At 50.8% G+C, this 129,226-nt stretch overlaps 2 protein-coding genes and 1 pseudogene across 12 annotated transcripts; all 3 read right to left on the bottom strand.

The window, feature by feature from the left end:
- Nucleotides 1–27,866: 27,866 nt before the first annotated feature.
- On the bottom strand, nt 27,867–32,742 carry SPATA19 (spermatogenesis associated 19). Of its 2 annotated transcripts, none has more exons than XM_010362034.2 (7): nt 32,604–32,742; nt 32,369–32,425; nt 31,745–31,876; nt 31,482–31,573; nt 29,721–29,798; nt 29,266–29,341; nt 27,867–28,156 (listed from the first exon to the last, which is right to left on the bottom strand). In XM_010362034.2, the coding sequence occupies exons 1-6, from the start codon at nt 32,679–32,681 to the stop codon at nt 29,275–29,277; spliced, it is 504 nt and encodes a 167-aa protein (XP_010360336.1). In that variant the 5' UTR covers nt 32,682–32,742; the 3' UTR covers nt 27,867–28,156; nt 29,266–29,274. The 2 variants fall into 2 exon arrangements, with proteins under 2 accessions (XP_010360336.1, XP_010360337.1); XM_010362035.2 differs by having other exon boundaries at nt 27,867–28,044.
- Nucleotides 32,743–52,086: 19,344 nt separating this feature from the next.
- Nucleotides 52,087–52,977, bottom strand: LOC104661432 (annotated as a pseudogene).
- Nucleotides 52,978–73,493: 20,516 nt separating this feature from the next.
- Nucleotides 73,494–121,917, bottom strand: IGSF9B (immunoglobulin superfamily member 9B). Of its 10 annotated transcripts, none has more exons than XR_004053702.1 (22): nt 121,657–121,917; nt 111,121–111,318; nt 109,265–109,411; nt 103,463–103,614; nt 103,039–103,156; nt 101,715–101,856; nt 101,279–101,424; nt 98,529–98,671; nt 98,067–98,207; nt 97,865–97,981; nt 97,466–97,616; nt 96,168–96,291; nt 93,437–93,612; nt 92,245–92,471; nt 91,324–91,408; nt 89,068–89,229; nt 86,911–86,956; nt 84,462–86,117; nt 83,751–84,028; nt 82,967–83,012; nt 76,778–78,692; nt 74,121–74,215 (listed from the first exon to the last, which is right to left on the bottom strand). XR_004053702.1 is itself a non-coding variant. In XM_030918594.1 (21 exons), exons 1-19 carry the CDS (start codon nt 121,718–121,720, stop codon nt 82,967–82,969), a joined length of 4,041 nt encoding a protein of 1,346 aa, XP_030774454.1. In that variant the 5' UTR covers nt 121,721–121,917; the 3' UTR covers nt 76,792–76,899; nt 78,657–78,692. The 10 variants fall into 10 exon arrangements, 5 of the variants coding, with proteins under 5 accessions (XP_030774452.1, XP_010360338.1, XP_030774453.1 ...); XR_004053703.1 differs by having other exon boundaries at nt 83,751–83,836; XR_004053705.1 differs by lacking the exon at nt 83,751–84,028 and having other exon boundaries at nt 76,778–77,841; nt 78,629–78,692.
- Between the last annotated feature and the right edge of the window lie 7,309 nt (nt 121,918–129,226).

Here is a 129,226-nt window from a genome sequence, read left to right as displayed (position 1 = left end):
ACTGGTCAGTGACAGTGTCCCACAGGGGGACCTACTCCTGTTGCTGGTGCATTCTCACAATGGAGACACTCCCAAACCCAGGGCCCGTGCAGACAGCTGGGGTCATACTCATTTCCTGCCTGCAGTCTGTTTCACTCCTTCTAGGCCCCTTCTCCAGGAGCCCAAGGATGCAGCTGTGTTTGCACTAACATTCCTGCAGAGGGGAGAGAACATTGCTGCAAGGCAATAAGAGGATGATAATTAAAACAAACAATAAAATGAAAATTTCATCAGCATTTTCAAAATAGGAGTTTTCAACTAGCAGCATTTTGCACAGAGCTGGGACAATTCCATTTTGGCAGACATCCTAAATCCTTTGAAGCCGGGAGACTACCTGTGTCCTTTCAGGAGAGGAGCCTGGCGGGGAGTTCGGGGAGCTGGCCAGGAGAGGCTCATGGCCTGGGTCTTCCTTTTGCAGTGAGTTTGAACTATGCTGCTTTTGCAACGAGATTTTGAGCACTCTGAAGTATCATGCCTCTAAGAGGAAGACAGGAAGGAGAGGGATGTTCACTGGGCCAAACTGGGCCAGTCATCTCTGCTTTGGAAGATCAGACAAATCCAAGCCAGCTGGCTCCTGGGAAGAAGATGCATCCAAGCCAGACAGGACAAGGCTGAAACAAAAGCTAAAGAATTCAAAAGGCACAAAGGGAAAAGCCAGCCCTAAGGGCTAGCCAGCTCTCCTTCAGCAGAGCCAGTCAGGCCAGAGAGCAGCACGTCCAGGGTTCAGAGCTGGCAGTGTAAAAGAAGAAGGGAAATGGGAAGAGGCCGGGGAAGGGGGAGAGCTGGAGAAGACAAAAGCCTGGGAAGTCTCCTGGATTTTCCAAAATGACCTTTGGTGACCACAGTGAGTAGCCAAGAGACCAAGTTGCCACAGATGGAGTGAGGTCCAGTCCTAAGAAGGCAAATGTCTTTACCTTCTTAACAACCAGGGTCTGCAGCCCAGCTGAACTGTGGCAGAATACAGGGACAGAGGGCCACTAAATGAGGCTCACAGCTGGTGCAGAATAGGAAACCCAAAGCCCCCTCTATAAGGGGAGGCACGCCCAAGTGAAGGCCTGCCAACCAGAAATCTGCCAACCAGAAATCTGCCAACTGTTTTTCAATTTGTTTTGTGTTCCTCAGTTTCCTTTTCAGGTAGGTCATATGTTTAAAAACTGATTTTCATTTGGGAGGCCGAAGCTGGCAGATCACAAGGTCAGGAGTTTGAGACCAGCCTGGACAATATAATGAAACCCTGTCTCTACTAAAAATACAAAAATTCGCCAGGTGTGGTAGCACAGGCCTGTAGTCCCAGCTACTCAGGAGGCTGAGGCAGAAGAATCGCTTGAACCTGGGAGGCTGAGGTTGCAGTGAGCCTAGATCATGTCACTGCACTCCAGCCTGGCAACAGAGCAAGACTCCGTCAAAAAAAAACAAAACAAAACAAAACAAAAAAAACCTGGTTTTCAATGCGCAAAAAACATTAAAAAGTAGACAAAGGACATGAACAGACACTTCTCAAAAAAAGACACACAAGCAGCAAACATATGAAAAAATGCTCAGCATCACTGATCATCAGAAAAATGCAATGAAAACCACAGTGAGACACCATCTCACACCAGTCAGAATAGCTATTGTTAAAAAGTCAAAAACAACAGATGCTGACAAAGCTGTGGAGAAAAGGAAACGTTCCTACACTATTAGTGGGAACGCAAATTAGTCCCGCCCCCGTGGAAAGTGGTTTGGAGATTTCTCAGAGAACTAAACCTAGAATTACCCTCTGACCCAGCAATCACATTACTGGTTATATACTCCCCGCCCCACAAAACAATAAGCATTCTACCAAAAAGACACATGGACTCCTATGTTCATCACAACACTGTCCACAACGGCAAAGACACAGAATCCATATAAGCACCCATCAGTGGTGGATTGGATAGAGAAAATGTGGTACACATACACCATGGAATATTATGCAGCCATAACAAAGAATGAAATCATGTCCTTTGCAGCAACATGGATGCAGCTGGAGGCCATTGTCTTAAGTGAGTTAATGCAGAAACAGAAAACCAAATAGCACAAGTTCTCACTTGTAAGTGGCAGTTGGACACTGGGGACTCATGGACAGAAAGATGGAAACAGTAGACACCAGGAACTACTAGAGGAGGGGACGGGATAGAGGCAATAGTTGAAAAACTCCCTATTGGGTACTATGCTCAGTACCTGTGCAAACAGTTCTGTTGTACCCCAAACATCAGCATCACACAATATACCCTTGTAACATACCTGCACATGTACCCCCAAATCTACAATATAAAAGAAACCTGATTTTTTCTGATTATTATAGCAATATAAGCAATATACATTCTCAGCAAAAAGGAAAAATTAAATATTAATTACCTATACTTTCCTCCACCTCCTGAGATAACCCTTGTTTATACGTTGGTGTCTACTCTACGTTTCTTATATATCTATACAATAGTTATTGTCACAAATTCAAAATCATAATGTACAATCCATTTGTAACCTTCTCTTTCCACCCAAAATATCATGATCACTCTTCTTTGTGGCTTGTGTCTCAATCAACACTTATTTATGATGAATGAAATGCACTAAAACTAGATTTGGCCAGAGGGAATTCATCATGTGAATCAGGGACCTCATAGAACCCAAGAAACAGCAGCTGGGACACAGGCTAGCACCGGGACACCTCCCTGACACCCCAGGGCACGGCGTCCTCTCACTGTGTCTGCTCAGCAGTGCTCTCTCTGCAGCCCAGGCCCCTGCTTCTGTGTGTAGCAGCAGGCAGCGGCCACACAGCCCACCAGCTCCACTGGGCTTCTCTCATCCTCAATGCAAAACACAAGCCTACTAAACTCCCAATTCCAAATGCCCAAGGTCCATAATCCAACTGGCTTGCTTTATGTCATCTGTGCACCATTGAAGTAATCAGCCATGGCTGGCGGGAGTGGGAGAGGCAGGGAATTGGTGCGCAGGTCATTAGAGAAGTGGACTCACTTACAAATGTTATTTACTGTTCCTTCAAAGGATATGCCAGGAAAACAGCCTGTATTAGTCAGGGTAGACTAACTGCTACTTACAGAAACCCCAAAGGCTTATTTCTTGCTTGCATCCCAGTCTACTGTGGACCAGTAGGGATGACTGGGGACGGGTGTGGGGATCAGGAGGGTCCTTCAGAGACCAGGGCTCCTTCCGTCCCTGGCTCCCCTATCTTGTAGGGTCTTACAGTCCTCTACTGGACCTTTTGAACTCAAAAACTTAATCATGTCTGATCCATTTGCTTCCAGACAGCTCCATTTGCAAAGCAAACACTCTCAAGGTTCTTTCCTAGACATAATTATAAAATGTGCTTGATTTCGTTGTTTCCTCCCTTACCCTCCCACCTCTCTTGTTCTCAGCGACTGTCTTGAGACCATGTGGACAGTAGGCTTGAATGGGACAGCTACATCCCAATCTGACTTTCTGCCACAGGACTAAATCACTTTCTTCAATTGAAACTCATTAATGGGTCTCTGTCGCAATGTTTCTCTATCCCATTCCTTACTGTTAAGGAAGCAGGCAGCTTTTCCAACCCCTCTGTGGTAGACTGGATTTTCCCAAAACTGGCCGTGGCCATAGCAATCTTGCCAATGTCACGTGTTCTCCCAGAGCCTTGACGCTCAGCCCATGATGAGGTGGAGCCTGACTCCCCTTGCTCTGCATATGGGCTGGCCTTAGTGACTTGCTAACAACAACTGCCATGAGGCAGAGGTGACACCGCCTGACTGCTAAGGCCAGGTGGTAAAGTGATACAACTTCTGCCTGGCCACCCAGCTGCCATGCTGTGAGGAAGTTCAAATGAACCCACATGGGGAGACCAAAGGAAGAAGTATATGTGGACAGGCACTGAGTCTCCAGGCAACAGCCAGTATCAGCCGCAAGACACACGAGTGAACCAGCCTTCTGATAATTCCAGTCCCCAGCTTCAAGTCTTCCAGCAGAGCCCCAAACATTGTGCAGCAGAGACAAGATGTCCCTGCTGTGTCCTGCTGGAATTCCTGACGCACAGATGTCAGGAGCATAAGAAATGGCTTATGCACTAACTTTTAGGGTAATTTGTTACACAGCAATAATGGTTGGAACATGTTTGATGCACCACACTGTTGCATTCTTCTTACTCCCTTTTTTACATTTCTTTTAAATCAGCTCATTCTTTCCTAACTTCCTTCTTCTTGTGACACTTTGCCAAAGGCAGACAATAGAAGCCCACCACACATAAATATACACACACTGTTAAGGTTCTATTTTCTAAACACTTCCCCAGTGCTAAAATCTCAGGCACATGGTCTCCCTTCCAGATCATTGCTGTGAAGTTCTACCACTTTGCCACAGCAACACAGGACTTGCCAGCCTTCCAGCCTTCTGGATGTGTCTCCTCACCACCCACAGCCTGAATATTAAGCCAATATCCCACGTTTCAGGCATTTTTATTATGAAAGCACCCACTTCTGGCATCAATGTCTGTATTATTCAGGGGAGACTAACTTCGGTAGCTAAGAATCCCATCATTCAACACCTTAATGCTATAGAGTCTTGTTATTCATGTTGTGGTCCCACACATGTGGGAAGGTCACAGCTCCCACACAGACATCTTCTGTCTGGCTGATTCTCCATCACCAGCACTCAGCAGCCTCCCCTGGGTCTTGTGCATCCTGCCAGTATGGAGGATCGTACCGTCAGTGCCTGGAAGTAGCATGCCTTACCTCAACCCACATTTCACTGGCCACAACTCAGTCCTGTGGCCCCATACAACTACAAGGAAGGCTTACGTCAGCTGTGCCCCTGGGAAGAAGAAATGAGTTTGTGAGCATCTAGCCATCACACTTCCACACTGCCCAAAGCAAGGCTGAAAGTCCAGCCACAGTAATGTCACGCTATGTCTCTTCCCTAACTGCCCCCTTCCCAGAGTCCCTGCTCTGTGAGAGCCAGGCCTTCTCAGCAGCTTCCCAGCAGCTCATTCCTACGGTCTTGCTCAGGCTTGTCTAGGTACTACTACAGTGGTACGCGGAACAGTGTACCAGCAGAGATGGCCATGTGCCAACTCCCAGACTCTGTGCTTAGGTCACCTATGGTACGTGGAATAGTGTACCAGCAGAGATGGCCACGTGCCAACCCCCAGACTCTGTGCATAGGTCACCTAGCATGGCAAAAGGGACTTTGCAGCTGTAAGTAAGGTTAACACTTTGAGTTCTCCTGGTCTGTCCAGATGGGCTCTATCTAATGACATGAGTCCTTAAAAGAAGAGAAACCCTCCCCGGCTGTGGTCAGAAAGGAAGATGTGGCCTGAGAGATGCAAGGTTGCCAGCTTTGAAGATAGAAGAAGGGGGTCATGAGTCAAGGAACTCCAGAAGGTGGAAAGGGCAAGTGAATGCAGAAAGTGAGTCTGGAGTGGAGCACAGCCCTGCTGACACCTTGACCGTAGCTCAGCTGGACTTCCAACCTACAGAACTGTCTGATGATACATTTGCCTTTTAAGCCCTAAGTTTGTGATCATTTGTTATGGTAGCAATAGAAAACTAATACAGCCAGCGGCTGCTCTAGCCAATGAATTCTGAGTCCCACACTTCAACAACGCAGAGTGCCCAGGACCCCAGTAGGAATACACTTCGTGTTCACAAACTAGCTTCTGCCAGACTCTGGTTGCCTTCTCCACACCCACGGTTCTGCCCCTGTTGTCCTTACTCCCCTGCACCCAAACCTCTGAGACTCAGGCCACCAGCCCTAAGGAGGCACTCTGGGCTGCCCAGTTAGCACATGTTTGCCTCAGAGCCCTTCCCTGCTAAGCTTGGCCTCTGGCAGAGCAGAAAGACCAGAGGCCAGCCAGGGACTGCTGGTGCTCTGCCCAGAGGCCCTAAACCCAGAGTCGGCAAACCCAGCTGCACAAAGACAGAGGGGATACACTGGTGTGTCCTGCACGTGACCATGGGAGACATGGCTCTGGGCAGTGCTGGTCAAAATATGACAATGTGGCCACCATTCTCCCCACCACTCTCAAGAACTCCCCTCAAGAAAGGGTCGGAAATGATTCCCCCAGCAGATGGGTGATAGCACAGCACGCACACACCCTCCCTACCATGCCTCGAAAAGATGGGCTCTGTACAAGAACTTGCAGTTTAAGCCAAAACAAATAAATAAACGACGTGTGGAATTTTAGGCAGGCATGAGGTGAAAGGAGGATTATTTGTGTCTTGGGGTTCCCAGGATGCCTTCAATAACAATATGTTACCTGCCCACCTGCAAATGGAGTCTAGACCAGCCATGAAAATAGGCACAGTTCTGGGGGAAGGAAGGGGAACTAGGCAGAAGGAAAGCGAGATAAGAACTGAAGACACAGGGAAAAACTGCACAGTGAAGCTGGAGAAGCAAAGCTAATCCTGCGGGTCAGAGACAGCTCAGGAACTGGGTAATACTCAGGCTAAAGCAGGGGAATCTGTGGGGTGAAAAGTGTGCTTGAACGTCTATGGGTGGGAAGAGAGCAGAGGGCAGCAGGAGGCAGCAGGTGGATGAATCTGTACAAGGGCAAGGCCCCTGTTTCACAGGACTCTGATATGCAGTTAGGCTGCAGTTTCTGTCACCAGAGCAGGCCAGGAGCCACACACACAACTCACTCAGCAGCCTACCCACCCGGGAGACTCCGCTGCTCCTTCTGGAGTCACAAGCTCTGGCAGCCCCCACCTCTCCACTCCTGGTCCCTCCCAGATCCATTCTCTTTGCAGGTTTTTCCCCAGTTCCCAGGGCAACACCCCTCCCACCCTCCACCACCCACTGGATGGGACAGAACCACAGAAGCTTCCCACCTCTGTCCAGTCTTGGGATGTTCTCCCAACAGCCCTCCAAGTCTTGGAGCAGCCTCTCCATCCAGATCTCTGGGGAATTCCTGACACAAGACCATCGGGATTGCCTCTGATGAGCCATAAAAATCGATTAGCATAATTAGATCACACATACTATGATATCATTACGGTCTCCTCTGCTGTCTCGCCCTTCATTAATAAAACACACACTCAAAAATGCAACCATCTAGTCCCATTTCTGCTGGCCCTGAAGGAGGTCCTGTTGGAAAAGAGATTCAGAGACAGTAGGACTAGCTAGTGACTTCACTCTCTCAGCGCTCCCATTCCCTCACCCCTCGTCTTGCTGCACCTGTCTGCTCCAGCCTTGCTGGATGGGGGAGGAGCAGGCCTGCTGGGCACCAGGTCCCTGCGGGAGGAGAACTGCACAGTGAAGCTGGAGAACCAAAGCTAATCCTGCGGGTCAGAGATGGCTCAGGAAAAGACTTTCACAAGGCCAAAGGCACTTCCAGCCTAAATGGCATCAGAAGCTGAGTGGATGTGGCAAGCTTAGCAGCACAGGCAATCTAGAGACTGCGGCAACGGCGACTGTGAAGGAATATTCCAGACTGACCCATAGACGGCAGTATCAGGGGAAATGAGAACTGAAGGCGCCTTACACATCACTGGGGTCCCTTCGTTGAACTGAAAATTATCAATGGGCCTTTGTTCCTCCAAGTCCCTTCCGGCTTCATCTCTATTCCAACCCTTCAATGACCCAAATTTTGGAACTCTCTTCAAATATTCTACTGAGAAAGAAATCCTGTTATTTCATGAATAAACAGGCCGAGGCCATAAGACTCACAGGTTGAGGTGATCCAGCCAGGTGGGGTCGACAGAACCTGCTGCCTGGAGTCCAGCGTCCTCTCGGCTGCACACGCGCCCCTCTGTGACTGTCCAAGGAAACTGGTAGGAAAGAAGTGGAATAAAATGAAGTGTTTTACAGCAAGAGCCATCCTGTGCTTTCTTACCTACGGAGGTACCATTTCATGACCTCTGAGATAAGGGGTCAAGTTCAAAATATATCAACAGTGAAAAGACACAGGAAAAAGCAGAGAGGTTTTCTTTTGTGAAAATTGGTGTTATTAACAACGGCTTTAACAAGTAGAAACCACGTTTACTGAAACACTTCCAGCATGCCCAGCCCCTGCCAAGTGTTCCTTCATGCGCGCTACTTGTTAATCCTCACAACAGCCCTGGGAGAGATGTACTGTTATTGCCCCATTTTCCAAGGAGGAAACTAAAGAACAGAAAGATAAACTGCCTTTTCCCAGGCTACCCAGTTGGTAGAGCATCGGGTGAGGACTCCAACCAGCCCCGGGGGCGCCAAGCCCATCTGCTTCACTGCAGCTCCTACAGCCCCGCTGCTTGCCTTTAGCCTCAGTCTTGCAGGGAAGATCCAGACACCTCCAATCCATTCTCCCAACAGCGCTCTACTGAATGCGCCCTGAGTTTCCTGCATGGCACAGCTCTGAACACTTCAGCAAACAGAGCAGGCAAACTCTCTGCTGTCTTTGTGAAGCCCAGCAGTGCTGAGAGACAGACGATGAACTCAAAACTTAGGAAATCGCACACTCTGTTGGAAGGTGGTGAGGATGAATGCTGTGGGGGCAAGGGAAAGGGGAGACGAGAAATGCAGAGCAGTCTCATTTTAAATGGAGTGTTCAGGGAAGCCTCGCCTAGAAGCTGACATCAGAACAAAGGCTTGAAAAGGTTAGGGAGTGGGCACAGGGTGTAGAGGTTGTTCCCAGAAAAGTTCTCTCCTCCCAGGCCTGGATGATCCATCCTCATTTCACAGAATCCCCAAATGAGAAAAGAGATACAAGATATGTGACAGAGGCTGGCACACAGCAGGTGTTTACCATATGTCCCTTTCCTTTCCTTCTAATGGGGATGGGTTTTCCTTCTAGGAAGAATATTTGAAGAGAGTTCAGAAATGTGGGCACTGAGGAGCTGGAAGAGAGATAAAAGGGGCTTTGGGAACAAAGGCCCATTGATAACTCTCAGTTAAGCAGAGGGTCCCAGCCCTGTAACAAAGATCGAATTAAAGACCCTTCCTTCTCTTCCACGATGGGGTGAACAGTGTCCCCTAAGTCATCGTACACTGAAGTTCTGATCCCCAGTATCTCGGAATGTGACCTTATTCGGAAATAGGGTCATCACGGATGCAATTGTACAGATGCGGTCACACTGGAGTGGAATGGGCCCCTATCCAGTATGACCGGAGTCCTTACAAAAAGGAGAGATTTGGACAAAGAGGCAGACACACAAGGAGAACGTGGCACGAAGATGAAAAGAAGAGGCTGGGGTGACACAGAGAAGCCAAGGAACACCAAAGATTGCCAGCAAACCAGCAGAAGCTAGGAGAGAGGCATGGAGCAGCGTCTCCCTCCCGGCCCTCGGCCCTGGGCAGGAGCACCCCTGCTGGCACCTTGATCTTAGGCTTCTAGTCCCCAGGACTGAGACACAGTTCATTTCTTTTGTTTAAGCCAGCCAATCTGTGGTACTTTGTTATGGCAGCCTAGCAAACTCAAAACCTTCCAAGCCTAGTGTTTCTGATGTCTCATTAAACTGTGAGGGAGGACGGCTTGGGGCAGGAAAGAATTTAAGTACACTCGAGGATGAGATCTTGGAAAGAACTTTAGCTGCTGATACTAGTATTTGGAACTGACTGGAAGCAAATAGTTGAGAAAGCTACCAAGTTTTTGAGGGAATTGAATACCAAAGAAACTGTGTGCTGGTCTCTAAGATCCTGTGAGCAAAAAGTGCCCACTAATCAGAAGCAGACACATGCCCAGATGCCCCCGTGGTGTCAGATGTGACCACGGAGTGGGTGGACAAGGAAGTGCCTCCTAGAGGGCAGGCAGGGACTCTGAAGGACAATGGGCAAGGACATCTCTCACAGCAAGCAGAGGCAGGTCTCACCGTGCAGCATCCCCACTGCCAGGGTAGAGCTCCTCACATTGCCCTGCCAGCAAAACTCCATCGCATCCATGGATGTGGCATGTCACCCATGGACACTGGCCAGCTTTCTCGTCCTTGCATCCCAGTTGTATCTTGAGGGCAAATAAATTGCCTTGCTAGCTCGCAGCTCGCCAGACCTTGAGAAGCTACATGAGACTTGAGGGGAAAGACTGCTGCTTTGAGGCCAGGGTGTGTGAGCGTGTTCTGCATAGGACAGAGAGCAACACAGATATGTGGCCACCTGGAGGGTGGCCAGCAGTAGAGTTTCCTAGCTGTGCCCCAGCACCCAGCTTTCTGTTTTGCTCCTTTCTGGGCACCAAGACTGTCCTTCCTTGTAGTGAAACCTCATAGGATAGCGCTCGCCAATGGAGCCTGAGTCACAATGATGGGTGCCTCTTCCAGGTCAAGCCTTCTAAGAGGTGTCTGCAGTCCCTCAGATCTCTTTCTCCTCCCACCATCTAGAGAAAGAGGCAGCAAGCCCCTAGGAGCTCACGCAACCACGCAATGAACAATCATAAGCACCTGAGTCATCATGGGATGGAACCGCACCTGCCGATCAGAAATGCCACATCAAACTGTTACACGGGCAAGAAAGAAACGTCCACGCTACTAAGTCACCAAAATTTCAGAGCAGACAGTGTTACTTTACCTAATAGAGGCAGCCCTCCGAATCTGTAGGTTTCACATCTGCAGATTCAATTAACTGTGAATCAAAAACGTTTTTAAAAAATAACAATATAACAGTAAAAATAATACAAATCCTAAAATACAGTATAACTATTTCCATAGTATTTGCATTGCACTGAGTATTATAAGTAATCTAGAGATGATTTAAAGTATATAGGAGGACGTACATAGGTAATCTGCAAATACTATCACATTTTATATCAGAGACTTGAGCATCTGTGGATTTTGGTATCCAAGGGGGATCCTGGAACCAATCCTCCTCAGATACCGAGGGACAACTGGATATGCAGTGACTGAATCAAAGTTGGGGATAGCAAGAGCTCCTCTGTCAAGGGGCATCATGGTGTCACAAGATAAGCCCTGGATCAGCATTCAGTTCTAGAATCAGCCCTGCCATTAACCAGCCTATGGCCAGAACAGGTCAGGGGACTCCCCTGAAGAAGGGAGATCCAATCCAGAAGTGTGGCTTTCAAACTTGCCCCTCCTCAGGGGTGCAGCAGTGGTGTGGGCCCAGGGCTGAGTGGACAGGCCTCCAGACAATGCCTCCCAATGACCAGAATTGCCTGCCCTTGATTGTGAGGCATCTGTGGACTACAGGTGAGCTTTTTATCCGAGGAAATGAGAGAGTGATGGTGTGCTCACGAGAAGGAAGCCCCTGTGCCAAGGGCATCTCTGAGGACCTTCGTGTCTGCCTTGTGCAATCAAAAGCTTCACCCTCTCTTGTTCCCACTTACCCCAGGGTCCCCAGGGGGTCATGTCACAGAGTCAGAATGCAAACCTGGCTCCCTGAAAATCGGATCTAAGCATCCACGCAACCTGTCCTCCCAGCCCTGCCAACGAGGGTCACTGGGCACTTCTCAGAGAGAGAGGAAAGATAAAAGGCACTCACGGAGCAGAGGCCCCAGGGTGGGAGGACATCCTCCCTCCACCAACTGCACGGCTCCACTGCATCCTACGGCCCCTCACAGCAAGCAGCGTCTTCCCTTTGATGCACATGACAAAGCTGAGGCTCAGAGTGATGTACAACCTGCCCAAGGTCACGCTGCTAGGCAGCACAGCCAGAAGGGCAACGCATATCTGGCCAACTCCAAAGCCCTTCATGCCAACCCATTGCCACGTCCACATGCCCTCCATCTGCTCAGTGGAAGAGCCTGGTGCTGAGTTTTCTCTCTGCCCCCTCACGTGCCCTCACTGCACTGTCCTTGACCACCAGGACAGAAAGGCGCCCCCTCCCCAACAACCACCAGGAGCTGCTCTGGAAGGCGGTGCCTATGGCTGGGCACAAGGATGGCCCCAGGGTCTGGGGGAGGCCATTCCTTGCTGCCCTGAAAGTGGTGGAAGAAGCATGCAGACCCATCTGCCTTCTAAGGAGGGCTCAGCACTCTTCACATGTAAATATCTCAAATATTCACTATGCTTTAAAGTAAATGTGCATATTTTTATTTCTTGGTATGAAGCCATTTCAAACATTACCCAGGGAATCTGGGTTAACCACCCTTTCTGCTGTTTGCCTATTTGTGTTTCATTCCTTCCTTCCTTCCTTCCTTCCCTCCTTCCTTCTTCCTTCCTTCTTTCCCTCCTTCCTTCCTATTTTATTTAAAATTTTTGTCACCCTAAATCTCCTCTGGTATCCGTCTGTTTAAGTGCTCAGACTAGGTAAGCTAATTATAATTGCAAATTTCCTGGATAAAGAACATTAAAAAATCATTTTAAAGTCAAATAATTATTTATTGTCCTCTCTTTTATATTGCCCAATAGTAATCACAAATGAAGATTTAGTGGAGAACAGGAAAGCCCAATCCTAACGAGGAGGGTCACGGTTTATGGGACACAGTCATGCACACAGATTTTGTCAAGGGTCACCTCTGTGGAACGGGCCTCAGAGCAGCTGTCATTATCCCCATTTAACCAGTAAGGAATCTGAGTCTCAAATACATTAAGTGAATTTCTAGAAGGGATACAAAGTAGCTTTAAAACAAATAAAGTTTCCTGAAGACCCGTTTGCCCACAGCTCTGTGGCCAGGCCCCAGTGCTGGTGAGGGGTAAGGGCCTGCCCCTCCTGCCGGCAGGACTTCCCCGGGCACAGGAGCCAACCCTCCTTCCTGCATCCTCCAGGTCTCCTCTTAACCCTGCGCTCTCCTCTCACATTTAGTTGACAGAAAGTGAAATTAGAAGTTGTTTTTCATAACTTTAACGAAGACCAATTCCTCCCAAACACCAAAAAGATGGAAGAGCTGTAACACCGAAAGGTGTTTTTTTCTTAAAACTCCTCCGACAAAGTACTCCAAGGATGGCGTTGTCATCTTGAAAGGGCATTTAATGTGTCTCCGTATTCTCAGGCCCCTCACCCTTGGCCTCTAGTTGGAGACACCCTGCACCGCACTGCCACCTCCCCTACTCTCCACACCACTCACCCACAGGCAGGTCCAGCCCAAAGTCTGGAGGAAGAGCAAAAAAGTTTTAGCATCGGAATCCTCCCACACATGACTTATTTAGTGAGTAACACGGGGGTGTATTTCAGTGTTTGGGGGCAAAGATTGAACTTAGAAGTGGGCTTGTCTTGGAATATTAATGTCAGAGGTGGAGATGGAAGGAATGAGGCAGAGAAAGCCAGAGAGGGAAAGAGAGCTGTCTCCTTCTGTCAGGCGTGAGCTCTGGAGCAATAGAGATATACTGGGAGTTCAATTTCTGTTTGCCTGAGCCAGGGAGAAAATCTAATTAAATATGGTGTCTGAGTTTGGAGAAGCCAGGATGGGGCTGGAATACAAAGTGTGGCAGCTACCCATAGATCAGAGGGCAATATTAATAAACCCACAGAAAGGGACAGCAGGATCCGCTGGTGGTATTGATAAAATGCAACGCAAAGACAAAGCAGGCCGGAGAATACTGCATGAGAATGCCGATAAAAGCGCACCAGGGACGCCACCCCCCCTGCGGTGGACTTGGGACTGCTGTTACAGGAAGCTGGGTGGATGGCGGCCGGTCCCCTTCCCTATTCCTCTTTCTCCTCCTCTTTACCCTGACTCTGGTCTCACCTCTGTTTCCCACAAACATGCGAACTCAGTATCAATGAGTTTTCCGAGAACTACTGAAGCCAGGACAGGAAATGAAGAATTAACAAGAGGGATAAATGAGTCTCCATTTCAGCAGAGAATGTTTGGCGGAGGAAGAAATCATAAAGGCTGCAGAACTCCTTTCTTTGCAAACTTCCAGAAAGAGCTGGTCACATATCCGGCTCAAATAGAGGAGAGTCTTGCATGGAGGCTGAAATGTCTTTTGAAAGACATTTCCACAGAGGTCACTTGAAGGCAGCCCTCAGCCTCCATGCAAGACTTCTCTATTTGAGCCTGATATGCGACCAGCTCTTTCTGGAAGTTTGCAAAGTGCTAGACACTGGCAGAATTCCCCAGCCCTCTGACACTCCAGACCCAAAGCAGGAGCCTTGGGGACGTGCAGTTTTCAAAGAACCCTCGGAACTCCTTGAAGGTGTTGGAGCACAGTTTCAGGGTGAAATCCCTTGGAACCAGTTGGCACTTTGTCATAGATCTTCTGTCTTCTCAAGAGCTGTTCACGAAGGGGTTGGAAATGGGGGTCTTTTCCTGGTGGGTGGAAGCACCACCACTGAATTCCTCCCCACCATGCACCCCAGTCCTTCTCAGGGCCCCATCACAGTTGCAGTGAGGCTCTCAAATCTTAGCTGTGTTAATGTCATTCTTTTGTCATCTGTACTTAATTGCCATCAGCTGGTATGATATGATTTTGCCTGATTTTCCTAAGTTTTCTGTGTTATAGCTAGCATCTGCCTAGAGTATTTTCAGCAATTTTTATTGTGTATTAATCTGTGCAGTCTATAATGCTGCATTATTTCCAGGACTGTGTGTGTGACCATAACAGTAGTGGCTCTCGACAAATCCATTTCTGCTTAGATCTGATTCAGCTTTGAATCTATACCCCGACCTCCACAGATCCGACCTCCACAGATCCGACCTCCACAGATCCGACCTCCACAGACAGCACCATCCTCTTCTTTGGAAGTGAATTTGTATCAGAAGGTTTCTGTTGAAGGCCAGCACTTGTTGACTGTGTATATTCATCCCGCTAGTCTCTGAGCCTCCATTTCCCAGTCTGTTGAATAGGAATAATAATAATTTCAACCACTCTGGATGGGCTGTGAGGATCAAGTGAGGTAATCTATGAGGAGAGTGTTCTTCAAGTTCTAAGAATGCTGTCTGATGCTCGCCTGAAGAAATGGAAATCCATTCAACACTCAAGAGAGGCCTAATCATTGTGATAGCAGCTTGCATTGCTATTGTGCACCCTAACTTCAAACGGCCCTTATCAAACATGTCATTTGACCTTGACAATATCTGATGAGGTCTGGAGGCACCATTTCATTTTACAGATGAGAAATCTGGATTACAGAGACTGACAAGAGATCTTTTCAGATGCAAAGATGATCATGTCCTAGACACTGCTTTAAATTTCCATCTTGGGAAAAGGGCAACCTGGAATCCTAATCGGAGCCCACAACCAGCATCTCCTGGCCAGACTCCTCCATGGATCCTCCTGGGCAATCAGCCAACACTCTCCACACAGCTGTGTTGCCTTGTCCTAGGGGCTTAACATCACCCAAGTCGTACTGCAGCATCCCGTCCCCTCTATTCCCTCGCTCCCTCTGTTGCAGCCACAACAGCTGATTCTTTGACAGGCCAGGCCCACCTGTGCCTCAAGACTTAGCACGTACTGTTCCCTCTGCCTGGAACCCCCTTCCCTAGATATCTACAGCTCACTTCCTCATCTCATTGGGGCCTGTCCCCAAATGTCACCTCCTCATTAAGGCCATCAGTGACCACGTTCTATAAAAAAGCAACTGCCAGCCATCCTCTCCACTCTCTGCTTTACTGTTCTACAAAGCACAGAGCACCATGGCCTTCTATCTATTAGATCAGCTCTCTCTAAATGTGGTGCCCCTCCCTCCACTAGAACCTGAGATCAAGGACGTTCTCCTACCCATTACTATACCTTCAGAGCTTATAAGAGTGCATATGTTGGGCGCGGTGGCTCAAGCCTGTAATCCCAGCACTTTGGGAGGCCGAGACGGGTGGATCACAAGGTCAGGAGATCAAGACCATCCTGGCTAACACCGTGAAACCCCGTCTCTACTAAAAAACACAAAAAACTAGCCGGGCGAGGTGGCTGGCGCCTGTAGTCCCACCTACTCTGGAGGCTGAGGCTGGAGAATGGCGTAAACCTAGGAGGCGGAGCTTGCAGTGAGCTGAGATCCGGCCACTGCACTCCAGCCCGGGCGACAGAGCGAGACTCCGTCTCAAAAAATAAATAAATAAAAAATAAAAAAAAAGAGTGCATATATGTTCCTTGGCTTATTCAATAGTTCATTACGTAATTTTTTTTCAATGAGTTTTAGAGAGATTAAGTCACACATCCTTGACTTGATTACACATTTAGTAAGTAACAGAGCTGGGACCTCAAGTTCAATGTTTTCTACCATACGAAAATCTAAATTCTGAATAAACACAACTCAGGGTGACCATGATGTAGAGAAGACTCCCACGGTCAAATACATCCTGCAATGACCGAGGAAGCCATTTCCCCTACAGACACTTGTGTCCCGGAATACTTTGGGGCAACTTGAGGTGGGAGAATCAGAGGAAGCCAGACCTGCCAAACTCAAGGGACTGTGGCCAAATGACCTAAGTGCACCAGGTCCCCCGGGGCAGCTGGTGGGCGGGCTCTTGTCTGAAGGAATTCTTCTCCCTCTTTGCCAAGCACAGCTGTGTGAGTGGCAGATTTGCCTGTTCCTGCTCTTTTGTACAGATCATGAAGGGCTTATTCTTAGCAATGGAGCAAGTCCATTGATGGGGATCATGATGCTGAGGGTGAGACCTGTGGATGGCAGAGCGAGAGACAGAGACAGAGAAAGAGATGGAAAGATGGCATCAAAAGAGACAGAGACATGAGAGAGAGAGAGACACAGAGAAAGCGCCACATGGGGGAGGATATCTTGCAAAGCTACTCTTGCTGGTCTTCCTCTTGGTTTTCATGCCCCCTGGAAAGGCCTTTGTGTTGGGTACTAAGCATACACCACAACCCCAAAGGTTCCATCCTGAGGCTATTAATCACTATAGGAATCATCACCACAGTGATCTTTCAAGAGATGCTTTCTGTGGCCAGGGTTCATTCAGAGGGCCCTTCTCACAGCCATGACAGAATTCCATCCAGGGAAGGACACACACTGTTTGCAACTGGAGCCAGCCCACTGCTGGGGACTGTGATGCTAAGGGTAAGATCTGCGGAGAGCAGGCAGGTGGAGACAGAAAGAGATGGAGAGATGGCATCAAGAGAGACAGAGACAGAGAGAGACATGCGAGAGACAGAGAGAGGGGGGAGAGGAGGTGGAAGGGGTGGTTCCTGGAAGGATGGAAGGATTAGGAATGCAGGTAGGGTGTCACATTAACCTGGGTCTGAAAACATAACATGCAAATCGATTGGCTTTTTAGTGGCGTGGTTCAGGCTATATTGAATCAGTTCAAACTTTATTGAGACCATGAAGATGGACAAGACCCAAATCTTGCCCTAAAGTACTTAAAATGCAGTGAGTCTGACAGGCCCATAAATGGCTGGCAGAGGAGGGTGGGGAGGTAGGGAAGAAGGGGGAACTATTTTTAAATACAACATAAAAAGAAATTAGGCTAAATATATAGACAGTGAGACGTGGGAATGAACTTAATCTTGCTGGGGAGCTGGGGCCCAGGATAAAAGAGGACACATTTCACAGAGGATGTAGCATTTGAGCTGAGTGTGCAAAGGCATGTGGACTGGCATTCCCGCCTGAAGAGCCGAAGACTTGAAGCCTAGGAGGAAGGAGGCCACGGGGCAGGACCCATAGACTTTTGCAGAAGCATGGACCTCATCTGCCTGGGATGGATTAGGTGAACTCGGAGATGTCATCTTGTCATCTAAAATAACTCCAGGGAGTATGGCCTGAAGAGAATTCTGTGCATCCAATCCCTGCACATTGGTGGCTTACTGAGGACAGGAGTATGTTCGTATTCCAAACCCAACTACCCATGCAAACACTTGAGGCTCCTGGAGTTGGAAGTGGGAGGGGTCTCAGATTCAGAGGCTTGGCAGGGAGGCAGCTTCCACCTGCACTGTTGCTTTCCCTCTCCTGTTGTGGAAAGGAACGATACATTTCTGCCCATCAGGAATTTAAGTTTGTTCATTGGCAACATTCATTCTGAGTCTTCTCCCTGCTCCTTCAAAGCTCTGGGTGGTGGATGTCTCGATGGAAACACAGTTTTTCTATTTTAAAACATTCCCCCAAGAGTAGGAGGGAAGAAGGAGCTACGATCCCTCCAGTGTTGTACTGATCACAGCAGCATTTATTGAGTCACTTAACAAACGTGCAGAACACTGTTAGAAGCTCTGTGTGCAGTTGCTCTGTCCCTGCCACGCAGGTGCTATTACCATTCCCATTTCACCCGTGAGGTTAGAAACATGAATAGGCTCGTCCAAGGCCACACAGCCAATCCAAGGTTTAATGACAACACAATGTATTGAGTGTCTCCTATATGCCAGGCATTGGGTGGTTCCCAAAGTCAGCCCACCTGGGATCCGTGACACAAACCCAACCTGAGGATGGGAGAACGGGCAGGCCTCAGAGGACTGGACAAAGAACAGTCTAACACCACAGTCTTGGCCAGACCCCCAGGCAGGAGGCAGTGAAAATATCAAACCATAACACCCTTCCCAACCCCAGTTCCTCCCAACAATTTTGGCTCGAACCAACTCTGGGTGGTGAGGGGCTCTAACTTCCCCATTTTCTAGAGGGGTAAGCTGGACACACCGAATAACTCGCCTCTTCTCTTTGGAGAAAAGGGGTGCAGCAGGGGATGGAGGCATAGATAACATGGATGACCACCAGCTCTGCCCAGAGATGGTGCTGCGCATTTGCATGCAGTGCCTCACCTAAAACCAATACTGAGAGAAGGACATTATTAATTCGCAGATGGAAAAACACCATGTCTAGAGAAGTTAAGTGACGTAAGCATTGCCACACACTCAGCAAAGGCACGGTGGCATGAACATGGTCCTGCAGCCCCCATTGCTTTCTCCTCCCATAGCCCACACGACTCCCTAGTCTGTTGGCCATAAGCCCTCAGAAAGGGGGACAGATGGTGCAAACTCAAAGCACCCTTTTCTTTCATTTCACAAGGCATCATTTGGCCCTGAGGCCCAGGGGAGTAAAGTGTGTGCACATGTGCGAAGCTATTGGGGGTGTTCTGGTAGCTTGTGCACAGGGCACACACACCCTGTGTGCACGTTTCTGCAATATGGGTGGTGACATGGTCCTATGAGGCTCACAGAAAGACCATACACCCATGCTGTCTCTTCCCTGTAGAATGCAGGACCAACCCCTTCAGAAAGAAGGTTAGATTAAAGCCAAGGGATCCAGGACCAGGGGCAGGGGGTGCTTAATGGGCTCAAGGTGGGTGAGATTACCCGCTACCTGCTCAACCAAATTGTCTATAGCTGTGTCTCTTTGGTTCTCTCCTTTTTGTTAACTCTCCTGGACCAAAGCAGGACCACCTGGGGGTGGTCACAAGTATAATTAGCAAAAGATGTTCCAAAGAACAGGTGAAGGGCAGCTGAAGTAAGCAGAATGTTCTCCTGGTGCTGGTTGTGGAGTTGCCAAGTTCTCTTCCACTGAGAAAAATGGCATGCTTTATCCTTGTGCATCTCGACCCTGGCCTGAGGACAACTGTCTCAGAATCACTGGGATGGAACTGATAAAAATGCAGGTTCCTGGGTTCCATCCCAAACCTACAAGACAAATGAATCAAGGTGGTATCCAGTCGTCCACATCTTTAATAAGTACCTCCTGGAAGGGAGTCCGACACCCAGGAAGGTTGGAGAAGCTCCACTTTGCTGCAGCCTTTGAGGAAGTAGATGCAGGACCTGGGGCCCAAAAGGGGGTTCCACAGCTCTGGGATACTGATTCATGGGGCTGTTCCTTCTTTTGTCCACCCCTGCCCTTAGGGTCCCCCGTTCCATCCCTCCTGCAAGACATCCTAACTGACTGAAGAAGCCCCGCGGGGTGTGCAGGCGCAAACTGTGGCTCTGTGGTGTGGCAAGGTGAACCCACTTCCCCAGAGATCAATACCAGTCCCTGCTGCACCCAGAGCCCAATCGCACCTCTTCCCCCATAATGGAATAGAAGGTCTACTGTCCACTGCTCACTCCTAAATCCTGTACTCAGCTCTGCCCACGGTAGGCAGAGGAACTTGTCCCCACTGGAAGAACAAGCACAGGGCTAGCTGCAGGAGCTAATGGGGGTGTTCTGGTAGCTTGCGCACAGGGCACTTGGTGGAAAATGAGCAATCAGCAGCTAGGGCAGGACTAGGGGGTGGGAGGGCACCATCCAGAACCCGGCAGCCTGCACCACTAGATCAACAGCATCACCTGCTGGCCACAGGATGCCACAGCACCCTCCTCCCAGTCTAGGCCCCAGTGGGCCTTCCCTCAGGGGGCACAAAGGCGCAGAGAAGCCCCCTCCTCAGAATGCCAGGAGTCCTGGGTCCAGCAGGTCCTCAGGGGAGCCCCTCTTTGAAGCCCATAGAGCTAAGACTCTGATTCTCCTTTGAAAATGTGCAGATCCCTCGTTGACCAAACATGAATCTCTGACAGCACACCACCTCCTACACTGGCTCCCAAATGCACACCTAATATTTTTATTTTTCCTAAGTGTGTGTCTGTGGTTCCCCAGCATCTTTAGAGGCCCTCATCATCTTTTCCCTTCCAGTATAAGCTCCTAGAGGGCAGTGACTGTTTCCTTCTGGACGGACTAGATCACCGACTCACATTCCAAAAGGCTTAGGAGAGTGTTTTATAAACGTGCAGACTAACAGCCAGCAGTCATTGGTGCTGGAAAGGGCTGTGCTATTATGGCTGGTGCTACTTGCCGGGTACAGGAATCCTCATAGCTACCCGGCACTGAGGGTCTACCAAGTGGCGGGCACGTGATGCCGCTCTACCGGGATGCTGTCTCACTTGATCTTCACCAGGACCCCCGGACACAGAATCACCGAGAGGTTAAGCCATTTGCTCAAAATCTCACAGCCGCTACATGGTAAAGCCAGGGTCCCAGGCCTGGCAATCCGAAGGTGAGGCCGTCTTAGCAGTTATGTGCCACTGCCTCCCAGAAGCCCACATGTGCACACCCTGCTAGTAAGCACATCCTCCTCGCTGAGGCCACAAGCAGCTGCTCACTCAGCCTTCCCGCCTCCTCCTTACAAGGCGGAGACGGCTGGACCTGCCCTTTTCCCTGGAATCCTGCTCACGTACCAGGTTTCCCGTGAAAGGCCCGCTCAGCCTTCATTTTCGGGACCCCCAGGCTCGCCCACAAACGGGTGCCTATGAAGACGCAGAGAACCAGGGCCCTGAAGGGCGGAGCAGGCAGACAACGGATGGGAGCGCCAAGAAACGGCGGCGAAAGCCCACCCAGTCATTGATCCCTTCCACAAATATTCGCTGAGCACCGACGTCACGCACTGTGTCTGGGGCACCGGGGACGGCAGGAAAGGAGAGGCGCTTACAGCGGCGACGGTCCGCAGCCAGACGGTCCGAGGGCAGGGATCTCGGAGCGCAGCCGTGCCCGGGGGGCTGGGAGGGCAGCAGGGTGTGGACTTTCTCCACTCGCCGCCCGCGCCGCGAAGTCCTGCCCTGTCCTCCCCCCCGAGCAAACCCACCGGCGGGGGGCCTTCGGGCTGCGGACCTTGTTGTGGTCCCGAGGCCCTCAGAACAAGCTAGAAGGCGGCGGGCGGGAGAGGGCAGTGGCTCCGGGAGCGAGCGGGGACGGGCGCAGGGCGGGGAGGCGGGCGCGGAGCTGCGGGGAATGCGAGGCTGGGGGTGGAGAGAAGGGCGGGCGGGAGGAGCTGGGAGAGGAGCTCGGGACTGGGGGGAGGGGCGGCGGGGGGATCCCGGGGCCGCAGTTGGGGGAGCGCCGCGGGCGAGGCGGGGGAGGGGCCGGGGAGGGGGGGAGGGGCCGGGGAGGGGGGAGGGGGGCCGGGGAGGGGGAGGGGGGAGGGGGAGGGGGAGGAGGAGGGGAGGGGGAGGGGGAGGAGGAGGGGAGGGGGAGGGGGAAGGGGAGGGGGAAGGGGAGGGGGAAGGGGAGGGGGACCCCGAGCCCCCCGTGCCGCCCCGTGCCCCGCTCCGGTTCCTCCGGTTCCGGCTGGCGGCGGCAAAGTTTCCCAACTCGCCGAGAGCAGCTGCTGCCTCCTCTTGCCTTTGTTTTTCCCCTCTCAGGATGGAAAATGAATTCCGAGCATCGCTGCGGAGCCTGCCAAGTAATTGGAAAACATGTCGAACACTGTGTCTGGCTGCTCGGCGGAGGCGAGGTGGCCGCCCCCGTCGAGGTTCCCGGTCCCTCGGGGAGGGGTGGTGCCGCGTCCTCCCCAGACCGGCCCGCGAGGGGAGAAGCCGCAGAAGCCTCCGGGCGCCGGGCCGGGGTCCCTCGGGCCGGTGGGTGAAATGGTCACAGTCCGCTGGCGGCGTGGGCGCCTCCCCCGCGCTGGCCGCTGAGCCCCGAGAGGGCCTGGGCTCCCGTGGGCCACCCCACTCCGCGGCCGCGGCGCCCTGATCCGGGGTCTCAGGCCCCGCTGGAGCCCGGGGCGTCCCTGCCCTCTCCACTCCTCCCGCGGCCCATCCCCGCCCTCCGCCTGCCCCTACCCTGCTGGCCCCCGCCAGACAGCCTCTCCCGCATCTGAGACCACCCGCCCGGTTTCCATGTCCGGGTTTGGCTGGGTGTGTAACCCCCGCTCTAAGGATGGGACAGAGCCCCATCCCGCCTCGCAGTGGACACCCCAGGACAGTGGCTTCACAACATTGGGTGTGGTTCATGGAGCAGCACTTTGCATCGCCCCCTGCAGTGACCCACGCAGCAGGCCGCCTGCCCTGGTGGACGTGGGCACACCCTCTCTGTCTCCTGGTGTTCCAGAGCCTGACTCTGCCTGTACCGGTCTGTCTCACATGAGAGCCCCCTGTCTCTGTCCAGAATTAACAAGGTCCTATTAGGAAGTGATCTGCAAGACAAAGTCAGGCCAGCACCGCACATTGCCACCACCACCAAGTAGTCCCTTGATAGACCTCCACCTGTGGCCTCCTGGACTGGCTCCCCACCCACCTGCCACCCCCAGCTCTCACCCCTCCCCTCAAAGGATCTATGACCCACAAAACCTTGATGAGCTCTTTCAGCTCCATTTAACTACACAAATGGCTTGGTCACAGCTGACTGGTCCCAAATTTGCCAGTGATTTTCTTTTAATTTACCGTAGCTCAGTCCCCCTGTAATACAGGTAGAGGAGGCATATTTGTTCCCAAACTCCCCTCCTGGGGTTAATCATGCACAGAACAAAACTCCATTTGAGCCACTTAATGATTTCATTTCCACCCTAGGTTTGAAGGAGCTGTGGCTATAATACTAATATGGGTCCCTTCCTCCCCAAACTCCAGATGTGCTGAGAGATAGTGGGATCCTGTGGGTGACTCAGCCATTCCTGCCTGGCTCTTGGCCTCCAGCATCTTCTGCAAGCTGTGCGTTCCCCCTCTTTTCCTGGGCCCATCTTCTCTCCCCTGGGAAGCCAGACCTGACCAGCGTGGTACTCCTTCCATCCTTCCTCCCCCGGGTCCTCTGCCAGTCTCATGGGGTTATTTTGCACCCACCTGTCACCTCTCAGCACCTGCCCCACTTCCCAGCCTCTTCTCCTGCCGTGTCCCCCACCACACCTCCACCCACCATACTGGCATTCCAGACATTCAGACAGCCGGGCCCAGTTCCCTAACCTTCCCCATTCCTTGCAACATGGACTTTCCCTTTGCCTGGAGGACCCCTCCTTGATTGTCAGAGCCTGGCAAAAGCCTCCAAAACTCTGCTCAAGCGTCACTGCCTCTGGGAATCAGTTGACACTTTTTCTCTGAAGCAGAGAAAATCACTCCCTTCTGTGTGCTCTACCATTTATACCCTTTCGGCTTATTTTCACAACAATATTTCATTATTTGTTTGCAGTCAGCCCTTCCAATTATTTGAACTCCTTGAGAACGTTTAACAGAATATTCACCCGGGTATCCTCACACTCACAGCACGGGCCCAGTGCTGGGCATAAATGCTCCACAAATGTTCTTGGAATGAATCTCTGCTATACGGTTCAGGCATGTGGATGTGAACCGTATTCATGGCGACACGAAGACACTCAGAGGCGCTCCATCTTCAGAGATTTCCCAAACGGCTGAAATCTCTACTGGCCCAGCCTGCAGGAGCTGACTCAAAGGGAAGGCCAGGTCACCCTCAGGAAATGTGTTTTTTGCGTGGAAAGGGCACCATCTGGTGGTTTCTAGCGAAACAGCCTCTCAGCTGCAATGAAGAGAGAGGGCTTCCTCCCTTTGCTTGCCTCCCAAGGCCACCAGGTTCAGAGAAATGTGTTCTCTGCAGTAGCGCCATGGGCTCTGGCGAGCCAAGCACTGCTCCCTGCCTTCCCAAGAAGCCTGAGTGAGCATTTGGAAGGGCACAGCCCCCTGAGGGCTCTGAGGAAGGCCAGCTTACCTCCTCTCCACTCTTCTCCTCCACTGACATCCAGGCTGTAGCCATTCCCAAGCAGGCAGTACCCCCTTTCCAGCAGCCTGGGCTTGTGCCACTTCTGCCTTCAGTGTTCTCCAAGCTTCCCCTGGACCCGGGCCCTTTGTGTCCATCACCACTGGGACATTCGATGGGGATCCAAACTCAGGACCCAAGTTGAACTGATCTCCTCAACTTAGGCCCACCTACCTGAGCTAATGGCGGCACCCTCCCCTGACTGTACCCCCAGGACCTTTCTTCTCCCCCACTCCAGGAGCCATGTATCGCCAGGTCGCCACTGCCATCTCACACAAACCTGCAACTGCCCAGTGGACCCTTCCTGGGCTCTCTGCTGCCATCCTTTGCCGCAGCCTGTCTCCACATATAAAATCACTTTTTGCTTTAACATTCCCGCACATCCTGTTTCCTGTCTCTGCTAGGATAAGGCGTGATCCTTAACAAGTTCTCCACATACCACATGGCCCACCTGGCCTCTTGACAGCCTCCCCCGTCCCCCCTCTCGCTCCCTGTCTCCCATCTAGCTAGAATAGCCTTTTGGTGTGTCCATGAAGCCAGACTTCTCTCCCTTCTCAGAGCCCTCTCACTTGCCGCTCCCCAGGGCTGGCTGCTCTCCTGCCCCTCTGCCTGGTTACCTCCTACTCATCCTCTACTCCCTCAGCATACCCTACTGGGGCATTCAGGCAAAGGGAGGCTGGCAGGGAAAGGTGGTGGGGAGAGAAAGTCCAGGTGTCCTGGCCCCTAGGAAAAGTGCGGCAGGGGAGGAACTTTAGCCTCTCTCCCTTCCTTGTGCAGTGTCTGGTGGGTAAAGCTCACCACCACCAACAAACCGAAGTGATCCTTCACCCAGCTCTGCCAGAGAGGGCAGGGGTTAAGGACACTGGCTCTGGCATGAGACCATTTGGATTCAAACTCTGGCTTGCCATTTCATGGCTAGATGACATCAGGAAAGCTATTTAGCCTCTCTGAACTGCCTGTCCCTCATCCGTAAAAGGGGGATAATGATTTTAAAATAAAAAAGAAATCTAGGTTCTCTTCTCTGAAGTAAGGCAAGTTCCCATTATATGCAGGACTTCACCTTTCAAGTAGTTATGAAAATTGTGACTCACAACTGATGAATTTGTGTAAAATTCATCTCCCCTGTCAAAATGAAAGTTCTACCAGGGCAGGGACCGGGTGGGTGTAATTTACTGCTGTATTCCCAGGGCTGGCCTGGGGCCCACATACAGTATAACGAAGTGATCAAGAAAGCCACGCTGGGATTCTAGCACTCCCCAGTCACCAAAGTGACTCTGGTCAAGGTACTTCACCTAGGCCTTGTGTTATCTCCTCTCTAACAATAATAAGACCATCTATGCCAAAGCCTGCTTGGCTCAGTGCTTGGATACATTTCAAGTCCTTGGATAGGATCAGGCATATAGAAAGTGCTCAGTGAACATCAGTGGTCATTCTCGTGGACACTCAATAAACACTTCAACAAGACTTCCGGGTTCTAGTCTGATATGTAAAGGGCTTGGAAGTCATCACTCTCATCCTAACAATAAGAAAAACTGAATAAACTGAAAACCAGCAACTCTTCTTAGATCCCTCAGAGAATTGAGCTCGGAAGGCAAACCACTGACCTGAAGACTGGAGAGGCAGAAAGGTGGATACAGAGAATCACAACTTACTGGACAGAAGCCCAGGCGCATAAAACTCCACAGGAGCCAGTGCTGGGCAGGAAAACCTAAACTACCTAAACTATAACTGACAAGTTGCTGGAGGCTAAGTGTGGACAAGGTTGACTATTAAAAAGTCCGGGGCCCAGTCACTGGGGAGATCCCCACACTTCTGTGAGTTTTGCTTTCAGGAGCTCTACTAGCTCCTCACAATGAAAACTGAAGAAAATCCCCTCATGTTTCCCAAAGGGAAAGGGGAAAGTAGCCATTTTTAAATAGGTCCAGAGCATTCTGTTCTCCTTAACAAGAGCCCACCCTCAAGGGAAACTATTTTGCCAGGGCCAAGCCAGCCTGGGAGAAGGGAAATGCCCAACTCCAGATCCTCCCCTCAAGCCTTCCTGTCTTTCCTAAGATCAGTGAGTGGGGGAAGCTGAGAATCACGCATAAAGGTCACAGCCCAGAGGCAAAGGCTCACTAAACACTGAGAACTAATCTTGCAAATATAGAACACTTCCCCTCCCACACACTTATCACCACAATAATATGGGAATATTGTGTTAAATTATTGTATAGTTATATAATCCCTGGTTATATAATAACCGGGGATTACAGCAGAAATAACTGTAAGCCTCAGACTCTATTTAAAAAGGAGCCTCTAGGGAAAGCCAAAGACAACAAGAAAGACGAAGACAAGGATGCCAGAGGAAACCTTCGCCTCTGACACAAAACCATAGACATAGCCTCCTAGCCAGGTAAACATGCAGCCTCACGCTAATGGCCTGTTTACCACAGCTCCTTTTCCTGATAAATCATGTCTTGCTTTCCCCACAATAATTACAAAGCTTGCTAAAAATATATATACATAGCTTTATGGGACAAAGCAAGTATAGAAGCCAGTCAGATATATTGGAATTATTAGACTGGGAATTTAAAATAGCTATGATAAATATGCTAAAGGCTCTGATGGGGAAAGTGGACAACAAGCAAGAACAGATGGGCAATGTAAACAGAGAGATGGAAACTCTAAGAAAAAAGTCTAAAGAAAATGCCGGGAATCAAAAACACCATATAGGAATAAAGAATGTCTTTGAAGGACTCATCAGTAGACTGGACAAGATTGAGGAAAGAGTTGGAGCTTCAAGAAATGTCAGTAGAATTTACCCAAAAACTGAAAGGCAAAGAGAAAAAGAAAATAGTGGAAAAAAGTGAAACATTTTCCAAAAACTGTGGGACAGTCTCAAAAGGTGTAACATATGTGTAATGGGAAGACCAGAAGGAGAATAAAAAGAGTTTGAATAATAGTTGAGAATCTTCCAAAATTAATGACAGACACCAAACAACAGATCCTGGAATCTCAGAGAACACCAAGCAAGATAAACGCAAAAAATAAATAAATAATAACGATACCTAGTCATATCACATTCAAACTGCAGAAAATCAAAGACAAAATTTCTTGAAAGGGAAAATACCTTATCTATAGAGAAACAAGGATAGGAATTATATCCAGCTTCTCCTCAGATACCATACAAGCAAGATGAGAGTGGAGTAAAATATTTAAGTGTTGAAAGAAAAAAAAAGATTGCCAGCCTAGAATTCTGTATCTTGCAAAATTGCCCTTCAAAAGAAGGACAAATAAAGACTTTCTCCAACCATCCAAAATTGAGGGAAATTTTCACTAGTATAGCTACCTTGCAAGAAACATTAAAAGAAGTTCTTCAAAGAGGAGGGAAAGGAAGAGAGTTAGAGAAGGAATAAGTGCAGATAACATAAACGTCTGAAACAAACCAGCACACTTCCCTCAAAAAGTTCCCCCAGCCCCAGCCACAGAGCACTCCTTATGTTCCAGTAGCACCCATATCACCATTGTCCCATTGTTGGAACGGCTGCTGTCTGTCTCCCTCAGGCTGTAAGTCAGTGTCCCCAGAGCCAGGCCTGTGAGGTACTCAGTGTCTGATGAATGAACAAATGAATGGCACGGCACCCCAACCAGCAACAGGGTGAGTTGTTAAATAGCACGTCTCTTTATTCGCAGTTCAGCAAGAAGACTCCAGTGCTGACACTGTCGCATGAAGAGCTCACCTGCTGGAGTCTTTCTGCCCAGGTCTGGCCCTTCTTCAGGTCAAGCAGAGAAGGATGTTCTTCTGATACAAGTTGCTGCTGGACCCTGAAGGACTTCCACCTAGGAGGTAGAGAAATGCCCAGGGGACACAGCGGGGAGATGTGGTTGGCCAAGGGGTGGGGCTGCTGATGACTCCCTGTAACCCCACTGTTCTCTGCGTTCCCAGCTCCATCTAGAGAGCAGAAACCCATGGAAGAATAGACAGTGGTTCATCAGGCAGCTGGAATTGAAGCCTGAGTCTGTTTCTTCCAGCTCAGAAGCCCCTGCGAACTGTGTACCCTCCCAGCACTTCCTGTTCTTCACCTCTAGTAATATGAGCAAACAATTGTGGCATTTACCTTGTGCTAGACACCATCACCCCCAAGACAACCCTCTGAAGTAGATACTCTGTTGCAATAAAGAAACTGAGGCACAGTGGCATTATGTAACTTGCCCATGGTGGAGCTGAATTGGAACCCAGCATCTGCTCCCGGGCTTGACTTAAGTTCTGCCTTCTGTATAATGGGCACAAACGATGCCCTCTCTTAAGATTGTTTTTTGGATCAAATGAGAAACCCTGACAAACTACCTTGTGCAGAAGCTGGTATACAGTAAGTGCTCAATAAATGCCGGTACTGCTCTCCAGCAGCCTTCCTGTAAGCATGCTGAGGACGCTGTGCCTAAGTCTCTCCCTTAGCCCCAGGATGGCCAGCACAGCTGTTCACCACAGGCTCAGGGGCTGCATCCTGGAGAGCTCCTGTGGTTGTTTATCCTGCCACTGGCCTTCCACCTCCCAGGGCCTCACAAACAGCCCCTGGGTGACCACTGGGCCAAGCACAAGGAAAGAAACCGTGGGACCCAAAGTCACCTCACAAGTTGGTGGCAGGTCTAAAACCTATACGGCCTGACCCCGACACTACGATCTGTGACTCAAGGTGAGGTCAGCAGACCAGCAGTGACAATGCCCAGAAACTCTGAGAAATGCAAAATGGCAGGCTCCACCACAACCTCCTAAATACGAAAGCCCAGGCCCATGAATGATGCAGAGGCAGTGCTCTCTGACCCCACAAAGTCAGGAAGCCAATCTGAAACTGGACTTCAAGTGCTTCCACAGACTTAAGAGAGGCATTGCGGGAGCCCAAGACAGCCGGCCTGCCTCTCCCCCTGCTGGCCCTGAGTGCAGGCCCTTCCCCAGTAGGGAAAGGCTAAGCCTCTTTACCAAGTTGCCTGCTGCAGTGCCCCTTCCCACTGCCCAGGATAACCATCTTCTCTGCCCCGTTCTTCATCCATCAGCTCTCTCACCTGTAGCTCCTAGCAGTCTGAGCAGGATGGTCTCATACTGAAGTCCTGAGCTGAGACATCTGCAAGATGGGATATGCTGCAGGGGACAGAGGAGAAGGGCCAGGTGGAGGGAGACTGCCTGATAGCACAGGCTACCCAGACGACGGCACAGGGGTTGGGGTGGGAGGGCAGGCCATGCCTAGGCCGTGGCCGCACTGGGCCTGGGAGCACAGTCATCTGAACAGGCCCTTAGCCTGGCGCCCTTCTGTGCACTGGCAGACACCATGGGAGGCTGGCAAAGCCCTGTCATGTGGAGCACAGAAGATAAGATGCAGCCCTGGGAACCGTGTGCCCCTGCTCTTGATGTTGTTGTACCAGAGAGAGCATTGCTGGGTGTGGGTGGGAAACCCAGCAGTCACCCCCACACTACCTGCCCCCAGTCGGGAACACAAATCAACTAGTCCCAAACGGCTTACCTTCGTCTCACCTGCTCTATTCGATCTCGCATGATGTCCTCTGTCATCTCACTTGGCACTTGGAAGATACGAGTGTGGCTGCAAAAGGCCATTCATACATTGGCATATGGGATCTGAGTTTCTTTTTTAACAGGCATAGAGAACTGCTAGAGTTGGGATCCTGCAAACAATGGCTCTTGCCCCGACACCATGAACTTTTGAGCTGGTCTCTCCCCGCTTCTTGACTCATGAACACAAAGCTTTTTTTTTTTTACTAACCAGGTACCCTTGAGCCCCCAGTAATGCTGGACAGGTAGCAGACTGTCCCAGGGAGAGCCAGGGACACAGAGTTGAGTGCCCTTACTAAAGGCAGCAGGCAGTGGTCTCATGAGCCATGGAATTCACCCTTCTTAATTCAGTCTTCTGAATTCCTCTCCTATCGTCAGCTCTTGATGACCTGCATCACCCCACACCCACTGTGGTTCAGAGATGCTTCTAGGAAAGCCTACAGTGAGGAAGTTGTGGGGTCTCCTGGGGAGCCTCTTTGCTTGTTTCATAAAGGGATATACATTTCCTGACTACATACTTACTGAAATAAGAGGGGACACCAAAACCAGTGGGTTGTGGGGGAAGATAGGCAGAGGCTTTTGGTTTAAAATCTTTGTAGGAAATCCAGAGTGGAAAAATTGTATGTAGATAATTGACTGATTCCTGTAGCCTGTCTCAAAAGCTTAAATCTAGTTTTATTATACAGCCAAGATTTTTAAAATATTGGAAGATGATGTGTGTGTTATCCAAACCAAGGAGCACAATGTCTGCAATTCCATAGCACAACCACATCGGGCACAGAAAAGCCTGGATTATAATCAACAACATTTATGATTTTAGGGGCCTCAGAAGGCTTCCCATCCAAAAAACCTCTTTCCCAGGGAGCTCTCAGCTCCCATCATGTTATTCCTTTTGGTTATGTAATTACTGTGCGTTTGAGTCTTCTTAAAAGGCAGATGCCACTAGAAGGGGTAAGCACATGGAAACCATTTCTTGAGAAGTGGAGCCTCCTTGATACAACAGATCAACACCGCTGATGCGGCAGGGAAAGGGAGAAGAGAGGAGGAAGGGGAGAGGTCTCCTTCAGTTTCCCAGAGGACCAGTCTAAGCCCTCAGTCCCTCTCCTGGGAACCGGGGGCTGATGTGCTTCAGAGAGTCCCAGTGAAAACAGGTGCAGGAAAGGAAATAGGAAAGCCTTTGTCTGAAGAGTGATGGCTTCAGGCCAGCTCCCCGGGCCTCGTGGCTCAGCATCTGCAGAGCCAAGAGAGGCAGTGGGGATGACTGTGAGCTGGCAGACACCCGGGAGGCTGGCGAAGCCACCATGACCAAGTGCAGAATTCTAGCCTCGGGCGCTGGGAAGCGTCCACACACCTCGGTTGCAGATGAGAACTTTGGCTTCTGCATTTGAAGAGCTTATTTTCTTTCAGCTCTTTAAAGTGCAGCCACTTCTGAGCAACTCAAGTGCAAAAATAACAGAAGTCTGAAATGTATTCAGAAGCATTTAAGAAATGGAGTGCAAGCCCAGTTTTCCAACCCCTCAAGTCATTTAAAAATGTAGAAATGAGCTGGGCTTTCAAGATAGCAAGAATATTCCCTTAAGACCCCAAAGCAAGGCTGAGAAATTTGTCAGCCAAAGACGACACCTCTAGAGAAGAGCATCTGTGGGCTCGTGAGAGAGGGGCTTGCGTATCTCTCCCTCTCCCTCCTTCACCCAGGGCAAATGGGACGCCTTACCTCCATCTTATGAACTGGATTCGTGTTCTCTCCTCTAGGACCTCTTGGCTCTGGTTTGCCGACATATCAGACTTAGAGAGGTGGTGCTTCACCTGGGAAATCCAGCGGGTCCATGTGGTTCCTGCCCAGTGTGGCCCCCAACTGGGCTGGCACAGAGCCCAGACGAGTGCCTCACCCTTGCCCAGAATCATTTACAGTGCACCTCCTGCCTCTCCCCTCTCCCTCATCCCCACTCCCATGCAACGTCTCACACTCTCAGTTACCACATCTCTGGTCACATGGATGTCCTGGCCATGGGTGGGAGGGGAGTCCGTGGACATCTTCTCCCTAATGCTCTGGGAAGGGTAGTTGAGGGACAGCTTTTCCTTTATGCCCTGAGAAGCCTCTTCTTCTGTCTGAAAGGTGAGGAATTCCCTCTGAAAACGTCACTCTGCCTCCAACCCTGGGTCTTCTTCTCCTCTTCTTTCCCTTTTATTCATTTTCCATCACACTCACACACCACATATCCACACACATACACTCCTCACCTTGCTGTTCCTGCAATAAGCTTCTTTCCTGTGAAGTCCTTGGAACTCCCTAAGTACCTGGCCCTATCCCAAGGTATTCCTGAGACACCCTTGAGCTGGGAAGGATGCAGCTGAAACCCTTAAGCCAGGATGCTTGAGAAGCAGGACGGCATTAGTGGTGGTGCTAACACGTTTCCTACCAGGACACAAGCCACAGTGTCCTCCAGGATATGTGAAGAAATTAGACTCAAATCTAGGAAGGGTGTCTGGCAATGAACTTGAGTTCCAGTTCCATGAAGAAGGAAATCCAGATCCCCACATCCACTGAGACCAGCTCTCTAGGATTTTGGATACCCTGAGTCATAAAGAAATCTTACTTACTTTTTTCAGCCAATGCTGTAGTACAGACACAGCCTCGCTTTCCACAACGTCAATGTCCTGGAACAAATTAGCGAGTTGGTTACCTCAGAAAACCTAGAATCCCAGCTCCTCCCACCCACCCTCCACAACTGTTACTCAAAGTTATTTGTAATAGCTCTCTGAAGTGCAGCAGGGTCCCAGAGGTGGAGAAGATACATGAGAAATTATTCCATATGGCTACCACCAAGCTGCTTACCGAACTGGTTATTGGTAGGAAGGGAAGCCCTACACCTTTCCGAGCAAGAATATACACAATCCATGTTGTAATTATCATCTTTGAATGTATACCAGGGCCCCTTGTTGGCTCCCTCCTTCCATTGAAGCTGCCTGAGAACTCCTATGGGACAGGAAAGTCATTGAAAGGAGGTGTCCACCTGATTGGTTGACCCATGATGATGTGACAATGGCCTCCCTTTGAAAATGAGGTATGTGAGTATAAATGCAGTTGCCAAGAGCCCCTGCATTTCGGGCTCTGGGTGCACTGCTTATGAGTTACCCTGCTTCAAGGAGCAGAACCAATGAATAAAAGATTGCTGTCTAACACCACTGGCTCACCCTTGAATTCTTTCCTTGGGAAAGCACTAATTTGGGAGCTCACCTCAAGGCAGGAGGATAGGGTCTGGAGGCAGGAAACCTAAGGCCGATTCACACTGACTTCCTAGAGCTAAATCAAAAGGAAAACCCCAACTTTCCATGCCCAAGTAACAAAAGAACCAGGGCCTACTCCCTTGGCAACCCTCTCCTTTTCTGCATGGCAGATGAAAAACTGAAAGTACCTCTGATTGGTCCCCTTCCACAACCAATCAAGCTGGTTGTGGGCCAGGTCTTCATTTGCATAGAGTTATAACTTTATAACTTCACTTCAGCCTCTGATTGGTCACTTTCCTCAACCAATCAGACTGATCATGAGCCACTACTTCATTTACATAAGGTATATACCAAGTAACCAATGGGAAACCCCTAGAGGTTATTTAAACTCCAGAAAATTCTGTAACCAGTCTGCTGCCACCCTGTGGAGTGTACTTCTATTTTCATTAAATCTCTGCCTTTGTTGCTTCATTCTTTCCTTGCTTTGTTTGTGTGTTTTGTCCATTTCTTTGTTCAAGACAACAAGAACCTGAACACCCTCCACCAGTAACAACCTGTCCTGCAACAACTTGTTATGTGCTCTTGACCTAATCATTAGTCCCTCTGGTCTGCGTTTCTTTGCCTTATACTGAAAGGGATAAAGTTGTGTCTCTAGTTTTCTTCTAACTCTAATATTCCATAAGTTTTCCCATGTTTATTCTTCTCAGGACTATAGAAAACCTTTTATCACTTTCTCCAATTCCCCGATACAGCCACTACACCTCTTCGCTCTCAACAATTCGCCTCAATTTTATATCATCCCTGGCATAGTCAGAATAGGCTAGGCTCTGCTGAGGACTGAGGCAACAAACCAATCTCCAAATCAAAAATGTTTATTTCTCACTCTCAAAAGCTCTGGCAAAAGTTGGGTAATTTCAGGGCAATTGTATGCCATGTGGAGACTCACAGGTCCACACTCAGAGGATGTGAGCTCCATGACTGCCAAAGCAGGGAAGAGAGCACAGAGAGGAATCAGGTCAGTGTTCGACATTTCAGCTCAGAGGCTCCTACTTAGAGCCTTTGATCTAGAACTAGTCCTATGGCCCCAACCTAACTCTAAGGAAGACTGGAAATTGTAAAACAGCAGATGAAATTAATTGTCAACATCTCTGTTTCTGTGGCTATCCTCCAAAATTTATGTTTTCATCCTTATTGATGTAATTTTATTTTTGACTATTTAAAATATTAATGTGATTCAGAAATCAAAACTACATGAACAGATATATTCAAGGACATTCCATCTCTTCCCCTATACCTTCAACCTTGTTCTAACTCACTTCAGAAGTAAAATTTTCATTAGTTTCTAGACTACACGTCCTGTGTTTATGTTGTCAAAATGAAGCTCATACATAAATCTATTTGCTTTTTGATTACAATGTTATAAAATGGATACAGTAAAATGTACAAATATGTGTACAGCTGAGAAAAACTTTTACACACACACAAACACACACCCACACACTTACTTGCCCAGATCAAGACAGAAAACATTTTTAGTAGGACATTTGTATTATATTTGATTTGATGCTGTTTAAAATCATGCTGCTCTGAACATTTTTATACTGTGCCTATCTTTTGCTTGACATAAGCACTAAATCTTCTGAGTATATACCAAGGATTAGAGCTGCTAGGTCATAGACTTTACATATGTGTAGCATTCATATATACCAAGAAGTACTGCAAAGGGGTTGTATTAATCTACCGCCCATAAGCGATGTATGAAAGTGATAGTTACTCCATGTTTTTTCCAACACTTAGTATTGTCACTCCTTCAAATTTAGCCAGTCTAGTAGAGGTGTAGTGGTAACTAATAATACTTTAATTTTCATTTAACTGATTATCAGTGGCATTATGTATGTTTTTATTTGCCTATTGATCACTTTGGGTATTCTTTTTTGTGAAGTGCCTCCTCAAGCTTTGTGCCCTTTCATTGAATTGTTGGTCTTTTTTCTTATTGATTTGTAGATTTTTTAATGCATTGTAAATAGTAGTCATTTATCAAATATATGTTTTGCAACTGTTTTATCTCAACTTATGACTTGCCTTTTCACTCTTTGAGTACTGTCTTTTGAGGAACAGAAACTCTTAATTTTTAAAGTCAATTTTATTGTGATATATTTAAATAATATAAAATTTACCCATCATAATGTATAATTAAATAATTTTAGTGGATTCAGAGAATTGTGCAACCATCACAACAATACAAATATAGAACATATCCATCACCCCAAAAATGTTTGTCATGCCCATTTGCAGGCAACCTCAGCTTCTATTCTCAGTCCCACCAATCTGCTTTCTATCTCTAGAGATGTGCCTTTTCTGGACATTTCATCCATATGGAACTATACCATATTATCTCTGGCTTATTTCACCAAGCATGTTTGGGAGGGTCATTTACATATCTTGTAGCATGTGTCAGTAATTCACTCCTTTTTATTATGGGGTAGTATTCCACTGCATGGACATACCACAATGTGTTTGTCCATTCACCAATTGAGGTACCTTAAATGGTGTCCATTTGGGGTTTACTATGAATAACACTGTGATGAACATGTTGGTGGTGGTGTTTAATTTTTTAATTGTATTTTTCCATAAGTTATTGGGGTACAGGTGGTGTTTGGTTACATGAGTAAGTTCTTTAGTGATGACTTCTGAGATTTTGGTGCACCCATCACCCGAGCAGTGTACGCGGCACCATATTTGTAGTCTTTTATCCCTCGCCCCCTCCCACCTTTCCCCCCAAGTCCCCAGAGTCCATTGTATTATTCTTATGCCTTTGCATCCTCATAGCTTAGCTCCCACATATCAGCAAGAACATGCAATGTTTGGTTTTTCATTCCTGAGTTACTTCTCTTAGAATAATAGTCTCCAATCTCATCCAGTTCACTGCAAATGCTATTAATTCATTCCTTTTATGGCTGAGTATTATTCCATCGTGTATATATACCACAGTTTCTTTATCCACCCATTGATTGATGTGCATTTGGGTTGCTTCCACGATTTTGCAGTTGTGAATTGTGCTTCTATAAATATGCATGTGCAAGTATCTTTTTTGAATAATGACTTTTTTCCTCTGGGTATGTACCCAGTAGTGGGATTGCTGGATCAAATGGTAGTTCCACTTTTAGTTCTTTAAGGAATCTCCACACTGTTTTCCATAGTGGCTGTGCTAGTTTACATTCCCACCAGCAGTGTAGAAGTGCTCCCTGATCACTGCATGCATGCCAACATCTATTGTTTTTTGATTTTTTGATTCTGGCCATTCTTGCAGGAGTAAGGTGGTATTGAATTGTGGTTTTGATTTGTATTTCCATGAGCATTAGTGATGTTGAGCATTTTTTCATATATTTGTGGGCCATTTGTGTGTCTTCTTTTGAGAATTGTCTATTCATGTCCTTAGCCCACTTTTTGATGGGATTGTTTGAGTTTGTTGTAGATTCTGGATATTAGTCCTTTGTCAGATGTATAGATTGTGAAGATTTTTCTCCCATTCTGTGGGTTGTCTGTTTATTCTGCTGACTGTTCCTTTTGTCCTGCAAAAGCACTTTCATTTAATTAGATCCCAGCTATTTATCTTTGTTTTTATTGCATTTGCTTTTGGGTTCTTGGTCATGAAACCCTTGCCTAAGCCAATATCTAGAAGGGTTTTTCCAATGTTATCTTCTAGAATTTTTATAGTTTCAGTTCTTAGATTTAAGTCCTTAATCCATCTTGAGTTGAGTTTTGTATAAGGTGAGAGATGAGGATCCAATTTCATTCTCCTACATGTGGCTAGCCAATTATCCCAGTGCCATTTGTTGAAAAGGGTATCCTTTCCCCACTTTATGTTTTTGGTTGCTTTGTCAAAGATCAGTTGGCTGTAAGTATTTGGGTTTATTTCTGGGTTCCCTATTCTGTTCCATTGGCCTATGTGCCTATTTTTATACCAGTACCACACTGGTTTTGGTGACTGTGGCCTTACTGTATAGTTTGAAATCAGGTAGTGTGATTCCTCCAGATTTGTTCTTTTTACTTAGTCTTGCTTTGGCTATGTGGGCTCTTTTTTGGTTCCATATGAATTTTAGAATTGTTTTTTCTAACTCTGTGAAGAATGATTGCAGTATTTTAATGGAGATTTCATTGAATTCATAGATTGCTTTTGGCAGCATGGTCATTTTTCACAATATTGATTCTACTCATCTATGAGCATGGATGTATTTTCATTTGTAGGCGTCATCTATGATGTCTTTCAGCAGCGTTTTGTAGTTTTCCTTGTAGAGGTCTTTTGACTCCTTGGTTAGGTATATTCCTAAGTATTTTATTTTTTTGCAACTATTGTAAAAGGGGTTGAGTTCTTGATTTGATTCTCCACTTAGTCACTGTTGGTGTATAGAAGACCTACTGATTTGTGTACATTAATTTTGTATCTGGAAACTTTGCTAAATTCTTTTATCAGTTCTAGGAGCTTTCTGGAAGAGTCCTTAGGGTTTTCAAGGTAAACGGTCATATTATCAGCAAACAGGGACAGTTTGACTTCCTCTTTACCGATCTGGATGCCCTTTATTTCTTTCTCTTATCCGATTGCTCTTGCTAGGACATCCAGTACTATGTTGAAGAGGAGTGGTGAGAGTGGGCATCCTTGTCTTGTTCCCATTCTCAGAGGGAATGCTTTCAACTTTTCCCCATTCAGTATTAAATTGACTGTGGGTTTGTCATAGATGGCTTTTATTACATTAGGGTGTGTCCTTTGGATGCTTATTTTGCTGAGGATTTTAATCATAAAGGGATGCTGGATTTTGTCAAATGCTTTTTCTGCATCTATTGAGATGATCATATGATTTTTGTTTTTAGTTCTGTTTATGTGGTGGATCACATGTATTGACTTGCATATGTGAAACCATCCCTGCATCCCTGGTATGAAACCCAGTTGATCGTGGTGGATTATCTTTTTGATATGCTGTTGGATTTCGTTAGCTAGGATTTTGTTAAGGATTTTAGCGTCTATGTTCATCAAGGGCATCAGTGTGTAGTAGGATTTTGTTAAGGATTTTAGCATCTATGTTCATCAAGGGTATCAGTGTGTAGTAGGATTTTGTTAAGGATTTTAGCATCTATGTTCATCAAGGGTATCAGTGTTTGTAGTTAGTAGGATTTTGTTAAGGATTTTAGCATCTATGTTCATCAAGGGCATCAGTGTGTAGTAGGATTTTGTTAAGGATTTTAGCATCTATGTTCATCAAGGGTATCAGTGTGTAGTAGGATTTTGTTAAGGATTTTAGCATCTATGTTCATCAAGGGCATCAGTGTGTAGTAGGATTTTGTTAAGGATTTTAGCATCTATGTTCATCAAGGGCATCAGTCTGTAGTAGGATTTTGTTAAGGATTTTAGCATCTATGTTCATCAAGGGTATCAGTGTGTAGTAGGATTTTGTTAAGGATTTTAGCATCTATGTTCATCAAGGGCATCAGTGTGTAGTAGGATTTTGTTAAGGATTTTAGCGTCTGTGTTCATCAAGGGCATCAGTGTGTAGTAGGATTTTGTTAAGGATTTTAGCGTCTGTGTTCATCAAGGGCATCAGTGTGTAGTAGGATTTTGTTAAGGATTTTAGCGTCTGTGTTCATCAAGGGCATCAGTGTGTAGTAGGATTTTGTTAAGGATTTTAGCGTCTGTGTTCATCAAGGGCATCAGTGTGTAGTAGGATTTTGTTAAGGATTTTAGCGTCTATGTTCATCAAGGGCATCAGTGTGTAGTAGGATTTTGTTAAGGATTTTAGCGTCTGTGTTCATCAAGGGCATCAGTGTGTAGTAGGATTTTGTTAAGGATTTTAGCGTCTGTGTTCATCAAGGGCATCAGTGTGTAGTAGGATTTTGTTAAGGATTTTAGCGTCTGTGTTCATCAAGGGCATCAGTGTGTAGTAGGATTTTGTTAAGGATTTTAGCGTCTGTGTTCATCAAGGGCATCAGTGTGTAGTAGGATTTTGTTAAGGATTTTAGCGTCTGTGTTCATCAAGGGCATCAGTGTGTAGTAGGATTTTGTTAAGGATTTTAGCGTCTGTGTTCATCAAGGGCATCAGTGTGTAGTAGGATTTTGTTAAGGATTTTAGCGTCTGTGTTCATCAAGGGCATCAGTGTGTAGTAGGATTTTGTTAAGGATTTTAGCGTCTGTGTTCATCAAGGGCATCAGTGTGTAGTAGGATTTTGTTAAGGACTTTAGCGTCTATGTTCATCAAGGGCATCAGTGTGTAGTAGGATTTTGTTAAGGATTTTAGCGTCTATGTTCATCAAGGGCATCAGTGTGTAGTAGGATTTTGTTAAGGATTTTAGCGTCTGTGTTCATCAAGGGCATCAGTGTGTAGTAGGATTTTGTTAAGGATTTTAGCATCTGTGTTCATCAAGGGCATCAGTGTGTAGTAGGATTTTGTTAAGGATTTTAGCATCTGTGTTCATCAAGGGCATCAGTGTGTAGTAGGATTTTGTTAAGGATTTTAGCATCTGTGTTCATCAAGGGCATCAGTGTGTAGTAGGATTTTGTTAAGGATTTTAGCGTCTCTGTTCATCAAGGGCATCAGTGTGTAGTAGGATTTTGTTAAGGATTTTAGCGTCTATGTTCATCAAGGGCATCAGTGTGTAGTAGGATTTTGTTAAGGATTTTAGCGTCTATGTTCATCAAGGGCATCAGTGTGTAGTAGGATTTTGTTAAGGATTTTAGCATCTGTGTTCATCAAGGGCATCAGTGTGTAGTAGGATTTTGTTAAGGATTTTAGCGTCTGTGTTCATCAAGGGCATCAGTGTGTAGTAGGATTTTGTTAAGGATTTTAGCGTCTGTGTTCATCAAGGGCATCAGTGTGTAGTAGGATTTTGTTAAGGATTTTAGCGTCTATGTTCATCAAGGGCATCAGTGTGTAGTAGGATTTTGTTAAGGATTTTAGCGTCTATGTTCATCAAGGGCATCAGTGTGTAGTAGGATTTTGTTAAGGATTTTAGCATCTGTGTTCATCAAGGGCATCAGTGTGTAGCAGGATTTTGTTAAGGATTTTAGCATCTGTGTTCATCAAGGGCATCAGTGTGTAGCAGGATTTTGTTAAGGATTTTAGCATCTGTGTTCATCAAGGGCATCAGTGTGTAGTAGGATTTTGTTAAGGATTTTAGCGTCTATGTTCATCAAGGGCATCAGTGTGTAGTAGGATTTTGTTAAGGATTTTAGCGTCTATGTTCATCAAGGACATCAGTGTGTAGTAGGATTTTGTTAAGGATTTTAGCGTCTATGTTCATCAAGGGCATCAGTGTGTAGTAGGATTTTGTTAAGGATTTTAGCGTCTGTGTTCATCAAGGGCATCAGTGTGTAGTAGGATTTTGTTAAGGATTTTAGCGTCTATGTTCATCAAGGGCATCAGTGTGTAGTAGGATTTTGTTAAGGATTTTAGCGTCTATGTTCATCAAGGGCATCAGTGTGTAGTAGGATTTTGTTAAGGATTTTAGCGTCTATGTTCATCAAGGGCATCAGTGTGTAGTAGGATTTTGTTAAGGATTTTAGCGTCTGTGTTCATCAAGGGCATCAGTGTGTAGTAGGATTTTGTTAAGGATTTTAGCGTCTGTGTTCATCAAGGGCATCAGTGTGTAGTAGGATTTTGTTAAGGATTTTAGCGTCTATGTTCATCAAGGGCATCAGTGTGTAGTAGGATTTTGTTAAGGATTTTAGCGTCTGTGTTCATCAAGGGCATCAGTGTGTAGTAGGATTTTGTTAAGGATTTTAGCGTCTGTGCTCATCAAGGGCATCAGTGTGTAGTAGGATTTTGTTAAGGATTTTAGCGTCTATGTTCATCAAGGGCATCAGTGTGTAGTAGGATTTTGTTAAGGATTTTAGCATCTGTGTTCATCAAGGGCATCAGTGTGTAGTAGGATTTTGTTAAGGATTTTAGCGTCTGTGCTCATCAAGGGCATCAGTGTGTAGTAGGATTTTGTTAAGGATTTTAGCGTCTATGTTCATCAAGGGCATCAGTGTGTAGTAGGATTTTGTTAAGGATTTTAGCGTCTGTGCTCATCAAGGGCATCAGTGTGTAGTAGGATTTTGTTAAGGATTTTAGCGTCTGTGTTCATCAAGGGCATCAGTGTGTAGTAGGATTTTGTTAAGGATTTTAGCGTCTATGTTCATCAAGGGCATCAGTGTGTAGTAGGATTTTGTTAAGGATTTTAGCGTCTATGTTCATCAAGGGCATCAGTGTGTAGTAGGATTTTGTTAAGGATTTTAGCGTCTGTGCTCATCAAGGGCATCAGTGTGTAGTAGGATTTTGTTAAGGATTTTAGCGTCTATGTTCATCAAGGGCATCAGTGTGTAGTTTTCTTTTTTGGTTGTGTCCTTTCCTGGTTTTGGTGTTAGGGTGATGTTGGCTTCATAGAATGAATTAGGGAGGGGTCTTTCTTTCTCTATCTTGTAGAACAGTGTCAAAAGGATTGGTACCAGTTCTTTTTTGAATGTCTGGTAGAATTCTGCTGTGACTCCATCTGGTCCTGGACTGTTTTTTTGGTAATTTTTTAATTACCGTTTCGATCTTGCTGCTTGTTATTGGTCTGTTCAGGTTATCTAATTCTTCCTGATTTAAGCTATGAGGGTTATATTTTTCCAGGAAATTATCCATCTCTTCTAGGTTTTCTAGTTTATCTGCATAAAGGTGTTCATGGTAGCCTTAAATGATCTTTTGTATTTCAGTGGTGTCAGTTGTAATATTTCCTGTTTCGTTTCTTAGTGAGGTTATTTGGATTTTCTCTCTTCTTTTCTTGGTTAATCTTGTTTTGTCTAAGAAAAGAAGAGAGAAAATCCAAATGGTCTATAAATTTTATCTATCTTTTCAAAGATAAATCCAAATGATCTATCAATTTTATTTATGTTTTCAAAAATAAATAAATTGTATTTATCTTTTCAAAGAATCAGCTTTTGTTTCATTTATCTTTTGTATTTTTTTCTTTGTTTGTTTCAATTTCATTTAGTTCTGCTCTGATCTTGGTTATTTCCTTTCTTCTGCTGTATTTGGGTTTGGTTTGTTCTTGTTTCTCTAGCTCCTTGAGGTATGACCTTAGATTGTCTATTGTGCACTTTCAGACTTTTTGATGTAGGTGTTTAGGACCATGAACTTTCCTCTTAGCACTGCCTCGGCTGTATCCCAGAGGTTTGGATAGGTTGTGTCATTATTGTCATTCAATTTGAAGACATTTTTAATTTCCATCTTGAATTCGTTTTTGACCCAATGCTCATTCAGAAGGAGGTTATTTAATTTCCTTATATTTGCATGGTTCTGAGGGTTCCTTTTGGAGTTGATTTCCAGATTTATTCCACTGTGATCTCAGAGAGTGCTTGATATAATTTCAATTTTCTTAAAATTATTGAGGCTCATTTTATGGCCTGTCATATGGCCGATCTTGGAGAAAGTTCCATGCACTGTTGAATAGAATGTGTATTCTACAGTTGCTGGATGAAATATTCTGTATATATCTGTTAAGTTCATTTGTTCCAAGGTATAGCTTAAATCCATTGTTTCTTCATTGATTTTCTGTCTTGATGACCTGTCTAGTGCTGTCAGTGGAGTATTGAAGTCCCCCACTATTATTGTGTTGCTGTCTATCTCATTTGTTAGGTCTATTAGTAATCACTTTATAAATTTGGGAGCTCCAGTGTTAGGTGCATATATGTTTAGGGGTGTAATATTTTCCTGTTGGACAAGGCCTTTTACCATTAAATAATGTCCCTCTTTGTCTCTTTTAACTCTATTGCTTTAAAGTTTGTTCTGTCTGATACAGATACTCCTGCTCGCTTTTGGTGTCCGTTTGCATGAAATGCCTTCTTCCACCCCTTTACTTTAAGTTTATGTGAGTCCTTATGTGTTAGGTGAGTCTCCTGAAGGCAGCAGATGGTTGGTGAGTTCTTATCCATTCTGTGGTTCTGTATCTTTAAGTGGAGCATTTAGGCCATTCACATTACATTCAAAGTTAGTATTGAAACGTGAGGTACCGGGGCATTCATCATGCTCTTTGTTGCCTGTGTGCTTTGCTTTGTTTTTTGCATTTTGTTTTTGCTTTTTAACTTGCATTTTGTTTTATAGGTTCTGTGTGATTTATGCTTTAAAGAGGTTCTGTTTTGATGTGTTTCCAGGATTTGTTTAAAGATTTAGAGCTCCTTTAGCAGTTCTTGTAGTGGTGGCTTGGTAATGGAGAATTCTCTGAGCATTTGTTTATCTAAAAATGACTGTATCTTTCCTTCAAATATGATGTTTAGTTTTGCTAGATACAAAATTCTTGGCTAATAATTGTTTAGTTTGAGGAAACTGAAAATAGGGGCCCAAATTTCTTCTAGCTTACAGGGTTTCTGCTGAGAAATCTGCTGTTAATCTGATAGGTTTTCCTTTATAGGTTACCTGGTGCTTCTGTCTCATAGCTCTTAGGATTCTTTTCTTCGTCTTAACTTTGGATAACCTGATGACAGTGTGCCCAGGCAAAGATCTTTTTACAGTGAATTTCCCAGGTGTTCTTTGTGCTTCTTTCCTTATTTATTTATTTTTGAGAAGGAGTGTCACTCTGTCATCCAGGATAGAGGGCAGTGGCATGGTCTCAGCTCACTGCAACCACCACCTCCCAGGTTCAAGCAATTCGGCTGCCTCAGCCTTCCAAGTAGTTGGGATTACAGGTGCTGTGGGGATGGGGGTGAGATTCCCAGGTAACTGGAGTTGTGTACTTAGGAGGATTATGGCTGCCTCTGCTGAGTCATGCAGGTTGTCCAGGAAGTGGGGCAAAGCCAGCAGTCACAGGTCTCACCCAGCTCCCACAGAATCCGAAGGACTAGTCTCACGCCCTCTGTGTCCTCTGCAACAGCCCTCAGTCTTTTTCCAGTCGGAGGGCGATACGGCTTGAAAACTTGCCTGAGGCTTTAAGCCTCCCAGCTGTGAAAGAAAAGGGCTTTAGTTTAGTTTAGAAAGGAAAGGTGGTCCTCTGGCCACCCTCCTGAATGATCCCTGTGGTGCCAGGCGGGAATGAGCTGCTTGGGGACCCAGCGAGCTCCCAGGGCCTTCCTGCTGCTTTCTCTACCGCTGTATTTCGCTCGGCTCGGCTCTCTAACTTGACTCAGCTCCAGGTAACGTCAGAAACCTCTCCCATAAACAGTCCTTCAGCTTCTCAGTGGGGTGTGTGTTCAGTGTGTTTCCCACTTCCACCAGTCGGGGCACTCACGGTATTTGGGACGTCTCCCGGGTCCCGCAGGAGAAGTCCATTTGCTTCAGAGGGTCTGTGGGTCCTCTCAGGACAGCTTGTTTGTTCTTGCAGTCAATCTGGAGCTAAAATTCGTAATGCTAGCCCCCACATGCTACTCTGTCTGGAAATACAATTTAGTCCTCCTCCCATCCACCATGATCTGTGATGAACATTTGAAAAAATATTATGTGGAATGGAAATATATTTTGTTTCTCTTAGGTAAATTCCTGGGACTGGATTGATAACTTTATGCTTAACATGTTTTACTTTTTCTTAACAGCTTTATTGAGACATAATTCACATTCCATAAAATTCACCCATTTAAAATATACAATTCAGTAGTTTTCAGTATATTCACTGGATGGATGTAGAACCATCACCTCGACCTAATTTTAGAATATTTTTATCACTCCAAAAACGAAACCCCGTACCCATTAGTAGTCAACCCTTATTTTCCCCCAACCCTCTCTCTCAGCATTAGGCCACCACCAATCTACTTTGTCTCTATAGACTCGCTTATTCTGGACATTTCATGTGAATAGAATCATACAATATCTGGTCTTTCGTAACTGAAGATAACATTTTTGTGGGTCATCCACATTATAGCAGATATCAGCAATTAATTCCTTGTGTAGTATTCCATTATATGAATGTGTCACGTTTTGTTTATCCATTCATCAGCTGATGGACATTCGGATTGTCTCTATGTTTTGGTATGAATAACGCTACTATGAACATTTGTGTACAGGTTTTTGTATGGACATATGTTTTCATTCTCTTGGGTTTATATCTAGCAGTAGAATTCCCAGGTCATATGGTAACCCTGTGTTTAACATTTTGAGGTACTGTCAAAATGTTTTTTAAATGCCTGAATCATTTTACTTTCCCATCATCAATGTGTGAGGGTTTTGATCTCTCCACATCCTCGCCAGCATTATTACCTGTCATTTTGATTTTAGCCATCCTAGTGAGTGTGAAGTGGTATCTTATTGTGGTTTTGATTTGTCTCTCTCTAATGACTAATGATGCTGAGTATCTTTTCATGTGATTATTAGTCATTTGTATCTCTTCTTTGGATACATATATACTTAAGTCCTTTTTCATTTTATAATCGATTATTTATCTTTTATTGTAGAGTTGTTAGAATTTTTATGTATCCCTTGTACAAGTGTCTTATCAGATATACGATTACAGATAGTTTCTCCCATTCTGTGGGTTGCCTTTTCACTTTCTTCATGATGTAATTTTAAGCACAGAAGTTTTGATTTTTTTATGAAGCCCAATTTATCTCTTTTTATTTTTGTTTCTTATGCTTTTGGTGTCAAATCTAAGAAACCATTGCCCACCCTGTGACCATAAAGATTTAATCCTATGTTTCTTCGAAGAGTTTAATAGTTGTAGCATTTGTGTTTATGTCTACGATTCATTTTTAGTTAATTATTATCGATAGTGTGAGGTAGAGGACCCAACTTCATTCTTTTGCATGTGGATATCCAGTTGTCCCCACACCATTTATTAGAAAGAATATTCTTTCTCCATTGAATTGTCTTGTCATCCTTGTCAAAAATCAGTTTATTATAAATGTAAGAGTTTACTTCTGGACTTTCAATTAACCATTGTGTCTATCCTTATGCCAGTATCCCACTGTCTTGATTATTGTAGCTTTGTAGTATGCTTTAACATACCACAAAGTTTGAGTTCTCCAACTTTGTTTTTTTTTTCAAGATTGTTTTAGCTATTGTGGGATCCTTGAATTTCCATATGAATTTTAGAATATAAAAAAAGTCTGCTGGCATTTTAATAGGGATTTATTCATCAATTTGGGGAGTATTGCCCTTTTGACAATATTAAGTCTTCCATCCATGGACATTTATTTCTATTTATTTAGATCCGAAATTTCTTACAACAACGTTTTATCATTTTCAGTGTGCAAGTCTCGCACTTCATTTGTTATTATTCTTAGGAATTTATCTTTTTAGTGCTAGTTTAAGTGGAATTTTTTTCTTAATTTCATTTTGGGTTTTTTGTTGCTAGTGTATAGAAGTATAGTGGATTTTTGAATAATAATCTTGTATCCCACAACTTTGCTGAACTCATTTCTTGTAAAAGTTTTTTAGTGAATTCCTTAAAATTTTTTATATACAAGATCAGGTCATCTGCAAATAATTTTCCTTCTTCCTTTCCAATCTGAATGCCTTTCATTTATTTTTCTTGCCTAATTGTCCTGGCTGTATATTATTAAATAGAACTGAAGAGTGCAAACATCTTTTTCTTGCTCCTGATTTTAGGAGAAAAGTATGGTCTTTCACCATTAAGGATAGTATTAGTTGAGAATTTTTTCATAGATGCTTTTTATCAGGTTTATAAAGTTCACTTTTTATTCCCACTTTTTGGAGTGTTTTAGTAATCAAAAAGCATTGGACTTTGTCCAATGCTCTTTCTGCATTTATTGAGGTGAACCATGTGGTTGTGGCTTTTACTCTGTTAATACTGTGTACTACATGATTTTTTGATTTTCAGATATTAAACCCACTTGGTAGTAAAGTACAATCCTTTTATATGTGCTGAATTCAGTTTGCTATTATTTGTTGAGAATGTTTCCATCTATAAGAGATATTGGCGATAATTTATTTTCTTGTGATGTTCTTGTCCAGTTTTGGTACCTTCAATTCTCCTTGATTTTTTAAACCTCATAGAATGAGTTGGAATATTTTGTTTTTCTTCTGTTTTTTGGAAGAGTCTGTAAAACGATGAGTAGTAGTTCCTCTTTAAATATTTGATATACATTTCACTTTTTAAGAAATGTCAAACTTTTTTCCATAACATTTTACATTTTTATCAGCAAGTTATGAAGGCTGAAGTTTCTTCAGATCCTCACAACATATTTTTTTATCACAGATATTCTAGTTGGTGTGTAAAGAGGCGTATCATCTGCCTTAACTTGCATTTTTCTGATAGCTTATAATATTGATAATCTGTTTATAGTACATTGGATAGCTAATAAACTACATATTAGATATTACACCAACATATATATAAGTTGTATGTATGTTTTTTATATATCTAAATCTTTATATACATATAACATATATAAAGATTTCTATATGTTTATATATAAAGATTTTGATATATATGATATATATTAGATAGCTAATAAACTATTAGATATATAGATGTTAGCTATTACACCAACATATATATAACTTATGTATGTTTTATATATATCTAAATCTTTATGTACATATAACATATATGAAGATTTTTATATATCATTGTATGTAAGGATTTTGATATATATGATATATACACACACATAAAACATATGTTATATATATGAAAGTTGATATAATATTCAATATTTATTTTTTAAAAAAATTAAGTTGTCTTCTTTTTATTATCGAGTTCTTTATATATCCTGAATGCAAATCCTTTATCAGATTATGATTTGCAAGTACTTTCTCCAGTCTCTTGCTTGTCTTTCAATTTCCTAATGTTTTCTTTTGAAGGCAAAAAGGTTTTAATTTTGATGAATTCAAACATTTTTTCAAGTATGAAATATGTTTTTGGCATCATGTTTAAGAACTCTGCTCAATCTAAGGTCATGAAGAATATTTTGTTTTCTTCTAAAAGTTTTATCATTTTATAGTAGCTCTTACATTTAGGCGTATGATCTATTTGAGTTGAGTTGTCTGTCAAACCACAGAAAGTGAAAGCAAGGATGAGGAGGGATCCCTGAATGTTGTTTAACTTACAAATAGTTGAAGATTTCCCAGATTTCTCCCCACTGTTGATGTCTAATTTAATTCTTTTGTGTTCAGAGAATATGCTTTTTTATTTCATTTCTTTTAAATTTGTTGAGATTTGATAGTATAGCGTATGATCTATGTTAGAGAAGATTTCAAGTATACTTACAAGAATATGTATTCCGCTGTCAGTGGTTGATTCAAGTGTTCTCTCGCTCTCAGATGAAGCTGGTCAATGCTGTTGTTCAAGTCTTCTATTCATTTAATGATTTTCTGTCTGCTTTTTCTTTCAGTCACTGAAAGTCAAGTGTTCAGGTCTCTTACTTGCTGAATGGTTTATTTTCCTTCCAATTCAGTCAGTTATCGCTTCAAATATTTGACAGCTCTCTTGTTTCAGGCATAGACATTTACAATTGTTATATTTTCCTTTTGTCATTGTGAAATATCACTTTGTCTCTAGAAATATTTTTGTCTTAAACTATATTTTGCTATTAATATAGCCACTGCAACTCTCTTACGGTTATTGTTTGCATGGCATATATATATTTCCCCCCTTTTATTTTTAAATTCTTGTGTCTTTGAAGCTAAAATACGCCTCTTATAGACAGCATAGAGTAAGATCTTTTTTTTCATCTGGTCTAACAATCTCCACCTTTTGATTATTTAGTTCATTCACATATGTAATTATTAATATGGTTAAATTTATATTTGCCATTTTACCATTTGTTTTCTATATGTCTCATGAGTTTTTTATTCCTTGTTCTTTATTTATTATATTCTTTTGTATCAAATAGATACTTTTAGTGTAATATATAATTCCTCTTGATTTTTTAAACAGTATATTTGTACTTTTGGTAGTGGCAGATATGGGGATTATAACATACATCTTAATTAATTGCAGTCTCATCAAAGTAATTACAGTCTACATCAAAATAACTTCATTCTGGTAAACTGTAGAAACCCTGTTCCAGTACACCTTCATCCCTCAGCTTCCTTTGTACAATTATCATATGTATTAAATCTATATTATGTTGTAAATCCAATAATACAATGTGATAATAATTGCTTTATGTAATCTTATAAAAGAAGTTAAAAGAAGTGAAGTATATATTTATATAGACTTCTTTTTATTATTTTTAACTCTGGTAAAATAATGTAACATGAAATTTCCCGTATTAACCATATTTAAATGTACAGCTCCGTGTTATTAAGCACATTCACACTGTTGTGCAACCACTGCCATCATCCATTTCCAGGACTCTTTTTATTTCACAGAACTAAAATTCTACCATTAAACAATAACTCCCCATTCTCTCTACCCTCAGCTCCTAGCAACATGATTTTACATTCTTTCACTATGAAGTTAACTATTCTAGGCACTCTATATAAGTAGAATCTTGCAGTATTTGTTTTTTTTGTGGCCGACTTATTTTACTTAGCATAATGTCTTCAAAGTTCATCCATGTAGTAGCGTATTTTAGAATTTCCTTCCATTTTTAAGGCTGAATTATATTCCATTGTGTACACCACATTTTTAAAATCTGTGTATCCATTGATGAACATGTGGGTTGCTTTCACCTTTTGGCTTTGTGGATAATGCTGCTATGAACATAGTCCTACATGTAGCTCCTCAAGATCCTGCTTCCCGTTCTTTTGGGTATTTAACCAGAAGTGGAATTTCTGAATCATATGATAATTTCATTTAAAAAAATATTGTTTAGTGACAGGATCTCACACAGTTACCCAGGCTAGAATGCAGTGGCATGATCATAGCTCACTGCAGCCTCAACCTCCTGCGATCAGGTGATCCTCCCACCTCAGCCTCCTGAGTAGCTGGGACCACAGGCGTGCACCACCATACCCAGCTGGGTTTTTTTTATTATTATTATTTTGTAGAGACAGGGTCTTCCTATGTCTTCTATGTCTTCCTATGTCTTCCTGGTCTTGAACTCCTGGCCTCAAATGATCCTCCTGCCTTGGCCTCCCAAATTGCTGGGATTCCAGGCATGAGCCACTACAGTCAGACTCATTTTTAACTGTTTGAGAAACCACCATACTGTTTTCCACAGCAGCTGCACCATTTTACATTTCTACCAACAGTGTGCAAGGGTTCCAATTTCTCTACATTCTCACTAACATTTATTGTTTTCTATTGTTTTGAATATGCACATACTAGCCATTCTAATGGGCATAAGGTAGTATTTATCGTGGTTTTGATATGCTTTTCGCTAATGACTAGTGATGCTGTGCGTCTTTCCATGTGCTTATTACCCATTCGTATATCTTCTTGAAAGAACCGTCTATGAAGTTCTTTGTCCACTTTTTAATCAAGTCATTTGGGTTTGTTGTTGTTGTTGTTGGGTTGAAAGAGTTTTTTATACATTCTGGACATGAACCTCTAATCAGACAGATGATTTGCAAATATCTTCTCCCGTTCCATGGGTCCCTTTTCCATCTACTAATAGTGTTCTTTGATGCACAAAAGTTTTGAATTTTGATGTAATCCAATTTATCAGTATTTTCTTGTAGCCTGTGCTTTTGGTGTTTTATCCCCACACCCAAAAAAAATCATTGACAATTTCAATGCCATGAACCTTTCCCCCGTGCTTTCTTCTAAGAGTTTTATAGTTTTCGTGCCTACAGTTAGGTCTTTGAGTCATTTTGAGTTAGTTTTTGTATATGGTTTAAGTTAAGGGTCAACTTTATTTCTTTGCATATAAATATCTGGTTTTTCCAACACCATTTTTTTAAACGGCTGTTTTTCCCCCATTGAATACTCTTGGAACCACTGTCAAAATTTATTTGACCATATATGTGAGGGGTTATTTCTGGGCTGTCTATGCTTTTCCATTGGTCTATATGTCTGTCTTTTTTTCCTTTTTCTTTGTCTTCTTACAAACAGAGGTTTTATTGCGTTTGGTCCATAGTCCTTATTTCTCATTATCTCATGGTGCAGGACCCCTGGGTGGGGTTTCCTGTGCAGTACTTGGTGGACTGTGTAAGGGGCGGGGAACCAGAGCAGTATAGCTGGTCAGGCCTGGAAGGGGAAAGAAGGATTGGGGCCCCTTAAAACCTACTCAGGAGCCAGGCGCGGTGGCTCATGCTTGTAATCTCAATACGTTGCGAGGCCGAGGCAGGCAGATCACCTGAGGTCAGGAGTTCGAGACCAGCCTGGTCAACATGGTGAAACCCCATCTCTACTAAAAATACAAAAATTAGCCAGGCGCGGTTGAGCACCTGCAGTCCCAGCCACTCTACTCGGGAGACTGAAGTAGAAGAATCCCTTGAGCCCAGGAGGTGGAGGTGCAGTGAGCTGAGATTGCCCCACTGCGCTCCAGCCTGCGCAACAACAACAAAACCTACTGAGGCCACAGTGGCGGGGGCGGGAGGTGGGGGGAGATTAGCATGGATAGGGGTTCAGGCTTGACCCCAACAACTCATAATTCCACTTCCTTGTATGGGCCTCAGTTTCCCAACCAGGCCATGAGATGGGTCTGAGGGTCTGAGGTCTGTTGGTCTGAGGGTCCTAGGGAAATCCAGCCACTCAGGAGCCTGAGCTATTTAGCATCGTGGCTGGGCTCCCTCTCCCAGGGGACTCATTTTCCAGCACCTCTCCACTGTCCCTGCCCCATTCCTCTGGAAAAATAAAACATATATATATTTTTTTCTTTTGTAAATACTTCCTGAAACTTTTGCGGGTACAGAAACCACAAACTGATCGGCTGACAGAAGGGGAAAGAGGCGAGGCAACTGGAAACTTTCCGGGACCGGTTCCCTCCATGCCCAGGTCTCTTCTCCCAGCACAGTTCTGCTCACAGCCTGAACGTGCCAACAGGGACCCTCCCCCTACACGCATTGGGATAGAGCCTTGACCCCTTCCCCCACAGCCCGGTGGCTCAGTCCTGCGAAGGAACCAAGGCAAGAGGAGAAAAAAGCCCTGCTGCCTGATCCAGCGCCGCCACTCACAGACCCTTGGTTGATTGGCAGCACTGAATAGGTTAAAAAAAAAGAAAAAAGAAAAAAGAAAAAGAAAACACAAAAAACCCCAAAAACCCAGACGGGGAGACAATGTGGGGAGAGAGCAAGCTGGGAGCCTCAGCAGCCGGTCTCCTCCTGGCAGTAAGGGGAATACTCAGGGGCCTCCCCAGGGCCGGGACAGTCGCCTGCACCCGAGGGAGCCCCATCGGCCCCTGTGCCTTGCGGGCAGTGCTTGGGGTCCTATGTCTGCCGGCCCAGGCCGAAGACCTGGCAGCTCTGGTTGGCGTCCTGTGTGTAGCCCATCTGCGGGGACATGGAAGAGTTGTCACACTTGTCGGTGCCCAGCTTGGTGTCATAGACGTGCCACCGGGTCCCGGGAGCCATCGTGCCCACCTGGCTGGCGCACTTGTTTGCAGCCATCTAGAGGTTGATGGTCGAGTGGTCCATGGGGGGTCACGGATGTGGTTCTTGGGGTCGTAGAGATGCCTCCTCTCCGTACGCGGTCATGCCGGACTGGCTGGTGCATCTGAGGGCCCCATCTGCAGCCCGATGACGCACTGGCCGGCCTTCCTGGCGGCGGCGTCAGGTCCCCTCCTGCTTCTCCGAGCGCTTGTCGCCGCTGTCCGCCCCGCTCTGCAGCCCCTCAGCCTTGGCCTTCCCTGCCAGGGCGAGAAGAGACACCTGCGCCTGCAGCGTGTTCCCGCTCTCAAACGGGTCGTTGGCCTCAAACCGGTCCACGGGGTTCATGCCGTAGGTTTTCCGGCTGTGCCAGTTCTGCGCGGTGCGGTTGATCTTGGGGTCTGAGCCCGGCTGCAGCTTGTTCACGAGTGTGCACAAGATAATCCTTCAGGCCCTTCTACAACTCAGGGCCGTGGAGAGGCCAGTGAGTCCCTGGATCCGGCTGCGGAGCTCTGACCCCTTCTGGAGGTCATATTTGGACAGGAGCCGGTTCCTAACCTCAGCCAAGAGGCCATACGAGGGGCCTTTGTTTAGCTGCGTGGCGCTCATGGCTGGCGGCCCTATGTGTCTGTCTTTGTACCAGTGCCATACTGTTCTGATAACCGCAGCTTGTAAGATGTTTGAAACCCCCAAGTGTGAAACCTCCATCTTTAATTCTTCATTTTCAAGATTGCTTTGTCTGTTTGGGGTCTCTTGAGATTTCATATAAATTTCAGGATGGATTTTTCTATTTCAGCAAAAAAGAAAAAAATGAATTTTTATAGAAAATACACTGAAACTGTAGGTCACTGAGGGAAGTATTGATATCTTAATGATATCAAGTATTCTAATCCGTGAACACATTTACATGTGTTCTCTTTAGTTTCTTCCACAATATCTTGTGGTTTTCAGTATATAAGGTGTATTAGGCCATTCTTGCATTGCTATAAAGGAATACTTGAGATTGGGTAATTTATAAAGAAAAGAAGTTTAATTGGTTCATGGTTGTGTAGGCTGTACAAGCATGGCTCTGGCATCTGCCCAGTTTCTGGGGAGGCCTCATGAGCTTCTGCTCTTGGTAGAAGGCCAAGCCGGAGCAAGCACATCACATGGCCAGAGCAGGAGCAAGAGAGAGAGTGGGGGAGGGTGCCATACAGTTCTTAAACAACCAGATCTCACAAGCAATCATTTACTATCATGAGAACAGCACCAAGGGGATGGTGCTAAATCATTCATGAGAAATGCACCCCCATGATCCAATCACCTCCCACCAGGCCCCACCTCCAGCCCTGGGGATTACATTTCAACATGAGATTTGGCAGGCACGACTATCCAAACTGTATCATAAGTCCCTTGCCTCTTTGGATATGTTTATTCTTAAGTGTTTTTGGTGCTATTTTAAGTGGAATTATATTATTGATTTCCTTTACTGATTATTCATTTTTAGTATGTAGAAGGCAACTGATTTTACATGTTGTTTTTGTGTCCTACAATTTTGCTGAATTTGTTTATTAATTCTAACAGGTACTTTTTGTATGTGAAACCATTAGGTTTTCTACATGTAAGATCATGCCATCTGTAATCACAGATGATTTTACTTCTTTTCCAATTTGAATGCCCTTTTTCCTTGCCTAATTGCAATGGCTAGAACTTCCAGTATTATACTGGGTTTTGGTGGGAGGCGGGGGTTGGTTTGTTCTGTCGTTGCTGTTGTTGTTGTTGTTGGAGATAGATTCTTGCTCTGTTGCCCAGGCTACAGTGCAGTAGTGTGATCTCAGCTCACTGAAGCCTCCACCTCCTGAGTTCAAATGATTCTCCTGCCTCAGCCTCCCAAGTAGCTGGGATTACAGCAGTCTGCCACCATGCCTGGATAATTTTTGTATATTTTGTAGAGACAGGGTTTCACCATGTTGGCCAGCCTAGTCTAGAACTCCTGACCTCAAGTGATCTGTCTGCAGCAGCCTCCCAAAGTGCTGGGATTACAGGCATAAGCCACCGCACCAGGCTTCTAGTTTTGTATTAAATGAAAGTGGCAAAAGCAAGACATCCTTGTCTTTTTCTTACCTTAGAGGAAAAGCTTTCAGTCTTTCACCATACAGCATGATGCTTGCTATAAGCTTTTTATATATGGTCTTTATTATGTTGAGGTAGTTTTCTTCTATTACTAGTTTACTGAGTGTTTTTATCATCAGAAGTGTTTAATTTTGTCAGATGTTTTTTCCACATCAATTGAGATGATCATGTGTTTTTATTTCCTTTATTCTACTAGTGTAATGTATTACATTGATTGATTTTTGTATGTTGAAACATCCTTGCATTCTAGGAATAAATTCTGCATGGTCATGGTGTATAATCTTTTTAGTATGCTGTTGAATTTGGTTTGCTATATTTTGTTGAGGATTTTTGTACCAATATTTATCAGGGACACTGGTCTCTAGATTTCTTTTCTTGTAATGTATTTGGCTGGCTTCAGTATATGTTATTTTAGGGCAATACTCATCTAAAAGAATGAGTTTGGAAGTATTCCCTCCTCTTCAACTTTTTCAAAGAATTTGAGGAGGATTGGTGTTAATTTTTTAAATGTGTGGTAGAATTTGCCAGTGAAGCCATCTGGTCTGGAGATTTCCTTTGTTGGGAATTTTTTTTATTATTGACTCATTCTATTTAGTAGTTGTAAGTCTGATCAGATTTTTCATTTCTTCATGATTCAGTCTTTGTAGGTTGTATATTTCTAGACTCCATTTTATCTAGATTATCCAATTTGTTGTTCATAGTATTCTCTTATAATCCTCCTTATTTTTATAAAATTGGTTATAATGTCCTCTCTTTTATTTCCGATTTTAGTTATTTAAGTCCCCTTTGTTTTTTCTTAGTCTAGCTAAAGGTTTGTCAATATTGTCAGTCTTTTCTAAGAACCTATTATTGGTTTTGTTGATTATCTCTATTATTTTCCTATTCTCTATTTTGTTTATCTCTACCCTAATCTTTATTATTTCCTTTCTTCTCCTAGCTTTATATTTAGTTTGTTCTTCTTTTTCCAGTTCCTTAAAGTATAAATTTAGTTTGTTGATTTGGGATCTTTGTTCTTTTTAATGTAGCATTTCTAGCCATACATTTTCCACTTAGCACTGTTTTCACTGCATCCCGTAAGTTTGGGGATATGGTGTTTTCATTTTTATATGTCTCAATTATTTTCTAATTTTCCATGTGATTTCCTGTTAGCCCATTGGTGTTCAAGAATGCATTATTTAATTTCCACATATTCATGGATTTTCCAGTTTTCCTTCTGCTCTTTTCTTGTTTTATTTCATTGTGATAAGAAAAGATATTTTGTGTGATTTCAATCTTTCTAAATGTATTAAGATTTGCTTTGTGGCCTAACATATGGTCTACCCTGGAGAGTGCTCCATGTGCACTTGAGAAAAATGTGCTTCAGCTGTTGTTCAACAGAATGTTCTTCATATGTCAAGTAGGTGCAACTGTTGCGTAGTGGCGTAGTGTTGTTCAAGACCTCTATTTCCTTATTAATCTCCTGTTTAGTTGTTGACGTAGATTTTTCTATTTGCTCACGTATTTACTATTTACTGTTTGCTCCTCGGGCCTCTCTGCCGGGTTTTTCTATGTGCTCCTCGGGCCTCTCTGCCGGATCCAGGCCGTTTCCCCTCCTCACGCTGCTCCTCTGAGACAGGCGCCTTTTGGGTTGGCCATTCCCCTCTCGTTGCTGACATCCTCCATCCTCAAGATGCTCTCATTTGCTGAAAATGTCAGCGCCTGCCCCAGTCTTCCCCTCTTTCCAAGTCAGGCCATTCTTCCCAGGAATGGACCCTCCCCACAGGGCATCTGCCCATTGCCCTGGGCTCTTCGTTCTCTGAGCATTGCCTTCAGTGAGCTTCTCTACCCCACCTGAGCCAACCACTTGCAGTCACACCATGGCCTACTCATTACCAGATGCTCTTCCTGTAAGTTATGAGCGCCAGGATCTGCCTGCAAGCCCCTGTTCTTCAAGCAGAGAAACCCAACACTGACTGCAACACAAAAGCCAGTCATCAAGTCTCGGATCCATTGGACCCATCACTTTACTTGTATTTATGCATCTCGTCCTGTCTCGTGTACTCACCAACCTTGGATTCCATGGTTTCTCGTATTATTTCACCCTCTCCCTCAACTACCTCGTCCCACTCTCTCCATTATACTTTCCTAGAAAATCCACGACTCGGGATAAACCACCGCACATTCATCATCACCAGCCCCATACTGACTCCACACAGCCAGTGATCCTCAGCGCTTCCCCAGCAGGCTTGCTTCTCTGCAGGTTTCCTCCGCCACCCCCACGGCCCCTCTGCCTTCCAGCTGATACCCTGCTTCTCACCTCCTGAGAAATGCAAGCCATGGCAGGAGAGCTCCCTCCTGGCCCCTGGCTGCCCAGCACCTTCCCCTGCAGGCCAGTCCTGCTCCTCCCTGCTCTCTATCAAGGACCTTGTTCCTTTCCTGAGTGTCTTTCCCTCTGGTATCTTTGGTCTCTTCTGTTGGATCATTCCAGAAGCATGCTTTAATCCCTTCCACCTAAAACTCAGGCAGTGCCCACCTGTGACCACACTCTGCTAGCTGCCATCCCCTTTCTCTCCCCTGTTGCGATGTGGTATATGAACTCTGTCTTCTGGTGCTTTGACATCTGAGGCCTTGCTGACCCTGGAGGGACTGCCCCTTCCAGGATTAGCTAATTCCTAGAGACATTAACTCACCCCATAATGCCCTTTTAAATACAAACCCACCCAATCCAGAGCCCACATCCCAAAACCTCCTGCGAGGGTCTTAGAGTCCTGCCGTAATCACCCAGGGCCAGGCAGTAGACACCTAGGGTACCAGTGCCCCAGAGCCTGCTACCACTATTGAAGCTAGACAATCCTGAGCCCCCTCACCCTGCTTCGCCCATTCCTTCCTAGGGAGACCACAGTGAAGACCCCCACCCACAGCTCCCGCGTCCTCTGTCTCCCGGCCGACTCCAGTGCTTCCCCAGGTGGCCCCGTGGTGTGGCGTGGTGTGGCGTGGTGTGGCGTGGTATGGCGTGGTGTGCTGCTTCCTCTCAGGAACTGTAACAAACTATCTTCAGTGACAATTGCCTTTTGATGTGCGGGCCTTGCTATGCCTCAAATACCCTGTTAATACACTGCAGTTTAAAGCACTTGGTGTCTGAAGTGTTGTCTGCATAACAGTCCCCAGTGGCTCTGTCCCCACTCAGTGAGCTCCCCACTGGCCACTGCTCCCATCACACCACTGAAGTTGCTCTCCCAAGGGTACCAACGACCTCCAAATTAAATAATGCCAAATATCATAGGCGTTTTGCTGACCAGTCATTCATTCTGTCCATAAATATTAAGTCTCTCTTTTGTGGTAGGCATTCAGGCTCCAACAGTGAACAGGACTGATGGGGGCTCCACTGCCACGGGGCTTCCACACTAGTGAGGCAGACACACAAGGAGCCAGTGAAACGAAGCGCAGTGAAAGGCTTTATTTAGGTCAAGGAGCTGCAGCTGCGAAGGCCCACAACCGTGATAAGATGAAGGGGCTTCCGGTGTGAAGGGATACTTCCTGTTGCCGTTTGACGATTAAGGCCCCAAACTGAGGACACACAGGAGCTAAGCAGCCTACCCTGTCACACAGCGCTGGTTACCTCCAGCACAGCTGAACAAGAGGCGGCACAGCTGGCTCTAGCAGCACACCAGGATGGCGGCAGGAAGGAGATGAAAGGGAAGGTTGAAGTCCAGTCACTGGCCTTCTGAGGAGTGCCTGGAAGTGCTAAGAGGCGTTTCCCTCCCCCTCCTTATGTGAGTGGAAAGGGTGTGCTTCTCCCTCAGAACCAAGTGAGATAATGCTCCATAATAATCTGGCATAGAGAGGGGGCTGCCTGCAAGAAGGAGAAAGTGGCATTTCTCCTTGGAGGATGCCACCAAGCTGCAGACCCCTGCACTCAGCCTGTGCTGCCAAGGCAGTCCCCGAAGAGCTGGACAGGTACCCTGTGCGTCTGCGCAGACACAAAGAACGTGTGGTCTCCTGCCAAGAAAGGCTGGCTCCCTCCCCGCGGCAGCTGCATCAGAAAGACCAAGGAATTTCCCCAAGGTCCGCCCCCCAACCTTTTCTCTTTTTTTTGAGACAGAGTCTCACTCTGTCGCCCAGGCTGCAGTGCAGTGGCTCGATCTCGGCTCACTGCAAGCTCCACCTCCCAGGTTCATGCCATTCTGTTTCAGCCTCCCGAGGAGCTGGGACTACAGGCGTCCGCCACCACGCCTGGCTAATTTTTTGTAATTTTTTTTTTTAGTAGAGACGGGATTTCACTGTGTTAGCCAGGATGGGCTCGATCTTCTGACCTCATGATCCACCCACCTCGGCCTCCCAAAATGCTGGGATTACAGGCGTGAGCCACCGCACCCAGCCAGTCACCCCTTTCATAATGGCACAGGCAGGACAAGGACTTTTTCCAGGGGTGGGGGGTGAAGGCAAGCCACTGTGAATGCGGACAATTTCTCCACCAAAACTGAGGAGCACAGGAAAAGCAACTTCTCGAAAGCAGTGATCAGTCTCGTATGGGAATTGCAGGGTGCTGCCCACCTCTCTCGACTGATAAACCAAGGCATCATGCAATTCTTCTTCAACACTAGGTTTGTAGACAGATGGCTCCTAGGCCCCTGACCACAGAGAAAAGCATTCCATGGAAATGGGGAAAACAGCCCAAAAAGGGAGGCTGGGGGCACAGGAGACTCTGGCTGGTTTACCTACAGCACATCATCTGCGTGGTGATGCAGACCCCTGAGTACCCCAGGACTAGCCTGGTCTCTCCCCAAAACCTAATAGCAGAGCTTCGGCCCTGAAATCAGCATGGTCTCAAGGTGTACAAAGCCCAGAGTTTGTTGTCACCTGGTCTCCCGTAACCCTTTCTCTGGCACCATAATTCACCCAAACTTCCACTAATAAAAGTCCTGGCGTTGCTCAGCAGGGTTCCCAAGTGCCGTTTCCTAGACTCGAGGCGCTACATGACCTCACTTGGGGAACATGGGTGTCCTGGGACTGCATCATGTTCACCTGAAAGGAGGCCTAAGGGAGAAAGGACTGGGCCTCATTTTTATTTTCTACTTCCTGCTGCCTTAAAGCCTTTGAGAAGTGATGAGGGGAGGAAAGGACGAAGGGAGAGAGGGAGGCAGAGACCGGAAGCGAAGGAGAAGGGAAGGGCCGTCGATTGGCTCATTCATTGGTTCTGACCAAAAAAGAGATAAATCACTTTTTATCTATTTTACTAAACCTGTGAGGTTATCATGAGCATCAAATGAAATAAAAATGAAAGGATTTCTTCAAGTATGGAGCACACGAATTTAGGCCCCATCTTAAAAAGAGACGAAAGTCTCTTAAATTTAACAGAGACGGTCCTCCAGACCAAAATTATTTTTTTCTCACTTTTTTTTAAATTTAGCTTTGCCAGAGAGCTTGCGAATGTTACAGAAGGACTGTGAGGTCAGCCAGCTGCTCCCGTGGAACGCCGATGGCATGCTGGGAGCGCAGTACTGCACTGCGCACAGCCTCCTGGATGAGCCGAGAGCCGGCTCTCACAGGACAGGGTTGGCAACTTTGGCCACGTTCACCTATGCATAAGAAAGAGACTGCGAGACACTCCATGCATCTGCTTTTACAAATTAAGACCAAATACAGAAGAGACATCAAAATGATTTTCATCATGGCCTGCTAAGAGCAGGGGAGGGCAGAGGAAAGAGCGAATGGAAACTAGAGAGGAAAGAGAATAGAGGCAGATCACTGAGGAAGAGGAAAGCTGTGTGGACACAGGGCCCGCCTGGTGGAACGGCCCATCTCACAGCTGTTAGGGAATTTCACACGGCAGAGGTTTCTTAATGTATAGATGGGCCTATTTCTGTCCGTTTGCTGGTTTGTTCATTTGGCTGTTTTCTTCTCTTGGTTGTGGCATAAACAGGAGTATCATTTTGGCATCCGATCTCTACCTAAATCCCAAATAAAATGAGAAGGCAGCCTAGTAGGTGTTGCTGGGGAACAAGGGGAGCATTGCCTACATCCAGCATGAGAAGGGGAGGACGAGGATGAGGACGGGCCAGGGCAGGAAGTCAAGTCCCCAAACTCAACCCTGGAGGAGACAGAGTGAGATGCTGAAGCCTGAACATCGCTCCCTCCCGGGGAAAAGAAAGGTAGAGACAGAGGGGCCATCACACTCCTGACTCTTGCATGAGATTTTGCCGAGGGCCAGCAGGAGTTGCTGGCTGGGGGGTCATTTAGACAAAGATGGAGTCCAACCAAAAAATTATCTTAATCGCATAATTGAAGAGCCAGCGTAAAAAGCCTACAAAGTAAAAGAGACATCTGTGTGCATTCACCAGACAAGCTACTCCCTTTTTGCCTTTGCTCCAGGGCTGCCTCCCACCGAGGCCCTCTCTGAGCACTCTAAAATAGTGTTCTAAACCGCAGCCCCCTCCCTCCTTCTGTACATCAGCAGCCCCTTACCCTGCTCCTTTTTTTTTTTTTTTTTTTTTTTTGCCTTAGGTCATTTGATGTCATTTTCTTAGTGCAATAACGACTCATTCTCTCTCCCCACCACCAGAATAAAAGCCCTCCAGGAGCAGGAGCCTTGTCTGGTCTGTTCACTCGTGCACCCCAAGTGAATTGAACAGTGACTCACACACAGTATACCCTCAGTACATGTGTGTTCAATGAACGAAAGGCAACCTCTTCATCTCCCAGCTGCAAATCCTTTCAGAATCATGTTGAGTCGTGAGTTTAAAGTGGGTTGATTAGGGAGACCTAGGGCCAGGGGTGAGACAACATCAGGAAGTACTCCCTAGGTACAAAAAAGAAAATTAGAAAATGAACTTTTTTTTAGCAAATGTTTATTTATATCAAAATACAAAACATTTCTGAAGCAGAGTAATGTTACATGAAGAGCAATTAAATACTAAACGTCTTTCCATCAGTTTAACTTGCAACACTCCCGGGGACCTTCACTGGCTGCACATCTCGTCATTTGATGTGCCTTCTTTTTTCTCGTCTGCTTATGCACTTGTTTGCTCATTTTGCTTTTTAATTCAGGATATGAACATGCAGTGTTACTGGGGATGAGTTGGTTAGTACTTAGCAAGCCTGAAAATACCAGCGAGTGGAGCCTGGCAGGGTGGCCTGAGCTGAGGCAGACTGCAGGTTCTCTTCCTAATTGAGTCTGGGGTGTCACTCCATTTTTAACTGGCAAGTCAAAGGCCAAAGGGATCACCGTCATCAGCAGCCAGGGCAGGCATTATTGCTTAGGGCCGTGGAGCAGGCGTGGCTTTGGGGTCATCTCCAGTGAGGTCTTCTCAGAGGTTTGGGAAGAAGGGGCAGGGCAGTCTATAGGCCCAGGCCCAGGAGCAGGATGCCCAGGGGCCCTGCAGGAAGAACCCTCTTCCCCAGGAAACCAAGGAAGGGTTGGGGAGAAGAAAGCTCCTCCCACTCTTGGAAATCTGTGATTTGGTGGCTGGGGGTGCCTGCCCCTAGGAAGGGCCCCTTATAAGTACTTTGAGTTTGGAGATTTTGAGGGAAAAAAAAGCACCTGATTGAGAGTGTAGCTGTTTCCAACACACCTCCCCTCCCTGACAGAGAAGAAGGGAAGGAGGCAGGAAACGGGAGAGAGCATCCCCCTTCATGCCTACACCGCCCCGCTCCCAGAGCCAACCTGGGTCTCCCTTCAAGCTCGTACTTAGTGCATTCACTTTGGCATTGATCACCTGTGAGCTCTCTCACTCTCACTCTCTCGTGCGCGCACACACACACACACACAGGTACACACACATGTATATGCAGGTACACGCACACACGCACACACAGGTATGCACACATATATATGCAGGTACACGTGTGCGCACACACACACACATCAGGTTTCCTTGCAGTCCACTCAGGCAGAAGGGTGTCCCATCCTCACCATCACACACACACACACACACACATCGGGTTTCCTTGCAGTCTGCTCAGGCAGTAGAAGGGTGTCCCATTCTCACCATCATCTTTTGCTTCCCAGGGTACCCTTGGCCCACAGGTCCCCAAGACCCAGCCCCAGGCTTGGCACGCGCTGGCATTCCCAGGCTTTTGAGAAGAGGGTGATAGAGCAGGGAGCTCCTCACAGACAGGTTATACAGAGTGTAGAATATGTTCATATAAGGCTTTGGTACAGCACCGATTTCATGTTCTTATAGTTTGATTTCTAAGTCATCTTTTAGAAGAAGAAAAAAAAGCTTACTGAAAAAATAGTGTTTTTATTTACTTTTGAGTTACATACCTGAAGTTCAAAAAGTAAGCCTCTAGTTGCCATTCAAATTCACACTTGAGGGTGTTCTGTGTGCAGCTGTACAATTTGTTGGTTTGTCTTTAATATTGAATAAAAGTCAGCCAACCCATACCATAAAGTCAGCTGCCCAAACTCACTTTAGCCAGTCCATACATACAGACAGAAAAGAGAGAGAGAGAGAGGGAGAACACAAAAGCCACCCCTAAGTCACCCACCCCAAACCCCGAGGGAAAAATCAGAAAGAAGACAAAATACAGCAAGATATCAGGAGCCAGTGGGAGGGGGGAGATTCAGCCCAACTGGCCTCTTCGAGAACAGCACCATGAAGCACCCTAGCGCAGTGATGTTGGAATACTCAACATTCAAGAAATGGAAACGAGGTTGGAGTGGTCTTCGCAGGAAGACCTGGCATGGATCGGGGGTCACCCCCAAAGAAAGTGGAAGAAAGAAAGAGTTCGAAATGAGAGCAAGAAATCTCATGACGAAACTGACAGTCATATCCAGAAAAGAAGAACTACAGCAAGAGGCTGCCACGCACCAAGAGGTACAGAGTTTGGAAGGGATCTGGGGGAGGTAGCATCCGGAGCCCCTCCCCACCCACACTGCCCGCTCACCCCCACCCTCTGTGTGTCCACAGACCACCAGGTGAAATGGAGGAAAGCAGCTCATCTAAAACTTGCCTCCAAGTGTGCAACGGGAGAACTCTATCCCGCATGATCAAAGTCCCTCCTGGGGAAGAGAAAAAACTGAAGACCAAGGGGCAGGAGTCGCCGCTGACATGAAGCAGGATGTGGTCCCTTCACGTCAGTGGCTGCAGAAGAGCAGCAGCAACTGGTGACAGCGCCCCCTTCCGGGCCCTCTATCCCTGCCCCACCAATGGCAGTTAGGAAATTAAATCTGAATGGGAGGTCAAGACCTTTTGACACTGATGTATACAACTTGGCAAGTGGAGCATTAAACTGCTGTTCTCCCCTAGCCAGCAATTCCCCTTTCTAACACCTGGGTCTAAAGTTCCAGAATCAAGACTATCCCATCAAGTACCTTCCTCCCAGTCCCCAGACTCTGAGACCCCACCCTCCAATGCCACAGTCAACCCACTACCGACAGGAAGTGTGCTATGCAGGCTTGCTTCTTCCCCCGCCTCCTACTTTCAGACTGCTCAAAGTGGGTTGACATGAACATCTACCACAAAGAGGGATGGAAGCGCGCAGCAAAAATCCAAGACAAGGCCTCTTCCCCAAGCTGCTGGTTGGTGACAATGGGGAAGAGGGACAGGGCCCACACTGATCCATGGGAGGGCAGTTCTCACAGATCTCCCTATCCCCAACTCTTGCTCTGTACAGCAGACAGAGGTAGCAAGACAGAAACAACTCCTCAGATACCCCCACCTTCTACCAAAAGGGAAAAGCACCAAAATTCAATGTCCATTCTGCTGTGAGGACCAAGGAACGTGTCCCACGCATGGGGAAGAGCTCAGGCTCCTGGCAGTGGCTGTGGGTCGTAGAGGCCCCATCAGAGCACACTCATCCACCTGTCGCACCCACTGATGGCACAAGCGGTTCCCAGGCCTCCTCCTTACTCCACATAAAGCTGATCTCAATGCCCCTTGCTCCAAGTGCCTTAAGGGCTGGCTCTTCAGAGAAGCTGGAAGTACCCTCTGACACCCACCCTTACCTCATCTTGCTGAGCAGTGGAGCAGAAAGGTCACAGGGAGGCACTAACATCCCCTCCACACTGTACAATTTCAAGGTACATAGCCCCATCTTCCCTTTCCCTCCCCAAAACAAAGAGTCCAGTGGAGGCTGAGGAATGGAATGGTGACATGCGGGCCAGTGGCTCTCCCAGACCTTGATGCTGCTGAGGACCTAGTCTTGGGCTGGCCCTGGTGGGAGGGTGAGCCCTAGGACGTGTCCGTGGTGCTGGAGCGATTTACTCTGCTGGTTGCATGTGGCCCAGAAGTCGGGCGGAGTCCACGGAAAGAGAGGGGATGGTGGGTCTAGGAGCCAAAAGAACGGTGATGGAAGCCTCCCTCGTGCAGAGACTGTGGTGGCCTGGGAAGGCTTCAAGGTGGGAAGGGAACAGAATTCGCAGCTCTTCTTCTTGCCCAAGCCCCCTGAAAAATCTTACAAGAAATACTCAGCTGCAGGAGCCTGCAAGAAAGATCAGTCGAGGCAAGGATGGACACACTGCGAGTGGCGCCAGCACTGGGCCCTTCCGGCTGTGTGGACAGAGCCCATTTCCCATCAGCGTCCTCAGAAAATGGGAAGTGTTCTCAGCAGTTAATCTAAGGACCCAACGACAGTGCCTGACTGAATGGCAGGGCCTCATAGGTCCATGTGAGGATCAAGAGTTAGACTCAAGTTTCACCCGAACCTACTCTTCCCATAATACACCAAAACTGTCAACCAAGCCCTTCGCACAGTGAAGGCATCTGCTTTCCTCTAGGGACCGAACTCTATAGACAAGAGTTCTTAGGGAGTGCCACGTCTTGGTTAGGAAAGGCGTTAGTACTGCCCTTTTCTGAGTGATGAGCAGGAATAAGGAGCCGAAAGGTTGCAGTCCTGAGTCTCTCCTCGCTGCCTGCACCATCTGGCCCAGCACCGGCTTCAAACACAGCACTCTGAGCTCTGGGCAAGTCAGGAAGGAGCTAGCACCCAGGAGACGCTTGCTGAGGCTGCAAGGCAGGGCCCCTGCATGTGTGTGAGGTCTGGAATTTGCTCAAAGAGGTATTCTTCAGGGCACACTGCTTCCTGCTCAGATACAAGTGACCTCCTGCTCTCCAGAATCTCCCGTTGTGGGTCCAGTTCTACCAATACATTGTTCAGTTTTCTAAGTCCCCGGCTGGAGGCCAGAAGGAAGGTTCCACTAAGACCTATTCTCCCAGTCCTGCCCAAAGTTAATCTCTCACTCCCCATCCTCCACTCAGTGTCCCAGGATTGGACCATCCCATTTGCAATGGCACTTTATTTTCCAATTAAAAATCACTGAAAAAAACGTAGATGACATATTTATACTATATATCACATTCACACTGGCTCTAAGAATCTGCAGTGACACTAAACAGGCCATGTGTTCTCCAAGACCAAGCCCACACAGCCAGCCTCACAAACTCTCCCATCGCCATGCCCTCTAGGAGCTGTCTGAGCTGTCTGAGCTACAGTGCTACAAACCAAGACAGGTGTCACCGTAGGTCCCTAGGTAGTCTCAACCACCCCCTTTCTAATGCTGCGAAGCCAGGTTCTCTCTGAGGAACTGGGTACCTTCCCACAGCCACATGGGGATCCAGTCACAGTTCTCATCTCCTCAGCCTTGCCCTGTTAAGCACCTCTGCAAAGAAGTTCAAGTCAACATCCCTCCCAAGTGGCAAGAGACGCATGGGTCCTGGTTCTTTAGGGCTATCAGATCCTGCAGCTCCACACAACCTTCAGCTCACTTGTCCTTCCTGCAGGTGGGTTATTTGTTTTGTTATTTTACAAACTTTTCATATATATATACATTTCCATCAGAAAGACCCAAGAAACTCTGAACAGAGAGAATATCAAAGGAAGAGCCGGGAAGGAGGTGGCATCAAGTACCCCAGACTGCCTGGGAAGGCAGCACTGCTGAAAACATCTGTAAGCACAGATACAAAAATACAGCAAACTACGACTTCATAGAGATCTAGAGATAGATAGACTTTATCTAGGTTTTCTTTATATTTATATACGTGTGCAGAGGGCACAGGCCCCTGTGCATCTTGCCTGGCACTCATCTCTTGCCCTCCCACTCCCCATACCCCACGAGTACCACTCGCCCGAAGCTCCCACTCTCCACGATTGCATCTGATCCTTGCCCCCCACATACATTCCCCTCTCTCCTTAAAATAGAACCAATTCTAGAGATTTATATAATTTTATGTACAGTCTCCATAAAAAATACATTAAAGATGGTGCATTACTAATTTGACCCTCCTACCCAAAGAGAAGTTGTCTAGAAAGGAGTCAACTAAAGGAGGGTCTCCTGGGCCTGACGCTACGCAGGCAAATCAGCACGTCTGTACAAATCTCTCTCACATACACCACACACACAACAAACACACCACACACAACACACACACAACACACACACAACAACACACACACACACCACACACAACACACCACATGCACACTACACACACCATACCACACACCACACCCCACACACACAGCTACACACAATAACACACCACACACAATACATACAACACATACCACACACACACCACACACAGTACACGCACACCAAACACACCACAGACACACCACACACACAACACACACCACACACACAACACACACACACCACACATAACAGACACACCACACCACACATACACCACAAACACACATGCACACCACACGCAACACAACACATACACCAAACCACACACAACACACATACACACCACACACTGCATCACACACACACCAGACACCGCATCACATACACGCACATCACAGACACACCATACCACACCCCACACTCCACACACACACACAACCACACACAATACACACACCACACCACACAATACACACAACACATACCACACAGAGACACACACCACACACAATACACACACCACACACAATACACATACCACACAATACACACACCACACAGACACACCACACACACACACGCACACCACACACAGACATGCACACCACACACAGACATGCACACCACGCACATACCACACACACCACACACATACCACACACACCACACACACACACATACACCCCCACTTACTTCCTGAATCCAGAAAAGAAACACTGGACTAGACAGTTGGCTGGGGGTTAGAGACCAGGGGAACAACCTGATGCCTGCAGAGGGACACATGAGATGATCCCCTTTCTCCAGCCCCGCCAGGACACCATTGGCCATGGCACACCTCTCGTTCATGGCAGGCCATATAAATCCTCATTGATAGAGCGCGTGACAACTACCCTTTCAAGAACTGCAAGATGACCGTGAGGAGGTCCATCCCCTCCACCAGCAATATAGCTTCATAGACCCCTATGCCAAAAGGAGGCCAAAGCCCTAGGTTCCACCACCAGCGTGAGGAGGGCTGGGCATTCGCCCCTTCCATGGCTCATGTGAAAACCCCACAAGTGGCCCAAACGCATGCCCACAGCATTTCTGAGTCCGAAAATGCAAGTCCCCCTCCCCGGCCCAAGCCCCTGCCCTCCAGGATTCCCTGCCCCTCCCACCACCTCCCCATCGTAAACCATGCACATGTCCAAGATCTCTGGAGCCACACAGAAGTGGGGAAATGAAAAGGGAAGGGAAGCTACCTAGTGTGTATATGGGGTGGCGAGGGAGGGTCTGCCCTGGTTCCCAATATAAATCCAGGAAGTCCAGTGCCACAGAGAGGTAGGATTGGTGGAGCACATTTCTTCAAGACCCGAAAGAAAGGCAGGCCCAGGCAGCCATTCACGTCCCCATCTAGTGCGATGGGAGTGGTGACAACCAAGGACCAGGGACAGGAGCTGAGCATTAGAGCCATGGGGCTAAAGCTGTCCAATCTAGCTCTTCCAGCCAGGGCTCCAAAGCCGGTAGCTTTTCACCAGCCCTCGTCCAAAACCCTAACTACTACTACTACTGTCTTCTACGCCGTGGAAGACAACACCCATGTGATTCTAATGACTGGCCACTGTTCCACCAAAGTATATGGCAACCAAGACACCCAGATTCTTCCTTCTCTAAGATGTGAGCAGCCATCAATGACCCCTGTATGGACGCTTCATTGGTCTTTATCCTACATGGGATCCCTCATGGGATGGTGGTGTCTTTGGACCAAATTCAATCTACTGAGTGTTTTTCTAACAGCTTAAAATGAGGTTGAAAAAAACTTCCACCTTCTCAGCAACCCAACACACAGAACATCTGGTGGGGTTATTACACTTGCTCCTAAAAGAAGGTTTTGAGAGTACAGACAGGAACCCAGAAATAAGGCTCTGGACCAGTGTGGATTCACTCGCAGTCTGAGGGAAGGGTGGCGATGGGTCCCCCTAGCCAAACAGCAAGCTGGTAAGAGTGCGAAAAGTCCAATCTGGGCTTTGATCCTTGGTTTACTGACTTCTTCTAAAGAAGAGATTTTTAATTCTGCCTCTTAATCTAAAAAGAAGCAGAGCTGGAGACATTGAAGAGAGAAGAATGGCTGGTCAAGCCAAGAGCTTCAGGTGAAACTCTTTTGCCCTCTCCCACCACAGACTAGTGACTTTGGTCTATCAAAAACAGAGAAAGTAAAGAGAAGGCCTCACGAAGCCACTGCGCCATGTCATGGCCTGAAGGAAGCCTCTATACCTCAAGAGGAAAGGGGGATGAAGGCACATCAGGCTCCAGCTCCTCCTCTCTATCACCATCACCAAGGCCCATGAACATTTTCAGACTGTGTGGACGGAGAGGCAACCCACCACTGCAGCTTAGGAAAACAAACACGTGAAGCTCGCGAGAATGGCGCTTCCTTCTCCACGGATGAAGAGCTGGTGATAGGACGGGCATCTCAAGACAAGTCTCTCAGCTTTGGGCCTGAGGAGCCCCCAAAAACAAATGAAGTTGAAATACAATATAAAGATGTCCGTGTTTGGTTTGGGCACTTAGTGTTAGAGGCTAATTCTAGAAGAAGCGAGGAAGGTCTAGCTAAGAAGGAAGACCTCTCCCAAGATCCAGTCTGGGTCCACATGCAGGACCCCACCCCACAATCTGTCCCCAATGCCTAGATCCCCCTCCCACAGGCCCTGCACGGCCACCGCTCCCCAGCCAGACTCCCACCAGGCAATCATTCTTGGTCGTCTTGAGATGATCCTCCAGTGTGTACTCTGCACCCTTACAAGTGACTAAGTTATCACATGACTCAAAGAGATGCTGAGGCTTGATGTCCCCTGGGGTGGTCTCACCATCCTAACCCATGCCTGACCTCATCCTCTGTGCCCCTTCCAGCCTCACCAACACCTGGCAAACACATAGGTCTCCCCTCCACCCTCCAGTTCTTCAACTCCCCCTCCTGAAACACCACTGCCCCATTCATTACCCTAGTCAACCTAGATCTGGCCAATAAGACACCTCTTTGGCCCTCTCCCCAAAGCAACACACACAGCCACATGGGGCTCTACACACTGCCTACCAGATCCACTTTATCTGAAGAAGATACCCAGGCAGGGCTGGGTTAGAAGCCCTGGTGGGAATGTGCACAGCTCCTAGAGTGCTGCAGAGGCTGGACTCACGGGGCCTTCCACGACCCGCTCGGCTCCACCCTCTGCCCCTTCCTGCAGCTCCCCAGCCATCCCTGCAGTGCCCTCAAAGCTCCTTTACATGCAAGCAAAGCAAGCCCAAGATTAACCATTAGCTTTTCTTTTCCTAGGTTTCTCTACATATTAATAAAATGTACTTTATGTACAATTCTTCCCCCACCCCACCCCCAAGCCTGGAAAAGGCTTTTGCTAACAAAATGGGAAGAAACAGATTCCAGCCACGCAGTCTTCAGCCCTGGAGATTTGGATCGTGGGCAGTGCCAAAGATGCCGGAGGCTCCGTGAAATCTCTTTCTCCCCGGAAGCTACTGTTGTGTCAACCTTGTCCCCCACCCCAAATAAAATCAGAAAATTTCACATTTGAACCTTACCCCAGTTTCCTCAACACAAAAAGGGCAGAGGAATAAATTCAATCAGTTCAACCCCAAATATTTTAGATCACAAATCAAAAATAAAGACAGAGAGCAAGGAAAAATATCAAGAAATACTCGGCTCAATCCACCTGGCTTCAGTCTGCCCCCACACGCATGGCTGTGGGACTAGGCCACCTCAAAGGAGGGCACAGACCCCATCAGCCCACTGGGAAAAAGGCGTCCTTCCTGCTAAGAAAGTAGAATCTCAAAAGCCCCGTCCTACCCCCAGTCTCTCGGGGGAAGCTGCTTAGAGGCAGACTGACTGCAGGCAGGGCCACTCTGGGATGCTGAGCCCAGAGCCACCCCAATAATCCAGCACAGGACCCCACTCAGCACTAGGGAGCCCACAGCAGCCCACCAGCAAATTGAGACAGGCTTCGCCTCTCTGCCTCGTCCTACATCTTCTCTCCCCATGCAAATGCAGTCATCCAGGCCCCACTAAGAACCATTTCACCCTCTACCTGGTCTGTGGGTCACCTGACACTGCAATAGCCACTGTTCTCAGCCACAATCCTGAAGAGGCAGACAGACATCTGAGACACAGGAGCAGGTTTGCATCTGAGCTGTGTCTACTGCAAGGCTGCCAGACGGTAAAAGGGGAAGTTTGGAAAGCGTGATCTCCCACAGAGTGAGCGCAGAAGTCCTAAGAAGCTGGTCAGTAGTCACTGCCATTGTTCAAAGGCAGACTATGAAGGACATTGGTCCCTAGAGGTGGCTACAGCTCCATCACGCACATGTTCACAACCACGCTGTCACACACACCCACACCGAGCACCTAAGCTTGTGCCTGTGACATCTTCACCCTCTATCCCACGGACAGAGGGTGTTCCACCAACTTCCATTGCCGTCCATGGGGTGCAGGAGGGCTGCTGGCCTCCGAGGGCACTGTCACAGGAGGAAGCCCTCATGGGAGCTGAATGAGTGGCAGGCCACTGAGAGATGGGTAGACCTGACGTCCTTGCCCTAGCCAGGGAAGCCACAGCACTACGGCCATTCAGTGACCAGCGAAAAGCACGGCTCCCCGCGTTGGGTCTATGTGCTGAGGTCATGGGCACTGCCAGAGGAAAGCAGAGAAGGAGTCAGCACCTTGGTTAGCACGGGGGTGCCCTGGAAGGCACAGCCACAGCCTGAGCATATCAGCCTCTCATGACATCCAAAAGCAGCAAAGCCTTCTACCTCATCATCTCCTCTTCTTTTCTAACCTGAGGGCTGGAATTCTCAGGATGCTGCTCAGAAAAGTTGGCCAAATTCATCCTGAAGGCTGACAGCCTGATGCCCACATCGCAGTGCATCCCAGGGCCTGGCTGAGCCCCCTGAGCTCCTCTGGGAGAGAAACCCCACACTGCCAGTGCACAAAGGCTGCACGTCAGCTTGCGGTGAGCCGCCACCTCCCACCCCAACACCTCAGGTAAGCTGGCTCCCATCATCCCCCAGGAGAGACCCGAGTGAGCAGCATGTCACGGCATGGGGGGAGAGGGTGTGCCACCGGGAAAGAAGGACCCGAAGAGTCCTGTGCTCTTCCACCTCGCAGAGCTGTTCCTCAGTGGTCAAGTGGATTCCAATGCCCCCGAGAAGCACATCAACTGGAAGGCCCAAGTTCCACCCCAAGGGTGCACGGCCCAGTCTCAGAAGCCCCTTTGTGCCTCTCTCACCACGAGCCCTTCAGATGTGTTCGGAAAGGAACTGCGGTGGTGTGACTAGCACAGTAAACCTCAAGGGTGGAGCTGGTCCTCAGCTCCCTGGGTGAAAGGAAGGACCAGGGCCTGTGTGGCAGAGAAGAAGTCCTTCCCCTAAGATGGAAATGCCAAGAAGAGACAGCAGCCATCCAAGGCCTCCTCCTGCGAGGTCACTGGGCCAAGCCCATGGCAGCTGCAAGAGACCAGCAGAAGCTGTCCAGTGCTGCCATGGCTCACATCCAAGCAGGGAACTCGGGAGAGGTGGGCACCCCCAAACCCACCAAGACAGCAGCACCAAGAAGGAAATACTTCAAGGAACCTTCATTCGAAGCCAAGCCAGAAGCGGGGCTCCTACACAAAGTGGGGGAGGGGCAGATCTGCCCTCCAGCCCGCCCTCGGGGCCTTCTGCCCTGTCCTTGGGCAGCACCATGCTTACGGGCAGAGAGACATCTTAGTGGGAAGATGACCTCATGAAGCTTCTGGATGCTAAGAGTTTGAACCAGGACAAGACTTTGGCAGAGGAAGAGTCAGTGCCCAGACCTTACTCACCACCTCTCCCGCCTTCATTCCTATGCCTCAGCCACAGAATAGAACTGGGCAAAGAGGGCGGGATCCAGAGCGTCCCAGGCCCCAGCAGCCAGAGGCGCCCTGGATTCACCTGAGCCCATCCTCCTGGAGCTCAGGTCCACAGGAGGAGGAAGGCCCCAAGGCAGAGAAGAGTCGGCAGGCAGCACATGGTGAGTATGGGAAAGCCACAGGCGGCTCCGCACAAGTGGTAATTAATCAATCTGGAGAATTAGCTCCCACAAAAGCAAAGGAGGATCCAATCAGCCGCTGTGGAACAGCACTGCAGAGTGCTGAGCCGGAGACGGTATAAATAGAGCCGGCAGCTTGGCGCTAGCACAGGTGGCTCTGCGGTGGGGGAGCCTTTGGCCACAGAGCTCACGGCCTGGCTAGGCGGAAGGGTGCCGATGGATGAGCTGGATTTGTGCACCAGGGGCTTGCTTTAGCCCCATGGCTGAGTAGCCTCTACTTCTGCAGTGTGAGCCGTGCTGGAAGGAAGAAAGATGCAGGTCTGGGTGCCCGGCCACCCCTTCTTCACCCAGGAACCAAGAAATAAAGACTTGAATTTAGTTCTGCAGTAACTCATTGCTGAACCCCCATAGAAGGCAGCCAGTAATCACAGCAAGGCCCCATTTCTACTCTGGGTGGGAGAAGGTAGGAGACAAATGGAGAATTCAGCTGAGAGGCGTGGATCCTGTTTCAAGAGAAAGAATCCCCCAAGACAGATGTCAAGCACCTGGCCAATGTGCAGCCAGCACTGATCGCAAACCCCAGCTGACCACTGCCCTCCTCCTCCTGCCTCCACTGACCACAAAGAGCAACAGCACTTTGCCTCGATGTACATATATATATGTATATATATATACACACACACATAGAGAAACCCACACACTACAGACATATGCATCTGTATCTATATCTATACATATGTGGGGGTGTGGAAGATGGACATTAAGTCCAGCCTTCTTCCAGGACTTGAAAAACTGAAACAGAAGCAGAGAGCAGTAAAAGCCATTGCTTTCCCCTTCACTTCCAAAGACATTGGAAGAGATGAGAAAAATCAACCTAGTGAAGCGGGGGCGGAGGGGCGGAGACAGGTGTTGCCCAGTCTCCAATCCACTTCCTGACCTCGACCCACAGGTGGAAGGTCTGCCCGCCCTCCGTCCTGAAGACAGGTGGCCAGAATCTGGAGGGAGACGCCCGCTCTGGCAAAAGAGGGGGCATGCAGGACAAAGATCCGGGCCGTCCTTGGCAGGTGGAGGAGGACACACCCCCACACGGTGGCCCTCCCTGCCTGAGCCCAGCAACCTCGCCCCGGGGACACCTAGGGTGGGGTGGAGTCACAGCAAAGTGGCATGTCCTGGGTCATCGTGGTCCACACTGTTGAGAATTGCTGTCTGGTCTTCCGGAAGCTGGCGGTGGCACAAGTCTGAGAGCCGGGCAAAGGGGTCAGGACGAGAATGTCTCTTCTTCTTTCGGAGGCAGACAGCTTCATCGGGCCACAGAACCTGAGAGTTGGGAAGCTGCTGAGCCTGGGAGGCAGAACCGTCTAGGGAGAAAGGAAGAGGGACGCAAAAGAGAAGAAAAGCAAGCGGATGAAAAGGAAGAACGCAGCCCGCTCACCTTTTCCACCTGCATATGTTCCGGGATTCTAATGTTGAAACAAAGCAATCACCTGAGTCTAGAGACCAGAACGAATTGCTGCAGAGAAACCACTTTCTTTTCTGCTAAGGCAACCAGCAACCTGACCCTGCTCCTTCACTGGAATAGGAGTTAAGAAAGTGGAATGGAGAGGATTTTCTTTCTCATTCATTTCTTTCTCAATCAGTCTACAAATATTTATTTTAGTGCCTCTGGAGTACTAGGCATCATTCTAAGGACTGGGGATCAGGAAGGAACAGGCTGGGACTCAGGGCATCTTTCTCGTCTGCCCCAAGCAATGACTGACTTTATACAATATTTTAATTCCATGCAACAGTCAGGCCTTGACCCCTTCCTGGAGTGCCCAGGCCTCTCCTCTGTCTCATGGCCCTTCTGAAGATTAAGCAGGAATGCCTTTGCTATCTTCAAAGACTATGCATCCATGTTAGGGTGCAGAGGAAGAGACAAACTGTCAAGACTTTAAAAGTACAGAAATAAAATTTGCAGTTAGTGAAAATACTACAAAGATAAAACAGAGTCAACTGAGGCACTACTCCGCTCCTTAAAGGGTTAACACTTGAATTGCGTCTTAAATGACAAGCCTTCTACAGATCTGAAGAAAAATTATTATTCCCAACAGAAGAAATGGCATTTGTGCAAGCCCCAAGTTAAGGGTAAATGTGGTGTGTCCCCAATACAGAAGGGAGGTCATCTCAGTTGGAAAAGAGTGAGGCAAGAAAGACAGGCAGGGCATCTAGGAGCTTGAAATCTGTTCTGGTTACGATGGGAATCTTCTAGAAGGTTTTAAGAAGTGTGTGTGTGCGCGCGCATGCCTGCACGTGTGCGTTCGTGTCTGAGAGGATGCTGCTACGTGTCCTACAGCTTGCTGTGGTGGCTGTGTGTGGAATCTGTGATGCAAGGTACAAGGATGGGGCTGGAGCACCAGTCACAAGGTACTGCACTAGTCGAGGTAGGACAGACAGTGACTCAGAACACAGAGTTAGCAACAGAGACAACGGAAAGTGGCCAGCTTCAGGATATGTTGCAAAGGCTGAGCTAACAGGTATTACCTAGCGGGCTCGACGTAAGATGCAAAGGCAAGGGAAGAATATGGGAATTAAAGGGCCTGACACCCCAGGGGGCACCAGTGCTAGTGATTAAACTGAGGAAGAGCTGAGGAGAAGCAGACCTGGAGAGGTTGATCAATAACTCTGCTTTAGACATCGTAAAGGCGTATGAAACACCCACGTGCACATTCAGCTGGCAACTGGAAAGATGAGCCATGACCTCAGGGAAGGGACCTGGGCTAAAGACAGACATTTGGGAGATGCCAACATAGAACTGGTAACAGGACCACTGCCATCAGAACAAGAGAGAATGCAGGTCTCTGATGTGACTTTTTTTTTGCAACAAAGAAATACATAAGTTATACATATACAAAAAATATATATTGATGGGTCTTAAACGGGTTAAGAATGGGCTTAAATTGGTTGAAAATGCAGCTTTGAGCTCCAATTTCTAACCCAGGCCCTAAAAACATCATTTTCTTTTTCTCTGCCATGGTATTTCCATCTGTAAACCGAGAGGGTACTAGTACCAGCCAAAGGCTAAGTGGTCATAAGTGACCCCGTCCCCCAGAGATTCATGGGGCTCTGAATTTCTGTATAACACTCTCCCATAATCCTGTCTAAAAGGAGAGTTACTGTACAACAGTTATCAAAGATCTGTAAAGAAACTGTTCGGCATTCTTCCTTGACAGCCTGCCACAACACTCCTAAAACCATTCATGAAAAGAGGGTTTTTAACAAACATTAAAGAATTTTCTAGTCTTAAAGAGGGCTAAATTCGTTTTGCACTCAGAAGCTACCTATCCCTGCAAGATACACATCGGACATACTTCGATAGAGGCGCCCTCTCTGTGGGGTAAGGAGGCTTCCTTCACTCGATCTCACTGAGAAGAGTGCAGCCAACCTGCAGAGGCTGGGCCCAGGCTGCAATGTACCCTGAGCTCCACACGGGGCCCCGTCATGCCTACGTTCCCTAGAAGGCCTGAAATGATAGAGGGGAAGTAAGTAAGGAGATAGTTACGTGCAAGGTGAACGGCAGAGTGTAAAAATATATCTGTACTATTTGTGTTGTTTGAAAACACACTAAAACAATAGGATACTTTTTCTGAAGCTGTAGGCACCGAAAAGGTTCTGAAGGCACATATGCTGAAAATGACAGTTCTCCAGCTGAGTGGAAACAAATTGGGAGGGCAATCGATAGATTCTGCTTATCTTTCTCATTTTGTATATTAAAATCATGTTCGTGTATTGCTTGAAAAATAGTGTTAAAAAAGAAAGGACAAGAGAAGCTTGTGGATTCAATTCTAGAGAAAGCCCAGGGTTAGGACCCTGAGCCCAGTCACCCTCCTGACAACGGCAAGGCAAGGTGGGAGAAGTGGGGCGGGCCTCTGCCCATCATTTACCGGATCGTTTCTTTGACTTCGAAGAGCCCTTGGATGACTTTTTGGGCTTCTTTATCCGTTGGTATTTCAGAGCCTCCAGCCTCTCAGGTGCAGCAGCGTTCCCGGGTGCAGGTGGAAGTGTTCTGGAAAGGACAACCAGAGAGCCACAGGTCAGCTCCCGGATGTGTGAGGCTTTGGAAGAGGGACTGGAAGAAATCCAAGCAGCTGACCCATAGAAGGACAGAGTTCAGTCCCACAGAACCCAGGGTGCCCACGATGGCTCCATGACACCCGCCTTTCTATTGCTCCTGGAAAGAAGAAAACCCAGTAGAAAGCTCCAGGAGCATGGCCCACCTCGGCTGGAAGCCAACCTGCAGAGCAATCAGCAGACCCTAGCAAAGGGAGAGAGAGACGTTAGCAGTAAGCCCCTTCCCATGTAACTCAAGCTGGGATGTATTCAGTGTCAGAGAGAGAAGTAGGCTCAACGTCTGGAGTTCCTAGAAATCACCACCATCAAGACCTTTGCATGGAAAGTAAAAGGGCATATTAGAGCAGGGGGCAAGCAACTCCCATCCCAGTGAACCATCCTCCATCTCCAGAAAAGGGGGTGCTAAGCGAGAAACCCGGACCCCAGCTGCTTCTCCTGCAGCTGCAAGATTCCCGAAGAACAGCAGCAGCTTACAGCAGCGAGTTCTTGTCATATACCAACATTTTCAGGGCAGTGTCTCCTCAGCTCTGCAGACAAGGCTCAGCTCTCCTCGGTCATGTAAGAAAACAGGAGAAGGTGGCAGGAGATGACGGCAGAACCACCAAATCTGGCAGCCTCCCAGAGCCCTTGCTGTCTGTAACAAGAAGGTGGTGAACCTCTGCATTTTCGGATTCGACAGAGAAACGAGGTGGTTGGAACAGAAGTGGACTGGCCTCTCTTCCTGCATCCTGATTGTCACTTGCCTGGTGGATCAACTGCACAGTTAGGACAGGGTCCACGGTCTGGCCACACCCGTGCAGCAGCCCAGGTACACAAGGGAGCCAAGAGAGCTGAGAGGACAGGCCGTCTGTGACACTCGGTGCATATTGGAGAGAATCTTTCAAGAGTCATAAAAGAGGAAAACCTAAAAGACATGTTCTCAATGCCATTTCTTCTCAAAGTAACCCACCTCAGAGCCTGAGGAATGAAGGGGAAAGAGAAAGAGACAGGTCACTCTGTCCTCCCACCAGCACTGGCATTAGCACACGATCAGAGAAGCAGGGACGCTCTGGGGCTACGGCGGATGGGCGTGCCTCGCTCTTCTTCTCCTGGACCCCCCAACTCCCTCCCCTATTGCCATCGCAAACAGTTTTTAGAAAGTCCTGATTAAAAGAGGTAGGACAGACAATGCTGTGAGGGCAAAAGAAGACTCCAAAGGTCAAGAGGTCTCAGGTTAAAAAAAAAAGTTAAGAGGGATAGGAAACCTGCAGCCTCTTCTCCAAAACATCAAATATCTTGGCAGCAAGGCGGGAAGAGGAGACTTACACACTAAATGCAGATAAGCCTCTGGTCTCTGGGGTTTCCTGCATGCACTGGCAATGCAGTGACCTCCATCTTCCTGGGGGATGTCATTGTTCTCTAGTACTTTAGTCCATAAAGTTTCAAAAGGCTCCCTCAAAAGTTCAGGTCAGGATCAACTTCTTGACTTTCCATAGCCCCTGACAGCAGAGCTGAGAAGGACACACAGGGTCCCTTACATGCACACACAGGCACACACAGCCCTCTCGTGAAGAAGTGACCCAACACGCCAGTCTACCCAGAGAGATCCTACAGCACAGCAGCAGCTGGGAAGGAAGCGGGAAGGCAGACAAAGGGTGCAGGTGCCCGGGCGGGAGGGAGCACACCTTGCCAGTGTGGAAGGCACATCCTCACCCCTTCTCATCCTCGACTGAGGCTTCTTCATGCTGCCTGCAAGGAAAGTCAATGTGAATCCACCTATTCAGTCGATCTCTGTCTCCTGGCCGGCCTCTTCAGGAGGACCACACAGGGTGAGCAACGTGTGGTCAGGGAGGCACGTGACCAGCAAGAACAGTAGTCTCCAGCGTCATCCAGGGAGACTGCAGGAGCACGAGAGAAACGGGTACAGGGTGCCCTGAAAACTGTTAGGGGTTCTTCAAGCCAGGTGAAACTTCCAGGGGTGATACGATGGTTAGAATCCACCTCTTATCACTGTTGTCATTTTTATCTAGCATTGATTTACCACTTACCACAGCAGGCACTGCTGTACAGTAATTGCCTGTAATCTCTACAGCAAACCTAAGAGGTAAATACTACAATGCCCCCATTTTTCAGATGGAGACACTGAAGTTTAGAGAGGTAAGCAACCTGTCGAATAATCCAGTCATCGTGGGACAGAGCCAAGACTCTTAACGTTAGGCTCACCTCTCAACTGCCCTTCCAACGTCTTCCCAATCAACACAAGTATAGCAGCTACAAAGAAGAAAAGCATGGCATCCCCACCACACCTGAGAAGCAGATATGCCTTGCAGCATACTTGAGGCTAGCACTGACATTCTGTGCTTTGGTGGAATAGCCCCGGTAAGACAGACCAGGGCTGTAGAGGAGCCTGCTTAAGTTGTATCTTCAGACAAAAATTCCCAACAGTAATGATCCAGTAACCAGAAGCAGCCGATTTTCCCTTGAGAAACAGCCAAGCTCCAGCCCTTCCAGGACACCTGCTGTCCACCTGTTTAGCTCTGGGCTCAGCACGGAAGCATGGCCACAGGACAAAGAAGGCTCTGGACATACCAAGACCCTCACCCAATGCAGGAGGAAAAAACAAAAGCTAGTGTCTGGCAGAACAGGAGGGAGGAAGCGGGGCAGGCAAAACGAGTCTATTTTTGGCACATGGTACAGAAAAGACGCATAGAACATGATCTAACAGACTTTACGAACTGCATGTAAAGCCCTGTGCAATCGAATTGCCTCCCTGTTTTAGGAAAGGTGACCATGTTTGCTGCCAATGCCAGCCCCACCTGGGACCCTTTGGTCATGGAGCTCCTGGTGCCAATGTCTCAGATGGGAAGCTTCAGTGAAGCGACCCCATCCTATCCCTGGAATTCAGCTGTTAGGTAAATCTAAGTTTGATCCATAGATGACCCCATTACACCAGAAGCCAGTCCTGGGCTCTCCAAGAATTTAAGGTCACAGCTCTCTTCCCAAACAGCCTATACTGTTCTAAAGCATGCAGGAATGCTATGAACCCTGGGACTCCTCTTCTTCCAGGAAGTCAGGGGATTACTGTAAGATGAGGGCCTCAAAGCCTTGGCACAGAGGTGATTTTTACAGTACAGAACTACCAACAATTGCCTGGAACTTACTTCTCTCTTTTTTTTTTTTTTTTTTTTTTTTGAGACAGGGTCTCTGTCGCCCAGGCTGGAGAGGAGTGGCGCAATCTCAGCTCACTGCTGCCTCAACCTCCCCATCTCAGATGATCTTTCCACCTCAGCCCCCGAAGGAGCTGGGACTATAGGCATGTGCCACTATGCCCATCTATTTTTTTTTTTTTTTTTTTTTGTAGAGATAGGGCTTCACTATGTTGCCCAGGCTGGCCTCGATCTCCTGGACTCAAGAGATCTGCCCTCCTTGGCTTCCCAAAGTGCTAGAATTATAGGCATGAGCCACCACACCCAGCCAATACTTTTCCTCTTTTCAAAAAATCCATAGGCAACCCAAATCATGACCAGGTAGCCCAGGAGGTCTTATCTGCTTAGCTCTCAGCTTACCCAGAAGAGCTGAGGAAAGATGCAGCCACATCAAAGTGGAGGCAAGCCTCAGGACAGGGAGAGTCAAAACCCCCTGCATATTTCCTTAGCTCAGCGCCCATGAGCTGACCATTATGACCCTGTTCAGGTGTTCCCTGGCCAACAAGCTGAATCAGTGGCTTGATGGGCATTTTCTTCCTCTTCTAATCATCTGAGAGCAAACACTACCTGCCTGATTATACCCTGATGGAGGCAGAGGAAAGCCACTCACAGACGGGCCATAGCAAGGGAAAGGGTGGGCCCACTGCAGGAGTCTGGAGGTCTGAAAATACCCCACTGACCGCAAGATGTAACTCTTCTGTGGGGCTGGGCTCAGACCAGTGCTCTGCCTCAGAACCTGACAGAGGCTTGTTTCCAAAGGGGCTCCTTCCTACGGCTGACCCAGGACAGGGGCCACTCCATGCTCCAGACCCACCTGCCTCCCTGCAGTGACAGCCTGAACGGGAAGGCGAGTGGAAGGAGAGGTGAGGACAGGGCATCACCAGGCTCAGACGGGAGCTAAGAATTGGCTCAGCCCCCCCACAGTCCACAGAAAGGACAGGTCCACACAATACAACTCCCCATGTTGAGAAGGGAGTTGGGAAGAGGAGAAAAAAAGGGAGAGAGAAAAGATGAGAGGCAGGGGCAACAACTACATATGGGCCAAAGGAACAGGAGAGGAACTGAAGGGAAAAGAAACAGCGAGAACGCACGTGGACAAGAGCTGTCACAACTTCTCCAAGCAAGACTGAGAGGGCACACATGCAAAGGTGCAGCATGGAGACAGCATCTGAACAGAGCCTGCATCTCCCCAGGGCCCAGCAGCCGTACCGGGAAGGCTCCCAGCAGGCAGGACAGCCCAGCACGGAGGGGCTGACTCAGGATGGGGAGGGCCTCCTTCTCCTAGGCTGGGGATGCTGGCCAGGCTCGGGAGGGAAACAATGGTCCCTCATCGCTGCCCCTGGTTTCTGGGTTTGCCACAGCAGTGAAAAGAGAGTGGGCTTCTCTTGGATCTGGCACAGTGGGGACACTGGGGAAGGGGAGGGTCAATGGAGTTGAGTGAAGGGGCGAGGAAGTAACACATGAGAGCGGAGTCTAGGAATTTCCAGGAGCTGGGGTGAGAGCTAGTCTAGGGCTCCCACACCTCCGGGGGCCATGGAGGAGTCACAGCTGGGAGAGGGAAGGAGACGGGAAAGGTGGAAGACCAATGGGTCTATGGCCGCAAGAGGGCCCCGGAGCAGGTGAGCTCGTAAACGCTGCCTGACAGCCCTCACACTCACCCTATGCCAGACAGCCTCACCCACAATTCCAGGGCCTCTGGGCTGCTGACAATTTTATAGCTACAGATGGTAAAGAAATGTCAGGGCAGTCCTCTTTATGGAGGCCACTCTTTGGACTGAATGAGAATTATAGCCCTTGTTAGGAAAATGAGCCTCCCTTGACATCTCTAGGTGGGGAAGGCACCTGTCTCCTCGCCTGGGAAGCCAGAAGCACCCAGACGGGAGGCTCGCTGTCTCCCATGCAGGTGCCCAAATGCCTGTGTGTGCCCAGGCACAGGGCAGAGGGTCCGTTGCGACAGGCAGCACCTTGTTAGGCTACTGTGAGAGGGAGCGAGCTTCGGGTGGCCCTGAGTCTCTGTGAGGGACTCAAAGGCTCCCTGAATGCCCACGTTCCTTTGGCTTCCACCTGGAAGGACACTCACGGAGAGGTCGACTGCGGGGGCAGAGGGAGGGACACAGTGCTGGTCCCTGGGGGGTTTCACTTCTTGCCAGCTCAATGCCTGTCTGCCCACGGGAAGCCTGCCCCCTCCCCTCGGGGAGGTCCTCCTAAGACCCTTTCCCTACAGCAGGACTGCAGGGACCTGACCCTGCGGAGGACCCCACTGTCAGGGAAGAAGTGGGGCTCATCCCAACCTTGTGCTCCTCGAGAGAGCCTAATACCACGAAGATCCCAAGAAGCTGGTGAGGGGCCAACCACCCCAGGAGAAGGGATGCTATGCCTGGGGCTGCTGGGAGAACAGGGTGCGGGAGGTTCTTCCTGGATACCAGAGGGGCCCCAAAGAGGTCCCCAAGGGTGCAGAGATGCAAAGCAGATCTCGGGCGTTCTGGGCCCCTTCGGGGGTGCATGCAGGGCCCCAGGGCTTCTGTGGGAGGCCCTGGGTGTACTGGCAGCAGGCTGGCAAGGCGTCGGAGTGAGGAGAGCCACAGGGGGCTCTAGAGGGGCTGGACATGGGGATGGGGGGCAGAAGCTGCAGCTAGGCGGTGCCGAGCGTGGCTCGATGTGGGGAACCCAGAAGCCGTGGGGATCGAGGAGCGGCAGCGGCCACCCCACGGGGCGGTGAGGGGACATGGTTTGGATCCCCTGTCCAGGAAGCAATGGCCCGGCCGAAGCCCCGTCCGCCTGCCCGCCCCCGCCCGCCCAGCCGAGGAGCTCCCTTACCTATTGAGCTGAGGAGAGGCTTGTCTCGACAACACTGCCCAGATAGCTGAGATCAATCAGAAACAAAGCAGTTATCAACACCGGCCGGGGGGCACCGCCCACGCACACCCAGAGGGAAGCAGGGGGGGGCACAGCGAGCACCGGACAGGCGAGGCCGGAGCGCGGGGGAGGGAGGAGGAGAGAGACGGAGACCCAGACACGATGGAAGGAAGCAGATGAGCTGAGCGCGCACAAAGCACAGAGACAAGGCTGCCGCGGCACCTCCCGCGCAGACAGAGGCGGCGGCTGCGGCTCCTCCACCTCCCTGCGCCCTAAGCTCCGCACCCCCTTCACCGCCCCGGAGCAGCCCGCGATGGGGCTGGGGGTGGGAGGTGACCTTGTACTTCCAGGTACCAGGGAGGGTGGGGGACGGGGCAGGGGGAGGGCGCTGGGCTCCCTCCTCCTCGACCACCTCCCATCCTGCCTACCACCAGGCCAGCCTCCTCTGGAACTCTCTGCTCCCTCCACAGGCGGCTACATCAAGAAGAGAGACCAAAGGACGGAGCCAGAGAGAGAAAGAGAGAGAGAAGAGGGCGGGAGGACGGGGTATCCAGGGGCACTACAGAGGCGTGGCCAGTTCTTCTGAGCAAGTCGGGTCAACCCAAAGACGATGGTGAGGAAGGAAGATAGGCAGAGAGAAAGACTGACTGGAGAAGGAAGGAAGGGCAGGGGGAGGAGGAGGGGGGCCGGCAGGGGAGAAGGATGAGAGAAGAAGAAGCATAGACAGGTGTCCAGGCTCTGGTACCTGGAATACCAGCTGCTACAGTTTAGAGAGTGCTCTCTCAGGCGGGCTGATAGCCGGAGCTTGTCTGTCTGTCTCTCTGCAGCTTCCTGCGAGGTATACAGGTGGGGGTGGGGGACGTGTCCTGCACATGGTCACAAGGCCTGACACTTTTCTCTGGGCCTCCAGGAGAGGCTGAGGAGGGAGCTGGAGTCCAGCGCTCACTAGAGCTGCTAAGGGCCAGGAGTTTGGGAACAGGAGGCCCCTGGCCTGGTGGTCTGGAGAAGTCAGGCTCCGGGGTCCTGCTTAACAAGGAGGAGGGGCCGGGGAAGAAAAGGAGGCTAGACAGGAGGTGTGTGGGCAACCCCAGGACCACCACCCGATGCCAGGACCACAGGGACACGGAGAGCCATCAACTCCAAGAGGGACGGGGTCCACCCCCGCAAGGGCACTCGCTGTGATCCGCTGCTCCCTGGTGGGTGGTGCGCCCGCTGAGAGCTCAGGGCTTGCTGGAGAAGATGCCTCATGCTCCTGGCAGGGCACCTGGGCAGGTGGGCCCGCTCCACCCCAGCAACTGCACCCTGCCAATGCCAGAACTCCTCTCCCGAGGGATGCTGGTGCAGCATGTCCACACAAGCCCTGTCACCGGGCGGATGGACGGGGTGGAGGGCAGGGCGAGGCGGGTGGGGAAGGAAGTTGACCAGGTGCGGGTGGTGGAAGAGGCGGCGCACTCACCCTGAAGTAGGTAACGTGGGTGGTGGGGGCTCTGGTCGGAGCAGTTCCTCCCCCATCCTTCGAGGGGAAGGCGTCTGTCCAAACACGTCCAAGCTGTCCCCGGGCCCAGCAGGGGCAGGGCCAGGTGGAGGGGAAGGGTAGCCTGTGGCCAGTGTGGTGAAGCCCATGGCGGGCCGGTAGCTGGGACTCCCGCTGCGGCTGCTCTGGGTCGGGGAGCCCGTGGAAGGTGTGGACTTTCGAGAAAAGCTGACTGCAGCAGGAGGCTGCAGGGTGATCTCTGACATCTCTGCCTGCTGTAGGAGGCCCGGGCGAGGCCGGGCCCGGGCGGCAAGCTCAGGGGAGCCAGTGCGGGAGCTGAGGGGGCTTTGGGTCAGAGGTGAGAGCCGGGAGGGCTGTAGCACCACTTGATGTAAACTGGGCTCGGCACGCCTGGCCTGCCGGGGGCTGGGCCGGGGCCGGGGCTGGGGCTCATACCACCGGGTGTCCAGGCCAAATGTGCTGGGGCCGCCGTGTGCCCCCGGCTCAGCCGGCTCGGGGTAAGGCAGCACAGGTATGCCCATGCCTTGGCTTGTGTGTCGCAGCTGCCCTTGGCTTACCAGAGGTTGCATAGGTCTGTCCTGCCACTTGGCGGCGGGAGGCGCTGGGACAGGGCCCCTGCCGGGCGACTTGCCTGCCCAACCCTTTGGTGCCTCCAGAGACAGGATGCCCGGGTAGGCTGCGGGCACCTGCAGGGAGGTGGGGGGCAGTCCTCGGGGGAGGCCGGCCTTGGGCTGCAGACTCTCGGGCACATCACAGGGTGGCAGCTGGTGGGGGAACATCATTGCTGGGGTCTCCAGCCCCCCGAAGGGGAATTCTGGCCGGCCCCAGGGCTCAGGGGAGCGCCCTCCTGTAGGTGTCTGAGTCAAGGGCAGCGTGCTGTTGGATGCATTCTCTCCATTCTCCTCGGGGATGGTAGGGTGGCCAAAGGGCCCCTCGGTGTGCAGGGGCGGGGACGACATGACGGAGCTCAGGGGGCTGCCCACTTCTGGCACGTAGAATGGGGGCGGCTCCACCTCCCCAGGGCTGCTGCTGCTGAGGTACCCATAATACTGGCCGTGGTGGAAGGGCCGGGGGGCAGGGGGCCGGGCCTGGCCTGTGGCCTGAAGCCGACCTTCCAGGCCACCGGGGCCCTCCAGCCCACGGGGCTGGAACCGAGGGCTGTATGCTGGTGGTGGCAGGTAGGACTCCTGGCTGGATGACAGAGGGGTGAGCTGGGACTTCAGGGCGGCCACAGATGTGGGCACCAGTGGGTCCTCATTCTCCTCATCCGACTGGCGGAACTCGGGATACATGTCCGTCTCCTCGGCGAAGGGGAAGCCCTCGATGCGCCTGCTCTTCAGTGAGGGCTCCATCTCGGCAGGGTCCATCACGAAGCGGCCGTCAGGGCCTCTGCTGATGAGTTCGATGGGCGTGGTGGCCTCCGCCTCGGCCTCCGCTTTGGCCACGCTGTACTTCTTGCTGCTGATGGCCCGCTTGGTCTTCTTGTACAGCGACAGCTCCTTCTCGCGGGTAGGGCTCAGCATCCTCTTGGCCGCAGGCTGGCCCTGGTCGTCCGAGGATTCTGACGGCGCCCGGAGCGTGCGGATGCTCTCAGGGCTCACCTTGCCAGAGGACAAGCTGCAGGGAGGAGTGAGAGCCGGGGGGGATGAGGTGGGGGAGTGTGCTGGCCAGGACTTCCTTTCCCTTTCTCGGCAACCACCCAGCACCCAGGATCCTCATGCTAAAGAAAACTGGCTGCGTATCGTGGTGTGAAATGCTTTGGTCAACTCTCCACTGTCTGGATGTGCATCCTCCTTTTTTTTTTTAGAGACGGGGTCTTGCTGCGTTGCCCAGACTGGTCTTGAACTCCCGGCCTCAAGCAATCCTCCCGCCTCAGCCTCCCAAAGCACCAGGATTACAGGTGTGAGCCACCGCACCCGGCCCCCCCTCCCCGCATCATCCATCTTTCCAGTGAACACTCCCCTCTCCACTTTTGTGCTGGCCTGCCCCCTCTCTGGTGTGCTCTAAGCATACCTCCAGCTTCATTCCCCCCTTTTCAAGGCAAGCAAGCTCACTTTAATATCAACTTAAGCAGTACATATTAAGGAGGCAAATCTGCTAGGGTGGGAAAACACTAGAGAAATACATTCCAAGGCTGAAGAGAAACTGATTACTGGCTAATTTGGATCATCTACACTGCCACTCCCTCTACCAGTGTGGACAACTTACAATTAACACACAGAGCAATCAAGAAGAAATGGCTTAGAAACACTGAGATGGGGCTGGGCAAGTACAATTAACACACAGGTCAATCCAGAAGAAATGGCTTAAAAACAGAAGAATGGCTTAGATGGGCTGGGTGGGGCAAGCCGTCTACCTATGTGCCCCCTGCCATGAACAGCACAGTTCTCCCAGGATCAGAGACACTTACGGAGACTCCAGGCTCTTCCTGCAGTGGGTGATGGAGAGTGGAGGGTCTGGAAGGAAAGAGAAAGGGAGAGGCTGCTGAGGCCAAGCCAGCAACCAGGCAGCACGCTCATCCGCAGGAGCTGACAGGGCCCCGGAGCGCCGCCGCGCGGGCAAGGAGCTGAGAGGGCCCCGGAGCGCCGCCGCGCGGGCAAGGAGCTGAGAGGGCCCCGGAGCGCCGCCGCGCGGGCAAGGAGCTGACAGGGCCCCGGAGCGCCGCCGCGCGGGCAAGGAGCTGACAGGGCCGGAGCGCCGCCGCGCGGGCAAGGAGCTGACAGGGCCGGAGCGCCGCCGCGCGGGCAAGGACTGACAGGGCCCCCGGAGCGCCGCCGCGCGGGGAAGGAGCTGACAGGGCCCCGGAGCGCCGCCGCGCGGGCAAGGAGCTGACAGGGCCCGGAGCGCCGCCGCGCGGGCAAGGAGCTGAGAGGGCCCCGGAGCGCCGCCGCGCGGGCAAGGAGCTGAGGGCCCCGGAGCGCCGCCGCGCGGGGCAAGGAGCTGACAGGGCCCCGGAGCGCCGCCGCGCGGGGAAGGAGCTGACAGGGCCGGAGCGCCGCCGCGCGGGCAAGGAGCTGAGGGCCCCGGAGCGCCGCGGCGGGCAAGGAGCTGACAGGGCCCCGGAGCGCCGCCGCACGGGGAAGGAGCTGACAGGGCCCCGGAGCGCCGCCGCGGGGAAGGAGCTGACAGGGCCCCGGAGCGCCGCCGCGCGGGGAAGGAGCTGCTCACAGTGGGCACCTTTGGCCCCTGCCTTCATGCTAGTTTGGGCCCCAGCAGCCTCTCCCCCCGGGGAAGGAGCTGACAGGGCCCCGGAGCGCCGCCGCGCGGGCAAGGAGCTGACAGGGCCCCGGAGCGCCGCCGCGCGGGCAAGGAGCTGACAGGGCCGGAGCGCCGCCGCGCGGGCAAGGAGCTGACAGGCCGGAGCGCCGCCGCGCGGGCAAGGAGCTGACAGGCCCCGGAGCGCCGCCGCGCGGGGAAGGAGCTGACAGGGCCCCGGAGCGCCGCCGCGCGGGCAAGGAGCTGACAGGGCCCCGGAGCGCCGCCGCGCGGGCAAGGAGCTGACAGGGCCCCGGAGCGCCGCCGCGCGGGCAAGGAGCTGACAGGGCCCCGGAGCGCCGCCGCGCGGGCAAGGAGCTGACAGGGCCCCGGAGCGCCGCCGCGCGGGGAAGGAGCTGACAGGGCCCCGGAGCGCCGCCGCGCGGGCAAGGAGCTGACAGGGCCCCGGAGCGCCGCCGCGCGGGGAAGGAGCTGACAGGGCCCCGGAGCGCCGCCGCCGGGCAAGGAGCTGACAGGGCCCCGGAGCGCCGCCGCGCGGGCAAGGAGCTGACAGGGCCGGAGCGCCGCCGCGCGGGGAAGGAGCTGACAGGGCCCCGGAGCGCCGCCGCTCGGGCAAGGCGCTGATAGGGCCCCGGAGCCGGCCGCCCGCGCGGGCAAGGCGCTGACAGGGCCCCGGAGCGCCGCCCGCAGGGCAAGGAGCTGACAGGGCCCCTGAGCGCCGCGCGCGGGCAAGAGCTGACAGGGCCCCGGAGCGCGCCGCGCGGGCAAGGAGCTGACAGGGCCCCGGAGCGCCGCCGCGCGGGGAAGGAGCTGACAGGGCCGGGCGCCGCCCGCGCGGGCAAGGAGCTGACAGGGCCCCGGAGCGCCGCCGCGCGGGCAAGGAGCTGACAGGGCCCCGGGACGCGCCCGCCGCGCGGGGAAGGAAGCTGACAGGGCCGGAGCGCCGCCGCGCGGGCAAGGAGCTGACAGGGCCCCGGAGCGCCGCCGCGCGGGCAAGGAGCTGACAGGGCCCCGGAGCGCCGCCGCGCGGGCAAGGAGCTGACAGGGCCCCGGAGCGCCGCCGCACGGGGAAGGAGCTGACAGGGCCCCGGAGCGCCGCCGCGCGGGGAAGGAGCTGCTCACAGTGGGCACCTTTGGCCCCTGCCTTCATGCTAGTTTGGGCCCCAGCAGCCTCTCCCCCCACCCCTGCTTCTTACCCCCACCTTCAAATCAAGCCTCACTGGCAGCTCTACCCACAAGATCTCAATGTCCCTATTTCCAAGGGGGGCCATGCTAAAAACGGTCCATCTCTCTTGATGGGGAACTTTTGAAACCGGGCCAGGGAGAGCAAGGGAAGGGGACAGACACCCACCTTTTTTGCGCTTGAGCTTACGCTTGCGCTGCTTGTTGACAAAGCAGGCAGCCAGGGTGCTGAACAGGATGGCAGCTGCCAAGAAGCAGATGGTAGCTACGATTCCCGCCAGCACAGGCCGCGCCAGCCCCTCCTCGGTCAGGTCCGGCTGCGGGAAGATGTCTGCAGGGAGGGTGGGGAGCACTCATGAGCCCATCCTTCCCCGGGACCTCACCTGCTCCGACCTTCAGTCCCCAAGTGTTTCACCCTGCCTTTGTAGAACAGACAGTATCAAGGCTCAGGCTCCAAGCTGAACTCTAGCACTGAGGAGGTCTGGATGGTGTCACGAAGAGGAAGAAGATAGGAGAGTCTACAGAAGTCAATCTCTCCAGAGGGTGTAAAGAAGAAAACATCTATGCCTACCCCCATGGGGATGATGATTTCAAGAGTAATCTGTACTTATCTAGGGTTCTGCCTTCTGCAAAGTACCTTCACGCACGTTATCAGCTCTTCTCATGTCAACCCCATGAGGTACACAGAGCACACATACTGTTCTCATTCTCTAAATGAAAGGGCTCTGATCCGCTGAGGTGGAGAGACCTGCTTACGTGGATATTGCCATCAGTGCCCAAACCAGAATGTAGCTGCCTGCTCCCAGTCTGGGATTTCCTGCTTCACATTACGCTGTCTCTACAAAAGGAGAGCCCAGGTGTGAAGGCAACTTGAGGATCAAATACTACTGCAGGAAGAGGGATTATTACTATAAAATTCAGATCCCAATGTATTTAACCCCTTCTAGCACAGGCATGCAATGTCCTAAGATTTGCACCCTGGTCATCTTAGGTACGGAAGTACCCTAGAGCTGGCAGGGACAGCAGAGATGGAGCCAAATCTCTTGTTTCACTGTAAAGAACTGAACGTTCTCCTTTCCTGCCCAAGTCCACAGAGCTCGTTATGACCCAGCCAAGACCAGACCCCAGCCTACCTTCTTATACTCATAGGAAAGTTATGTCAGTAAGTGCCACTGCTTAAGTTCAGCAAAGGCAAAATCAATAGATTGTAATGTATTTGGCCAGAATTCATTGCTGCATTGATAATAATGGATAAAAATAATCCAGATGATGCTGATTGTCTGAGGGGAAAATGAAAGCTACAGCCTTTGGAAATGGGGGACCTAATACGGGGAATGCTGAGGCTGCTGCCTCCTCCTTCTCCCGTGCGGAAGGGTCTGATGAGGCACATTTCCTGCCAGGAGCTGGCAGAGAGCTACTGAGCACAGAATTGTCAGGGGTGGGCCCACACAACACCCCTTCTTCAGCTCCAGCCTTGGCTGCAAGCTCTCATCTCTGTTCCTCCAACTCTGAGTCTATTCCCCGGAGAGAAGTCAAGGACTGTGGGTTCTGCTACCTGTAGGACACAACTTTGTTTTTTTAAAGCCCGTTGGTGCCTAATGTATAAAGCAGAAATCGCACTCCACACCCACCCCTGCTCTCGTGCTCCCTGCAGTGTGCCCACACCAACACTTCCCCAACTCTACAAGTCCTGCCGCATGAGCTCCTCAGACGAGGTCGCTGCCACCTGGTCCCAGGAGTCTCTGGGTGAGCAGTGCCCGAGGAAATGATGCCATCACTTGCTTATAAGCAACAGCCTTTTTCCGTACCAAGGACACCCCTTCACTGGCGGAGGAACCCTGCTATGTCTTAGGAACTATAGCTGGAGAGAAGATGTGTAGAAATGGGACCAGGGCCAACAGAAAGAAAGATAAATGGAGAAAATGCTAGGGGGTTGGCTTTATTTAGCCTTAGAAATCTAGAGAGAGGAAGGAAGGAAGGAAAACACCAAACAACAATTTTCCAAATAAAACCCACATAATTAGAAAGAAGTCTATCACAAGCATTCGATAAACATGGTTGACCTGTTGTTTCCTTTGATTCACAGCCCCTCCCCCACAAGAGGAAACTGAAAATGTACAGCAAATAGCACTTCAATCAAGTCCTTTTTGACTACTATAATGAGAAGATTAGTTAAATTTATTTCTGTGGCTGTCTTATACAAGTGTCAGAAACTCAGCTTCTGAGTTTCACGAAATGGAACGCATCATGGAAATATGGGTTTGGTGGGCTTAAGAAAGGCTACGACTCACACAGCTGCAACCAGGCACCTCCTTAGTTTCCAATCCAGCCTCTCCTCGTGGAGTCACTATTTCACAAAACGACCCCCACGCAGCTCTGGGGCTTACGTCCCTAGAGTTGCAAGAGCACCCTCAACCCCAAATACCTGTGCTGGAGACGCCGGCGATGTTGCTGGGCTCGCTGATCAGATCCTGCATGACGGCCAGAACCCGGAACTCGTACCATGTGTCCTACAGCACCAGGGACAATACCCAGTCAGCCGAGGGACCTGAGATGACCACTATCCCCACAAACACTCATCCTGCACACAGCCTTGCAAAGGGCAGGGCGCCCAAAGCACGAGAGGACTGCTAAGCGTCTAATGCTAAGTGATGGTAGCACTGGCCAATTGCTGTGGTGTAAACACTCTTACAATGGCTGACTTCAAGCTACGAATGTGAGGTCACCAAAAGCACTAGGAAGAGATATGTGCAACAGGCTCTCCAGGGCCACTGGGAGCCCACTCCAGCAACCACTATTAATAAATAAGTGTCCAGGAAGGAAGACAGAAAGATAAATGAGATTGTATCTTACGAAACCAGCTGCTTCCTCTCCTCAGCTAGATATCCAAGTTTAACAGGGCTACTGGAAAAACGGATAATGCACTTTCCTCCAGGGACTCTAAATTATTGGAGGGGGGGTCCTTCCCTCGACAAAGCCTAGAAGAGAATTCTTCTTGGAATTTCTCTGCCCATCCCAGGTTAGGCTCAGCAAGGGGCTGGGGTCAGTGCTCTGATTATGCCGGCTGGCCTCTCAGCCTGCTCTGCCCAGTTTGTGGCGGTGCTGGGGCCCTCAATAGAACACAGGTCCCTGCTGCCCTGGAGCTGGCCCCAAGCCTGTGGACCATGATCTGAGGAGTCCAGGCCTTGGTAGCAAGTCTGGGAGAACTCAGGACCAGTGGTGAGGAGGTACAGTATGTGGCTGGCCTCACACACCCAAAGTTGGTCACTCAAAGCTTCCAGTGTCTCTGGAGTCTTGTCACTTCCAGGATTTGGGAAGCAGCAGCAAGGAAGAGCAAAGCCCTCACCTGTGACAGATCCTTGGCAAAGAACTCTCCATCAGTGCCGGGGATGGCATCGTCGAGCATCTCCCAGCGCTCCCCGACGCGGAACTCCATGATGTAGCGGTCGATGGGAAAGCTGTGGTTGGCAGGCGGAAGCCAGGACAGGAGCACACCCTGCTGAGTCCGATTGGCTATGAGGCACCTCGGTGGGGTGACCAGCACCAGGGGTTCTGGAGTTGTAATAGGGAATGCTGCGGCAGGGGAGGGAGAAGAACCACAGCACATCAGCAAGGCTCAGGGTGGCTGCCGCACTCCCACACTCCCGTGCACACGTCAGGGCCCAGAGGGAAGCAGAGTCAGGGCCCCGGGGCCCAGGGCTTCAGAGTTCTGTCTTCAGAGTGCATCTAAAGAGCATACATAAGGGAATCGTGTACTGTGAAAGGGAAGAGAAATGGGAACTATGGAGAAGGAGGAATAATTAAATGTTATCAAAGTATCTCCTGTGCTCTTCCAGGGAGCTAGGGATATCTTCTTTCTCACAGCACAGCAGTCGCTCCTTCCATTCCCTTCTTGGCCGGGGCTTGGGGGTCAACACGAGGCCCCACAGAGGTGCCAAGGACTGGAGGTGAGCATCCCAGACTGCAGTCCACCTTGGCGGAAGCTCAGGAGCGAATTCTGGGAAAGGGGCTGGAATCGGGCCACCCACACCACCTAGGAAAAGCCTGTTCACAGCGGCCCTTTCTCTGGCTCCAGAGCAGAGCAAACACAACTGTGGCCAGGCAGGGAGGAGTATGAGACTGCCTCCAGGAAGGTGACCGGGAAGACTCCACAGCGGGAGGCAGCCACGTGCCTACCGCCCAGTGAGACTGGGGCCAAAGGCAAGAACCAGCAGGCGCTGTCAAGGAGGGAGGATGCCCAATCTCCCCTGAAAGCCACAGAAGTGGCAAACATGTGGCCTGACAAGGAAAGAGAAAATTCTAAGTGTCTTTCTTCCATCTGAAAAAGCAACAGGAACTCGGCCAACAGCACTCTGATGCGGGGCCAGCAAACCCCACAGAGGCCACAACAAATCCTCATGGGGAGATCAGACAGCATGGCTCCGTGGAACACTCAGCAAAGTACCCGGCACGCAGGAAACCAACTGCTAGCTGCCTGGGCCACTGCCCCCACCACCTCTACAACCCCGGCTCCCAACATCCCACCCCAGGGCCCTCACCTAAAGTGTTCACAGTGACCACCTCACTGAAGGCGCTGGTTCCCAGCTTGTTCTGGGCCAGGACGCTGAACTGGTATGCTGTCTCAGGCTCCAGGGTATCCACCAGCAACCAGCTGGGTCCTGGCGGCACTGGCAAGGACAGCCAGTCATGGGGCCCAAACTGTGCCCGCTTCATCCTGGCCAAAAGAGAGAGACAGGATAGGGGACGAGGGGCGGGGTGGGTTACACTGGAGAGAAGAGGGTGCATGCAGGGTGCTCAGGGAGAAGGCACTGATGGGCCTGGTGTTCCCAGGTTCAAGGGCAAGAAGAGGGCATGGCCCAGAGTGGATGACCTGCCCAGCTTTGACTGTGCCAATCCTCCTGATGCTGGGTCACCAACCACAGCTGGCACCTTTTCTACCAAAGGGGCCTTTAGGTGCAAGTCATGCTTAGGACACTGGTCCAATTGATTACCAGCTGCACTAGGAGAATCCCACCCTGGTCGAACCCCTAAGAACAAGCTCTGCCTGGGGAGAGTAAGGACACTGGGGTGTGGGGAGAAGCAGTTCAACAGTGGTGGGATGAGGGAAGAAGCCCGGGGGACCTGGCTGCACACACCCCCAGGGACAGCCGAAGTAGGGCCTCAGGTCACCCACAGGGCTCATTCATCCAAGCAGACTTAAGTCATCTGAGATGTCCGGGGTATAAGACCACAATGACCAGGGGTTTCCCCACAGTGGGACCAGGATCCCTAAGGCCGTGAGGGTTAGAAGTCACATCAGGAAGGTCATGCTATGCATGGAGAGTAGGAAGACAGGGCTGAGGGTGTTCCCTTGTTCCACAAGCTCCCAACTCCCAGCAAAGCCGGTGGGCTATGGGTGCAGTGCCGCCACATCACCACAGGGAGGAGACATGGTCCTGTGGGACTGGCCCTCTCCTTGCAGCCCTGAGCTGTAACCTGGTGGGTGCCCTCCAGGATCCGCTCCCAGGCTCCTGGCTCACTAACCCAGGAGGGTGAACTGAGGCAGCGGAAAGCAGAACAAAAAGAAGCCGGCGCCAAACGTCGGAGTCAGTACACAGAGTTAGAGGCAGGCAGAAAGAAAGGCGACATCCCCACCTCGGCCCCGCCCTTCCCTGCCCCAGGCAACAAAGCAGCGAGGAGCCACGTGTGGAAAAGCAGTGCAGACGAACAGCAGCGTGGAGCAGCGCCGCAGGCAGCAGGGGAGCCCCAGTCCACGCCTGAACCCCCTGTCGGATGTCCAGACCTCCCACCCGGGCATCTCCAACGACAGCTTGGCCACACCAAATGTCCCACCCTGGCCACCAAGGCGCTGAGCAGCACCAGTCTCGCAGCAGCCACCAGGCAGGCTGGTTAGGGCCCCCACGCTGCTGCGGGAGGAAGAGAGTAAAGGGATAGGAGGTGAGCTGCTGCAACTCCCATCATCTAGGTGCAGTTCTCCAACTCAGAATCAAGACACCCAGGACACTCTGTCTGAGAAGCAGCCACCGAACCACCGTGATGCGAGACAGGGCGGGTTCCCCTCTCAACTTCCCCTGCTGCTGAGAAGTGGATAAAGGGGTCTCCCTGAACCCCCTGAGCTGCCTCTGGCACCTGCCTTTTCCTCCTCCCCAGGCTCGAGTTAGCTTGGCTGGAGAGACACGTGCAGGTGAGACAGGTCTAAAAGAAGGCACTGAGGGGCTCACCCTCCCAGCTCAAGGCTGTCACCCCCGGAGCAGGGCAGGTGGCTGCCACTCTTGACTCAGACAGGAGTGTGGGGAGGGGCAGCCCTGGGGGGATGGGAGGAATCAGCCAGGCTTCTGTCTCCTCCCCTCCTGTGCCTCCTGCCCTCATCCCGCTTGGCACATTTTTGAGATCTCTATCTATCGTAAGGTTTGTGCAAAGATCTCAAATCACTGCATCTGGCTAAACTGACAACAGAGGAACGAAAACAATCGAGAAACACATGGTCCTAGAGAGAAAATGCAGGGGCTGACCCCAAGGCTGGGAAGTGAGCATCACCTCTCCACACCAGTTTCTGTGGCCACTGGGAAAGAGACAGAATAAAAACTAGACCACAGGAGGTGGGGAGGATGAACACATACAAAACACAGTGAGAAAGAACCAGTAAGACCTGGTATTTGCCAGCACAACAGAGGATTACAATCAACAATAATGTATCATACATTCTTCAATCACTATGAGTATAACTGGATTGTTGGAACACAGAGGACAAATGTTTGAGGGGTGCATACCCCTTTACTTCGATGCGATTATTACACATTGCATGCCTGTATCAAAATATCTCATGTACCCCATACCTATAAATATATGTACCATGTACCCACAAAAACTACAAATACAAAAATACCAAAAAAAATTTAAGTTCTAAAAACTAGACTCTACACTTAAGGCTGGGCAATTTCACAAAGCCCTTGAAGGGCAGAAGTCTCTTCCAGGCTCCAGAGGAATCCAGAGGAATCCAGAGGATGAAGCAGGACATAAAATGAGGCAGTAGATGAGCAGGGAGAAGGCACAGAGAGGCCCACACCCCTCAGGCCACAGGGACACAGCCATGCCCAGAGTCCCTTCAGACCCCTCCCATCACCCTCAAGGACCTCATCACTGTCAACCCACCTCACTCTATGCAGGGCCAGGAACTGCAGCCTCCTCCTACCTCCCCCCACCCAGAGTGGTCTGCAGGCAGATGTGGGAGGGGAGAAGCAGAGAGCAAAGCATGCCGGGGTGACTCACAGAGGTCCGTACCAAACTGAGAATGTCTGCTCGTAGCCTCCATCATAGCCTGGTTCCCAGGACACGTTGGCAGTTGTCATGGAGACCTGGACCCGGACACTGCCCGGGGCATGGGGGCTGGTGCCTGGAGATCAAGTGGAGACCTCTCAGACTGAAAAGAACTCAGCCACGTGGCTGGGTGCCCACCGTCTCGCTGTGGGGAACCTGAGAGGCTGGAGCGCATGGCAGGGGAGTGCAATATTGCAAGTGAAGGGATAGGGGCGACAGGGTGCTCTTAGGTGCTGACTCCCCTGACCCTACTGGTTAGTGGGGTTGGAGCAGGAAGTCTGTCCCACTGTGCAGTCTAGTCCAACTAGGAGATCACATAGCATCAGGAATGGGTCCAATAGAAACCAGAGCCCTCCTCGTCCTGGCCCAAATCCTGTGCTTCTCTGGTAAGCACAGAAACACTCTCTCCTAAGGTGGCAGGCACAGCCACAGAGTCCCCTCCTGTAAGGTTCTCTGGCCTCAGGAGACACCCCAATGCCGGCGTGCGGGCAGCACAGCACAGCAGTCAGGAAGCCTCATCCTGGCTTCGATTCCCAGACCCACTACTTCTTAACCATGAGACGCCGGAGAAAGCGTTCGGGTCACGCCAACCTCTGCTTCGAGGAACATACACTAGGGAAAGCTCAGCTCGCACCTCCTGAGTTGTGAAGGATGAGCTGTGCAGACCACTTAGAACGGAACCTAAAACTGGTGGTAAAGGCTCAAAAGGCGTTGCCTGTGACTGTGATTGTAGCCATCAGGACCCAGAAGGACAGGCTGAGAGGGTCCAGGCAAAGGTCCTGGGACATGCACCTTGGGCAATCAGAAACAGGAATGCCTAGACACAGACCGCCAGTAACCTCCTCCTGCCCAGCCTCCGCACGCCAGGCCTGGCCTGCAGTTCTCAGCTCTGCCCTCATCTGAGATGCTGCACAGTCCCTGTCTCCCTCATTCCAGTCCTCCAGCTTTCCCTAAGGCCCTTAAAGGCTCTGCAGTCCCTTCCAGCCACACAGCCGCCTCTTTCCCAGGTGGGCTGCTGTGGACATCAGGCCTGTCCCCAAAAAGACCTCCCCGAGGACAGGAGCCATGCTGCCCTTCCCTGACAGAGCCCACAGGGGCAAAGGCTGCAGGTGCTAGACTCGGGGTTTAGGGCTGGACGGACTTAGGAAGGATGCCCGAAGAGTGCAGTGGCCACCAGGGGATGCCCCCAGCGTCCAGCACCCCACCCCCAGCCAGCCTGTTCTGGCCCCACCGCCCTGTCAGACACGTACCAATGACGGTGAGGTGGGTGCTGGCAGTGATGCTCGTGACCACGTTGGTGGCAACACATTCCCACTCCCCGTGGTCCTCCTTACTCAGGGCACGGAACTGCAGGCTCCCACTGGGCAGGGCACTGTGCTTGCTTCTGCTGGGCTTCCCTACCTTGGTGAACAAGGGGCAGGGAAGAGGGCGGGAACAGAAATGGGGGTGAGGAGAGAAGCCCGAACTGGATGGGAAGGACGTGCCTGAGACCCCGGCCCACCCATGCTGCCCCTCCTCCTGAGTGCCTGCTGCTCTTCAGGGTCAGCTCACTGCTCGGCATCTAGCCTGGTCAGGGCAGGTCCAGAATAGAATTGCTCACTGTGTCCTCACACCTCCCCGCAGCCCCAGGAGCTCCAGGGCCCAGCTACCTTTCTCCACGTGATGACAGGAAAGGGGTCCCCCGCGGCCGCGCAGGGGATAAGCAGCTCCCGGCCAGCCTCCTGCCTGTACTCCCAGCCTGGTAGCACCGTGAAATAGGGGGGGTCCTGGGGAGGAAAGCACAGGCACCCTCATGAGGCCGGGGATCCAGGTGCCCAGCTCATGGAGGCGGTCACAGCCCCAGGACCTCACCTTCAGGACAAGCCTCGCAGGGGCAGACTGGCCCATGGTCCCCAGGGTGTTGTAAGGCACACAGGTGTAAGTGCCAAGAGCCTCCTCTGTGGCCTCCTCAATTCGAATGGAGCCATCCTCCATCAGGGTCCAACCCAGGTTCTGCCAGACACAGATGACAGAGCAGGGAACGCTGGTCAGAGACTCCGTGCTCCATCCCAGGCTGGGTCCCAGCTGGGCCAGGCAGCACGTGGGATGGCATGCAGCTCCAGCCTGGGCACGTGGGATGGCATGCAGCTCCAGCCTGGGGTGGGCAGTACCCACAGACCCCCGGAGACCAGAGACCCCTACGGAAGCAGCTCTCTGTTTGCCCAGGGCTTTTGGAAGGGGCCATGAATCCTGACAGAAATCCACAGCCCAAGGTGGCATCACAGTACTGGGGGGAACCCTCACTCCAACCCCCAACATGCATCTCTCTAGCACCTTCTCGACCTGCAGGGGGCGGCCGTCCTTGTTCCACTTGACCACGGTGGCTGGTGGTTCTGCATCCACAGGGCAGCGGATGTAGCCATGGATCCCCACGGGCACATAAATTACAGGGGGCATGTTGAGGACACGGGCTGGATCTGCACAGAGGAAGCACAGGTGGGAAAGCAGACAGACACAGGGAAGAAACGTGAGAATCCAGGCCGGAGGCAGCCCATGCACCAGCCCAGGTGCTCGGAACTTCAGTTCTGAATGTCTGGAGGCACTCAAAGGCACATCTGAGCCTGCTCCCATCCTCAGTGCCCATCATGCTTCTGCCATGGACCTCACCCGTTGAATGAGGACTCTCAGTGCCCATTTCCCCCAGTTCCTAGACCCCGAGCCTCAAAGCCAGCATTTGCCCACACCCTTTCCCAACAGCTCCTTATCCCAAAGTCACCTGAGCAACAAGCAGTACCTCCTCTCTACATCCTAAGCCAAAAGAACACTACCATAGGCTTAACCACAAAGGGGATATTTTTCCTCCCCATTCTGCTGGTTGTCCAGCCTTCCTGAGATTCAGTTTCCCCATCTGATTCTGCAGTTGAAATGCAGAATCAGGCCAGGTGCAGTGGCCCATACCTGTCATCTCAACACTTTGGGAGGCAGGGGTGGGAGGACTGCTTGAGGCTAGGAATTTAAGACCAGCCTGGGCAATTTAGCGAGACTCCAACTCTACCAAAAAAATTTTTGAATTATCTGGGCATGGTGGCACACACCTGTGGACCCAGCTACTCTGGAAGTTGAGGCAGGGGGATCACTTGAGCCCAAGAGTTTGAGGCTGCAGTAAGCCGTGATGACACCACTGCACTTCAACTTTGATGACAGAGCAAGACCCTGGCTCTTGGAGGAGCAAGAAGAACCTCACACCTCTTGTGATGCAGGCTGAGTCACCTCCTCTCAGTACTCCCCTGTTTCCCCTGAGGGCTATGGAGGAGAAGGATCCAGAACTAGGAAGGCAGTGAGGATGAATGAGCTGGTATCTTTTAAGCATTTTGAGCTCTTCAGAGAACAGCATTACATAAATACCAGGCCGAGTTATATATTTAGACATAGCTTCCTACTTTTGTATGGTAGAGTTTTTTTTTTTTTTTTCTCCAAGGTTTTCAAAGGGTTTATGAATGGGAAATACTCTGAACACTGCTTTTTAGCAGAAATAAAAATCCTTGTCTCACCCACCTGTAAATCTCAACCCCCTGGATTTTCTTTGAAGACAGGAAGGAGGTGAAAAAGGACAAGGGAGAGTGGGTGGTGACGCTGGCGCTGGGGAGAGACAGGGAAAACCAAAACATGTCTCCAGAAAGACAGATGGCCTATGGCTTCGAGGAGGGGCCTTCATCCTGGCCAGCTCGTCTTCCAAAGGCCACCTCCTGTTGGCTCCTCCTGCCCCACCATGGCTACCTCCGTGCCAGGTGGCACAGCCTGCGTCCAGCACAGAGGGACAGGGCGCACCTTTGTGGTGGACGGGTCTCTCCTTCCTGCAGTTCTTGCCCACCCCAGCACAGCTTGGGCACATCCTAAGTCACGTATGAATAACTTCTCGACTCGCTTTTTCCAGCTGCAGGTCTGGGGAGCGAGATCTGTTGTCCTGGGCCTCACGGCTCTCTAAAGCTCGGGCCTGGGGATACAGCACACCAAAAGTCCTTTAAGTGGCTGACGGCAGAAGCAGAGAGGCGATGCACTCCATAGAGAGGAAAGGGTGAGACTGCAAGGTTAGGGATCCAACGGGGCTCAGCAGGCGCAGCCAATAGTGGAACGTCCACATCCAGCTCTGGGCAGCAGTCGGACCAGCTCCACCTCCAGGGCCACCAGCCATTCTCCACTTGTCCTCAGCTCATACACTGACCCCGGCCTCATCTCCAGACTGTTCCACTTCTCACCCCTGCCACTCCCTGTCACTGGGTGTGAGCAATCCGCCCACACCAGCCGGCAAATGAGGGAGAGTCTGTTGTCTACAGCAACAATGCCAGCCTTTGTTGCCTGAGTGACAGGGCCATCCACAAATCAAAAGGAGGACATTACTCCTCATGACTCATCCTTCTCTGTCTCAGGGCTCAGCTTGCCAGGGGGCGGGAAAGCAACTGGCCGCTCAGTATTAAAGACCAGCAAGCTGAATGGTGGCACTTGCACAAAAGCCCTCGAACGTCTCGGTGAGGAGCAGCTCCTTCATCTGGATCTCCAGCCACCCAAGAGGAGAGGCCACAGAAGCCAGAGGGAGTGGGCACAGGAGCTGCAGCACATCACCCCTGACATCATCACCCCCGACATAGACACGGTGTGGAAAGGCAGGGAGTGAGGCTGGGAGAAACCTAGCCCTGCGTGGGCCTGGGCTATGCTCCATAAGACACCTCAGAAAAGAGCATCAGAGAGCAACTGGTTCTGGCCACGGAGGTGCAGGGCAGCCTTCAGCCCGAGGAACGCCGTTCAGAAGGAACTGCTCGAAGGTGTCTTCCTGAGTGCAGCCTGCACCGAGCTGATGAGATGCACTGGTTGAACAGCGACGCCTGGCCAATGAAGGAGCTGGTCCACCCCGACTGGCCAGGGCCTCGGCCTCGTCTCCAGCCGTCCCTCCTTTTTCCCTCATTCGTTCCTCCACCCACACGCCCCCAAATGATGCTTGGTCTTTTCCACCCTCCAGCCTACAGTCTGGCTAACACCAGAACCTTCTGGAAGCCCCACAACCCAGGCTCCTCCACACCCCTACTCACACTGCACCGTCAGGTACGCTGAGGCGGAGGGGGAACGCCCCAGGCTGTTGCTGGGCACACAGGTGTACTTCCCGGAGTCCTCTGGCTTCACCCGGAAGATGATCAGGGTCCCATCGATTAGGATGCGCACCCTCAGCTTCAGGTCACTGCAAAGCGGCACGGGGACAGGGGGTTGGGTGAGCAGAAGGGGGTCTTGCCACAGACACACAGTCACCATCACTGCCCCAGATGTGGCATGGAGACCCCGTACCCCTGGCATCCCCAGGGCCCCTCCATGCAGACCCTGGTCTTGGCATGTGAGACACACGGACCAGACCGCCCACCTCCCCCAGCTCCAGGAGCCGTGGGCAGCCTGCCCATGCAATTTCTGCTCAGGGGCCCTGCCCGTGGGGACCGGGGTGGCGACCCCACTGAAAAGCCAGAGCAGGGCACTCACTTCTGAAAGTAGACGTTCTCGTCCTGCCAGTACCAGGTGTAGGTGAGGTTGCCCGGATACGCCTCTGCCCGGCAGGTGAGCAGAGCATCCTGGGAGATGTTGACGGTGATGTTCTCAGGAGGGGAGACGATGAAAGGGGGCCCTGGGGAGAGCAGGGAACAAACCTCACCTCACCTGATCAGGGACGGCAGCAGCACCCAGGCCTCCTGGGAGCCCTCAGTGCCTCAGTCAGGGGTGCCCTGAACCCCACGATGGGGGTGGCTGTCATGGAGACGCTTCCAGATGCTATCTGTGCTCAGGCATCCTATCCACTGCCCCTGCCCCTGCATCTCGCTGCCCAGACCAGCCGCCACACACACCCCTTTCCTGCCTGCCTTCTCCCAGCAGAGCCCAAGCCAGAGATGCAGCAGGGAGAAAGGCAACTCTTTTCAAATCTAGAGCAAGGAAATCCCCAGTCTCAAGAAGTCAGGGCCGTATGCTGCTCCCCAGCCAGAAATCAAGAGGGCAGCTGGGGGTGCAGGGGTCGAGGAGTAAGCAGAGGGTGAGAGTCCAACAGTCCTGGTGCTGGCTGCACAGACAGAGGGGGCAGCTGTGACCAAGTCTCCCCTGAGAGGGAACAGCTTCCATCCAGGCTGCTGAGGGACCTCTGGCCCTGGCTGCTGTTCGACACTCATAGGCAGGAGGAGCACACAGCCGCCACCAACCCCCCAACCCCAGAGGTCCTCCAGCAGGCAGGGCTGGGGAGGCTAAGCAGGGGGCCGAGCTCGGCACAGGGTGGAGACACCCCCGACCTGGATGCTGCCCCATCCTGCTCAGTTCCTGGCCCCTCTTAGGGGACTCTGAGGCTCCAGGCAGGGCAAACTGGCATCTCCCTGTGCTGACTATACAGACCCCAGCTCTGCCAAATGCCCACTGCGTTATTTAAATGTCTGGGGCTTGGATTGAGTTTCTATCTTTATTTATTGATGCCGTCACTAATGGATAGATGACCCGAGGGAGATCTCCTCTCCCAGGGAGGTGGAGACATGGTAGAGATGCTATCTGAACAGAAGGAGAAACCAGAAACCCACATAGCAGGGGCCTCTCTGCCACGCCATGTGGTGCCCGGCTACAGCCTGTGGGCCTGGCCCTCTCCCAGGCAGCCAATGCGGGACCTCTGACCAGGATAGCAGGCGGCACATAGGGGCCCCACACAGGTCCTCATGGCCACCTACACCTCCACCTAGCCCCGAATGAACCCTGGGAAAATGCCCTCCGTAGCTCAGCCGGGCTGGACATCCCCGCAGGCGTCTGGGGGTGGAGAGGCAGAGGAAATGGCTCCTACCTTGGACAAGCAGATGGGTGGTGTGGACAGCCTCCCCCTGAATGCTGTACGCTCGACAGGTGTAGGCACCTCTGTCCTCCCGACTGACCGATGTCACTGTCAGGCTGCCATCACTCACCTGGGGCCCGAAACAGATGGAGCTCAGCACCCATGCTTGCACCCACAGCTGCTACCCTCCAACAGGGAGATGCAGTCAGAGATGCTAAGGTGGAGATGACCACAGGGACACATGCATCTGGGGGACACGAAGGGCAGGTGCCCCCTTGCCCATCTCCCGCCAGTGACACAGAGACGCCTGCAGTTGAGCCAGGCCATGGCTTTCCAGCCTCCTCTGTGCTTGTGCAAGTAGCATCAGGGGTCGGCTGCAGTGGGAGGCTGCCCTGGAAAACAGACTTCAGCGGCCCCAACCTAGAACCACACTCACCTGGTATTTCCCACTAGCACCGAGGAGTGTCCCCTCCTTGAGCCAGGTGACAATGGGCTTGGGGTTCCCAAAAGCTGTGCAGGTCATGGTGATACTACCACCCTCCTTGGCCTCGATGTACTGGGGGGGTGTTTCTGTAAAGGTGGGAGGGGCTGCAAAGGAGACCACAAAGGTGAAGGACATGCCATCAGCCAAGTCACTGCCCTGCAACAACAGTGCCTGCCCCACACATCACCCTCACTGTGGCTCTGCAGAACGCAAGGACAAAGGAAGGAAAGTGGGGATGGGCAAAACTTTCTGCGAACCACCATTACTGGCAGGGAGACGTGCATCCAAACTCAGTCTGGCTGGGTCCAAATTCTGCACTGTAGCTTATTCCCAGTTCACCGCTGTTTACTGAGCATCTACTCCAGGGTGGCCCTTCCAAACACTGTCTACTCCCAGCTCCTCAGGCTTTCCTACCATCCTTCAGTCTTTCCCTTTACGATGATCCATGACACTCAGGAGCTCCTACTTCTTGAACCCCAGCTCAGCCAGGCCCCCCGATTTCCAGGACACTTGCAGTCTGAGCCCCACCAAGGCCTAACACAGAGGCAGGCCAAGGCTATGCGGAGCCACATTTTCCCAGATTCTGCTGAGAAAATCATCCTGCTTCCTCCCTCTCTGGCTTCCACGGGTGAAGGTGGACAGCCCACCCAAAGGCCACTCCCTTCTTCATTTTCCTCTGATTATGCCAGGTCATCTTCCCCCCTGCGTTGGAGATTTGATTAAAACTCCATCCTGTTTGGATAATCGGCTTTTAACAGACTCAGTCCCATTTGCCTGAGCTGCTTGTAGAAGCAATCCGGTCAATCTTAACCCCTTGGACTATCAGTTCCACAGTCTTCTGAGATGGCAAGGAGGCCCCGAATTCTGAACTCCGGCCCTGAGGCCCACAGCACTAGGCTGGCGCAGGTCAAGCTGAGCTCATCTCAAGGTACGTGAAGCTCAGAACCCAAGTTCAAGCACTAGCCTGCCACTTCTGGTAGCCTTGACAAGTTACTTGGCCTCTCTGGGTCTTACATAAATACCTAAATCCCCCACCCTCCAGAAATGATGTGAGGAATAAGCATGTAAAAAGGAGCTTGTAAAATGCACAAATTGCCAGTAACACCGCCATCACTATCATCTCTTCAGAAGCCGCTGAGACATTCATGGGAAGCTGTGGGAGGAGTCCCTCCTCCCCACACAGCCCTGCCCTGAGAACTAGTCACGGTGCTATAGGATCTGGTCCTGCCTGTAGCACCAGCCTCCTCTCCCTCCCAGGGCACTCTAACCACACTGGCTGTCTTTGTCTTCCTCAAATGTGCCAAGAACTTCTGACCTCAGGCCCTTTGCATGTGCGGCTCTACCTGCCCAGAACTACGTACCTGGATCTCCCTCCTTTGGTTCATGCAAGTCTTTGCTAAACTGCTGCCTTACCTGGGCAGCCCATCCCATCTCAGATGGCACTTCCAGCATTCTCTACTTCCTGGTGCTGTTTCATTTTCTTCAAAGCACATGTCACTTACAAGTCTCTGTCTCTCTCTGTGTGTGTGTTTACCTGTTTCTTACCTGTCCCCTTCATTAGGATGGTGGCTCCTTAAGGGCAGCCCCATTTTGCATATAGGTCGCCACATGCCCAGCTTTTAGCATAGTTCCTGGATGTAGTAGCCAAGGGCTCAGCAAACATTTGTCGAATGAATGAAAGAATGAAACAAACAAATGAGCGGTGTTCACACACGCACAGACCTACAGGCCAGCACCAGTGCAAACACAAAACACTTAAGAGCAAGACCATAGTTTCACCACTTTCATCTCCCATCTCCGAAGCCTGCAGCTCCGTGCGAGCACATCAGGGGCACGCAGGGGGTGGCCACTGAATGAATGCAGGAGCACGCGTCATCACAAGCAAAAACACACGCCTCGCACGTCCTCACACACGTCACCACATGCAAAAACACACGCCTCGCACGTCCTCGCACGCGTCACCACATGCAATAACACACGCCTCGCACGTCCTCGCACGCGTCACCACATGCAAAAACACACGCCTCGCACGTCCTCGCACGCGTCACCACATGCAAAAACACACGCCTCGCACGTCCTCGCACGCGTCACAAGCAAAAACACACGCCTCGCACGTCCTCGCACGCGTCACCACATGCAATAACACACGCCTCGCACGTCCTCGCACGCATCACCACATGCAATAACACACGCCTCGCACGTCCTCGCACGCGTCACCACATGCAATAACACACGCCTCGCACGTCCTCGCACGCGTCACCACATGCAACATACGCCTCGCACGTCCTCGCACGCGTCACCACATGCAATAACATACGCCTCGCACATCCTCAAAAAAATCAATTCTTGTCCAGTGCCTAAGAATATACTAAAAATAATGGCAAAAAGTCATTCAAAGTCCTTGTAAAGGGGTCCTGGGATCCTCACTTGCAGGCCTCTTCCCACTAAGAGTGTGTGTCCATCTCCGACACAGCCTCTCCCTGCCCGGCCTGCCCCTTGAAATACAGTTAACACAGACACTGCCTCTATGACGCCTGGTGCCGAGCTTAAAAGAAAAGATAATAAATTAAATTTACATCCTGAAGTGACAAATTACTTACTAACTACATAATTACTTTATTATTTAGGTGCTAATCAGGAAAGTACGTTGAACAATTTCTAGTTTTCAGGAAAATAATGGCTTGACTCTCAATTATTTACTGAATTAGATGTTAGCTTGCCAGCTGCATTTCCAGGCTTAATTCTTTTTTACAAGTGCCCTGTAATTAATAGTGCAGGTTAGTAATAGGCTGCCCTCTCCTCCATGTAATTCAGCAACCTAAAGGAAGGCTTGGCTCAGGCTTTTGGGGTATTTTACATGTGATAAAGAAATAATTGGGTCTGTTTCCACCCAACTGGTCTTCAAAGAAAACACAGAAGGAAAATGAGACAATTTGTAATTCTAATTGTTCACTGGCCTTTCATTTTCCAAAGGTGATCCCTGTCAGAAAACGCCTGACATTAAACATTCTAGTTTGAAAGCAACGGAATGCTGGTGCTTGGATGCCTTCCTTCAATAACGGAACTATTTATGCTGGAAGGAGCCTCGAACTTGGGAAGAAGAGAAAGGCAGAAGAGGAGAAAGGAGATCTCTCACCTCGGAAGGGTTGGTTCTGTTCTGCCCGTGTGCAGGTAGGTGCCTTGATTATGGAAAAGCATCGTTTATCGCCAGCCCTGGTTCTCAAGCCTGGAGCAGATGGTGCACCATCCCCAGCTTTCCCGCCCAGCACTTCCCTATGAGCAGCCTACCCGCGTTCCCTGAATGCGCCGCTCCCCCTGCTCTGGGCTTCCGAGCACGCTTGTCTCCTCTGCCTGGAGGACCCTACCCCACTTTCCACCTGCACATGACGACCTTCCCTCCCTAGCCAGGTCTCTGAAGACAGGCCATTTCTTCAGAGAAGCTCTCCCTCCTTTGTGCTCCCAAAGCCATATTGCAGTCATCTCTGGATGTGACAGTCTCTTGAAGTCTCCTTAAGACCCAGGACAGGGTCATGCCTCTTGCTGTATTCCCAGAGCCTGCCACAGAGTGGACGTCCAAAACTATGTTTCAAATAGATAATTGTTGGTAGATTCACAGAACTACCCAAGTCCTCTACACCTTCCGGCCTGATATCCCTGCTACTAGATTTTCACCTGACTTTGTTTTTTTCCTCTCGAGAAGGAGGATGGCCAGCATCTCACACATAATTACCCACAAGTAATTAACACTCCAGACACTGTGCAAGATCCAGCATTTCACTGAGTCCTCACAACAACCCTGCAAATCGTAGTCGCTGCTTTTTTTCACTGAGGAGCCGGAAGTCCGACAGGTTAAGTAAGCTTGCCCAGAGCCACAGGGCTGGCACACAGTGGGTCTATGAAATCAACCTCATCTTTTAAAGGTCTTGCTCCATGCTTATCCCACTCAAAGCAATTATGAATTCCCAAAGAACCCACTCCCACTCATGCAAACTAACACAGATACGCTCTAGAACATAAAATCGAAGTGAGATTCTACTTTCCAGTCATACGCACGTCCACTGAATGCCTGGTGTCTCAGATTCCTGAAATGAACACTGCCAACCAGGATGATGCAAAAGAACGGAGGCAATGCCCCAAGATGCTTTCACCCCACCATTCAGAACAGAGCACAGGAGAGAAGGGAAGCAATGTGGGGACCCTCAGCCTGGTGTTCATCGAGGCAAGATTTTAGCAGCAGATTTGCCTTTCTAATTACACTTTGCTTGGGTTCCTATTCTTTGCTCACGCAACAGCTGGCACCAAAAGGGGGTGACTCAAAAGTTTGGCAGGTGGTCGGAACAATCCCCCCAAAGATTTCAAATATGCTTCAATCAGTCTTTTGGGACTGATTGACAGGAGCCAGCCACCTCCCACAAGAAGGGCTGGGCTAGGCAGGCTGGACGCACACAGCCTAGGGCCACAAGCTTTAAGGTTTCTTTCCCGAAAGCCAGTGATCTTGCGAAAACATAACATACTCTGTTCTTCCAGGACCCCAGACAAGTTCTCAGGCCCAAAAGGAACACAGGTCTGCCCCAGCCCCCCTAGGCAGGGCAGACAGAGCCATCCTTCAGGGCAGATCAATACTGAGAGAAGCTTCCTAGCCAGGAACATCAATTTCTCTATTCTAACCACAGCATCTGTGGTCTCAAGGACTGTAAGCTGTATGTGGCACACCCAAGCACCCACGCTGCTGAAGCCTCAATAACTAGCACAGTATCTGCAACACAACAATGGCTAGATACAAATTTTGTCATCAATGGAATAATGAAGGATATATTATTAATTTTTTGGCCAAAAAACGAAAGGAAATGTTTTTTAAAACCCGCTCCCCTCCCACTACGGGGACCACTTCTTCATCTTTTCTCCATGGTTCCAGTCTTCTAGCTCCTCCAGAGTACCTCCTTCCAGGGACACAAAGAGGAGACTCTCCCTCCAGGGAGACCCCGAGACCCAGCCCCTAGTGGTGTCACCGCTGGGGACTCAGGCCGCCCGCCTAGCCCAACTCCCGCAGCTCAGCAAGTTCTTGGGGCTTCCTTGCCCTTACCCAGACCCTTGAAAAGCATCTTAGCCAGCACAAGTCATTTAACCTGAGTTGTAAGTAACGGATGCCCATTACAACTGTGACTCTTCCCAGGATGCTTGCATTTTACTACCTGGTAAACCCCACACAAGCAGGGACTGCTTGTCAGTGTTTCTCTATCGTCAGCTGCAGAGCTGGACACACAGTACACCCTTGGTACATACTAATCAAATGTGGTTAAAGAGAACCAAAATATCAATCTAAAAAGAAAGACTAACTCTGAGACCCCAGGATTTCCACCAGAATTGGAGGAACAGGGTTTTCCCAAGGCTGAGAAATAATCCCAGCAGTGACCAATTTTGCCACCTTAAAACTTCAGCCTCCTGATTTGAAGCAGCAGCTTCCCACGTCCCTCTACGGACTCTGACAGCACCACACCTGCAGGGAGCTGCGGCTCCAGGCACCTGCACTACCTGGAGAGGCTTCGGGAAGACAGCAGCAGGGACACGGCAGGGGCGAGCTGATGTCTCATGGGACCACAGCAACAAGGAAAGGGCCACGGGGTGGGGTGCGGTTGGGAGAAGGGCTTCCCCTGGGGCAGGCCCTCGGGGGAGTCCTCCAGGCCCACCCCAGAAACAACCCTCAGGCACCACTGATGGTGAGGTGGACCCACCCCGGAAGGAGCCCTCACTCACCGTTGATGGTGAGGTGGACCCAGCTGCCGTTGTGGAAGGTGTCATACTGCTGGTCCAGCATGAGCACTTTGCACTCGTACCAGCCCTGGTCCTCAGAGCGCACTTGTTCCAGCCGCAGAGATGCCTTATCATGAAGACTGGCCCGGCCTGGGGGAATAGAGCAGACAAAAAGCCCCACAGGCCATCAGGGAAGGCCAGCAGCTCCCCACCCCCTGCCCCAGCTAAAGACAGGGGACCCCTCACAATCTTCATAGCATTCCCTATGGCAGGGCCCCAGAACAACAGCTGGACCCACCTCCAGCAGCAGGTGGCAAAGGAAAGGGCCTAGCACCTAGGCCACAGAGCCACTCTCCCGCCCCAGCTGGCCCTGCCCCAGCCTGTAAGCCAACTCAATGCACTTGGCACTGAGAGCAGCCTCCGTTCCTCAGAATACTCGCATTCTTTTGGAGGTCTCCTGGGAGAAAAGTACGTCATGATGGATACAGAGATGAGAAGAGATGAAAGAGACAGAAAGACAGAATGAAAAAGTGCCAACAGAAGAGGATGGGTGGGGGGTCTCCAGCACACCCGGCAGCACCTCCATTCAGTTGAGCAATATGCCTGTCCCAGTAGGGTTCCCAAGACTGGCTCACCCAGCTTCCCTCTCTAGAGCAGAGGGAAGGCAGGCTGGGGACCAGGATGCTAGGGTCCCCTCCCGGTCCTGCTGTCAGTGCCAGAGAGACTACGTATCCTACCAAAGCCCAGTGACCCCAGGAGATGAGGGCAGCAAGGCCCAGCAGCCTGAGAACAAGGAATGGCTTGGCCATCAGAGCAAACATCCTGGAGGCACCCTTCCTCAGCTCCAATCCCCCACCCCAGGAGGATGCCATCTGTGTCTCATATGTGGCAATGAGGAGGCCAGAGGTGCAGAAGCCCCTTCCATGACGCCAGCAGGGTGAAGCAGCCCTCAAGGTCAGCCCCCCACCTCACCCACTCTTAGCTCACCCCTCACCCCAGCCAATATCACAGCACCTCTGCTCTCCTCCTTGTCCTGACGCTGGCAATCTGCCTAAAAACTAGACTCTCAAAGCCATCCCTGGCCAAAAAGAGAGCATGAGACATAGGCACAGGAGCGAAAGAGACAGGGACGGAAGCATCCTGAAAAAGGCAGGGCAGACCTCAGAAGCCACCAGCAAAGATGAAAGTGAAGGCAGTGCCCTGCCTGCTTCCTCCCTTCCTTTCAACCCCAACACACGCTCGCTCAATGACACGCACACGCACGCACACACACACCCACGCCCTCCTCTCCTGCGGGCTGGGGGGCAGGCAGCGGCAGTGAGTCATGAGGCCTTTGGTGGCAGGAGTAACTGCCAAGCAGGACACAGACGGGGCCAGGAGAAGGAGAGGACAGCATGACAGATGAGGCAGAGACCAGGCACCTGGAAATGGTGGGGGGCCGAAGATTCATCTATACACTCAGGATGGGAAGGAGCCCCGACTTCAGAGCCAAGAGGGAAGGGGTGGGTGCAGCCAAGCAGGGAAGCCACGCTGCCCCAGGGCTGCCTGACTCAGCCTGCTGTCCACTCCATCCCCTCTCCCACCCAGGCCTCTCCAGCTTCCCCTATGGCTCCCAGCCCTCTCCACACCCCAGGCGGGTTTTTAGGCTGTTTAGAAGGCTTTACCCTGCATCACCTCCACTTCCCTCTCCTCCCACCGCTTAATTAGAACCTACCAGAGGACAAAGGATGGGAGGAACCAGGCAGAGATGGGGAAACAGAGATAAAGAGTGGTCAGGAAAAGGTAGGGGCCAGAGGGGAACCATGGAGGAGCTGACTCCAGATGGAGAAGGTGCGGGAAACAGGGTGCCCAGACCTTACCTGCATACTCAGGGTCCACGTGCGGGGGGTAGTAGCCAAACTTGATGAAGATAGGGATGGGGACCCCGAACTTGAACCACTCTACAACATAGGGTGGGGGCTGTCCCGTCACTGGGTGGATCACGTCGCATCGTAGGACCACGCTCTCCCCAGCTCTTGCCGTCACAAACTCAGGCTCCTCTCGCAGGCCGTGGGCGCCTGATGGGGACAGCCAGGTTGGACACAGAAAGTAGGTGACAAAGAGATCCTGCCCCAGCAGCCCCATGCCCGTGTCACAGGGTGGCCCCGCCTCCCACCAGCTGCCCTCCATGGGCTACCATGCCCTCCCAGGAGGGTCTCACGCGCACCTGCCATCCCTCTCCCCCTCGCTGCTCATACCTCCCTCTGTCCTGGGGCCCCCAAACATCCACAACTTGGGGGAAAGGAAGGGAGAGGAAAGGAGAGGGAAGCCATTCTCTTCAGTCCTACACGCCAGCTCTTCCCTCCCCAGTCTCAAAGAGCCGTAGGCGTCATCCGGCCCCACCCCCTGCTGGCATCCCGCACCACGAATTACAAGGAGTCCAGGACATGGAGGTGAGGGGCCTGGCCCCCTCTGGAGGCCCACAGCGCTGCCCAGTTGTGGCTGCCTGTGCACATGGAACATTCTTTCTGCACCAGGATGCTTGCCACTACAGCCTGGTGGGAAATGACAGAGCCAGCCTTCCTCCTCCACCCCACCCCCAGCTCAGCCTGATGTGCACGGCACAAAACAAGGGTACTCCATGCAGGAGCAGGGAAATCCCGAACAAGCTCAGCTGAGGCTGTTCGTGGCAACACCAGAAGGAAAGCCCCGCAGGCTGAGCCGGCCTCTCCAGCCCCTCCTCCCAGCAGTGTGTGCCAGCCCTGCTGCAGAGGGGGAGTGGGAGGGGCCCAAGCCCCAGACATCACCATTAGGAGAGCAGCATGCTGGGGACGGAGAAGGGAGATCCCAGGGCCATCCTCACCTTGGGCAGAGGAAAACGAAATCAGACGGTGGGATAGGGCACACCGACCCTGGCTGGCAGCAGAGGGGGCGAGCAAGGCAGCAGGAGGGAGGACCAGCCCGGCCTCCACCCCACCGCAAGCTAGAGGACGCTGCAGAGAGGAAGAGCCACGCACCCCAAGCGCCGCAGCACCATTCCTGGGCCCAAACAAGGCGTGCAGCCCTCCTCCCACGCCAGGCTCCACTGCCAGGCAGGGCCAGGGAGGCCACAAGGTCACCTTGTCCAGCAACGTCCCAGGGAAAAGGATGGCTGAGGGGAAGCCTCACCCCCTTCATTCCCTGGTACTACCCCCGACTCCCAATTGACCACAGTTTTCCCCAGCCCCAGACCCTTCTGGTCCCAGGCCGGGCACCCGACTCTGCAGGGCAGCACCTAGGACAGCAGCTGCAGTACTGAACCGGCAGCTTATAGACAGAGCCAGCTGGGACTCCCGCAGGGGATGATGCCCAGAGGAGGGCAGCATCAGCCCCTGCCTGCCATTCCCCATTCCGGTGCCTGGGTCTGACTCTCTCTGCATCTCAGACCCCTGTGTGCACCTTGCTGTCTCTTATCCCTTCACGTCTGTGTCTGGCCACCTCTCTGTGTCTGTGCACACGCACACACATGCCGGGGTCCTCTCTGTGTGTGTTTGTTCTCTCTCTCTCTCTCTCTCTCTCATCTCTGGATCTCTGTCTGTCTTACTGGCTCCTCTGTCTCTCTCTGGCTCCTTCTCTGGATCTCTGTCTGTCTGCCTTGCTGGCTCCTCTGTGTGTCTGTCTCTCTCTGGCTCCTTCTGTCTGTCTGCCTGCCTATTTGTCTTGCTGGCTCCATCTCTGCGTGTGTGTCTATCTGTCCATCTCTCTCTGGCTCCTGCTCCTTCTCCATGTCTTTCTGTGTCTCTCTCTGTCTCTCTCTAGCTCTTGCTCTATGTGGGTGACTGTGTCTACCTGCCTATCTCTCTCCCTGTTTCTGTCTACCAGCGTGTGTGTGTGTGTGTGTGTGTGTGTGTGTGTGTGTGTGTGTTCTGGTTGGCTCATGCAAGGGGAGGAGTTCTGCCTGCTTCTCTGTATGCAAGGGCTCTGTCTCTGCATGTGTGTACTTCCCTGTCTGTGGCTCTCCGTGTCTGTCTGTATGTCATCTCTGTGTGTCTTGTTCTCCCCCTCCCCCTCCCCTGCAAGTTGCGGAAGAGGGAGGAGGCAAGCCCTTCCAGAAGCTGATTGGCTCCTGGTGACATCACTGTTTTCTAGAGAAAGAGCTAAGATCACAGAGTATTTTTGGAGCAGAGCAGAGCATTGCACTCACCTGCCTGAGGCCCCAGCAGGTTTCCCAATTCCCCCACCCCCAACCTTGCTTCAGGCTAAGTTTGCATCCCAGCCCCTCAGGGAAAGCAGGAAGAGTGCCCAGCTGCAGCCTCGCCTCCCCTACAGCCCCAGGGGCCCTCAGCAGGAGAGCCTGCCTCCCAGCAGCCAGGACCACAAAGGCAGATGCTGGACCAAGAGGAATGGGTGAATAATAAGCGCCATGAGCTTGCAGAGAAGCAGTGTGTGTGTGTGTGTGTGTGTGTGTCTACAGCACAGACCTGTGAGGAGATAAGAAACTACAGGAGCCTAGGCGGAAGAGGAGGGAGTTATTCCCAGGTGTCATGTTACCTAGAGGAGGGCCGAGTGGGCAACAGAAGGTGGTTCCTCCCCAGAGCTTTGGCCCTAGGGCCCAGGCAGGAGGAACAGAGGCCTAGGGGGACAGCAGGCACCTCCAACAGTGAAGTTTTGCTCTGGTGAGCTGGCTTCCGGGGGAGGGCTCTAGGGGACAACGCCAGGAGGTGGGTTGGCTTTGACATGGGTTCCCGCTGTGAGGCTGTTCATTTGCGCCTAGCCTGCCTCATTCTCACTGCATAGCAATGAGGCAGGCTCTTCAAACCTTCCCCAGCCCTGGGCTCCCACCCCAGCCCTAGCCAGCCCCTGGGCTAAGCACTGAGCACCCAACCCAAGGCCTACCCCCAAGGCAGGCAGTCCCCTCCCAGCATCTCTTCCCAAAGACCCTTTCGACCAGGCAGAGGCAGCTGCAGAGAGGACACATCCCAAAGAGGATAAGCAAGACAAAATGAGAGGGAGCTTCCCCAGAATAAAGCAGTGGTGTGGGCGCCCATGTCTGGCCTCCACCCTGGGTCCAAGCACTCTTGCTTTTCTGGATCCTAAAATATTTATCGGTTTTCTGTCATCTCCTTCACACACACATGCGCACGCACACACACACGCACGGCATGTTCTCTCACTCCATCACCCACAAGCACTTCTCCCTAAGCCTGATCGTTTCTGAGCCAAAGTATGTCTAATAACACACTCTCTCCAGAAAAGCTCAATGTGAAAAAAAGTAATCAGGCTGGCAGTAAAGAGGGAAGATGGAGGAGAGAGAGAGAAACCCAAATATAGGGGGAACCAAACCCACATCCAGGAGCGAAAGAGGTGCAAAGCGGAGAGCAAAGAGGAGAGCGGAGGAAGGGACAGGGGCAGAGCCCATCCCTGGGAGGGTGAGTTCAGGCCAGCTGGATACAGACACAGACTGTCAGAACACCCCAGAGCCTGGGTGGGGGCAGATCGGAGACTGGAAGGGGGAGGGGCTGGCTCCTGAAGAGAGTAGGGAGAAAGGGGAGGAACAGGAGGAAGAGAGGAAGGGGAGGGTGGAGGGTGCTGAGCCCCTCTCCCATCACAGCAGCCCAGAAGGGCCAGGCTCCTCCCTCAAAGGGGGAAAACTGGCATTGTCGGGGTGGGCACAGTGAAAGGCACCCATGTGGTGCCATAGGTCTCACTCTTTTTAGAGAAGGCCAGAAATAGCAGTGCCCAGAACCTAGTAAATCTGTATCTTGGGGGTGTGCCCAGCTCCCTTTGGAGCAGTTATGGCGGGGAAGAGAAAGTAGGAAGGCAAGGAAAGATGAGGTAGCCCCTGGAGGTCTGGCTGACCTTTTTGGAAGCCCACAGGGTAAAAATCTCCCGCTCTCGGGGCCAGGTGGTACCCAGTGGCTGGCTGAGTCCAGGGCTGCCGTTGGACCCCCTGTGCAGAACCATGAGGCATCCAGGGCCTGGCACAGCCCATGCCCAGCACTCACAACCTGGAGCTGCTCCGCCGGGGAAGGGCTGGGGGGAGGAGGGTACCTGAGAGCAGGACTACTCTAAACAGAGGAAGGAGTGCAGGGCAAGGTGTGAGGAGCAGGGCCGGGCGAGCATCAGCTGGCATGCAAGCCTCTCACGCTGTGAGTGCCTGCTGCACACTAGGCTGTGCTGGGAACGCAGGGAATCTCAATCCCTGCCCACAGTGGCCTCCTGACACAAGCACCGCTCTCTCCCACTGAAAAATGAGCAAACGGGGAGTTGCGCCGCTCACCCAAAGTTACTCGGTTCCAGCTGTGCCCGATGCACGGATGGCGTCCCTGACTTCTCAGAAAGCAGGTGGCGCAGAGGTCATCCTGGCCCGACCCAGGCCCCGGGACCACGGCCTTTCACCCACTGTCCCTCACTTTTCCCTTTCTTAGGGCCTGAGCCAGAGGTCGGCAACTCCCATACCACACTTGGGACAGGTTTTGCCAGTCCAGACCCTGAAGCCTAGGACCATAGGGTGGGCCTGTCTCAGAAGGCAGCCGGGTGGGCTCTGACCCGCTCTGAGGAGCCTGGCCTTCTGCCTGAGACTCAGACCCCTCGCTAGGTCTGGCTGGTGGCTGGGGAAGGGAGGAACGGAGCGAGCACCAGCCTCCGTTGCTCATTAGTGTAAGTCCTTATTGCAGCCTCCTCCTCCTCCTCCTCCTCCTCCTCCTCCTCCGGGCACCAGACTTCCAAACCACAGGCCTGTTGTCTAATAATACCAGCGACAGCCACCGCCACCTCCATCTGCCAGCCTAAAAATAATCCCTGCTGAGTCCAAAAAAGGCACAGCCCCCAATAGTCCCCCAACCCCTCCTCCCTGACAAGCCAGGAGGCTCCAGGAGATTCCAGGAAGCCGGCAGACCCGGGGCTCTCACAAAGTGGGAGGCACATGCCCAGAGGAAGGCAGGAGGAAGGCGGGACCCAAAGCACAGCGAACACCCAGAAAGGACGAGGCGGCGGGGGAGAGACCCGGCCCAAAATGCCGACGGCGTCCTGTTCTCCCTACAGGAAGGCAGGCAGGTACAGGCTGTTCTGGACACCCTTCTGCCTGCAGGAAAGCCCCCACAAAAGCCGACAGCACCTCAGAGCGTTTCCATCCTTCAGTGATCGCCCCTTAGTGCCCTCCCAATCCTCCAGGCCCCCACTCGCCACCAAACCTCTCCGGTTCGGAAGCCAGGGGTCAGGGAGCCCTAGCCTTAAGGAGAGAGAGGCGCTGGGGAGGTGCAAGGTCGGCAGGCTCCTTCCTTCTGCAGGGGCCGCTCGGCCCTGACCCTTCTCAGTTGGGCTCCCCCAGCAGCTGTGAGGCCAGGATGCTGTTAGCAACCTTAATTTGCTCTCAGCTAGATTGTATTTCCAAGAGTCCTTTCCCCAGGAGCCACTGGCAGGAAGGAAGTCAGTAATTCAATCTCGGCTCCACTCCTTTAATGGCTCCTCAGCAGAGGCAAAGCCACACCCCCACTGCCCCCTCCCTACCTGGGCAGAGGCCTGCCTGGCACGCGCAGGGCCCAGGTGCACGCACCCCTGCAGCCGGCAGGCAGTCTAGCCAACTGAGGGCACCGTGGGCTCAGCCCCCAGGAGGCTGGGCTCCATGGTCGGGTGCCAGATAGAGGCAGTAAGTCCGTGGGAAGCCGAATTCCCATGTTTACTCCCTGGGCAACATCAACATTCCTACTCCGAAGCCAGAAAATGAAGACAGTGACTCACCTCATACAGTCTGTGCCTGTGCGCAAGTCACAGGCCCCCGCTCCATCTCGGTGGCATACACGACTAGGAGGGAGGCAAGGGGCCACGGGGGACCGAAAGCCAGGCTGAGCCGGGCCTTCTCAGAAAGGACAGTCAGGCCGGCTGAGACTCCTCCCAGCCCTGGCGCACATGGACTCTGTCTCCAGAGCCCTCTTGGAGGCCCCATCTCCTGCTTATTCACTCAAGAGAGAACAGAAAAGCAGGAAGATTCCCAAGAAAAATAGGTCAGCTGCCTCCAGCAGACTGGGCTCACACCCATGGGCAGCACCTTGTGGGGAATGGGCATAAGCTGCCTGTCCAACCCCAGAGTCCTCTGGAGTGAGCAACTGAGACCACAGCCACACCCTCAGGGAGACAGACAGGCCCTAGGCTCCTAATAACCTCCGTGCTGCCCAGACTCCAGCACCAAGGGCATCTCGGCACAGTGGGAGGAGATACGAAGGCAAGAAGTTGGCTCCAAGGGTCTCTCTGCTCTCAGGGCTGCAGCACAGAGAAGAGTGGCCCCCACCTCGTGTCTGCACACTAAATTCCCCACCCTGCCACTCCACGCACGTGCACACAGACACACAGGCACTCAAGCACTTGTGAGCATGCACACATACAGGTTTCACATGTATGGGCACACAGGCATACATGCATGTGCATGCACACGTATGGGCACATGTGCACACACATACAGGTGTGCACACGTATGCGATGCATATACATGCTGGCATGCATACACACACAGGGGCACATATATGCACACATGCAGGGGCACACATGTACACACATACAGGAACGTGTATGCACACACACAAGTGCACACATATGCATGTGCGCACACACACTTCTGGACAGCTGGAAGCTGTCAACAGTTGCAGCTCTTTGACCATTCAGATCCACTCTTCACACAAGCTGCTTCCCCTCTTCTAGGAAGCAGGTGGAAGGGAACTGCTCCTTAAGTACCCTGCACCCCAGCCTGAGAAGGCCACAGGATGTGGAGAAGAGGGCTACCTTAAATCTCAGGGCCAGCCCTCTTTAGAGCTTATCTCCCACCCCCACATCTTGAAGCACCCAGCAGGGAGCAGCCAGCAGGGCTGAGGAAGAGAGGGCCAAGGAAGAAGACACAAGCCAGCACCCGGGCTGGGGAGAGGGCAAAGGCACAGGAGGTTGGAGTGAGGGCCAGAGTGATGCTGGGGCTCAGAATCTTCCAGCCAGGCAGCCTCTGCTCTTTTGTAACCAGATCCTAGTTTTCTTTCTCAGAGCCATAAACAGGAAACCACTCCAGGTCTGGAACCCTGCAACTCCAAGACCAGCACATGCAGGGCCACAGGCCTGCAGCTGAAAGCTGATTTTCCCACTGCCCTCAGCCAAGCCCTTTTCACATCCCCCAGGGCACAGGCTGCCAGACACACTCCTGTCCCCAGCGTGTGTGTGCTGAGGACACACACACACATCCATCCATCCACTGACCACTTCCTGAGTTAAGTCCTTCTCAGCTGATAGGCTCACCACGGGGTCTTGATAGCAACCTCTGAGTCCAAACCTCCACCCTCCCATCTTCATTACCAAAAGGAAGAAGGGTAGGTCAAGGCCAGGTAGAAAGTAGAGGGCAATGGTCCAACTACTAGCAGGATCTGAGTCAGAACCTCATTGTATTTGGGGACACTGTAGTCAGGGATAATGAAACCACAGAATCTGTGGCAGACAGAGAAGGCAGGCGTGGGAGGAAAGTCCCAGACTTGCCTCCCCTATCCAAGGTCCACAGTCAGCTAAGCACGGCCCAGGGTCCTCCCACAGAGTAGGAACTCCCTCGGGCGGGCTCAGCAGCCATCTGAGATACTGAGTCTATACCAATCACTGTCTTCCAGGTTCTGTGTACCACTCCAGCCCCTCTCTTCTCCACACTCCCCCAACCTGTCCACTGACCTTAATCACCTCCCAGGCACACACACTCAAAGTCAAAAGGAAGAGCCCATTCCAACCTCTGTCCCGCACCCGAGGGCTGATGGAGTTGGGTCCCAACACAACATCATCCCTTTTTCCCCTCTGCCAGAGCAGCCCCTGCTATGGCCAATTCCCAAGGGTGGCATCTCAAAGTCCCTCCTGCTGAGGGACTTCCCCAGAAGTCACCTCTGCCAGTCAGGGAACAGCTGAGCTCTCACAGGGAGCCTCACCAGCATGTGAACACTGGCTGGTGCTGCTCACGCGAGCGAGCACCCACCCTCTCCCTCCAGAGGCTGTGTGCTGTAAGCCCTCACCTCCCGGGCTGTGTCCTTCCACAAACCTCTGGCCACTGACAACACTCCAGCTTTGGAGACCTTGCAAAGGACTTCCAAGCAGCTCTGAGGCCTGCACACCCTGCACATGTGTCCCTGGGATGCCAGGGACGAGAGGTTCTGCCCAGACAAGGTCAGCCCAGAAAGAGGTCTTACTTCCTGACACGGGCAGCCTTCTGAACTTCCCTGCAACATATTCCCAGCTCCTAGTGCCCTGAATGGCCCAAGGGAAAGAAACTGAGGAGGATCCTGGAATCCCAGGGACACTGAGAAAATGATGCTAGTATTTCCTGAGCACATACTATATAACAGGTAGTTGTTTGTTTCCTTATAACACTCATGTCCACCTAAAAACCCTAAAAGCGCATACTGTTAGCACATGTTCTATTGAAGCAAGTGACATTTAGAGAGGTTAAGAATTTGCCCAAGGTCACAGGGTCAGCAGGTGGCAGAGCCAGAATTTGAATCCCAGTCATATGGCTCTAGACCTAGGTCCTTAACTAACCACACACAGAGCACTTGAGGCTAAAAAAGACCCCAAGACCAGTAAGGTCACCCTCTGCTTCCAGGCAGGGGTACATGTCCAGCCATTCCAGACAGAAGGACCGCTCTGCACCCTGAAAGAGGGCATAACCTTCATGCCGGGCACCCTTCAATTTTGGGAAGCCCTTCCTTCTATCTTGCAATTCTGTGTGTTGCTGCAGTATAAACTCATTTTCCTTTATTCTGGGCTCAAACTTGCAAAGAAGTCCATTGCCCACCCTGACTTAGGTTTGTAGGCTATTTCAGAGCCTTCCTTCAGCGTCCCTTTTCTATTCAAAGATCCCAGCTCATCCTTTTGTGCTTTCAGGGACAGTCCCATAGCAGGAACATACCAAAAACGGGAGGGGAGGAGGATGCGGGCATTGGAAGACGGCAAGGAAATGGGGGAGAGGATGAGGCTACAGGCAGACTGTCAAGCGCAGCCCGACCCACCTCACAGCCACCCCGCGTTCCGTAAGCTTCCGCCATCACCCTTGACAAACGAAGAGTTTTAAAACCGCCCGGACCAACATGTCAGTTAACAAAATCACCCTTCCCTTCGCCCTCTGCTCATTCTGTTTTCAGACACCACCCCCCACCCCAGAAGCAGAGGCGACATATTCATTCCATTCCAGAAAGTTTCTTGAAGCACTCCCCCCTGCACAGACCGGTGACGAGGGGACCCCGCGAGAGGCGCCTCCAGCCCACCCGGTGCCCCACGCCGCTGGGAGAGGGTGCTCCGTCGGCGAGTCCTGCCTGCTGACTCCCACCCACAGCGGTTCTCTCCCGCCGCCATCTCCTCCGGCTTGGTGAACTTGCCCGCAGCCGGGTCGTGTCTGCGCGCTGACAGCCCTGAGCTCACAGTCCTGGCTCCCTCCAGGCTCCGCTCCCACGTCCATACAAGGGCCGAGAGCCGGCGGTGCCACCCAGAGGCTTGCAGGTCGCTCTGCCCATCGCCAAAGCAAAAGCCCGCGCGCTCACGCACGCATCACCCAACTCGGTGGCTTCCCCGCTGCGTCTCCCCCAGCTCAGACCCTCAGACCCAGGAAAGCGGAAAGAGAAAATCCCCCCTCCGCTCGGATTCACAGCGTGGGGACCCCTTTCCTCCCCCCTCCCTCCAGCCCCCATCCAGCTCTGCCTCGCAGCCGGGGAGGGCGGCGTGGGGCCCGCGCGGCTGCGGCGCGCTCCCGGGGAACTTTTGCCTGGCCTGGGCCCAGGTGCGGCTGAGAGGCGCGGGCGCCGGCCGGGTCCGGCCAAAAGCGGACACACCTCGAAGCCGGCCTCATCAATCCTCCTCTCACCAGGCGCCCCTGTTAGGGGCCTCCGACCTCCAGCTGCCAAGATGTGTGGGCAGGAGGGGCGCGAGCGAAGCGGTGGGCGCCCGCAGGGCCGCGAACCCGGGGCCTTAGACTCGTGTGCCGCGAGTCCCAGGGACCCTCCGGGTCGCGCCTCCCCGCAGGCGCTCCTCGCGGCGCGGGGCTCGAGCGAGCTGCAGCCTGCCCGGAGACCGCAAACTACCGCAGCTAGAGTTTCCCGCAGCTCTGGGAGGCGGCCGCCGGGTAGGAGGCGACGGGCTCGGCGCGCCGGTGTGCACCGCGGGGCCCGTGGTGGGCGAAGTCGACCTGGGTTCCACTGCGTCCTTTCCCCGGGTGCCCGGCAGCCCGTGGGCTCCGGCCCCTTCCCGCCCGCCCCTCCAGCCCACGGCCCCCAGGCCCTCCCCGGCAGTGCTCCCCGGCGCGCCTGGCCCGCGCCGGAGCCCGAGCCTCGCCCGCGGGAAGGCGCGCTGGGGAGCTGGGGAACCGGGGGGCCGAGGAACCGGGAAACCGAGGGGGCCGAGCGCGAGGGGCAGGGGAGAAACGCCGCACTTCAACTCACCTTGAGCCGCAAGCCCTCGGGTGCCGATCACACTTGCTATGAAAGTGGCCACATACCAAATCATAGTACTACCGCGCCAGCCCGGAGCCTCATCCTATCGCAAAGTGCTCCCGCGCCCGCACGCGCCTCGCGCCCGAGCGCCCGCCTCGCGCCCGCCTCGCGCCGCCTACGCCCCGCGCCGGTGCTCCTGCAGCCCGGGCGGCCAGCTCTCCATCCCTCCTGGGCTCCGCTCGGCTCGGCGCGCGCCTCCCCGGCCCCGGCGCAGCGGCACCTGCACTACTCGCCCGGGCGGAGCGCAGCCAGGTCCACGGTGAAGCCTAGCCGGGCCGGGCCTGCGGAACCGCCCCCGCCGCCCGCCTATTGGGCGCCTCCCTCAATCCCGGGCTCCGATTGGCTCAGCCGTCCGCCCGTCGCCGCGCGAAGGAGGCGAGCCCATTTCAAGGTGCGTTGAAGTGTGGCGAGCACAGAGCCGCAGAATCATGCGCATTGCCGGGGAGAAGGCGGTGTAGCGTCTCTGCTCGCTTCTCTCTCGCCTCACACTGCGTGGCAAGTTTCTGGTGAGTGAAGGAAATGGTAGCTTCTAACGGGACCCTGACGGGTCGCAATTACCCCGGACAGGTCTGAGGGAAGTGGAGCCCCCGCCCACTCATGGAACCCAACATCCGGTTTCCATCCTGCAAAAAGCAGTTTCCGAGAGGACCACGCTGATTCTATGATGGGGAAACCCAGGAGCCGGCGGCCCGGAAGAGCCGGGGAACGTCCTTCGCCGGAGATCTTTTCAACTCAGAGGTCACGCGCCGCCTCCCCACCCCCACTCGCTCCGCACCCAGACACGTCCCCAGAGCAGCGCACCACCCCCTCCAAACGTGATGCAGACCGGGGGATGACTAAAATGACCTCTCAAAGTCGCTAAGATTTAGAGTGAGTCATTGGCTCAGCTGCGAAGTGCCACAGACCCCTCAGGAACACTCGTGCACACACACTCCACCCCCAGTGCTGGTCACTGCTGCTCGTCATTACTGAATCCCGACTCCGAGCAGTCAAAGTTGGGGCTTTTTCCCACTTCTCCTGATAAAAGCTGCTTCCTCACGCACATGGTTCCTCCCCTCCCCACCTTACTCGGAGCCCGGCCCCGTCTCTACCGCACGAAACCAAGATGGGTTTGGGGGACGCTTTAGGAGTCTGGGATGGTGGAGACCCAGGGAAAGGGAAGGGGCTTCTCATCCTACAGAGGAATGTAAATAGGAAACTGGAAGGTCTTCGTACGTTCCAGTCTCCCTACCCTATCCTGTCTCCGTCCCCTCCCCCAATACAGTTGTATTTGCAGAAGAAATAAATGAGTGTCATGGAAACATCTACTATAAACAGTCACCTCACACCAGCGCTCACAGGCTGCAGTGAAGATGTTTGTTCTTTCAAGGAGTGAAGGCAGTGGTAAGAATCACACCGCTCCCTGGGACGGGCTGTTGGCCAAGGAAGGAAGGCAGAGGGTCAGCGAGCGAGAGCTCAGGAATTTCATCCTCTCAAAGCACTCATTAGCACAAAGCCCTGGCTCCAGGACACGAAGCTCCCAAAACAGCAAAGAGATTTGCTCCTGGGAAAGCGTGCGCACAGGTGCACACACATGCACAGAAAGTGGCCTTGAATACGGAAAGTGGAGCCTTCCCTGACACCAGAAGCCTCTTAGCTCACCGCCAGCCCTGAGGCGGAAAGAGGCCCCCAACAGAGCAGTCAGTGAGCACATGGATAAAGGTTGAGGGCCTGGATAGATGTGGAGAACCAGGACTCTTGAATAACCTTCTACCCTACCCACGCCTCCACCCGTGCAAACATACTCAAGATGCATAACCTGGGCCCATCTCTCCCTGAGCCATGATTTTGGTTATCTTCTTGGGCAAAGATGCCTTTCTGGGGACAATTAAGTGAGCTGCTCCAGGTCTCATTGATGCAGTGATTTCCAGGTGGCATGACCCGGAATAACTCCACCCCCAACACACACACACACACACACACACACACACACACACTTACACACTTTCCCAGGGCCCCAGGACTGTAAAGACATATTGGAATCCATTTGCAGAATTGGTCATAACAGGATCCTTCTCCTCCCAAAACCTCTAAGCAGCTAACTGTGGTCTAGAGAAAAGTGCTGGATCCGCAAAGGCTGGCCCCAATTCCTCACCATTGTTAGGTGTGGAGTGGGAAACAACAGGTCTCAGAGAAACCCTCTCTTAGGGGCGTGCAGGGCAAGGAAAAAGATGGAGCCACTCTCATCACCCATCTTGACTGCTTTCTTTGACCATCCATTTGTCGTACCCATGGTTGTGGCTTCTGCTAGAAAAAGTAGAGTTGTCTATCAGAATGGATGGCGGGCGTGGAGGCTCATGCCAGTAGTCTCAGCTACTCAGGAGGCTGAAGCAGGAGTATTGCTTGAGCCCAGGAGTTCTAGGCTGCTGTAATCATGCCACTGCACTCCAGCCTGGGTGACAGAATGAGACCCTGTTAAAAAACAACAACAACAACAAAAGTGTCTGTCAAATTGGAAAGAAAAAACACGTAACAAGCTTTAGAACATGAATTGGGTTGGGAAGGGGTTTAAAAGATCTGTCTAAAGAGGAGAATAAATTTCTTCTGGATAATTCTACTGGAAACAGTGGAACAAGGGATGAAGGCAGAGAGGAAGGGGAAGAAAATTAAGATAGAAAGGGAAGAGTTCATCATCATCATCATCATTAGACATATCTCAACTGGGTTTCAGATCAGCTGAAGAGAGATATATTGTATGAGCTTACAGTAGGGAGTGAGTCTGATCAAATCTTTTCCTCTTGGCGTATGGCTGAGCTTTGGACCCAGAACAGTTGGCTGCCCCTTCCTAGCGTAGACACATCCAGTTGAGTGTTCAAGGGGAGCATAGACCCCAGATGTCCAAGAGGGACATGAGGGAGGAACATGAGCCACTTTCCTGAGCAGGTCCTAGGTGTACCTGAATGTCATTGATGTCACTAATAAACGCAGTAATATATCCAGGGATGCTATGTTTATCAGATATGGGAGTGTCTGTCATCTTCTTTTAAGAGGCATTGACTTGTTGGAAATACAAAACAATAATCCCATCAGTGTATCTATGAATAAAAACCACATGCAGCCACCTACCTACACATCCCTAGAGGCCTCTGGAGGACATGTGAGAAAAAGGGCTAACAGAAGCTTCAAGGGTAGAAGAGGAAACTATCCTCATTCCCTCTTCACAGTCATTGAACAAGGAGGACTCAAAAACAATAGTTCACTCGCCTGTCACTTCTCACCTTCCTCAGTGGTTCCAGACCTCATTGCAGAAGCCAGGGTAGAACAATTGTTGGGACAGCTGCTTCTGAAAAGGAGAGCCAGCTCTAAATAAGAGCAGTTTACTCAACACAAACACCAAAGAGCATGTTTAGTGTCTACATAAATAGGGAACTGTATCAGTTGTCTTGCCATGTAAAACCAGCCCAAAATCTTATGGCTTAAAGCAATAAGGCTCATTCATTTGCTCATGAATCTGCAATTTGGACACTGGTTGGTGAGGACAGCTCTTCTCTACTTTATGTTGCATCAGCTCCAGTGGGGTGTGGACCTTTCTTCTTTCAGGATGACCAGGATGGCTCACGCACGTGGCTAGTAGGTTGACTCTGGCTGTTAGCCTGGGCTGCCAGCAAAGGGCTGTGATTCCTCCTCAAGTGGGCCTCTCTGCAGGCTGCCTGGGCTTCCTCAAAGCATGGTGGCTAGGTTCCAAAAGCTGGCGTCCCAGTAGAACCAGGTGGAAGACACATAGCATCACTTCCATCAGGGTCAAAAACCTGCCCCAATTCAAAGGGAGAGGATGCAGTTCCCCAGCTCGCAATAGAACAGTATCCCTGTCACTTTTTTTTTTTTTTTTTTTTGAGACAGAACCTCACTCTGTCACCCAGGCTGGAGAGCAGTGGCGTGATCTTGGCTTACTGCAACCTCCGCCTCCCAGGTTCAAGCGATTCTTCTGCCTCAGCCTCCTGAGTAGCTGGGACTACAGGCACACGCCACCACACCCGGCTAATTTCTGTATTTTTAGTAGAGACAGGGTTTCACCATATTGGCTAGGATGGTCTCAAACTCCTGACCTCATGATCCACCCACCTTGGCCTCCCAAAGTGCTAGGATTACAGGCGTGAGCCACCGCACCTGGCCCCCATCACATTTTAAGAAGAACTTATGGGATGGGAGAGAGTGTTGCAGCCACTTTTGGATGATACAGTTTGCAATGAAAACAGTCTTCAAAACTGAAGCAAAAAAAATGACTGTTAGAAGAAATAACTAGAAAGAAAGGTATATATCAGAGTTCTCCGGAAAAACATATAACTAATAGGATTGATATAGACATCAATATTGATATCAAATATACATATAGAGATATAATGGGATGTATTATAGAAATTGGCACATGCAATTATGGAAGCTGAGAAGTCCAATGATATGCCATCTGAATGCTGGAGAACAAGAGGAGCTGGTGGTGTAATTCAGTCTGTGTGCAAAGACCTGAGAACCTAGAGTTCTGATGTCCAAGGGACAGGAGAAGCTACCCCAGCTCTAGAAGAGAGCAATTTGCCCACCCTCAGCCTTCGTTGCTCTATGTGGGGCCTTGACGGAAGGTAGGATGATGGCTGCCTGCACTAGTGAGGACAGACCATCTTAATTCAGCCTCCCAATTCCGTTGCCAGCCTCTTCCAGAAGCACCCTCACAGACATACCCAGAAAGAAGGTTTTATGAGGTATCTGGGCAGCCCTTACCCTAGTCGACATCTAAAATTGACCAACACAAAAGGGCTTGGCATATAGTATCCGATCTCAGAGTTTTCTCCCTTTGATTCAAGCTACTGTTGCCAGTCCCAGGTGTCAGGGATATGCCCTTGATCCTTACAGAAGACTAGCCTGTTTGTGAAGCAAATCCTTTTACCTTGCTTTCTTTTAATATACCAGAGACCAGTCAGCATATTTTAAAAGAACTTGGAGGAGAGAATAAAATAAATAAAATTGCATTTCTAAAATAAAATATATAATCTTAAGATCTGATGCAGGAGAAGTGGAGAAAAGCTTTGCAAGGGTCTCAAGCCCTCTCACCATAAGAATTTTTCATCTAGGCTCAAAATCCTCCCAGAACATTGCAGGGACCTCACATGACGTTCGTCTCTCCTGGCTCCCTGCTTGTCTCTTGGGTGGATGGCCTCTGGTCTTAAGTTGTTTTTCTGGACCCAAGTAGATATTCTAACCATCCATCTTGCCCTCTCCAAACATAAATTCCTGAAGACTTTGTTTTATTCAAACGCAAACTTCATTATGAGTCAAATTTACCAGGTTGGGCACGGTGTCTCACCCCTATAATCCCAGCACTTTGGGTGGCTGAGGCAAGAGGATTGCTTGAAGTCAGGAAATCGAGACCAGCCTGGGTAACAAAGCAAGATCTTATCTCTGCAAAAAAAGTTAAAAAATTGGCCGGGTGCGGTGGCTCAAGTCTGTAATCCCAGCACTTTGGGAGGCCGAGATGGGCGGATCACAAGGTCAGGAGATCGAGACCATCCTGGCTAACACGGTGAAACCCCGTCTCTACTCAAAAGAATACAAAAAACTAGCCGGGCGAGGTGGCGGGCACCTGTAGTCCCAGCTACTCGGGAGGCTGAGGCAGGAGAATGGCGTGAACCCAGGAGGCGGAGCTTGCAGTGAGCCGAGATCACACCACTGCACTCCAGCCTGGGCGACAGAGCGAGACTCCGTCTCAAAAAAAAAAAAAAAAAAAAAAAAAAAAAAAAATTAGCCAGCACGGTGGCATGCTCCTGTCGTCCCAGCTACTTGGGAGGCTGAGGTGTGAGGATCCTTTGAGCCCAGGAGTTCTGGGCTGCAGTGAGCTATGATTGCACCGCTGTACTCCAGGCCGGGTGATAGAATAAGATCACATTTTTTTGAAAAATTGCTACAATGTCCAGAGTTCTGTTGAGGTGCAATTTCCTCTGAACGCCACAGCTTGGTTAGGTGGTGGTAACTGACCCAGAGAGTGATCCAGCCCTTCCTAGCTTAAGATACCCTTTCCAACCACCATAGCATCATTTTATATTTCATCCAGATGAGTCCACAGCCCAGGAAGAGGGTCAACCCAAATCCCATGCATTGCAAGGGTGCATCCTAATGTTGCTTCCCTGTGCTCTCACCATCCCACGCATATGGCAGAGGTAGCATGTATGCCAACTGCTGCCCACATATGCAAGTGGACAGCAGATGACACTCTCTCACAACCTGTCCTGGTCATGTGTGTGTGCACAGGTGTCAACATGCATCTCTACAGAGCAGAATTCTCTCATGCTGAGCCTGAAGTCAAAATTCTTGAAGATTTATTTGTGGCAATGTAGTAGAAGTTAATGTTAAAGAAACTAGAATTTCAGCTGAACTGTATTCATTTCTTGCCTAGCTGAGAAGGGAGGAGTCCTTGCTCAAGGGAGAAAGTAGACCTATAATTTAGGATAAGTTTATTTGAAAGCTAGGTGGACAGCACCCTCAGCCTTATTAATCCCTCTCCTCTTTTTTCTTGGTGTTCCAGGCCAGCTCTGAACAATCTCAGAGAAGACATATTTCATTGTTGTGTGACTTAAGGTAGGACTACAGAAAGGAAGTTCATCAATCTGCATGAAATTTGTCCCATAGAACTCAGGAGCCCTATATAGATAGCCATGCTTGTGAACTGCCCCCCAGGAACATGTCACCCTCACTGTTCTGCAACTCCTCACCTTGCCAATGGCTGCATCATTAAAAATGTTGTTCTCAGGCCTCCTGGGGCTACTCTGGCCCACCTGAGTATGCCCTTGTCTGTCCATGGCCACAGGCCCCAGCTGCAAGGCACAGTGACAGATGGGCAACAGTGAACCTCACTCAAACTCTTGGCATCCAGAAGTCTGGAAGAAAACTAGAGTCAGGGCTCCACTGCACCATCCAGCTCTGGCCCCAGCAGCCTGAAGGTGTGGGTCATTCTCTTTGTCTGAGTTCTACTTCCTCCATCTGGAAAAGGGACCATAGAAGGTAGTGGGAACTAAGGCCCAGGAGAGAAGGATCTGAAGACTCTAATGGGCAGTTTGTCACAGACTCTCCAACAGCCCAATGTCATGCCCCTGTGACAGGATACAGGAAGAAAATGGGACCTGGCTTTCTCCCCAAGGCTTGAATAGCCAGGGATTCTAGTACAGCATAGATGCTTCCACAGAGGCACATGGAGTCCTGGACTCAGGCAAATGACAACCTTGAAACTGCCAAAAGGTGGACTCGAGCAGTGGCTCAAGAAGCTACGAGGAGTCAGCCAAGGAGCAAGCCATGCCAGAATGCCAGAAACAGACAGGCCCAGGGCCTACGCTCAAGAAGCGCCAGCAGAAGGGATTCCACAATGAAGAGTAGCACCTGGACACCAGCCTGCAGTCAGCACTGTGCTCGGCCCTACGGAGAATACCAAAGTGACCAGCCACAGTCTCAGTCGCTCAGGACCTCAGCACCTGGATGGAAAAACAAGGCTGACCACATG

Source organism: Rhinopithecus roxellana, chromosome 15 (genome assembly GCF_007565055.1).
Source record: "Rhinopithecus roxellana isolate Shanxi Qingling chromosome 15, ASM756505v1, whole genome shotgun sequence".
Lineage (NCBI taxonomy): Eukaryota > Metazoa > Chordata > Mammalia > Primates > Cercopithecidae > Rhinopithecus > Rhinopithecus roxellana.
The sequence above is the reverse complement of the archived record's forward strand: the minus strand, read 5'-3'. Positions and strand labels throughout refer to the sequence as shown.

Excerpts from the sequence above, each read along its gene's own strand:
- SPATA19 (XM_010362034.2), bottom strand. The coding sequence starts at position 32,681 with ATGATAATTACAACATGGATTGTGTATATTCTTGCTCGGAAAGGTGTA. Across the intron at positions 31,877-32,368 it reads TACAGCATTGGCTGAAAAAA|ACAGAAGAAGAGGCTTCTCA; the intron begins GTAAGTAAGATT and ends CTCACCTTTCAG. Across the intron at positions 31,574-31,744 it reads TCCATGTGACCAGAGATGTG|GTGAAGCACCACCTCTCTAA; the intron begins GTAACTGAGAGT and ends TGGATTTCCCAG.
- IGSF9B (XM_030918592.1), bottom strand. The coding sequence starts at position 121,720 with ATGATTTGGTATGTGGCCACTTTCATAGCAAGTGTGATCGGCACCCGA. Across the intron at positions 93,613-96,167 it reads TCAGTTTGGTACGGACCTCT|GATGAAGCGGGCACAGTTTG; the intron begins GTGAGTCACCCC and ends TCTTTTGGCCAG. Across the intron at positions 76,900-84,461 it reads CCCACGTTACCTACTTCAGG|AACACTTCCACCTGCACCCG; the intron begins GTGAGTGCGCCG and ends TGTCCTTTCCAG.